Genomic DNA, 144,179 nt, shown 5'->3' with positions numbered 1-144,179 from the left:
CCTGTCGCACCTCTACAACAACAACACCAACATCAACTACAACATCGCCTTCCAAATCAAGTGGGACGAGCACAACGCGTTCCCCTTGAGCTTGGTCAAAATTCTGGTGCCGCTGCACCTACTGTTGATGCTTCTGTGGCACTTGCTACTGTTACTGCTGGTGCCGAGGAGGATTACGATTATGCGGGCGATTATGAGGATGAGGTTGATCAAAATCAGAACTATGTGCAACCACCAGCACCAGCACCAGGTCGTCCACATGCAAATAATCGCAATGGTAGGCATGCACCACCATCTTATGTACGAGATCATGACCATGTTCCTAAACTGAATTTGAGGGTAGATATGTTCCTGATATATATCTTACTTGGGAGTTAGAAACTGAACAACGTTTTGCATGTTTATAATATCCCGAGGTGAGACGGGTTGCTGCTGTTGTTTGTGCTTTCACTAGTTTTGCATGTGTATGGTGGTATGAACATTGTAGATTATATCGTATTCCAGCTACTTGGGCTGTTTTGAAAACTTCTATGCGTACTCGTTGGGTTTCACCATATTATCAACGTGAATTGCTTGAAAAATTGCAACGTTTAAGACAAGGAAAAAATTCCGTAGAAGAATATTATCAGGAATTACAAACTGGCATGATTAGATGCGGTATTGTTGAGGAGAATGAAGCTATGCTTGCATGTTTTATGGGTGGATTAAATAGAGAGATTTAGACCATTCTAGAGTATAAGGAGTATACTAATATCACTCGTTTATTCTATCTTGCTTGTAAAGCTGAACGTGGAGTGCGGGATCGACAAGCATCGACACGAACTAACTTTTCTTCAGGTCGACCTTCATCATGGACACCACGTGCATCTTCTACTTCCACTGCACCAGCATCTCCATAAGCTGCCACCTCCAGCCTAATACAAGAAAGCAGGCACAACCACCACTATCTACCAAGAGCGCACCTGCCGGGCCTACACAGAGCTCTTCTTCTTCTTGAAGGAAATATGCCCTAGAGGCAATAATAAAGTTATTATTTATTTCCTTATTTCATGATAAATGTTTATTATTCATGCTAGAATTGTATTATCCGGAAACATAATACATGTGTGAATACATAGATAAACATAGTGTCACTAGTATGCCTCTACTTGACTAGCTCGTGAATCAAAGATGGTTAAGTTTCCTGGCCATAGACATGAGTTGTTATTTGATTAACGGGATCACATCATTAGGAGAATGATGTGATTGACATGACCCATTCCGTTAGCCTAGCACTTGATCGTTTAGTATGTTGCTATTGCTTTCTTCATGACTTATACATGTTCCTGTAACTATGAGATTATGCAACTCCCGTTTACCGGAGGAACACTTTGGGTGCTACCAAACGTCACAACGTAACTGGGTGATTATAAAGGAGTACTACAGGTGTCTCCAAAGGTACATGTTGGGTTGGCGTATTTCGAGATTAGGTTTTGTCACTCCGATTGTCGGAGAGGTATCTCTGGGCCCTCTCGGTAATACACATCACTTAAGCCTTGCAAGCATTGCAACTAATGAGTTAGTTGTGGGATGATGTATTACAGAACGAGTAAAGAGACTTGCCGGTAACGAGATTGAACTAGGTATTGAGATACCGACGATCGAATCTCGGGCAAGTAACATACCGATGACAAAGGAAACAACGTATGTTGTTATGCGGTTTGACCGATAAAGATCTTCGTAGGATATGTAGGAGCCAATATGAGCATCCAGGTTCCGCTATTGGTTATTGACCGAGAATAGTTCTAGGTCATGTCTACATAGTTCTCGAACCCGTAGGGTCCGCACGCTTAAGGTTTCGATGACGGTTATATTATGAGTTTATGAGTTTTGATGTACCGAAGGAGTTTGGAGTCCCGGATGAGATCGGGGACATGACGAGGAGTCTCAAAATGGTCGAGACGTAAAGATCGATATATTGGACGATTATATTCGGACTTCGGAAATGTTCCGAGTGATTCGGGTATTTTTCGGAGTACCGGAGAGTTACGGGAATTCGCCGGGAGAAGTATTGGGCCTTATTGGGCCATACGGGAAAGAAAGAGGGGCTGCCTAGGGTAGGCCGCGCGCCCCCCCAAGGCCTAGTCCGAATTGGACTAAGGGGAGGGGCTGCGCCCCCTCCTTCCTTCCCTTCTCTCTTGCCTTTCCTTCTCTCCTACTCCTACTACATGGAAGGGCTCCTAGTTCTACTAGGAAAGGAGGAATCCTACTCCCGGTGGGAGTAGGACTCCCCTAGGGCGCGCCATAGAGTGGGCCGGCCCTCCCCCTCCTCCACTCCTTTATATACGGGGGTAGGGGGCACCCCATAGACACACAAGTTGATCTTCGTGATCGTTCCTTAGCCGTGTGCGGTGCCCCCCTCCACCATATTCCACCTCGGTCATATCGTTGCGGTGCTTAGGCGAAGCCCTGCGTCGGTAGAACATCATCATCGTCACCACACCGTCGTGCTGACGGAACTCATCCCCGACACCCTGCTGGATCGGAGTCCGGGGATCGTCATCGAGCTGAACGTGTGCAGAACTCGGAGGTGCCGTCCGTTCGGTGCTTGGATCGGTCGGATCGGGAAGACGTACGACTACTTCCTCTACGTTGTGTCAACGCTTCCGCTTCGGTCTACGAGGGTACGTAGACAACACTCTTCCCTCTCGTTGCTATGCATCACCATGATCTTGCGTGTGCGTAGGAATTTTTTTGAAATTACTACGTTCCCCAACAATGGTATCAGAGCCTGGTTTTATGCGTAGATGTCATATGCATGAGTAGAACACAAGTGAGTTGTGGGCGATACAAGTCATACTGCTTACCAGCATGTCATACTTTGGTTGGGCGGTATTGTGAGATGAAGCAGCCCGGACCGACATTACGCGTACGCTTACGCGAGACTGCTTTCACCGTTACAAGCACTCGTGCTTAAAGGTGGCTGGCGGGTGTCTGTCTCTCTCACTTTAGCTGAATCGAGTGTGGCTACGCCCGGTCCTTGTGAAGGTTAAAACAGCACTAACTTGACGAACTATCGTTGTGGTTTTGATGCGTAGGTAAGAACGGTTCTTGCTAAGCCCGTAGCAGCCACGTAAAACTTGCAACAACAAAGTAGAGGACGTCTAACTTGTTTTTGCAGGGCATGTTGTGATGTGATATGGTCAAGACGTGATGCTATATTTTATTGTATGAGATGATCATGTTTTGTAACCGAAGTTATCGGCAACTGGCAGGAGCCATATGGTTGTCGCTTTATTGTATGAAATGCAAACGCCCTGTAATTGCTTTACTTTATCACTAAGCGGTAGCGATAGTCGTAGAAGCAATAGATGACGTAAACGACAATGATGCTACGATGGAGATCAAGGTGTCGCGCCGGTGACAATGGTGATCACGACGGTGCTTCGAAGATGGAGATCACAAGCACAAGATGATGATGGCCATATCATATCACTTATATTGATTGCATGTGATGCTTATCCTTTATGCATCTTATCTTGCTTTGATTGACGATAGCATTTTAAGATGATCTCTCACTAAAAATTATCAAGGTATAAGTGTTCTCCCTGAGTATGCACCGTTGCCAAAGTTCATCGTGCCCAGACACCACGTGATGATCGGGTGTGATAAGCTCTACGCAGAATACTCGAGTTAAACTTGACGAGCCTAGCATATGCAGATATGGCCTCGGAACACGGAGACCGAAAGGTCGAGCGTGAATCATATAGTAGATATGATCAACATAGTGATGTTCACCATTGAAAGCTACTCCATTTCACGTGATGATCGGTTATGGTTTAGTTGATTTGGATCACGTGATCACTTAGAGGATTAGAGGGATGTCTATCTAAGTGGGAGTTCTTAAGTAATATGATTAAATTGACCTTAAATTTATCATGAACTTAGTCCTGGTAGTATTAGCATATCTATGTTGTAGATCAATAGCTCGCGTTGTTGCTCCCTGTGTTTATTTTGATATGTTCCTAGAAAAAATTGTGTTGAAAGATGTTAGTAGCAATGATGTGGATTGGATCCGTGATCTGAGGTTTATCCTCATTGCTGCACAGAAGAATTATGTCCTTGATGCACCGCTAGGTGACAGACCTATTGCAGGAGCAGATGCAAACATTATGAACGTTTGGCTAGCTCAATATAATGACTACTTGATAGTTAAGTGCACCATGCTTAACGGCTTAGAATCGGGACTTCAAAGACGTTTTGAACGTCATGGACCATATGAGATGTTCCAGGAGTTGAAGTTAATATTTCAAGCAAATACCCGAGTTGAGAGATATGAAGTCTCCAATAAGTTCTATAGCTAAAAGATGGAGGAGAATCGCTCAACTAATGAGCATGTGCTCAGATTGTCTGGGTACTACAATCGCTTGAATCAAGTGGGAGTTAATCTTCCAGATAAAATAGTGATTGACAGAATTCTCTAGTCACCATCACCAAGTTAGTAGAACTTCGTGATGAACTATAATATGCAAGGGATAACAGAAACGATTCCCAAGCTCTTCGTGATGCTAAAATCGACGAAGGTAGAAATCAAGAAAAACATCAAGTGTTGATGGTAGACAAGACCACTAGTTTCAAGAAAAGGGCAAAGGGAAGAAGGGGAACTTCAAGAAGAACGGCAAGCAAGTTGCTGCTCAAGTGAAGAAGCCCAAGTCTGGTCCTAAGCCTGAGACTAAGTGCTTCTACTGCAAAGGGATTGGTCACTGGAAGCGGAACTACCCCAAGTGATTGGCGGATAAGAAGGATGGCAAAGTGAACATAAGTATATTTGATATACATGTTATTGATGTGTACTTTACTAGTGTTTATAGCAACCCCTCAGTATTTGGTACTAGTTCAGTTGCTAAGATTAGTAACTCGAAACGGGAGTTGCAGAATAAACAGAGACTAGTTAAGGGTGAAGTGACGATGTGTGCTGGAAGTGGTTCCAAGATTGATATGATCATCATCGCACACTCCCTATACTTTCGGATTAGTGTTGAACCTAAATAAGTGTTATTTAGTGTTTGCATTGAGCACGAATATGATTTCATCATGTTTTTTGCAATACGGTTATTCATTTAAGTAAGAGAATAAATTGTTGTTCTGTTTAAATGAATAAAAACCTTATATGGTTACACACCCAATGAAAATGGTTCATTGTATCTCGATCATAATGATACACATATTCATAATATTGAAACCAAAAGATGCAAAGTTAATAATGATAGTGCAACTTATTTGTGGCACTGCCATTTAGGTCATATTGGTGTAAAGCGCATGAAGGAACTCCATGCTGATGGACTTTTGGAATCACTTGATTATGAATCACTTGATGCTTGCGAACCATGCCTCATGGGCAAGATGACTAAGACTCTGTTCTACGGAACAGTGGAGCGAGCAACTGACTTATTGGAAATAATACATACTGATGTATGCGATCCGATGAGTGTTAAGGCTCGCGGCGGGTATCGTTATTTCCTGACCTTCACAGACGATTTGAGCAGATATGGGTATATCTACTTGATGAAACATAAGTCTGAAACATTTGAAAAGTTCAAAGAATTTCAGAGTGAAGTGGAAAATCATCATGACAAGAAAATAAGGTTTCTACGATCTGATCGCGGAGACAAATATTTGAGTTACGAGTTTGGTCTTCAGTTAAAACAACGTGAAATAGTTTCACAAATTTGTGCCACCTGGAACACCACAGCATAATGGTGTGTCCGAACGTCATAACCGTACTTTATTGGATATCGTACAATCTATGATGTTTCTTACCGATTTACCACTATCGTTTTGGGGTCATGCATTAAAGACAGCTGCATTCATGTTAAAAAGGGCACCATCTAAATCCGTTGCGACGTCACAATCTGAACTGTGGTTTGGCAAGAAACCAAAGTTGTCGTTTCTTAAAGTTTCGGGTTGTGATTCTTATATGAAAAAGTTTCATCCTGATAAGCTCAAACCCAAATTGGAGAAATATGTCTTCATAGGATACCCAAAGGAGACTGTTGGGTACATCTTCTATCACAGATCCGAAGGCAAGACATTCGTTGCTAAGAATGGATCCTTTCTAGAGAAGGAGTTTCTCTCGAAAGAAGTGAGTGGGAGGAAAGTTGAAACTTGATAAGGTAATTGTACCTTCTCCCTTATTGGAAAGTAGTTCATCACAGAAATCTGTTCCTGTGACTACTACACCAATTAGTGAGGAAGCTAATGATGATGATCATGTAACTTCAGATCAAGTTACTACCGAATCTCGTAGGTAAACCAGAGTGAGATCCGCACCAGAGTGGTACGGTAATCCTGTTCTGGAAGTCATGTTACTAGACCATGACTAACTTGCGAACTATGAGGAAGCGATGATGAGCCCAGATTCCGCGAAATGGTTTGAGGCCATGAAATCTGAGATAGGATCCATATATGAGAACAAAGTATGGACTTTGGTGGACTTGCTCAGTGATCGGCAAGCCATTAAGAATAAATGGATCTTCAAGAGGAAGACGGACGTTGATAGTAGTGTCACTATCTACAAAGCTCGACTTGTCGCAAAAAGGTTTTTGACAAGTTCAAGGTGTTGACTACAATGAGATTTTCTCAACTGTAGCGATGCTTAAGTCTGTCCGAATCATGTTAGCAATTGCCACATTTTATGAAATCTGGCAAATGGATGTCAAAAACTGCATTCCTTAATGGTTTTCTTAAAGAAGAGTTGTATATGATGCAACCAGAAGGTTTTGTCAATCCTAAAGGTGCTAACAAAATGTGCAAGCTCCATCGATCCATTTATGGACTGGTGCAAGCATCTCGAAGTTGGAATATATGCTTTGATGAGTTTATCAAAGCATATAGTTTTGTACAGACTTACGGTGAAGCCTGTATTTACAAGAAAGTGAGTGGGAGCACTACAGCATTTCTGATATGTATATGTGAATGGCATATTGTTGATCGGAAATAATGTAGAATTATTCTGCAAAGCATAAAGGAGTGTTTGAAAGGAGTTCTTTAAAATAAAGACCTCAGTAAAGCTACTTACATATTGAGCATCAAGATCTATTGAGATAGATCAAGACGCTTGATAAGATTTTCGATGACTACATACCTTGACAAGATTTTGAAGTAGTTCAAAATGGAACAGTCAAAGAAGGAGTTCTTGCCTGTGTTGCGAGGTGTGAAGCTGAGAAAGACTCAAGACCCGACCATAGCAAAAAATAGAAAGAGAATGAAAAGTCATTCCCTATGCCTCAGTCATAGGTTCTATAAAGTATGCTATGCTGTGAACCAGACCTATTGTATACTCTGCCCTGGTTTGGCAAGGGAGTACAATAGTGATCTAGGAGTAGATCACTGGACATTGGTCAAAATTATCCTTAGTGGAATAAGGATATGTTTCTCAATTATGGAGGTGACAAAAGGTTCGTCATAAAAGGTTACGTCGATACAAGTTTTGGCACTGATCCAGATGACTCTAAGTCTTAATCTGGATACATATTGAAAGTGGGAGCAATTAGCTAGAGTAGCTCCGTGCAGAGTATTGTAGAGATAGAATATTTGCAAAATACATACGGCTCTGAATGTGGCAGACCCGTTGACTAAACTTCTCTCACGAGCAAAACATGATCATACCTTTGTACTCTTTGGGTGTTAATCACATAGTGATGTGAACTAGATTATTGACTCTAGTAAACCCTTTGGGTGTTGGTCACATGACGATGTGAACTATGGATGTTAATCATATACAGATATGATTATTGGTGTTAAATCACATGGCGATGTGAACTAGATTATTGACTCTAGTGCAAGTGGGAGACTGAAGGAAATATGCCCTAGAGGCAATAATAAAGTTATTATTTATTTCCTTATTTCATGATAAATGTTTATTATTCATGCTAGAATTGTATTATCCGGAAACATAATACATGTGTGAATACATAGATAAACATAGTGTCACTAGTATGCCTCTACTTGACTAGCTCGTGAATCAAAGATGGTTAAGTTTCCTAGCCATAGACATGAGTTGTCATTTGATTAACGGGATCACATCATTAGGAGAATGATGTGATTGACATGACCCATTCCGTTAGCCTAGCACTTGATCGTTTAGTATGTTGCTATTGCTTTCTTCATGACTTATACATGTTCCTGTAACTATGAGATTATGCAACTCCCGTTTACCGGAGGAACACTTTGGGTGCTACCAAACGTCACAACGTAACTGGGTGATTATAAAGGAGTACTACAGGTGTCTCCAAAGGTACATGTTGGGTTGGCGTATTTCGAGATTAGGTTTTGTCACTCCGATTGTCGGAGAGGTATCTCTGGGCCCTCTCGGTAATACACATCACTTAAGCCTTGCAAGCATTGCAACTAATGAGTTAGTTGTGGGATGATGTATTACAGAACGAGTAAAGAGACTTGCTGGTAACGAGATTGAACTAGGTATTGAGATACCGACGATCGAATCTCGGGCAAGTAACATACCGATGACAAAGGGAACAACGTATGTTGTTATGCGGTTTGACCGATAAAGATCTTCGTAGGATATGTAGGAGCCAATATGAGCATCCAGGTTCCGCTATTGGTTATTGACCGAGAATAGTTCTAGGTTATGTCTACATAGTTCTCAAACCCGTAGGGTCCGCACGCTTAAGGTTTCGATGACAGTTATATTATGAGTTTATGAGTTTTGATGTACCGAAGGAGTTCGGAGTCCCGGATGAGATCGGGGACATGACGAGGAGTCTCAAAATGGTCGAGACGTAAAGATCAATATATTGAACGACTATATTCGGACTTCGGAAAGGTTCCGAGTGATTCGGGTATTTTTCGGAGTACCGGAGAGTTACGGGAATTCGCCGGGAGAAGTATTAGGCCTTATTGGGCCATACGGGAATTGGACTAAGGGGAGGGGCTGCGCCCCCTCCTTCCTTCCCTTCTCTCTTGCCTTTCCTTCTCTCCTACTCCTACTACATGGAAGGGCTCCTAGTTCTACTAGGAAAGGAGGAATCCTACTCCCGGTGGGAGTAGGACTCCCCTAGGGTGCGCCATAGAGAGGGCCGGCCCTCCCCCTCCTCCACTCCTTTATATACGGGGGCAGGGGGCACCCCATAGACACACAAGTTGATCTTCGTGATCGTTCCTTAGCCATGTGCGGTGCCCCCCTCCACCATATTCCACCTCGGTAATATCGTTGCGGTGCTTAGGTGAAGCCCTGCGTCGGTAGAACATCATCATCGTCACCACACCGTCGTGATGACGGAACTCATCCCCAACACCCTGATGGATCGGAGTCCAGGGATCGTCATCGAGCTGAACGTGTGCAGAACTCGGAGGTGCCGTCCGTTCGGTGCTTGGATCGGTCGGATCGGGAAGACGTACGACTACTTCCTCTACGTTGTGTCAACGCTTCCGCTTCGGTCTACGAGGGTACGTAGAAAACACTCTCCCCTCTTGTTGCTATGCATCACCATGATCTTGCGTGTGCGTAGGAATTTTTTTGAAATTACTACGTTTCCCAACACTTCTATGGTATCAACAGGGCACACAAGTGATATTATTTGCCGTTGTTGTAAGGGAAGAGGTCATTATGCGAGAGAATGCAAATATCAGCGTGTGATGATTGCTACTGAGGATGGTGTGTATGAGTCCGCTAGTGACTATGATGAGGAGACTTTGGCTCTTATTACATGTGAAGAACATGGTGGAGATGATTCTGATCATGAGACGCAATACATGGCTCCTGAAGACGCTGACAGGTATGAATGTTTAGTTGCTCAACGTGTTTTGAGTGTGCAGGTCACACAAGCTGAGCAAAATCAGAGGCGTAATTTGTTCCATACAAACGGAGTTGTGAAGGAACGTTCTGTGCGCGTCATCATAGACGAAGGGAGCTGCAACAACTTGGCTAGCATGGAGATGGTGGAGAAGCAATCTCTCGCCACAAGACCACATCCACATCCTTACTACATCCAATGATTCAACAACTACGGCAAGGTTAAGGTAACACGTACTGTTCGTGTGCATTTTATTATCTCTACATATGCTGATTATGTTGATTGTGATGTGGTACCTATGCAAGCATGTTCCTTATTACTTGGTCGACCATGGCAATTTGATAAAAATTCTGTACACCATGGTAGAAACAATCAGTATACTCTTGTTCATAAGGATAAAAATATTACTTTGCTTCCTATGACTCCTGATTCCATTTTGAAAGATGATATTAATAGAGCTAATAAAGCAAAACATGAGAAGAATAAGAGTGAGAATCAGATTGTGGCAAAAGAATTTGAGCAACAAATGAAGCCTAATAATAAACCATCTACTGTTGCTTCTGAAATTAAATTGAAAAGTGCATGTTTATTTGCCACCAAATCTGATATTGATGAGCTAGATTTTAGCAAATCTGTTTGCTATGATTTTGTGTGCAAAGAGGCATTATTTTCATTCGAGGACGTGCCTTCCTCTTTGCCTCCTGCTGTCACTAATATTTTACAGGAGTTCGCTGACGTATTTCCACAAGACGTGCCATCGGGATTACCGCCTATTCGAGGGTTTGAGCATCAGATTGACTTAATTCCCGATGCTTCACTGCCAAACCGTGCGCCATACTATACCAATCTAGAGGAGACAAAGGAGAGTATGCGTCAAGTACAGGAGCTTCTCAACAAAGGTTATATACGCGAATCCCTTAGTCCTTGTGTTGTTCATATTATTCTAGTGCCGAAAAAGGATGGCACATCGCGTATGTGTGTTGATTGTAGATGCATTAATAATATTACTATTCGTTATCGTCATCCTGTTCCTAGGCTAGATGATATGCTTGATGAATTGAATGGCTCTACAATATTCTCCAAAGTTGATTTGCGTAGTGGATACCATCAAATTCTTATGAAATTGGGGGATGAATGGAAAACAACATTTAAAACTAAGTTTGGATTATATGAGTGGTTATTTATGCCTTTTGGGTTAACTAATGCACCTAGTACTTTCATGAGATTAATGAACGAAGTTTTACGTGGTTTCATTGGACGATTTGTGGTAGTCTATTTGGATGATATACTGATTTATAACAGATCTTTGGAGGAACATTTGGAACATTTACGTGCTGTTTTTATTGCTCTATGTGATGCACATTTGTTTAGTAACCTTTTGAAGTGCACCTTTTGCACCGACCGAGTATCTTTTCTTGGCTATGTTGTTACTCCACAGGGAATTGAAGTTGATAAAGCCAAGATTGAAGCTATTGAGAGTTGGCCGCAGCCCAAAACGGTCACACAAGTGAGAAGTTTTCTTGGCCTCGCTGGATTCTATAGGCGTTTTGTGAGAGATTTCAGCACCATTGCTGCACCTCTCAATGAGCTTACAAAGAAAGATGTGCCTTTTGTTTGGGGTACCGCACAGGAAGAAGTCTTCACGGTTTTGAAAGATAAGTTGACACATTTTCCTTTACTCCAACTTCCTGATTTTAATAAGACTTTCGAGCTTGAATGTGATGCTAGTGGAATTGCATTAGGAGGTGTGTTATTACAAGATGGCAAACCTGTTCCATACTTTTCTGGAAAATTGAGTGGGCCTAGTCTGAATTATTCTACTTATGATAAAGAATCATATGCTCTTGTTCGGACTTTAGAAACATGGCAACATTATTTATGGCCCAAAGAATTTGTTATACATTCTGATCATGAATCTTTGAAACATATTAAAAGTCAAGCCAAACTGAATCATAGACGCGCTAAATGGGTTGAATTCATTGAGACTTTCCCTTATGTCATAAAACACAAGAAGGTTAAAGAAAATGTTATTGCTGATGCTTTGTCTCGTCGCTATACTATGCTTTTACAACTTGACTTCAAGATATTTGGTTTGGAGACCATCAAAGATCAATATGTGCATGATGCTGATTTTAAAGACATGAATAAAGACGAACAATGATCGGATCCGAGCGGATCCACCAAAGACAACCACCAACCAAATCTCGCGAGATTCGCCGGGGACACACCTCCACACGCCCTCTGACGATGCTAGACACACCATTGAAACGGGGGCTAGTCGGGGAGAACCTTATTCCATCATCAAGCCACCGTCGTCTCGCCTTCTTGAGCAGGACACAAACCCTAACAAAACTTAAAGAAGCACCTAGAAACAGAGCCCCCCCCCCGCCCCGCCGGCAAGGGCCGGGATCCACAGTGCACCCATGACCCTAAGGCCACAGAAGACATGGGAGATCGGCACCGCTGCCGATGGAAGACAGAAACCCTAGCCGCCTTTTCTTGGAGGAGGGACAAAGGGAGGACAGCTATGACGCTAATGAATATCATGCTTATTCAGGTGTGACAAATTATATTCATCATGTCGAGGGTAGGTGCATGTTATACCAAGATGAGCATTGAAAAAAAATTGACTTTCGAAATGAGCGAATAAGTGATTGATACATAGATTTTACTCGTATCCCGTTTCGCATTCGAATTAGCACCTTGTTCCTCCTTTACAGGCTTACAACCCTAAAATATTCTTGACCGCCTCAACACTGATCAATGCACTCCGGAAATGCGGCCCATTCCTCCTGTCCATAACTACAAACAAACAAGTGCAAATCCATCGTCACCTTTCTCCGCCGCTCTTGCACTACTCCCTCCGTCTAGGTGAGTAAGTCATCTTAGGTTGTGCACCGTGACCAAGGAGGAGGAGAAAATGAGAAAACTTAATGTTCATTTGCTAATTAATAACATTGCATGCAATAAACTAACCATTACATGGTGTGTTTGATAGTCTCAAATCATTAAAAGTATGCACACTCCACATCTCTTATTGGTTGATATGTTAAAAACAAAAAACGAGGTAGAGTAAGTAGTCAAGGGGCTTGCACGTCATCACAATTAAAGGAGAGGAGATCACGCAACGAATCCTTTTATTTAGTTAGGCTACTCATAGTGGGGAGTATCATATACTAGTATCATGCATATGATACTAGTATATGATACTACCTTCATAGTGCATAGTAACATAAAGTAGTATCATATATGACCATATTTATTGCCATGCATGACACAAAGTAGCATAGCATTTAACATGATACGGTATCTACCTATGTTACTCTAACCCTCTCTCTCTTCTTTACTTGTGTGCCACATAAGCATGTTTGCTAGTCCCAAGTGCATGTTACCGGTTATGTTACCCCCACTATGGTCAGCCTTAATTGTGTGTCTTCGTTCTAGAAGAATCATTAATTGTAGGGCCAGAGTATTGTGAAAAGGTAGCCTCCAATAAAATCGAGATTAATTACTGGGCCCGTCCCTGCCACACATATATGCTTTGTCGGTAAAGCTTGCAAAATCAACATCTACTATGAGAGTTAGCGATCACCTCGATCGTCATGGTTTCTTCGATTTGTGGTTAGTTTTTCTTTTTCGATAAAGATTTGTGGTCTGTTTTTTTCTGCGGGTAGTGGTTAATTAGTTGTTGATCGAATGGATTTGTTCACGAACAAAACAACGCCGGCCAACCACACGCCTAAAGCCGATCGATCGAGATGACTGGCGATGCGCCGATGCATATGCATGATCTCAACTTTCGTGAATGGAGCATCCTTTCATGGCCCCACGTATTTGCTCCATCAACCTAGCAACATCTCCTTGGATACTTGTAAACAACGTTGGAGTTCTACAACAATCTTTTCCATGCAATTCGTGACAAAAATTAATGATTGTGCCTTTGAAAAGATATACGGACAAGTGAAAGACACTGCTAAGACACTTGCGGCGTCAAAAAGAGGCAAGCTATGTGCATGTATGACCTAACAGCGGCCGACGCAGTCCACAATTCTTTAATGCAAGTAGCACTAGTAATTAACCGCTTAATCACCACATCAACCAAAAGATAAAACCATATAGTAATATCAATGTATGGAACCCAACACTTCACCTAATGCTATTCTTGTTCACTCACATAAATAGCATTGTGTGTTAAGTTTCCCTCTTTAGATTGATGACAACTCCAATGTGTTTTTAATGAAATTGCTTGTTGATGAGACACGAGGACACATTGCTCCGTCACCCTGGGCGTTATTATGTAATATAGTGGAGCTAATCATTGCCAAAGTGGCCGGTGTTGGACATGACGTTGAGGAGGTTGGCCTGAATAGAATCCAACAAAGATTCCTCAAATGACATTTTTTTCCCTGCAGGCAAACAAGAGAGATAGGTTCTTTTTGGTGGAACTACGAGCCCGACTGCTTGACTCATGTCTTAATTAACCATACAAGGGTCATCAAGTTAACACTTTCTTAACTTGCATATCAAAACATATACAATAGATGGCATGCACTTTTGCTAAAAGAAGAATGCTTATATACATATGTTGCTTTGTTCAATGAGGCTATACACTTCAACAGGAAAATAATCTAAATGATTGAAGCACAAACACGGACATAAGAAGGTTCATATACATATGTTGATTTGTTCAACTTATGTCATTTTGATGTCTAAACTTATATTAAAAAGTATTTATAAAATGTTAACCAATGGTTGCTTAGTTTCAAAAAAATGTTATTAGCTTTCAAAAATGTTTGAACATGTATTTGAAAAAAGAAAAATAATTAATATTTCTGAAATGCAACATTTTTAAAACATAGATTTTTGGTGTCTACTTTTCTATAAATATTTCATATTTTTTGTATACATCACAAAAAATTTATATATACACATTTAACATTTTTTGAATACATGATTAATATTTGTTTTATGTCTATGTTTTCCTTGCACATTTTATATTTTTTCAATACATCCGAATATTTTTTGTACACACATTTAACATTTTCTAAATACATGATCAAAATTTATAAAAAATATTTTTTTATTTATATATTTTTCATACATGTTGTACATTTTTTGTATAAACTAAAAACATATTTCAATACACATTTAACATTTAACATTTTTGGAAACTTATATTTTTCATTTCTATTTTTCCATACACATTGTTCATTTTTTGTACACATTGGGAAAAAAAATTCTACATACATTTAACATTTTTCAAATGCATGATTAATATTTTTGAAATGTTTATTGCAAAGTGTGTTTGTAATATTTATAATTAGAATATTTGTAAGTGTAAACAAAAGTAAAAAACCGTGAAAAACAGAAAAAAAAGAGGTTGTAGCCTCTTGTCTGTGGCCTCCCGCACGATGAGGCAGCCCAGGCTCATGCTATGGTGAGGCTAACCTACATCTCGCAGTAAGGCCTTGTACAATGCTAGGTGCTTAGAAAAATAAGCCGGGTTTTTTGTGAAGCAACAGTGCCCATTTCTACAGGAGAGACGCCTAATTAAGCGTCTGTCCTATACAAATAAGCATCAGTGCTTATGAAAAGCCTGGTTTATTTCTTCAAGCACCTCTCCTAAGCACCTTTCATTGTACAAAGCCTAAGTGGGACATAGGGGCACCCTGAAGAAGCGAGAGAACCAGTCAGGAGGAGCAGGCGCTTGGGGGCTGCGGCCTGCGTATGTACAGCAAGAGCACCATAAATGGTGCCCCCTCCGTGAAAAAATATAAGAGCGTTTAGAACACTAAAATAGTTATCTAAACACTCTTATATTTCTTTACAGAGGGAGTATCCTCTCTTCCCCTAGCTCCAGGAATCCCTACGGCAAGTCACATCCACAACCGACAGACATTCTCAGGAGCTTGGCGCAACCACACACAATGCACTTGCACATTGACATCACAGAGCGCCTCAGTCTTCAGATCTCCACTGTCCAGACGCTGGGCGGACCCGTACATCGTCTCTTAGATCCCGTCATAAGTCCACATTGTGGCATCGTTGAGTGTCCGATATTCGACGCTGATCCGATCAACCCCAGGTATAAATTTTCACGCCCCAGTTTAAGAAATCAGGTCCTAAAAAATCATATTACTATTCCTTATTTCATATACATAATTTACCTTCAATAATAAGAGAAATTCTACATTGTTGCTAATTAAATGATTTACTTCCACATACACTATGCATCGCTTGCACTGTGCAAATTTTGATGCAATGTTTTTATTTTTAGCACCTTGTTACCGTGTCGTCCAGAAAGTATGCATGTGGTAACGGAAAAAGGAAAGGAAAAATGACCGATAGAATCGCAGAGAGGGGTGGTTCACAAAATTGTCAAGAGTAATACTAGTGATTCAATGAATCCAGATGATGAGTCGATGATAGTTGTTGTGGAGGAAGAGCATCAAGAAGAAATTGTTGTATGTGACTGAGAACAATCCCATCATAAGCGACTTGCATCAAGGAAAGTTAGAAGAAATTTTAAAGGTACATCCAATTATTTGATATGAAAATTGATTTTGAATGCGAAGTGTTTATTGGTGACATTTTATATGGATGTATATTGGTCATTATTGCTACGATGATTGTAGAAAGGGGCCCAAAGACATAATTTCGACCCGGGTTCCCAAAATCTCAGGACCGGCCCTGAATGACGCCTTTAGCATGTAATGGGTTTGCACATGTATTGGTCTCAATCATTTTTCCAGGCATTTGTTGCCATGGTCGCTTCTTTTTAGTCTTTTTCAGTTGTTTTTTGTTCTCTATTTCTCTATCTGGGTTTGCAGTTTTCTTTTGGTTTTTTATTTATCTTGTTTTTTCAATGGTTTTTTCTTTTACTTTCTTTACTATCATTCAATTAAATTTGGCATTCTTTCTTTTTTGGGAGTTTTCATGCATCTTTTTGATTTCTATGATTTTCTATTAATTTTTCTACTTTTTATATCTTTCCTATTGTATTCTATTTTTTTACTTTTCCTTCAGGTTTTTCTTTTCCATTGCTTTTTCCTCCCACCTTTCCGGTTTTCATTTTATGTATTTTCCTATATGATTATCAGTATATGTTTATAAATACATAACAATTTTTTTTCTTAATGAACGTTGATTTTTCTTAATATATGATGATTTTTTTAGTATATGACAAAAATAATGAATATGTTTTGAATATACACTGAATTTTTTAAACGTAGACAGAACAGTTTTAAATGCATGATGACGACTTGCTTAAGGAAACATTTGGTTTTTTCTGGGAAAAATTGAATGAAAAAACAAAGAAAAAAAAACTACAATGGCAATCTGGGCTGGCCGACTGCACTCCACCATGTGCCATGTGCTCCGTTCCGCACAGTGTGCTTCACACGAGGAAAACATAAAATAGAACTTCTTTTACGAAACTTAGGAAGGACCTTGCAAAATTCAAAATCCTTAACAAAGCCCCAAAACCCGTCAAAACATGCATCACGACCTGGATGCACCCCGAGCGCCCTGTAGGAATCCCCCAAAGGGTACCCTATCAGTGCCTCGCTTAGATGCTAGTCGCTCACCATGCCTGTTCGGATGGCCCGTGAACCACGATCATCTATGAACACGCTTGTCGTTCTGCCTAGCTGCGCTTGTCCCCTTTCTTATATAATTCTTGTCCCCTTCGTTACATTACAACAGTCAACATATCATTAAAAAAAACCAACTTGCGTGCATTTCAGAAAATGGTTCATGATATTTAAGAAAGTTCACATGTTTTAAATCATGTTCATGGTATTTTTAAAAAAATGTTCATGAAAAATGTGAAAAGCATGTTCTCGCAGTTTGTAAAAAAATATTGTATAATTCAAAAAACGGCTGATGACATTGAAAAAATGTTCACGTGTTCAAAATATATGTTAATGGCATTAAAAAATGTTCATGCAATATTAAAAAACTGATCGCAGATTTAAAAAATCATACCACTTTTGAAAAGTATTCAAACTATGTTACAATATATATTCACCGTGTATTTGAAAATATTTAATGTAATTTGATAATTTCAACATGTATTTGGCTAAAATGTTGAATATGTATCCGAAAATATCAAACATGTATCTGAAAAATGTTCAACATGTATTAAAAAAGGTCGACATATATTTGAAAATAGGAAAAAGATAAAGGTGAAAAATATAATAATAGTAAAACCGATAAAGAAAAATGCTAAAAACAAATCAAAACAGATAAAGAAAAATACTAAAAACAGGAAAAGAAAAAAAAACCCGCCCAAAAACCTTACAAAAAACTGGGCGTAAGGTTTTGAAAACAAATGCAATCGCAATACTAGTGTAGCTAGAACCTTTCCTTAAACTGCTAGCAGAAATCTTGTTTGGCCGGCCCACCCGAGTGAAATGTATAGGCGAGAGCTGCTACAATCTCGCAATAAGCAAGACCTAGCATTTGCGGATTGCTATTGCTATCTCTGGCAATGTGGTGGTTTCAGGCGGACTTAGACCCCAACATCCCAATAAGTTGCATAAGATTAGACGTAGGCACGGATTTTTTTGGCCCGGTTGGTAATACTACAATTGCCTTTTCATTGCTAATTTGTTTCGTGAGAAACACTGTGACTTACCATTTCAAGAAATACCGCCCGATTTACGCTAAGATAGTATATTAAGGTTGGTATTTTTTTGATATCATTAAGATTGAGATTGTAAGTATTTGTATTTGTATGACTCTTGTTTTCTGGATCAATGCACTCTATTTATTTAAGATTGTTTTTCTCAATTATTTATTTATTTAAGATTGATACCACTTAGTGAGGCTTAAGTAACTACCTTTTAATACCATTCGAGCAGATATTTCACTACATAGATAGCTGCACGGATTAGCAGTGGTGGAGCACAAATAATTCGCTGCATGGGCTAAGGCATGCCAGGGTGAAGGATACCTCATAAAATTTGCTCTCAAGACGCTTTTGTTAAGCTTTCCCTAGTTTTGCCCTAAAGTAGCTCTGCCAGTATGGAGTAGCAATTGTTGGGAACACGTACAATCCAACTCCATTTCGCATATACAAAGGGGATACACCTTCATTCACCATGTCACTTCGGTATAATTAGTTTTTCTTTAGAAACAACAAACATAGACTCAAAACCTCACACAATTTTTTGCGAAGATCAGAACACGCGTCTCACTATTGACAGGAATATCATCTTGCACTTATTGTTTATGTTGCACAAAACGAATATTCAAGCATTAGTAAGAAGTTAAAACCTGCCTCCGGTTCCCCATAGGCTAGTGATACAACCACACTCATAATCATCCTACCTACTCATGACCAACACATGCGACTACTTGGTACTCCCTCGGATCCAAAAAAAGCATTTGAACTAAAGCCACGAAACTTTTTTTGGATCGGAGGGAGTACCATTTGAGTTGTAGTACAAGCACTATTGTAGAACATGTTACCAATGGTGGGGCTAAAATGTTTACCTTTGACGGGCGCCGAGCTTATAGACTTGACTAGTATTTGCGTACATGGTATCTTAGAGAGGACATATGATCTAAATTCAAGATTTGGATTTGAGTACATTATTGCTTAAAGAGGACCTATGCCCTGGCTATTTCTACGTTTTATAAAACTTAAAAGGATGTCCATCTCGATATTTATTATACAGCAAATTGTAAATTTTAGTGCCAAAAGAGTGTTAACATGCATTCTGCGCCAAAAAAAACAAATTGGTACGACCTGACTAGTATGCTATTCAGATGTAAGCAAAATTCTTTTCTTTATGCATAGTGCAAGCGTAAATACATGTTTTGTGTCAACGCGAGCAATTCAGAAGCTGTTTTACTACTTTTCATAGTGGGCAACTAGATGAGAGAATATACATAGATTTACACGTATGTATTCCATATCAGTTTGGAATTAGCACTTGGTTCCATCTTTACAATCAATGAAGCAAAGCAAAGATCACACCCTACAATATTCCTAATGTTTTAGGCATCACTTAATATGCCTTTGACGCACTCCGGAAATGGGCATCTAATATGACGACTAAAAGGGCGACTGGGTGCATGCGGCCCAAAGGCAGTGGCTACAAAACTGGAAACGATTGCAAAATCCATCATCACCCTTTTCAGCCGTTCTTGTAGTAGATTAGACATGCTAACAAAACCCCTCATGAAAAACGAGTGGAGATTATGTAACGTATCCTTTACCTAGCTATAGCTATCTAGCTTGCCTTGTGTTCTTAACTAACCTAATTTCTTTGTGATCCCTCTAATCCAACTTATGAAAGCAATATAAAGCTGCTACTTGTTAATAAGCTTGCTGATAGGTCAATAAAGGGAAGGGGAAAAGTGACACCGGCCATGAAAAGTTCTGTTTCAAAGTTGGTAGCCCTGTACGGTCTGAGGCACCGCTAATCGGATAGCTACTTAGTCACTAGTAGGGTTTGTGTCCTTATGATGATTATGGTGATCTAGATAGATTATTCAACACTACTTCCATGAAACTAAAAGTGTATCAGTCGAGTCGCATATACACATGGTGCCCATACATGTGTGTCGGGTCGGGTATGGTAGGTTAATCTTGCCGTTTAGCTAGATAATCATGCTTAATTGTGCGACTTATTTACGAACTTAACACCCTCAAAAAGTGTTTTACTTTCATCTGAAGTTGTAATAGGAGTATGATTTCTATACTATCTTAAAAAGTAAAACACATGGTTATCTTCTTCCTACAATAAAATTTATTTTTCTCAAAGAATACAATAAAATTCATTAATTTTATGAACCAACTATTGGTTGGATGATTATATCCTCGATGCACTAAAGATCAAATCTCAGGTTTCATGCTATCAATAATAATTATCTTAGTTAGTTGAGAATGGACATACGCAAGTATGGACTTCATCGAATTTTAAAGGTTTGTGTGTCTGTGTGTGTGGGCAAGTACACATTCAATGTTCGTCAATATTGTATTCTCTATCTTTAAAAAGTCATTAGAGGGTGCTTGGATACATTTTAGTCCCATGACTAAAAGTATAGTGGGACTAAAACTTGTTAGCCTCACCCATGCTTGGATCCAAATACTAAAGAGACTAAAATCAAGTTAATGAGCATTTATTATCCTCCAAACCCTCCAATCCAGAACTCGCGTGTGTTAAAGGAGAGGAGTTAAATGAGGAGAGAGAGGACTAATCCACATTTTAGTAGGGGTACCCCTGACTACATTTTTTTAGTCTCAAGACTAGTTTTAGCCCCTCTTTAGTCAGGAGTGCTTGGAACTTTAGCCTCTTAAAGAGACTATTTTTAGTCACACTAAAATAAGTCCCTTGATCCAAGCACCCTCTTAGTTGTCTTAGCCCATCAATGGATCAACATTTTGAGAAATGGTATCCTCTAAAATCCAATTGAATTAATCTAATGGACCTGTAATGCACTATATGTTTTGCCGGTAGGCTTGCAGAATCAATATCACCCGTCACCTCATCATATTTGGGGTTGTTGATCTCATGATCTGATGGATTTGTTTACAAACAACGTGCCTAAAGTTGATGGTGCATGCATATCAACTTGGTGATGGATGATCCTTTGATGGACCCACGTATCTGCTCCATCCATCCAAACCTACACCTGCATGGGAATCTAGCTTCCAATTCAGATATCTGAAGGATATAGGGATAACTGATTAGTTAACTCCAATATATCAGATATTCTCCTAAAAAATAGTAATATCACATATGTTGTTATCATCCTGTAGCTATGAAACCTCACCTGACACAAACTTAGCTAGAATGCTAGATACTTAGTAAACAACGTATGGATTCTCTACAACAATGATTGGTTCTTGACGAAAACTTGATTGATGACATATAATATTAATGCATGGAACAAGTGTAGGCACTTCAAGCACACCTGCAGCTTCAAAAGAGGCAAGCTATGTAAGTACTGACCCATTGAACTAATGATGGATGACGCAGTTTCCAATTGTCTAATTACTATACTGGCACTAAGAATTAACCGCTTAACCACCACATCAAACAAAAGATACCCCAAACTATATAATATATCGATCCCAACAGTTCACCTAATGTCATTCTTAATTGCTCAGCTAAATACCAATGTGTGTTAAGTTTCTCTTTTGAGACCGATGACCACTTTTCTGTGTTTTTAACAAATCGCTGGATGAGAAGCAAGGACATTGCGCCATTGTCTTGTGCGTTATTTTTATAGTCATGCTAATGATTGGCAAATTGGCCAGAGTTGGATATGACGTTGAAAAGCAGTAGCCTTAATAGTAATCGAAGACAGATTCTTTTTCCTTTTCCTGGAAAAGAGAGATTAACATTTGTTTTCTCTGAAAGAAACGTGGGAGAGAGATTCTTTTTTGTGGGATTGTGGGCCCAACTGCTTAATCCATATCTTAATTATTAATATTGGGTCCATCAAGTTATCACGTTCTTAGTTTGTATATCAAAACATAATGATGCCAATGATGTCAACTAAAAAACATATTGATGCCATGTATTTCCGCTAGAAGAATAAATATTAGTGTCGATAAGTTGATTTCGTCTGTGAGGCTTTTGTCATCAACATAAAAGGTGACCCAAATGAAGGGACACTTTTGTTTGCCCTAAACAAACTCAAGGCATAATTCGTTCACAACTAATTTTTGCTAAACCTTAGAAAAAGTTTGTATTCTACCTAATTTCAGAACAAGATCACACGTTAAAAAAATAAAAATTCTACCCTCTGTACAAAATATAATCATTCCATATATTTACTCTCACATATAAACATAAGTACGAATTACCCTCCCGAATAATGGTTAAAGTTAATTCTCATATATGCAAAACATGGGGGCCTAATCTTGGGCACTTTCATGCCTCATGTTTCTCTCCACTTCACCAAGTTCTATCGACGGGGAACCCATATACAAGATCAACAACTAGCGGATCGTTGATATTGTTAATCTAGAACATGGGAGCCAAGTGTCTTAGAAATAATATGAGTGTGCCCCACAAAAAGTTTGTGTAGGAAAACAAATTTTATATAATTCATAGAAAAGAAGAAATATGAAAAACAACTGAGATTATGGAGGTGGCACTGACTTGGCTAGCGACACCTGAGATGAATATTGTTACTAACTATTGGACCACGACAGTTCCCTCTACATTTTTAGCGATATGTGTAGTTCTTCAAATGGAACAATCGACCATGGAACTATTTTCCATTTCTTTTGTTGTTGACTTTTGTGTATAATGTATATGGATGTTGTATTCATAGTATTGTTGGTAGAGGAGTTCCTAGTTTAGCACGCCTAGGGTATCTTTGTCTCACAATTTCATAAACATGTGAAGAGAAAAATATAGAGACTCAAGTGGTGAAGGAGTGCGTGTCAAAAATTAAGATCAAGTCCACTCCTTACTACCTGAAATAGTTAGTGGGCTAAAACACCTGCATGTGCTAAGTAATGGGAAAATTGTTTTTATTTTGGAAATCCTACGCCATCGCCTAGAATTGTCATAAGGGCACTCCACCACTCCCTGATACAATAAATGTCGTGGCAACTAATAACATACTCCCTCCGTCCAAAAATAAGGGTGTGGCTCTCAGTCAAGTGATATAACATATAGGAAAGAGAAAAGAAAAACTGAAAATAAAATTATACATGAATCTCAATGTAAGATCTCACGAATGTAGCGTCGACTGAGACTTAATCAAGTCTTAGTCGACTGACATCTAGCAAGACTGATATAGGAATGTGTAACAGAAGTTGTCGGGTTGGAGTGTCGTTGATTTTATTGGATAAATATTGGTTGCATGATATATTTCTGAGTCAAACAAAGTAACATTTCTATGAGGATTGCTTCATGAATTTTCACTGCCAAATTACACACAAAAGAAACTAATAAAGAAACTTATGGTTTTAAATCCTACTTTAAACAGACAAGCTCTGCAAAACATTCAAGGAATAGAATTCCGTAAAGTTCCAATAAGTTTTCGTCGAAGAAGACCTAAAGATAGAGAGAGATAGTTCCTCTGTTCATCGGCCTTTAAATGGGTGGCCAGGAGTTGGCAGTTGACCGTCGGTAGAGACGAACGGTCGGAACAGAGCCGATGTACTACGTGTAACAGAAGCAACGTTTTCTTCAGAAATCAAGCAGTCTCGCGACAAGAGATGCTCTTTGTGTCTCACAAGGAAGCACCATGTCGCCATCATCAAGGCTTTTGGTCCTCCATGCCATGGCCACGCATGCCAGCGGCCCAGATTGAAACTACATATACCATGATTGACGATGCAACTGTATGCATGCCTTTCTCGAACGCTGGGAAAAATGGATCGACGACGTCCCTCGGTTGCCAGCCCGCCGTACGAGAGAGCGCGGCTGTTTCTGAGCTCATCCTGGAACCGGAACCTGAACCTGAACCAGGAGGAGTACAAGTCATTAACCGTGCGCAAGACGTAACCATGCATGCACACTGTGGCTGAGTTCACCCTGGCATTCATGCATGTATGCAGCTAGCAGCGCTGCAGATGGGTGTTTCAGTGGGTCGTCGCAGCGACGAGTCGACGTACGTGCAGCGTGATGCATTCATTTCCGTCCGTGTCATGCTCGATAAGGTGTGTGTCCGTAGAGACGACCATCGAGCAACAACGATTATTACTTGCTTGCTTTTTGCATCGGAGCAATCTAAGTGCCATCCATTGTAGAAGTACATGCTCTAGCCAATGCAATCAAAAGAAGACCGATCTGATGGAAGAGACTAGGCAACACATTATACGTCAACACCCCTCCTCACGTGTGGCTTCCTCAGACCTAAACGTGGACCGAAAGTGGGCTGCAATTTTAATTACGCCAGCCGGGTCTTGAACTCAAGACCTCTTGGCTCTGATACCATGTAGAAGTGCATGCTCTAGCCAATGCAACCAAAAGACCGATCTGATGGAAGAGACTAGGCAACACATTATACGTCAACATCCATATCGTAGTGTTTGGTTTTGCACTTTTGCGTGCCTTGTTATACTTTGTTATTTCCTGTGTGTGTGTGTGTGTGTGTGTGTGACCTTGGATAACTTCACGTTGAGTAATGAGTATGTACAATCATCAGCGGGAAATGGCATAGCACAAATGTATTGCAATCTATTAACTAGTCCTTATGTAGAAGGCCAATCCATTGTCAGGTAACACGCTTAGTAGCACCGCCACATTAACATCTTACAAGCAGTCCACACGGAGGTAAGCTCGCAAACATATTTGGAATAAACCAGTAAATATGTCCTATGTCTGTTTTTAATCACAACAACATGAAAAACTAATAGAATAGATTCGACATCAATTATGTTGAGTATTGGTTGTGGCATATTGGTTGACGTTTTGATTTCCGTCAGTGTCATGTTCGACACAGTGTGTGTCCATAGAGACGACCATCGAGCAACAACAATTATTTTTTGCATCGGAGGAATCCAGAACGTGCCATCCATGGGAGTGTTTAGTTTTGCACTTTTGCTTGCCTTGTTATGCTTTGTTTTTTCCCTTTTTTTGTGTTTGTGGATGACTTCTTGCTGCTTTGTTCTTGGCTAGAAAATACAATTGAGTGCTGAAAGCTTTTCACCTTATGCGAACTTTAATTGTTACTAGCATCTACACTTCTACAGTGGTCCAGTAATAGGCTCAACTTGCTCCTTCCAAATTTTCTTGCCATCAATAAATGGCAACAGAACATGCAGGCAGTTGCAGATTACAGATTACAAGGAGCATATACAAAGACATGCAACTTCCATGTGAAACCTAGCTGTCATATTCATCTTGTTTTCCACGGTAGCAATGTTGAATTGATGAAGGCACATAAGAGACTCGTCATGGATCACGTACAGGTCAGTTGAGCCACTCAACATGAAAATGGCAATTGCATGCTTGAAGTCCATTCTTGCAAGGCATAGAAAGTTTTATATTAATTTACTACTGGTGCAACGCTACATGTCTACCTTGAAATCTGGAGATCTCAAGTTGCCCTTTCAGAGTAGTATATATGACAAGGAAAACCGTAAGAAACATATTCATCCCTGTCTTCCTTATCCTGACATTTTATTTAAAACAAGTGCATGGTCACACAACTTGTCCTTAGTATTTCGCAGCATGTGAAAACATCAGAAACATGATAGCTGGTCTCTTTCTGATACATAGTTACGGATTAAGTATACCGTTTACATTTCTGAAAGGAAGAAAATAAATCTACATGGTTTTATTAGGTACTTCCTAATTAAGCCTAAGCACCGTGACTGAGGATATGTAGGATTTTGCACATTGCAGCGCATCCATCAACATGCTTGATATGCCCCAACCCACCACCACCTGAACTCTATATACCATGACATATTTATCTCTACTGCATTATATCAAACTTCCAGCGATATCATGGAAACTTCAGTTTGAATATTGTCATTTCCAATATACCCACACACACACTAACCCTAAGGTTGTGCCGAAGCGAGCCCACGACTCCGTCACCCAAACAACCAGAGTTGATACCTACAACACGACCAAAGGCCGCCGCTCCTGCTTACAGACCTTACATACCCACACTGGCCTCGAGGCCTCGTACCAGACGAGCCGATGACTCTGCCACCCAAGTGACCAGAATTAACACCATGTGACACAAAGGTGCACTCTGGAGTTTTTGCTCCGGCGTTCATATCGGCATGAGGCCACGTATACCCGACAAGGAAATGTGCTCCACATAAATGGCTAGACGCGACACCCTACAACACAAACGCGCACATCGAAGCTTCCTGTTGAACTTCCACACATGCCCCTAGGCTGCACATGCCTAGACAATGAGGAAGCTGCATGACTGACACCAAACGTCAATGCCTGACTGACCTCCATAGGCGACGCCCCCAAGGGGGATAGGAAGCGACGGGTACACCGCCGCCGCCCGCTCTGGCTCCATAGAGTATGTACAACCGTTAGAGCGAACATGGTATATCACACATGTAATGCATTATATTAACTTGTTACATATGCTCCATCAATCGCAAGAGATCACCTCACTAGTAGAAAAAGGACCTATTGTCCCGGTTCGTGAGGGTCATTTGTCCCGGTTTTTGAACCGGGACTAAAGTGTCGGTACTAATAACCTAAACCTTTAGCCCTGGTTCTCGCATAAACCGGGACAGATGGGCCTCCACGTGGCCGGTGCGGCGAGCCTAGGCAGGAGGCCCTTTGGTCCCGGTTGGTGGCACCAACCGGGACCAATAGGCATCCACGCGTCAGTATCTCAGGTGCTGGGGTTTTTGTTTTTTTAAAGGGGGGGGGGGAAGGGTTTGGGGGTTTTGGGGGGTTAATTTAGGTGTTTCATATATTGTGTTAGCTAGCTAATTAATAGAGAGAAGTGTCCTCTCTTATCTCCGTGCTTGGTCGACGCTACATACTATACATATAGAGAGGACTAGACACGCTAGCTAGTTAAGCAAATGAAGGAAACAGAAGATCATCATGAAAATATGCATACAAAGAGAAGTGATATCGACCACCTCTCCATCTTTGAGAGATTGGTCGAACAACAAGTTCTCGTATATCTATCCGACGCTACTGGCTACATATATACAATATAAGTATCTTTTACAATATAATCTCCCAATTAAAATTGAATGCATCAGGGTCCACATGGTATTCTCCATCTTTAGCGATCACGTGGTCAAGAAAGAATGCCACCAATTCCTCTTGAATTCCTCGCATACGATATGGTGGTAGGAGTTCATTCCATATCCGAAATATCTAATTTGAGGAAGGTGGTCAATACATATATATGAATAAATGAAACTGAACACAAATGATGGTAATAAAATAAAATTTTGAATATAATTATTTACGCACTTCATATTGTTTGTCGGAGTAGCCCGCTCACAGGTCGTGTGGCGGATGGACTCACAAATGTAGTATCCATAGTAATTAGTCCCTTCTTCCTGCCACAACCACTTTACAAGAAATAGAGGTCAATCAAACTGATAATTAGCAAGAATGCTAAATGGTATTGATGAAACTAGCACTTGAATCACTAGGAGATGCGTGGAACATATATGCTACTATAGTACTTACTTTTGGGTGTCTAAATTGCAGCTTCTTCGGCAGACCCAGAGTTTTTGAGGTGAATTTACTCCAAACCCTGCCAGACAAAGAAAACAATTACTTGATATCAGGAAATGAACAAATTGAAGTTGCCGATATGGTGCGATAATGATCGATTTAACTTACTTCTCTAGAATTTCAGTCATGTCCACGTACTTCTTGGGATCTTTTCGTCTCGAGTGTAAGAAGGTTACTAGTCCTTGCTCAAGCTTAATCTCTAGGAAAATATAGTGGAAGCTGCGCACACATGCATAACTCATCAATTACATTACTATAACCTCGACTAATAAGGGATACCGAATATGCACAAGATAGTAACACTCACCCGAATTCGTAAGGGAGTTATAGCTTTTTTTTGATTTAATATAAACAATTGTAGCAGCTTGGCCTCGGTATCTTTGGCCTGAAATTTAACCATATATGCATATGTGAGATTTGTGTTAATGAACCCAATATCACCGATTTGTCTTTTCTTCAATTCGGCGATCTTCAATCTGCATAATATAGTGAGAATAATTCAAAATACATGCAATGAAAGAGCTGACCTATATATAGATACTTAATGACAGAAGTAGTACTACTTACAGGCAGTAACAAGTGATCATTAACTTATCAAGGGCCTTTAGATTGGAAAACTCGAAGAACTCCTCAAATGGAACATTCAACAGTTCAGTTCCAACGAGGTCATGCTCCTCTTTAACTCCGAGCGTCAAAACATTCCTCCCCTCAGACTTTGCAGGTTTTCATATACCAATCATGGAATCTTCGCATCATCGTTGTTAGAGATTTTTCATCTTTGACAAGAGGCTTCCCGTACACGTATCTGTGTTCGTCCACCTCCAAGAAATCAAAATGTGCATAGTCGGGCAGGTAATCTCCAAGATCGTTATAACCGGGCACCATCCCGCCCGGATGATTCACGATGATGCTAGACACCTGGAGCGGGGGCAACGATTGGTTCGCTTGTTCGCCGAGCTGGGCAACTTTTTTCCCAGCTCGTCGTTCTGCTACCTTTGACCACTGACAGTACTTCCCGACCGCTCCGCTTCGATAAATGACTTTGTAAGAATGCACTCATAGTTGTCTTTCACCGGAGACTTTGGTGGTTTCGTCATGGCAGCCAGAGTATGCTTTGCTTTTACTGGATCTATCTTCTCCTCCGGAGGTGGATTTTTCTTTGCTTTGACCCCTTCAAAGAAGTTGGTCACTTTAGCTTGCACGATCTTCGCGTTTTCCTCCTGGCTCCTCTCGTATGATAACTTCTCTGGAGTCTTCACAGAAGGACCGTATCTGTATTGCATGCTCTGGCTGTACTGCTAGACGCCGGAGCAGACAGATCGGCTGCGGCTGTCTTGCCTTTCTTACGAGGCGGAGGAGAAGGACGACGCGTCAGAGCAGCCAGAGCTGCGGCGGGTCTCTTCCGCCCTTGTTGACGAGGCGGAGAAGGAGGAGGCAGCTGGCTGCTCGGGCGCGCCGACACAGGCGAAGAAGGAGGCGGAGTGCCGCCACGCGCCGAAGAAGGAGGCTGAGTGCCCTGATCACTCGCCGGAGGAGGCGGAGGAGGAGGCGGAGTGCCCTGACTCGCCGGAGGAGGAGGAGGAGGCGGAGGCGTCCAGTTCGGAAGGTTGATGAGCTCCTTCCGCCATAGGCATGGAGTCTTCAGAGAAGAACCCAGCCGAATCTCCCCTTCACCCATAGGGTGGTCAAGCTGAAGGTCCTCAAATCCGTCCGTTATTTGATCCACCATCACCCTAGCATATCCTTCTGGAATCGGCTAGCCGTGGTAGGTTGAGCCAGGTTCATTAGGTATAACAGAGCCAACAGCCGCCTTGACTTTCAATGTCATCCATCGCGTCATAAGGTGGCAATGTTGAGACTCCGTGATAGCATCGACGGGGTAGCTAGCAGGAGCCGTGAAGAAAGGCTCCAGCTGCCGAGTCTGCTTGGTGGAAGCCACGCTGCTTCCCTGCTGAGATGGCGGGGTAGCTTCAGGGGAAGCTTTGGCAGGTTGTTTGCTGCGATCTGCTTCTCGTTCCTCTAGGCCTTATACCCTTTCGTGCAACGCCTGCAGTTGGCTATGCTCCACTTTCTTCCTCCTCTCCTGGGTTTTGTAACCCCTTGCGTCTGGAAACCCAGCCTTCCACGGAAGGGAGCCTGGCATGCCTCGTGTCCGTCTAGGGTGCTCAGGATTCCCGAGGGCCATTGTGAGCTCGCCGTTCTCTCTGTCTGGAACGAACGTCCCTTCCTGCGCTTTCTCGATATACTCCTGAAGCCTCCTGATGGGTATTCGCAATTGCTCTTCCGTCTAAACGCACTTCCCTGATACAGGGTCCAAGGTTCCGCCAACCCCGAAGAACCAAGTTCCGCAACGGTCTGGCCAGTTCAATGTCTCTGGGTCGACCCCTTTAGCAATCAGGTCATTCTCAACCTTGTCCCACAAAGGTCGGGCTTTGAGGTAACCACTTGACCCCGTGCGATGGTGATGCTTCTTCTTCGCAGCATTAATCTTGTTTGTCGCTGACATCTTCTTACTCTTTTTCGATGTCTTGTGGGCCACAAATGCGGGCCATTGATCTCTGATCTTCTCATACTTTCTGATGAATTCTGGTGTCTTTTCTTTGTCGACAAACGTTTTCAGCTCATTCTTCCACCTCCTGAATAGTTCTGCCATCTTCTTAAGAGCATGAGACTTGATCAATTGCTCTTTAACTGGCTTCTCCAGATCCTCCTCTGGCGGTAGGGTGAAATTTGCCTTAAGCATTGTCCAAAGATCTTCTTTCTGCATATCGGAGACATAAGACACCTCAAGGTCTTCCTTCTTAGGCTTTAACCATTGCTGGATACTGATCGGGATCTTGTCCCTAACAAGAACCCCACACTGAGCACGAAATGCATCCCTTGTCCGAATGGGTTCAATCGGCTTGCCATCACGCGCGATTGCTGTGATCTCAAACCTTTCATCCGAGCGCAACTTTTTCTTCGGGCCTCGTTTCTTTAGCGAAGTTGAGCTCGATCCGGAGGGTTAGAGAAAAGAAGAAAGACGAGAGTTAATTAATATGTGTACATATGAAAACAATGAATGTATCAATTAACTAGTCAGCACGGGCTTAACTAATATATATATACCTAGCCGGACTCGGTTCGGTCACCGAAGCCATCATCACGGTCTCCTTCTTGTACCTCCATTGAGTCACCGGAGCCATCATGAACATAGCCCTCTTCTTGTACCTCCATTGGGTCTCCTTCCTGACCATCGGTGTCATTGAGAATCGATGCAACGACATCACTTCCTTGTGCGATTATTCTCCCAACATCACTTATGTTGCTTCGTCTCGGGGGTGCTCCATAGTTTCTGCAAGGGTTAATTATCCTTTTGCCCTCAGTGGTGTCTCTGTGCTCAGTTTTGCCCTCAGATGCATGTAGGCCCGTGCAACTAAATCTCCAAATCATTCGTAGCTCACTCTGCCCATCCGCTTCCCCGCCAGCCAACTGACCTACGCCGCCGCCGGCACTTGCGCCGCGGCCAGGACCTTCCCCGCCACCAGCTGCACGCCTACTCCACCGCTACCTTTCTGCGCCTATGCTCCATGGCTGCCTGCGACGCCCACCACCTTCCTGCAACGCTCGCCACCTTCCTACGATGCCACGGGTGGGGCGCCCGCCACCTGCTCGACCCGCGGCACAGCCTCCTTCCGTGCGCCCGGCCGGAGCGCTCAAAGGTGGGGGGCTGCTGGAGCTATTTGAACTAGGAGGAAGAACCCTAGGGCGAAATGGAGAGCAGCGGCGACCCCAGAGTATTTGGCGAGGCAGGCATCGGGCCGGAGATCCACAGCGTCCACGACTGGGTTCCCGAGGGGTAAGTCTCGCCTCCTGTTTAGATTGAGCTTAGTTGTGCATTTGAACACTCGATTCGAGTAGGTTTTCCCAATTAGTGTGCTGATTGCGTCTCTGTTTTTCGCCGGTTAGGATGGAGTTGCGGTTTGCTTTCTTGATGCACATTAGAAGGGACCGGTACACGTTCGATGCAAAGGATCAGAAGAAATACCAAGGAGGTTTTGATTATCGGTTGCCAATGGCTAGTAATTGGAGTTTGAGACAATTTGGGGAGGTAATTTGTAGCCAATATCCTTGGGGTTTGCTTGATGAAGTGGTATACAAATACTAAGATGGGGAAAAGAAATGGGTGACATTTAGTAATGATGAAGAGCTAGCTACCATGTTTGTTAGGCATAAAGAGAAAGATAATTTTCATGTGAGGCTGCAAGTTGATGTGCTTGAGCAGGCATTTGGACCTAGGATGATGGGTGCAACATCTCGGGGAGAACCAAGTCGTCGTAATGGCATCTCTAGCCAGAACAGTTCAGTTGGTGCACGACGACGTGGTGGCTCGACAAGTGTGGGCAACAGCAGTAGGGTCCCCCTTGAAGTGGAGCATGATGACTACAATTCTAAGGTTGATGAAGAGAAGCTATATTATGATGTTGTTCGGAATTTACGACGGGCACCTCGGGCTGATAACCAAGATGAGGCTCACAATGCAGTCCGTGTGGATGATGACGCGGTGGGTGAGGACGAAGACCTTGCAGCTGTTGAATGGGACCCTTTGAACCCTAATTTGGAAGAAGGTCTAGTTTTTGCATCCATGAATGAGTGTAGAAATGCAGTTGTGACATACTGCATCAAGGTAGAACGTACTTTCAAAGTTGACAAGAGCGATCAAGTATGTTACAGAGTGCACTGTCCGACTGAGGGTTGTCCATGGAGGTTGCTCGCATCTAAAATGCGTAATAGCACTAATGTTCAGGTCAAAGTGAACCCTTTTAAGCACACATGCCAGGAATCAACCCTTAGGAAGGATACAATCAGTAGAGCCAAGTCAAGATGGGTGGCAGAAGAAGTAAAGAAGTGGGTGAAAGAAAACCAGCAAGTGGGTCCAAAGGAATTGCAGAAGAACATCAAAGATAAATTCAAGATAGATTTACCATACATGAGGTTGTTCAATGGTAAACAACATGCTATGGATTCTATTTTTGGTAACTGGCAGGAAAGTTTTCAATTGTTGTATTCATTCAAAGGTGAAGTGGAGAGGACAAGCCCAGGTAGTATTGTAGATATTGATCACCACACCGTGGAGTACACATTCAGGGGAGTGACAAAGACCAAGGAATGCTTTAGGAGGGTTTTTGTCTGCTTTGAGGCTTGTCGCCGGGTTTTTTGGCAGGTTGCAGGCCTTATTTGGCTATTGATGCCACTTTTCTCACAGGAGGTTTAAAGGACAGTTAGTAGCTGCTTGTGCAGTTGATGCACACAGTTTTGTATTTCCAGTTGCCTACGGTGTGCTGGAGACAGAGTCTGAGGAGAGCTGGACTTGGTTTTTGCATAATCTGCGCCGGGCTATTGCACATCCCAATGGGTTGGTCATTCATACAGATGCCTGCAAAGGTTTAGAAGTGGCCGTGGACAATGTGTTCCCTGGAGTAGAGCATAGGGAATGCATGCGTCACCTTGCTGCAAATTTCATGAAGAAATTCAAAGGAAAGGTGTATACCGACAATTTATGGCCAGCATCTTTGACTTGCAGTGTGAAGAAGCACAACTACCACTTGAGGCAGTTATACATGAATCCCAAAGTGAAAGAATACTTGGAAACACACCACTCCAAGTTATGGGCCAGAAGCCAATTCAGTGAACTGAGCAAAGTTGACTATGTGCACAATAATCTAGCAGAGTCTTTCAACTCAACGATCCGGAAACTAAAGGGTCATTATGTGGTGGATTTGCTGGACAGGATAAGGATAGAATACATGCAGAAATTTCATTATCGTGCAGGAATAGCCGAGGCAAAATTCATGGGCCACATTATCATCCCTGCCGTGATGAATGAACTGATGCAGAAAACAACAGGCTTGGAAATGAACATGACTCTTTGCTCGGGTACCACAGCAGAGATATCATATTTGGATAAAGAGAAGAGGGAATGGAGATATCCAGTGGATTTAGAAGCTAGAACTTGCAGTTGTAGGCAATGGCAGATAACTGGGTTGCCATGCATTCATGCCTTGTTTTTCATCACTTCTCTCCCTGCTCCAGCAGGGAACATTCAGCAGTATGTGCATGATTACTACTCTGTTGCAAGGTTCAAAGCCACATATGCTTATGCCTTGCCTGCTATGGAGGGAAAACAACAATGGGACATGGTGGACCCTGAATTCAAGCTTTGCGCTCCAGTTCTGAAGAGAGCAGCAGGTAGACCAAGGAAGAGTCGAATCAGACCTCGCAGCAAAGGAGCTGGACTTGGAGCGAGGAAGCGTAAGTGCACAAGATATGGCGGGTCTGGTCATTTCGGTAAGTATTGTGATAACACAGTAGATCCAGCGTTCGGAGAGAGTTTCGATGAAGGCTTCGATGAAAATGATGGACAGCAGCCGGTTGCATCAGATGAGGATTTTGACGAGGTTCGAAATGATGATGGTCAACAGCCGCATGATTTTGACGATGATCCAAGTGAGGCTCCAAATAGTGATCATGGTGATCCAAGTGAGGCTCCAAATAGTGATCATGGTGATCCAAGTGAGGCTCCAAATGATGATCATGGTGATCCAAGTGAGGCTCCAAATGATGATCTTGGTGATCCAAGTGAGGCTCCAAATGATGATCATGATGATCCAAGTGAGGCTCTAAATGGTGACCAACCTTCTGTTGTTGTGAGTTCTGCTAGGTATGTAAATTTTGCAAGGGTCAAATACTACTGTACATTTATGGGTCACTTGACATGATCTCATTACCCTTTATGTTTTGCACAGCTCTATGATAGGTTTGAAGAAGACGCACAAGGTACCGACAACCAAGAGGAGAAGAGAAGAAGCAATGAGCACAAGGTGCACGAGGAGCAAAGTGATGGCAAGAAGCTCAAGGAACAGACAGAAGCCCGAACGCTATATGTGAATAATTATGAAACATTATGAATAATGTTGTATTTCTGTTGGATGATGTTAGAACTATGTTTGACATGATGTTTAAATCTGTTGGATGATGTTTGAATGAGCACATGGTTTTTCCTTTTTTTGATTTTTTTGAATTTTGTTTTGCTCATTTGAATTCTGGTCAAACTTAACTTTGACCAAGATTTAAATAAGTGTAAAACATCAAAATGAAAAACTAAGCCTGGATCCTTCTTAGTCAATCCAAAATGAAGCTGTGGTGAGGTTTTTGAAATTTTCATGAAAAATGTGCTAAAATGAGGGTCCAAAGGTAGGGTAAACGGCCTCATCTCTAAGCAAGGTTTTTTTCGACCTTGTCTAAATCAGCCAAATAACTTTCCTAAACATATATTCTATATATTCTATATATACGGACTATGTGCGCTGGTTTTTCCATTTTTTGATTTTTTTTAAATTTGTTTTGCTCATTTGAATTCTGGTCAAACTTAACTTTGACCAAGATTTAAATAAGTGTAAAACATCAAAATGAAAAACTAAGCCTGGATCCTTCTTAGTCACTCTAAAATGAAGCTGTGGTGAGTTTTTTGAAATTTTCATGTTTATTTCCCCAAAACACTTCTCTTCACTTCATACAAAAGAGTTTGAGATACTCGAGATATCATACAATACACATGAACTTATCGTTTAAATGTATGTAAACCTTGTTTATCAACTTAAATCGTTAGTATATGACATAAGAAGACTATGTGCGCAGGTTTTTTATTTTTCTGATTTTTATTTAATTTATTATGCTCATTTGAAATCTGGTCAAACATAGCTTTGACTGCTCCAAACCCCTCCCAAACCCCGCTAACCCTAGCGCTGAACCAGGACCGTTCATCTAACCCTAGCGCTGAACAAGGGCCGTCGATCTAACCCTTCTAGAAGGATTCTGTGGGGAGGAGGGGGGCGATCCGCGAGATGCAATCTGATTGGCTGGGAGATTCATTTTTTTAAATAAATATCGGGCGCGCTGGATGGACCGTTGGGCCGTCTCATTGTCTGGGCCTGAGACCGCTGAGACCGCAGTAAATACCCGTCTCATCCTTTCCAGGCCTTGCATGCATGCATGGGAGGCGGCGACGTGCATAGGCTGCGACGTGGGTTTGCATGCGCGGGAGGCTGCGACGTGCATGCATGCGAGCGAGGCGTGCTAGGTGCACTAGGCTAGCGAGGCCAGCTAGGTGGTTCAACGAGTCAGATGCACTGTCCGGTCAAAGAGCTATGCAGTGATTCAAATGCAGGCACGCGCCCCATGCATGCATCATTTTTGTGCAAAAATTTAAGAGTGCAAAGCGTAACGGATACACACACGCGTTCGGATTCACACACGCACCGTTCTCACCCTTTCTCTCTTCCTCTCCCACCCACAGGCCTATAAATGGGGTGCCTATCTTCCTCTCCCACCCATAAGCCAGATTCGATACATTCTCTCCAACTTCAAACACCCAATCGACCGAGCCCTCCCCAAGCGAGACCATGTAGTTCAACAGGCCGACCTTCAGCCGTTCACCTGTCGTGCCGGAGCGGCGCTACCCACCGGGCGTGCTCGTGGAGAGGGAGCTCCGTGTGGGCTTTTTCAAGGTGGAGGGGTTCCGTCGAACTCACCCGCGCCTTCCTCAGAGCCGGCTATGCCCACCTCCCACGGGGCTCGCCGAGGATGTTCATCGTCAACGAGGTTCGTGACCGCGGCGGCATCCTCCTACTGCTCACGGTCACCTTCACCAACCCGTTTGACGCGCGCGAGCTCCTCGGCCAAGTCTTTTGGTGCGGCTGCGAGGCCATCTTCTTCACCGTCTACAACATCTACACCAACTACGAGAACATCTTCCCCACTCCAGCCGGGATGCACTCCCTTCCCTACGACGACGAGGAGGAGGTGTGAAGATGAAGACGGTGTTGAAGGGGCGCGCGCGGCCAAAGTGGAAGGACGAGATCAAGATGAAGGCTGTTTCGTTTTTTATTTGTTGCTTTTCTATGTCGTGTCGTGTCGTGTCATGTTTCGTCATGTGTCCGTGAACTGTCCGTGAACTTATTATTGTAATGGTACTTGTGTTGCATCTTATCTAAGTTATTTATTAGGGTTTATTATGTGTGTTAAAAAATGTCCGTGCCCAAGCATATAATTTCTTCCCTAAACCAAGTCATGAAGCTCGAGAACTTGTGGTTGTCATTCAAAAGAGGGGGTGAGAAGCCCTCCGTTTTATTCAAAAAAAAGTCATGAACTAACATGCAAATTTATTCCGTTTAAATCCTAAACCAAGTGCCACTCTAACACTAAACCAAGTGCCACTCTAACCAAAACCACGTGGCAGTGCAAACATACGTTTTCAACCTTCCAACCCTCCAAAATTTCAGTGCAAAACAAAGGAAAACCACTCTCACGCGTGTGCAAACATTCACGGTCTCACATTTTTTTGACAAATTTCACAGTCTCACTATGTATACATTCCTTCCCTACCCATGTCAAACTCTTGCCATCTGTCCTAGCGGTTACCAGCGCAGCCCTAAACACCACAAACCCACGCGGTCTTGGGTTCGAGTCCCCAGCCGCACCAATTTTTTGTGCATTTTCCACCCTTCATTTTTTTGACAAATTTCACAGTCTCACTATGTATACATTGCTTCCCTACCCATGTCAAACTCTTGCCATCTGTCCTAGCGGTTACCAGCGCAGCCCTAAACACCACTAACCCACGCGGTCTTGGGTTCGAGTCCCCAGCCGCACCAATTTTTTGTGCATTTTCCACCCTTCATTTTTTAGACAAATTAGTTTCTACTCAATGTAATGCCCTTAAAAAATGTTCATTTATTTTGGCACTAGGTGTAAACATCTACCAGAGCTGAGGCACATTTTCCATGACATTTTGGTCTTTGATTTAAATCACGGTGTATTTGAATTGGATTACTTAAATTGCTATTAAATATTTAACAGCTCCAAATAATTTCTAACCTTAATTGTTTGGCTCTGGAATAATTCATTAGCTGCATTTCATTGATCAAAAGTTTCTGAATTCCTCATTTCTTCTCCTTTTTTTCAACATGGTCACTTCTTCTCTTTTTTTCAACATTTAAACAACTTTGACCAACATTTAAACTAGGTGAATTTCTCATACAATTTCAAGATTACAAATTCCTCCATAATTCATGCCTTTCCATACATTTTCAACATTACAACCAGTGCGATTACCATACCTACAAATGCCCAAAAGTATTTGCAAATGGGTATTGGTAGTGCTTGATCTTCAAGCTTCCTAACCTTCTTCTTCAACATCCTAAGCTCAACAGCTAGCTCTCTGTCAGTGCGTACTTCTCCCTCCATCTCTTCTTCCGGAGCTCGTGCTGCAGCCACTGCGGTTTGGGGCAGTAAGCGCAACCATTCGTCATGCTCTTCTTGCAGTTCATTTATCAGAGTCTTGGCCAGAGCATCGACCCAAAGAAAGAAGCATGCCACCTGCATGAACACGGAACAGATCAACCGATTGCTCAAAGATCCCGACCACGAAAATGGTGCAATTGCCCCGATTCTTACCCCATTCTCGCTGCACACGTAGAACGGACGATTGTGGTTCCTCGATGTGTGAGAAACCCTCCGATCAATGCTCGCCCGGCACCGCGGACAGACGAAGACATGCATCTCAACACGCGCCCGGCTCTGCATCCGCGAGGTGGCGCAGGAGCTTGCGGAAGACATGGAGCTCGGAGCCGAACGGGATCTCAACGCCGCCGCACCCTCCACAGCTAGCTTCCCACCGCCGCGCCCCCCACAGCTAGCTTCCCACCGCCGTCGTGCTCTCGCTCTCTCGCCGTGGTCAGCGTAGTGCTCTCTGTCGCCGTGGTCACCGCCGCTATCGCTCGCTAATATAGCACACACCCGCAACGGCTCTATGCTCAACGGCTCTCTGCTGGGTCCCGCAAGCCACGCGTGCAACGGTCTGAATAAAATTGGCTGCCTCTGCCGCCTGGTCCCACCTGTAAGGGCCGAGTCAAAACGTTGACCTGACGGAGACGCCAAAGTTCACAAAACGAGCCGGTGCGCATGGACTAGGGGCAAAACTGAGCACAATTTGCATCTGAGGGCAAAACTGAGCAGATGGACACCACTAAGGGCAAAAGGATAATTAACCCTTTCTGCAAATATTTACAACATGTCAATAATTATTCAAACATGACAGATGGATATATATTAGTGGCAAACGTAGAACTAGCTAGCCAATCACAATAAGGAATCATATTAGTGGCCTCGACGCTGCTTCTTTAGGGTTTGGGGTGGCCTAGACAATGCTAGCTTCAAGGGTTTGGGGTGGCCTCGACACAACGCTTCAAGGGTTTGGGGTGGCCTCGACGATCTCTTTTAACTTGGTAAATTTGGGTGGCCTCGAGAGAGTTTGTCGGGTAGGGGCGCGGCTGGAGGGGGTAGGAGACCAACATCATTTTTTCTCTAGGGTTTGGGTGTCCTCGAGAGTTTTGGCCGAGCGAGAGGGCCGAGGGGAGTGCTCTTGTGGTATAAGTTATCACGGTCGAGAGGAGGTATATATATCGACCGCCCCTCATGTCGAAGTTATCCGGGAGGGGGTTATATCGACAACGATGCGACATACATACATGGGAAAATAATGTTATCGGGGAGGGGGTATATCAACCCCCCCTCGTGTTGAAGTTCTCGGGAGGGGATATATCGATAACAACATACCCGATAAAAAATAAGAAGACAAAAGAAGAAATAAAAAGAGGAGAATAAGAAAGGAATAGAAGAGAAGCAATCAAAGAAAAAAAGAAGAAAAAAAGAAGAAGAAAGGAATAGAGGAGAAAGAAGAAAAAAATTAGAATTTTTCTATTTTCTTCTTCTTTCTCCTCTATTCCTTTCTTCTTCTCCTCTTCTTTTTCTTCTTTTTTCCTCTTCTTATTTATTTCTCCTCTTCTTCCTCGCCTCTTCTTCTTTCTTCCTCTTCTTTTATTTTCTTTTTTCCTATCCCGTGGTCTAAAATCGGTCTATGCACGATAGAAAATTCTGAAAAAATTACATAGATCGCACCATATCTAATGAAGTACGGTTACGACGTTCGGACACACCATTACGCTGTGGTGTTCCAAGTGGCGTGACTTGTGAAACTATTCCACATTGTTTTAAATGAATGCCACTCTCGTATCTCAAATATTTGCCTCCGCGATCAGATCGTAGAAACTTTATTTTCTTATTATGATGATTCTCCACTTCACTCTAAAATTCTTTGAACTTTTCAAATGTTTCAGACTTGTGTTTTATTAAGTAGATATACCCATATCTGCTCAAATCAACTTTGAAGGTCAGAAAATAACGATACCCGCCACGAGCCTCAACACTCATCGGACCGCATACATCAGTATGTATTATTTCCAATAAGTCATTGGCTCGCTCCATTGTTCCGGAGAACGGAGTTTTAGTCATCTTTCCCATGAGGCATAGTTCACAAGTATCAAATGATTCATAATCAAGTGATTCCAAAAGTCATCTACATGCAGTTTCTTCATGCGCTTTACACCAATACGACCTAAACGGCAGGGCCACAAATATGTTGCACTATCATTATCAACTTTGCATCTTTTGGCATCAATATTATGAATATGCGTATCACCACAATCGAGATTCAACAGAAATAGACCACTCTTCAAGGGTGCATGACCATAAACGATATTACTCATATAAATAGAACAACCATTATTCTCTGATTTAAATGAATAACTGTCTCGCACTAAACAAGATCCAGATATAATGTTCATGCTCAATGCTGGCACCAAATAGCATATTATCCAGGTCTAAAACTAATCCCGAAGGTAGATGTAGAGGTAGTGTGCTGATGGCGATCACATCGACCTTGGAACCATTCCCAATGCTCATCGTCGCCTCGTCCTTAGCCAATCTTCATTTAATCCATAGTCCATGTTTTGAGTTACAAATATGAGAAACCAAACTGGTATCAAATACCCAGGCACTACTACGAGCATTAGTAAGGTACACATCAAAACATGTATATCAAATATACCTTGTTCACTTTGCCATCCTTCCTATCTGCCAAATACTTGGGGCAGTTCCGCTTCCAGTGACCAGTCCCTTTGTAGTAGAAGCACTCAGTTTCAAGCTTGGGTCCAACTTTGGGTTTCTTCTCGGGAGTGGCAACTTGCTTGCCATTCTTCTTGAAGTTCCCCTTCTTTCCTTTGCCCTTTTTCTTGAAACTAGTGGTTTTGTTAACCATCAATACTTGACGCTCCTTCTCGATTTCTACCTCTGTAGCTTTGAGCATTGCGAAGAGCTCGGGAATAGTCTTTTCCATCCGTTTCATATTATAGTTCATCATGAAGCCTTTGTAGCTTGGTGGCAGTGATTGGACAACTCTGTCAATGACACAACCATCTGGAAGATTAACTCCCAGCTAAGTCAAGTGATTATGATATCCATACATTCTGAGTATGTGTTCACTGGCATATCTGTTCTCCTCCATCTTGCAGCTATAGAACTTGTTGGATATTTCATATCTCTCAACTCGGTCATTTGCTTGAAATATTAACTTCAACTCCTGGAAAATCTCATATGGTCCATGACGTTCGAAACGTCTTTGAAGTCCCGATTCTAAGCCATAAAGCATGGCACACTGAACTATCGAGTAGTCATCATATCAAGCTTGCCATACATTCATAACATCAACATCTGCTCCTGCAACGGGCCTTTCACCTAGTGGTGCATCAAGGACATAATTCTTCTATGCAGCAATGAGGATAATCCTCAAGTTACGGACCTAGTCCGTGTAGTTGCTACCATCATCTTTCAACTTAGCTTTCTCTAGGAAAGCATTAAAATTCAAAGGAACGGTAGCACGGGCCATTGATCTACAACATAGATATGCAAAAACTATCAGGACTAAGTTCATGATAAATTAAGTTCAATTAATCATATTACTTAAGAACTCCCACTTAGATAGACATCCCCCAAGTCATCTAAATGATACGTGATCCAAATCAACTAGATCATGTCTGATCATCATGTGAGATGCAGTAGTCATCAATGGTGAACATCTCTATGTTGATCATATCTACTATATGATTCATGTTCGACCTTTCGGACTCCAGTGTTCCGAGGCCATGTTTATACATGCTATGCTCGTCAAGTTTAACCTGAGTTTTCCGCATGTGCAAAACTGTCTTGCACCTGTTGTATGTGAACGTAGAGCCTATCACACCCGATCATCACGTGGTGCCTCAGCACGAAGAACTGTCGCAACGGTGCATACTCGGGGAGAACACTTATACCTTGAAATTCAGTTGAGGGATCATCTTATAATGCTACTGCCGTACTAAGCAAAATAAGATGCACAAAGATAAACATCACATGCAATCAAAATATGTGACATGATATGGTCATCATCATCTTGTGCTTTTGATCTCCATCTCCAAAGCATTTCCATGATCTCCATTGTCACCGGCTTGACACCTTGATCTCCATCGTAGCGTCGTGGTCGTCTCGCCAACTATTGCTTCTACAATTATCGCTACTGCTTAGTGATAAAGTAAAGCAATTACATGGCATTTTCCTTTCATACAATAAAGCGACAACCATAAGGCTCCTGCCAGTTGCCGATAACTTTTACAAAAGATGATCATCTCATACAACAACGTATATCACAACATGGTTTGACCATATCACATCACAACATGCCCTGCAAAAACAAGTTAGACAACCTCTACTTTGTTGTTGCAAGTTTTTACGTGGCTGCTACGGGCTTCTAGCAAGAACCATTCTTACCTACGGCACAAAATCACAATGGTGATTTATCAAGTTTGATGTTTTAACCTTCAACAAGGACCGGCTGCAGTCAAATTCGATTCAACTAAAGTTGGAGAAACAAACACCCTCCAGCCACCTTTATGCAAAACTACTTGCATGTCTGTCGGTGGAACCGGTCTCATGAACGTGGTCATGTAAGGTTGGTCCGGGCTGCTTCATCTAACAATACCTCCAAATCAAAATAAGACATTGGTGGGTAAGCAGTATGGTGATCACCGCCCACAACTATTTGTGTTCTACTCGTGCATATCATCTACACATAGATCTGGCTCGAATGCCACTGTTTGGGAACGTAGCATGCAATTTCAAAAAATTTCCTATGCTCATGCAAGATCTATCTAGGAGATGCATAGCAACGAGAGGGGAGAGTGTGTATACGTACCCTCGTAGACCGAAAGCGGAAGCCTTTAGTAATGCGGTTGATGTAGTCGAACTTGTTCTCATTCCGACCGATCAAGTACCGAACGTACGACACCTCCGAGGTCTGCCCATGTTCATCTCGAGGGCGTCCCTCGAACTCTTGATCCAGCAGAATGTTGAGGAAGTAGATGAGTTCTGTCAGCACGACAACATGGTGACGGTGATGGTGCAGTTATCCACGCAGGGCTTCGCCTAAGCACTATGAGAATATGACCGGAGGTATAAACTGTGGAGGGGGGCGCCGCACACAGCTAACAATTGTTGGTGTGTGTTCTAGGCGCCCCCTCCCCATGTATATACAGGTGGGGGTGTTGGGGAACATAGTAATTTCAAAAATTTCCTACGATCACGCAAGATCTATCTAGGTGATGCATAGGAACAGGAGGAGAGTGTGTCCACGTACCTTCTTAGACCGAAAGCGGAAGCATTGTGTAACGCGGTTCATGTAGTTGAACATCTTCGCGATCCAAGTGATCAAGTACCGAACGCACAACACCTCCGCGATCTGCACATTCAGCTAGGTGACGTCCCTCGAACTCTAGATCCAGCTGAGTCCGAGGGAGAGTTCCATCAGCACGATGGCGTGGTGACGTTGATGATGAAGTTACCGGTGCAGGGCTTTGCCTAAGCACTACGACGATATCACCGAGATGGAAATCTATGGAGGGGGCACCGCACACGGCTAAAAGATCAACTTGATTAACTTGTGTGTCTATGGGGTGCATTCCTCCCCCGTATATAAAGTAGGGAGGGAGGAGGAGGAGGCCGGCCAGGGGAGGAGGCGCGCCAAGGGGGGAAATCCTACTCCAAGTAGGTTTCGCCCCCCCCTTTCCTATTCCAACGAGAAGGCGGAAAGGAGGAGGAGGAGAGAAGGAAGGAGGGGGTGCCGCCCCTTCCCCTTGTCCAATTCAGACTTGGGAAAGGGGGGCGCGCGTCACATCCTGGTCGGCCCTCTCTCTTCTCTACTAAGGCCCATGAAGAAGAAGAAGAAGAAGAAGAAGAAGAAGAAGAAGAAGAAGAAGAAGAAGAAGAAGAAGAAGAAGAAGAAGAAAAGAGGAAGAAGAAGAAGAAGAAGAAGACGAAGAAGAGGAAGAAGAAGAAGAAGAAGAAGAAGGAGAAGAAGAAGACGAAGACGAAGACAAAGAAGAAGTCGAAGACGAAGAAGAAGAAGAAGAAGAAGAAGAAGAAGAAGAAGAAGAAGAAGAAGAAGAAGAAGAAGAAGAAGAAGAAGAAAAGACGAAGAAGAAGAAGAAAAGAAGAAGAAGAAGAAGAAGAAGAAGAAGAAGAAGAAGAAGAAGAAGAAGAAGAAGAAGAAGAAGAAGAAGAAGAAGAGAAGAGAAGAAGGAGGAAGAAGAAGAAGAAGAAGAAGAAGAGAGAGAAGAAGAAGAAGAAGAAGAAGAAGAAGAAGAAGAAGAAGAAGAAGAAGAAGAAGAAGAAGAAGAAGAAGAAGAAGAAGAAGAAGAAGAAGAAGAAGAAGAAGAAGAAGAAGAAGAAGAAGAAGAAGAAGAAGAAGAAGAAGAAGAAGAAGAAGAAGAAGAAGAAGAAGAAGAAGAAGAAGAAGAAGAAGAAGAAGAAGAAGAAGAAGAAGAAGAAGAAGAAGAAGAAGAAGAAGAAGAAGAAGAAGAAGAAGAAGAAGAAGAGGAGGAGGAAGAAGAAGAAGACGAAGAAGAGGAAGAAGAAGAAGAAGGAGAAGAAGAAGACGAAGACGAAGACGAAGAAGAAGACGAAGAAGAACACTTCCAGTGTCCGAACATAGCTGTCCAATATATCAATCTTTATGTCTCGACCATTTCGAGACTCCTCGTCATGTCCGTGATCACATCCGGGACTCCGAACAATCTTCGGTACATCAAATCACATAAACTCATAATACTAATAGTCATCGAACGTTAAGCGTGCGGACCCTATGGGTTCGAGGACTATGTAGACATGACCGAGACACGTCTCCGGTCAATAACCAATAATGGAACCTGGATGCTCATATTGATTCCTACATATTCTATGAAGATGTTTATCGGTCAAACCGCATAACAACATATGTTGTTCCCTTTGTCATCGGTATGTTACTTGCCCGAGATTCGATCGTCGGTATCATCATAACTAGTTCAATCTCGTTACTGGCAAGTCTCTTTACTCCTTCTGTAATACTTCATCCTACCACTAACTCATTAGTAACAATTCTTGCAAGGCATATAATGATGAGTATCACCGAGAGGGCCTAGAGATACCCTCTCCAAAACACGGAGTGACAAATCCTAATCTCGATTTATGCCAACCCAACAAACACCTTCGGAGACACCTGTAGAGCACCTTTATAATCACCCATTTATGTTGTGACGTTTGGTAGAACACAAAGTGTTCCTCCGTTATTCGAGAGTTGCATAATCTCATAGTTTTAGGAACTTGTATGAGTCATGAAGAAAGCAGTAGCAATGAAACTGACACGATCATAATGCTAAGCTAACGGGTGGGTCATGTCCATCACATCATTCTCCTAATGATGTAATCCCATTCATCAAATGACAACACATATCTATGGTTAGGAAACATAACCATCTTTGATTAACGAGCTAGTCAAGTAGAGGCATACTATGGACTATATGTTTTGTCTATGTATTCACACATGTACTAAGTTTCCGGTTAATACAATTCTATCAAGAATAATAAACATTTATCATGAATTAAGGAAATAAATAATAACTTTATTATTGCCTCTAGGGCATATTTCCTTCAATCTCCCACTTGCACTAGAGTCAATAATCTAGATTATATAGTAATGATTCTATCACCCATGGAGCTTTGGTGTCAACGGGTCTGCAACATTCAGATCCGTATGTATCTTGCAAATCTGTATGACCCCTTCCGACACTTGATGACAGATGGAATTGAAGCGTCTCTTGATGTGCTTCATTCTCTTGTGAAATCTGGATTCCTTTGTCAATGCAATTGCACCAGTATTGTCACAAAAGATTTTCATTGGACCCGATGCACTAGGTATGACACCTAGATTGGATATGAACTCCTTCATCCAAACTCTTTCATTTGCTGCTTTCCATGTAGCAATGTACTCCGCTTCACACGTAGATCCCGCCACGACGCTTTCCTTGGAACTGCACCAACTGACAGCTCCTCCATTCAATAAAAATACCTATCCAGTTTGTGACTTAGAGTCATCCGGATCAATGTCAAAGCTTGCACCGACGTAACAGTACACGACGAGCTATTTTCACCTCCATAAACGAGAAACATATCCTTAGTCCTTTTTAGGTATTTCGGGATGTTCTTGACCGCTGTACAGTGCTCCACTCCAGGATTACGTTGCTACCTCCATGCTATGCTTATAGCAAGGCACACATCTGGTCTGGTACGCAACATTGCATACATGATAGAACCTATGGCCGAAGCATAAGGAATGACTTTGATTTTCTCTCTATCTTCTGAAGTGGTCGGGCATTGAGTCTCACTCAACTTCACACCTTGTAACACAGGCAAGAACCCTTTCTTTGACTGATCCATTTTGAACTTGTTCAAAACTTTATCAAGGTATGTACTTTGTGAAAGTCCAATTAAGCGTCTTGATCTATCTCTATAGATCTTGATGCCCAATATATAAGCAGCTTCACCGAGGTCTTTCATTGAAAAACTTTTATTCAAGTATTCTTTTATGCTATCCAGAAATTCTATATCATTTCCAATCAATAATATGTTGTCCACATATGATATTAGAAATGCTACAGAGCTCCCACTCACTTTCTTGTAAATACAGGCTTCTCCAAAAGTCTGTATAAAACCATATGCTTTGATCACACTATCAAAGCGTTTATTCCAACTCCGAGAGGCTTGCGCCAGTCCATAAATGGATCACTGGAGATTGCACACTTTGTTAGAATCCTTTGGATCGACAAAACCTTCTGGTTGCATCATATAAAACTCTTCTTCTACAAAACCAATCAGTAATGCAGTGTCAAAGCTTGCATTGACGTAACCATTTACGACTAGCTCTTTGTCACCTCCATAAACGAGAAACATATCCTTAGTCCTTTTCAGGTATTTCAGGATGTTCTTGACCGCTGTCCAGTGATCCACTCTTGGATTACTTTGGTACCTCCCCGCTAAACTAATAGCAAGGCACACATCAGGTCTGGTACACAGCATCGCATACATGATAGAGCCTATGGCTGAAGCATAGGGAACTTCTTTCATTTTCTCTCTATCTTCTGCAGTGGTCGGGCATTGAGTCTGACTCAATTTCACACCTTGTATTACAATCAAGAACCCTCTCTTTGCTATATCCATTCTGAACTTTTTCAAAACTTTATCAAGGTATGTACTTTGTGAAAGTCCAATTAAGCGTCTTGATCTACATCTATAGATCTTGATGCCTAATATGTAAGAAGCTTCACCGAGGTCTTTCATAGAAAAACTCTTATTCAGGTATCCCTTTATCCAGAAATTCTATATCATTTCCAATCAACAATATGTCATCCACATATAATATCAGAAATGCTACAGAGCTCCCACTCACTTTCTTGTAAATACAGGCTTATCCACAAGTCTGTATAAAACCATATACCTGGATCACACTATCAAAGCTTTTATTCCAACTCCGAGAGGCTTGCACCAGTCCATAAATGGAACACTAGAGCTTGCAGACTTTGTTAGCACCCTTTGGATCGACAAAACCTTCTGGTTGCATCATATACAACTCTTCTTCTAGAAATCCATTCAGGAATGCAGTTTTGACATCCAATTGCCAAATTTCATAATCATAAAATGCAGCAATTGCTAACATGATTCGGACAGACTTAAGCATCACTACGGGTGAGAAAGTCTCATCGTAGTCAACTCCTTGAACTTGTCGAAACCTTTTGCAACAAGTCGAGCTTTGTAAACAGTAACAGTACCGTCTACGTCGGTCTTATTCTTAAAGATCCATTTATTTTCTATGGCTTGTCGATCACCGGGAAAGTCCACTAAAGTCCACACTTTGTTCTCATACATGGATCCCATCTCAGATTTCATGGCCTCAAGCCATTTCGCGGAATCTGGGTTCATCATCGCTTCCTCATAGTTTGTTGGTTCATCATGGTCTAGTAAGATGACTTCCAGAACAGGACCGTACCACTCTGGTGCAGATCCTACTCTGGAAGACCTACGAGGTTCGGTAGTAACTTGATCTGAAGCTTCATGATCATCATCATTAGCTTCCTCACTAATTGGTGTAGGAATCACGGGAACTGATTTCTATGATGAACTACTTTCCAATAAGGGAGAATGTACAACTAACTCATCAAGTTCTACTTTCCTCCCACTCACTTCTTTCGAGAGAAACTCCTTCTCTAGAAAGGATCCATTCTTAGCAACAAAGATTTTGCCTTCGGATCTGTGATAGAAGGGGTACCCAACAGTTTCCTTTGGGTATCCTATGAACACGCACTTCTTTGATTTGGGTTTGATCTTATCAGGTTGAAGCTTTTTCACATAAGCATTGCAGCCCCAAACTTTAAGAAACGACTACTTTGGTTTCTTGCCAAACCACAATTCATAAGGCGTCATCTCAACGGATATTGATGGTGCCCTATTTAAGGTGAATGCAGCCGTCTCTAAAGCATAACCCCAAAACGATAGCGGTAAATCAGTAAGAGATATCATAGATCGCAACATATCTAATAAAGTACGGTTACAACGTTCGGACACACCATTTCGCTGTGGTGTTCCAGGTGGCGTTAATTGTGAAACTATCTCATCACTAGTAGAAAAAGGGTCAAACGTGAAGCACATTAGTGCCGGTTTGATTTTCGCCCGGTACTAATGGTACCATTAGTGCCGGTTCGAACGGATTTGCATTAATGCCGGTTCGTGTTGAACCTTTAGTACTGGTTCGTGGCACGAACCGGTACTAAAGGGGCGGTGGCAGGCTGGCGTCAAGTCGGGGCCCCACGATCACCTTTAGTACCGGTTCGTGGCATGAACCGGTACTAAAGGTCTCTGACCTATAGTACCGGTTTGTGACACAAACTGGCACTATAGGGCAATTTTCAAACTCTACCCCCCCGTGTCGCCATTTCAGTTCTGAAAAAATCAAAAGAAAATGATAAAAACTTCAAAAAAGAAAATCCTTCGAGAGGTAGTTATATTACTACATTTACTAGTTAGGAAAATTTGAAAACTACAATTTGTACATGTTTTGCAAAAAGTGTAGGGAAAATGTAAAACGGCTATAACTTTTGCATACGATGTCAGAAAAAACGTATAATATATCAAAAAATTCAGCACGAAAATCCGCATCCGATGGAGACCGCCTATAGCCTGTTTGGAATTTTTTTAGAATCCTCAAATTCCAAAAGGAAAAAAAGATATGGTTAAATTTCAGTTTTTTTAAAATTTTTTGGTTAAATCTGGTCAAACTACTTATTCAAGAAGTATTAATGTTACTACATAATTATTCAAGAATATTAGTGTTACTAAATAATTATTTCAATTTTTTGAATTTTGGTCAAATCTGGTCAAACTATGGTCGGTCAAACTGTGGTCAAACTATGGTCAAACTTATTCAAGAAATATTAGCGTTACTAAATAATTACTGTTTTTTTAGAATAATAGTTTCAAACTCAAACGGTGAAATGTGTGACTTCATGCTCAAGCTAAACTCCTGAGGGTTAATAGGATTGACATCTTACTATTATCAGGAAAACAACAAGTGCAGACTCGGGCTAGAGTAGTGAGAGGGATGGGTGACCGGTCAGGAAGTTAGATGATTTGGAATGAGTGATCCACACTTGAGCAGTTAAGAGAGGTGATTAGAGACTAAATCATCAAATAATTCAGAAAAATTAAAAATAAAAAAAAATCGAAAAAAATTCCAAAATTTAAAAAAAAATTCAAAAAAAACCTTTAGTACCGGTTGGTAACACCAACCGGTACTAAAGGTCCCCCATACCAGGGCGCGAGCTCACGCCACGTGGTGGCACTTTAGCGCCGGTTCGTGTCGAACCGGTACTAAAGGGGGGGGGGGCTTTAGTGCCCACCCTTTAGTGCCGGTTATGAAACCGGCACTAAAGGCCCTTACGAACCGGCGCTAAAGCTCCGTTTTCTACTAGTGCATGTTGTTTCAAATGAAGACCAAACTCGTAACTCAAATATTCTCCTCCACGATCAGATCGTAGAAACTTTATTTTCTTGTTATAATGATTTTCTGCTTCACTCTGAAACTCTTTGAACTTTTCAAATGTTTCAGACTTATGCTTCATTAAGTAGATATAACTATATCTGCTCAAATCATCTGTGAAGGTAAGAAAATAATGATACCCGCCACGAGCCTCAACACTCATTGGACCACATACATCAGTATGTATTATTTCCAATAAGTTAGTAGATCGTTCCATTGTTTCGGAGAACGGAGTTTTAGTCATCTTACCCGTGAGGCACGGTTCGCAAGCACCAAGTGATTCATAATCAAGTGATTGCAAAAGTCCATCAGCATGTAGATTATGCATGCGCTTTACATCGATATGATCTAAACGGAAGTGCCACAAATAAGTTGCACTAACATTATTAACTTTGCATCTTTTGGCTTCAATATTATGAATATGTGTATCATCACTATCGAGATTCAACGAAAATAGACCACTCGCCAAGGGTGCATGACCATAAAAGATATTAGTCATATAAATAGAACAACCATTATTCTTTGATTTAAATGAATAACCGTCTCACATCAAACAAGATCTAGATATAATGTTCATGCTAAACGCTGGCACCAAATAACAATTATTCAGGTCTAAAACTAATCCCGATGGTAGATGTAGAGGTAGCGTGCCGACGGCGATCACACGACCTTGGAACAATTTCCCACGCGCATCCTCACCTCGTCCTTAGCCAATCTTCGATTAATCCGTAGCCCCTGTTTTGAGTTGCAATTATGAGCAACAGAACCAGTATCAAATACCCAGGCTCTACTACGAGCATTAGTAAGGTACACATCAATAACATGTATATCAGATATACCTTTCACTTTGCCACCCTTCTTATCCGCCAAATACTTGGGGCAGTTCGTGAAGGAAATATGCCCTAGAGGCAATAATAAAGTTATTATTTATTTCCTCGTATCGTGATAAATGTTTATTATTCATGCTAGAATTGTATTAACCGGAAACATAATACATGTGTGAATACATAGACAAACGGAGTGTCACTAGTATGCCTCTACTTGACTAGCTCGTGAATCAAAGATGGTTAAGTTTCCTAACCATAGACATAAGTTGTCATTTGATTAAGGGGATCACATCATTAGAGAATAATGTGATTGACTTGACCCATTCCGTTAGCTTAGCACTTGATCGTTTAGTATGTTGCTATTGCTTTCTTCATGACTTATACATGTTCCTATGACTATGAGATTATGTAACTCCCATTTACCGGAGGAACACTTTGTGTGCTACCAAACATCACAAGTAACTGGGTGATTATAAAGGTGCTCTACAGGTGTCTCCGATGGTACTTATTGAGTTGACATATTTCGAGATTAGGATTTGTCACTCCAATTGTCGGAGAGGTATCTCTGGGCCCTCTCGGTAATGCACATCACTATAAGCCTTGCAAGTAATGTAGCTAATGAGTTAGTTACGGGATGATGCATTAGGTAATGAGTAAAGAGACTTGCCGGTAACGAGATTGAACTAGGTATTGAGATACCGACAATCGAATCTCGGGCAAGTAACATACCGATGACAAAGGGAACAACGTATATTGTTATGTGGTTTGACCGATAAAGATCTTCGTAGAATATGTAGGAGCCAATATGAGCATCCAGGTTCCACTATTGGTTATTGACCGGAGACATGTCTCGGTCATGTCTGCATAGTTCTCGAACCCGTAGGGTCCGCATGCTTAAAGTTAGATGACAGTTATATTACGAGTTTATGTGTTTTGATGTACCGAAGGTAGTTTGGAGTCTCGGATGTGATCACGGACATGACGAGGTGTTTTGAAATGGTCGAGACATGAAGATTGATATATTGGACGACTATATTCAGACACCGGAATAATTCCGGGGGTTATCGGATATATATCGGAGTACCGGGGGTTACCGGAACCCCCCGGGAAGCTATTGGGCCTTATGGGCCTTAGTGGAAAGGAGAGAGGGAGGCCAGGAGGTGGCGTGCGCCCCCCCTTGCCCCAATCCGAATTGGGAAAGGGAAGGGTGCGGCGGCCCCCCTTCTCCTTCCTTCTCTCCACCTCCTCCTTCCCCCTTCTACTACTTGGAATAGGAAAGGGGGGCCAAACCTACTTGGAGTAGGATTGCCCCCCCTTGGGTGCACCTCTCCTCTTGCCCGACCCTCTCCTCCTCCCCCCTTTATATACGGAGGAGGGCGGCACCCCATAGACACAACAATTGATCTTTGAGATCTCTTAGCTGTGTGCGGTGCCCCCCTCCACCATAGTTCACCTCGATAATATCGTAGCGGTGCTTAGGCGAAGCCCTGCGTCGGTAGAACATCATCATCGTCACCACGCTGTCGTGCTGATGGAACTCTCCCTCAAAGCTCAGCTGGATCGGAGTTCGAGGGAAGTCATCGAGCTGAACGTGTGCAGAACTTGGAGTTGCCGTGCGTTCGATACTTGATCGGTCGGATCATGAAGACGTACGACTACATCAACTGCGTTGTGCTAACGCTTCCGCTTTCGGTCTACGAGGGTACGTGGACAACACTCTCCCCTCTCGTTGCTATGCATCACCATGATCTTGTGTGTGTGTAGGATTTTTTTTGAAATTACTACATTCCCAACAGTGGCATCGGAGCCAAGTTTTATGCGTTGATGTTATATGCACGAGTAGAACACAAGTGAGTTGTGGACGATACAAGTCATACTGCTTACCAGCATGTCACACTTTGGTTCGGCGGTATTGTTGGATGAAGCGGCCCAGACCGACATTACGTGTACGCTTACGCGAGACTGGTTCTACCGACGTGCTTTGCACACAGGTGGTTGGCGGGTGTTAGTTTCTCCAACTTTAGTTGAACCGAGTGTGGCTACGCCCGGTCCTTGCGAAGGTTAAAACAGCATTAACTTGACGAACTATCATTGTGGTTTTGATGCGTAGGTAAGAACGGTTCTTGCTAAGCCCATAGCAGCCACATAAAACTTGGAACAACAAAGTAGAGGACGTCTAACTTGTTTTTGCAGGGCAAGTTGTGATGTGATATGGTCAAGACGTGATGCTATATTTTATTGTATGAGATGATCATGTTTTGTAACCGAGTTATCGGCAACTGGCAGGAGCCATATGGTCCTCGCTTTATTGTATGCAATGCAATCGCCCTGTAATTTCTTTACTTTATCACTAAGCGGTAGCGATAGTCATAGAAGCAATAGTTGGCGAGACGACAATGATGCTACGATGGAGATCAAGGTGTCGCGCCGGTGACGATGGTGATCATGACGGTGCTTCGGAGATGGAGATCAGAAGCACAAGATGATGATGGCCATATCATATCACTTATATTGATTGCATGTGATGTTTATCTTTTATGCATCTTATCTTGCTTTGATTAATGGTAGCATTATAAGATGATCTCCCACTAAATTTCAAGATAAAAGTGTTCTCCCTGAGTATGCACTGTTGCCAAAGTTCATCGTGCCCAGACACCACGTGATGATCGGGTGTGATAAGCTCTACGTTCATCTACAACGAGTGCAAGCCAGTTTTGCACACGCAGAATACTCATGTTAAACTTGATGAGTCTAGCATATGCAGATATGGCCTCGGAACACTGAGACCGAAAGGTCGAGCGTGAATCATATAGTAGATATGATCAACATAGTGATGTGCACCATTGAAAACTACTCCATTTCACGTGATGATCGGTTATGGTTTAGTTGATTTGGATCACGTGATCACTTAGATTATTAGAGGGATGTCTATCTAAGTGGGAGTTCTTAAGTAATATGATTAATTGAACTTAAATTTATCATGAACTTAGTACCTAATAGTATTTTGCTTGTCTATGTTTGTTGTAGATAGATGGCCTGTGCTGTTGTTTCGTTAAATTTTAATGCGTTCCTTGAGAAAGCAAAGTTGTAAGATGATGGTAGCAATTACACGGACTGGGTCCGTAACTTGAGGATTATCCTCATTGCTGCACAGAAAAGTTACATCCTGGAAGCACCGCTGGGTGTATCACCTGCGCCAGCTACTGTAGACATTGTGAATGCCTGGCAGTCGCGTGTTGATGACTACTCTATAGTTCAGTGTGCCATGCTTTATGGCTTAGAACCGGGACTTCAATGATGTTTTGAACATCATGGAGCATATGAGATGTTCCAGGAGTTGAAGTTAATATTTCAAGCAAATGCCTGGATTGAGAGAATGAAGTCTCCAATAAGTTCTATAGCTGCAAGATGGAGGAGAATGGTTCTGTCAGTGAACATATACTCAAAATTTCTGGGTATTGCAATCACTTGATTCAACTGGGAGTTAATCTTCCGGATGATAGTGTCACTGACAGAATTCTTCAATCACTGCCACCAAGCTACAAGAGCTTCATGATGAACTATAATATGCAAGGGATGAACAAGACAATTCCCGAGCTCTTCGCAATGCTAAAGGCTGCGGAGGTAGAAATCAAAAAGGAGCATCAAGTGTTGATGGTCAATAAGACCACCAGTTTCAAGAAAAAAGGCAAAAGGAAGAAGAAGGAGAACTTCAAGAAGAACAGCAAACAAGTTGCTACTCAAGAGAAGAAACCCAAGTCTGGACCTAAGCCTGAGACTAAGTGCTTCTACGGCAAGCAGACTGGACACTGGAAGCGGAACTGCCCCAAGTATTTGGCGGATAAGAAGGATGGCAAGGTGAACAAAGGTATATGTGATATACATGTTATTGATGTGTACCCTACCAGAGCTCGCAGTAGCACATGGGTATTTGATACTGGTTCTGTTGCTAATATTTGCAACTCGAAACAGGGACTGTGGATTAAGCAGACACTGGCTAAGGACGAGGTGACAATGCGTGTGGGAAATGGTTCCAAAGTCGATGTGATCGCCGTCGGCACGCTACCTCTACATCTACCTTCCGATTAGTTTTAGACCTAAATAATTGTTATTTGGTGCCAGCGTTGAGCATGAACATTATATTCGGATCTTGTTTGATGCGAGATGGTTATTCATTTAAATCTGAGAATAATGGTTGTTCTATTTATATGAGTAATATCTTTTATGGTCATGCACCCTTAAAGAGTGGTCTATTTATGATGAATCTCGATAGTAGTGATACACATATTCATAATGTTGAAGCCAAAAGATGCAGAGTTGATAATGATAGTGCAACTTATTTGTGGCACTGCCGTTTAGGTCATATTGGTGTAATGCGCATGAAGAAACTCCATACTGATGGACTTTTGGAATCACTTGATTATGAATCACTTGGTACTTGCGAACCATGCCTCACGGGCAAGATGATTAACACGCCGTTCTCCGGAACTATGGAGCGAGCAACTGATTTATTGGAGATCATACATACTGATGTATGTGGTCCAATGAATATTGAGGCCCGCGGCGGGTATCGTTATTTTCTCACCTTCACAGATGATTTGAGCAGATATGGGTATATCTACTTAATGAAACATAAGTCTGAAACATTTGAAAAGTTCAAAGAATTTCAAAGTGAAGTTGAAAATCATCGTAACAAGAAAATAAAGTTTCTATGATCTGATCGTGGAGGAGAATATTTGAGTTACGAGTTTGGTATACATTTGAAACAATGCGGAATAGTTTCGCAACTCACGCCACCCGGAACACCACAGTGTAATGGTGTGTCCGAACGTCGTAATCGTACTTTACTAGATATGGTGCGATCTATGACGTCTCTTACTGATTTACCGCTATCATTTTGGGGTTATGCTTTAGAGACGGCTGCATTCATGTTAAATAGGGCACCATCAAAATCCGTTGAGACGACGCCTTATGAACTGTGGTTTGGCAAGAAACCAAAGTTGTCGTTTCTTAAATTTTGGGCCTGTGATGCTTATGTGAAAAAGCTTCAACCTGATAAGCTCTAACCCAAATCGGAGAAATGTGTCTTCATAGGATACCCAAAGGAAACTGTTGGGTACACCTTCTATCACAGATCCGAAGGCAAGACATTCGTTGCCAAGAATGGATCCTTTCTAGAGAAGGAGTTTCTCTCGAAAGAAGTGAGTGGTAGGAAAGTAGAACTTGATGAGGTAACTATACCTGCTCCTTTATTGGAAAATAGTTCATCACAGAAACCGGTTCCTGTGATGACTACACCAATAAGTGAGGAAGCTAATGATGTTGATCATGAAACTTCAGATCAAGTTACTACCGAACCTCGTAGGTCAACCAGAGTAAAATCCGCACCAGAGTGGTACGGTAATCCTTTTCTGGAGGTCATGTTACTTGACCATGGTGAACCTACAAACTATGAGGAAGCAATGATGAGCACAGATTCCGCAAAATGGCTTGAGGCCATGAAATTTGAGATGGGATCCATGTATGAGAACAAAGTATGGACTTTGGTTGACTTGCCCGATGATCGGCAAGCCATCGAGAAAAATGGATCTTCAAGAAGAAGACTGAAGCTGATGGTAATGTTACTGTCTACAAAGCTCGACTTGTTGCAAAAGATTTTCGACAAGTTCAAGGGGTTGACTATGATGAGACTTTCTCACCCGTAGCGATGCTTAAGTCTGTCTGAGTCATGTTAGCAATTGCCGCACTTTATGATTATAAAATTTGGCAAATGGATGTCAAAACTGCATTCCTGAATGGATTTCTGGAAGAAGAGTTGTATACGATGCAACCAGAAGGTTTTGTCGATCCAAAGGATGCTAACAAAGTGTGCAAGCTCGAGCGATCCATTTATGGACTGGCGCAAGCCTCTCAGAGTTGGAATAAACGCTTTCATAGTGTGATCAAAGCATATGGTTTTATACATACTTTTGGAGAAGCCTGTATTTACAAGAAAGTGAGTGGGAGCTCTGTAGCATTTCTAATATTATATGTGGACGACATATTATTGATTGGGAATGATATAGAATTTATGGATAGCATGAAAGCATACTTGAATAAAAGTTTTTCAATGAAAGACCTCGGTGAAGCTGCTTATATATTGGGCATCAAGATCTATAGAGATAGATCAAGACGCTTAATTGGACTTTCACAAAGTACATACCTTGATAAAGTTTTGAAAAAGTTCAAAATGGATCAAGCAAAGAAAGGGTTCTTGCTTGTAATACAAGGTGTGAAATTGAGTCAGACTCAATGCCCGACCACTGCAGAAGATAGAGAGAAAATGAAAGAACTTCCCTATGCTTCAGCCATAGGCTCTATCATGTATGCGATGCTATGTACCAGACCTGATGTATGCCTTGCTATTAGTTTAGTGGGAGGTCCGAAAGTAATCCAGGATTGGATCACTGGACAGCGGTCAAGAACACCCTGAAATACCTGAAAAGGACTAAGGATATGTTTCTCATTTATGGAGGTGACAAAGAGCTAGTCGTAAATGGTTACGTCGATGCAAGCTTTAACACTGTTCCGAACGATTCTAAATCACAAACCGGATACGTGTTTATACTGAACGATGGAGCTGTTAGTTGGTGCAGTTCTAAACAAAGCGTCGTGGCGGCATCTACATGTGAAGCGGAGTACATAGCTACTTCGGAAGTAGCAAATGAAGGAGTCTGGATGAAGGAGTTCATATCGGATCTAGGTGCCATACCTAGTGCATCCGATCCAATGAAAATCTTTTGTGACAATACTGGTGCAATTGCCTTGGCAAAGGAATCCAGATTTCACAAGACAACCAAGCACATCAAGAGGCGCTTCAATTCCATTCGGGACCAAGTCCAGTTAGGAGACATAGAGATTTGCAAAATACTTACGGATCTGAATGTTGCAAACCCGTTGACTAAGCCTCTTCCACGAGCAAAACATGATCAGCACCAAGGCTCCATGGGTGTTAGAATCATTACTGTGTAATCTAGATTATTGACTCTAGTGCAAGTGGGAGACTGAAGGAAATATGCCCTAGAGGCAATAATAAAGTTATTATTTATTTCCTCATATCATGTTAAATGTTTATTATTCATGCTAGAATTGTATTAACCGGAAACATAATACATGTGTGAATACATAGACAAACAGAGTGTCACTAGTATGCCTCTACTTGACTAGCTCGTGAATCAAAGATGGTTAAGTTTCCTAACCATAGACATAAGTTGTCATTTGATTAACGGGATCACATCATTAGGAGAATGATGTGATTGACTTGAACCATTCCATTAGCTTAGCACTTGATCGTTTAGTATGTTGCTATTGCTTTCTTCATGACTTATACATGTTCCTATGACTATGAGATTATGTAACTCCCGTTTACCGGAGGAACACTTTGTGTGCTACCAAACGTCACAACGTAACTGGGTGATTATAAAGGTGCTCTACAGGTGTCTCCAAAGGTACTTGTTGACTTGACGTATTTCAAGATTAGGATTTGTCACTCCGATTGTCGGAGAGGTATCTCTGGGCCCTCTCGGTAATGCACATCACTATAAGCCTTGCAAGCAATGTAGCTAAGGCGTTAGTTACGGGATGATGCATTACGTAACGAGTAAAGAGACTTGCCGGTAACGAGATTGAACTAGGTATTGAGATACCGATGATCGAATCTCGGGCAAGTAACATACCGATGACAAAGGGAACAACGTATGTTGTTATGCGGTTTGACCGATAAAGATCTTCGTAGAATATGTAGGAGCCAATATGAGCATCCAGGTTCCACTATTGGTTATTGACCGGAGACGTGTCTCGGTCATGTCTGCATAGTTCTCGAACCCGTAGGGTCCGCACGCTTAAAGTTAGATGACAGTTATATTACGAGTTTATGTGTTTTGATGTACCGAAGGTAGTTTGGAGTCCCGGATGTGATCACAGACATGACGAGGTGTTTTGAAATGGTCGAGACATGAATATTGATATATTGGACGACTATATTCGGACACCGGAATAATTCCGGGGGTTATCGAATATATATCGGAGTACCGGGGGTTACCGGAACCCCCCGGGAAGCTATTGGGCCTTATGGGCCTTAGTGGAAAGGAGAGAGGGAGGCCAGGAGGTGGCGTGCGGCCCCCTTCCTTCCCCCTTCTCCTACTTGGAATAGGAAAGGGGTGTTGTCGGTGTCAAAACCGGGGGATCTCGGGTAGGGGGTCCCGATCTATGCGTCTTAGGCTGATGGTAACAGGAAGCAAGGGACACAATGTTTACCCAGGTTCGGGCCCTCTCGATGGAGGTAAAACCCTACTTCTTGCTTGATTAATATTGAAGATATGAGTAGTACAAGAGTAGATCTACCATGAGATCATAGAGGCTAAACCCTAAGGGCTAGCCTATGATGGTATGATTGTAATTGTGATCGGCCATCTAAGGACCATCCTCTCCGGTTTATATAGACACCGGAGAGAGCTAGGGTTTACATGGAGTCGGTTACAAGGAAGGAAATATAATATCCGGATTGCCAAGCTTGTCTTCCACGCAAAGGAGAGTCCCATCCGGACACGGGCCGAAGTCTTGAGTCTTGTATCTTCACGCTTCAATAGTCCGGACGATGTATACAGTCAGGCTGTCCGGATACCCCCTAATCTAGGACTCCATCAGAAGCCCCTGAGCCAGGCTTCAATGACGATGAGTCCGGCGCGCAGTCTTGTCTTCGGCATTGCAAGGCGGGTTCCTCCTTCTGAATACTCCAAGGTTATTATCGAACACATAGATCGTGTCCGGATCTGCAAGATGATCTTCACACACCATTGTGGGGAACATAGCATAAATCTGTTCTGCTGGCGATCTTTGTACGTCGTGCCCTTGCATCGTGTCCTGGTCCAACACGAACCGGCGTTCCCTGCTCCACCTCGACTCGCGTTGCGAGTCGGTTTTTTTGGTACGTCCTGCCAAAGCAGAGATCGTGTTCCTCTAATTATGGGATCTTTCATCAATATGGGCGTGTGTGACCCCACGGCGACCATTGGTATGACTCTGTGTATTTTAGATAAGTCTCAGGCGGTTACGCTGAGGACTCTTGATATTCATACCTTTTATAAAGGGGTCAAGCCCTACGCCTCTTTTCCTCCTCCCTTCCTCCTTATCGCACCTCGAGTTCTAACACCCAAGACCCAAGCTCCAACACCCCAGATCCTCCAACATGTCCGGATACGATGCAAAAGGCTGGTGGGTGGCCTCCTCGATTCAAGAGGAGGACATTATGAAGCTTAGGGAGGTCGGATACCTGACTGCCGATATCCAGCACAGGCTTCCTACTCCAGGGCAAGTCATCCCTACGCCGGAGCCCAATGAGAGCGTTGTGTTCGTTCCTCACTTCCTCCGAGGCCTGGGCCTCACCCTAGACCCCTTTGTGAGGGGGCTTATGTTCTACTATGGGTTGGATTTTCATGATCTGGCTCCATACGCCATCCTCCATATCTCGTCGTTCATTATTGTGTGCGAGGATTTTCTCCATGTCTCCCCACACTTCGGCTTATGGCTCAAGACCTTCAATGTGAAGCCGAAGATGATCGAGGGGCGACACGCGGAGTGCAGAGGTGCCATAATAAGCAGGAACGCTGATGCCCCATGGCCAGAGGGTTCTTTCCTGGAAGTATCCGATGTATGGCAACGGAGGTGGTTTTATGCTACAGCTCCCAGATGCACAACGTGGGTAGCCGCCCCCGAGTTTCGCTTGGGCCCTCCATCACAGTTGGCGTCTTGGACCGACGTAGGACAGAATTATGGGCCTGCTGGCGATGTACCAGAACTGCAGAATTGCATCCGGGAGCTTCTTGAGAGGGACATAAATCTTGTCAGCATAATGCAAGTGATGCTAATCCGACAGATGTTGCCGTGCAAACGTCGGCCTCTCCGGATGTGGGAGCTTAATCCGGAGGGTCCGTAGAATATTAAGCACTTCTTCGGCCTGAAGCTCGAAGGGATGTGTAAATTATTCTTCGGACCGCAAGTAAAGTGTCCGGACGCCATCGAGGATGCGGGTCTAAGCTACAATTGCCTAGATGCCCAAGTAAGTAACCTTAAAGCCAGACACTTCATTTATATTTATCATAACTATTATTCTGAAAATCCCTCCGTGGCCAGGAATGGCTCAGCAAGGCGGAGAGAATTAGGTGTCTGTCGCCACTTCCTGAAGGTTTGCCTAGTCCAACCATTGCCAAGATGCTTGGCCGGGTGCTCAGCAAAATCCCCTCAGGGAAAGGCGAAAGAAAGGGCAGTGAAGCTGAACTTCACACACTACACATCCAGACCGGGGGAGTCGCTACCTCTCCTATGGAGGATAGTCGGGAAGGGGAGGTTAAAGCCTCCTCCCCACGCAGGAAGAAGAGGGCCGCCTCCAGAGACTTGGAGGCGGAGATGCCCAAGCAAGGGAAGAAGGTATCACCAGGGGCCTCTGCCACGACGGGCACCCTCACCGCGTCGTGTCCACCAACGGGCCAGCCCTCCACCGAGCCGTAAGTTATTCATTAATTCGAAGGTATGGTGTTTCTCCGAGATCCATAACCGAGACTTTGTCTTTTGCAGTCCGGCGAGCAGCTCTTCTCAACAGAGTTCGTCTTCGGGGGATCTTCGTCCGGAGATGATGGAGAGTGAAACCCCACCCACCTCTCCGCCTCATGAAGCGGACGACACTGAGGTGTTGTCACGGAGGAGTCTGGATCTGCCGAAGCCAGAAGCCAACACGTCCGTCGCCCTGAGCCCGGAGCGTTTGGCTCCCACTGGGGGCGATGAGAAGGGTCTGACACAGTTCGATGTCCGGCCAGACGTACTGACATGCCTTATGGAGCGAGCCGCGCTCTCAGAGGAGCACCATTCTTTAATGAGCATGGTGCTCACGAAGATTTCGTGCGCTACAAGCGGTTTGAATGAGGCATTTACAAGCCTGCTCAAAGGCTTTGAGGCATGTAGTGGAAAATGCACAATTTCTTGGTTATGAAGCACGCGCTAGGTGTGCTCTCTATGGATAGTAGCCCCTGAGACTCTGGTTGCCCGCCATAAGCGGCATACGGGGGATCATTTAGTAATGGCTGCGCTGTACATGTGCGTAGGTATATAAGGATCCGGAAGTCTACCAGTCTGTTGAAGTTTGCTACGTCTTGAGCTAGCATTGGTTTTCCCCGAAGAGGAGAGGGTGATGTAGCAAAGTGTAGCGTAAGTATTTCCCTCAGTTTTGAGAACCAAGGTATCAATCCAGTAGGAGGGTCCTCAAAAGTCCCACGCACCTACACAAACAAACTGAGAACTCACAACCAATGCAATAAAGGGGTTGTCAATCCGTTCACGGAAACTTACGAAAGTGAGATCTGATAGAGATAGTATGAAAAGATAAATATATTTTTGGTATTTTGTGATATAGATGCAGAAAAGTAAAGATGCAAATGAAAGTATATTGAAAGCAAATATGATAAGAGATAGACCCGGGGGACATAGGTTTCACTAGAGGCTTCTCTCGAGAGCATAAGTATTACGGTGGGTGAACAAATTACTCTTGAGAAATTGATAGAAAAGCGAATAATTATGATGTTATCTAGGCATGATCATGTATATAGGCATCACATCCATAACAAGTAGACCGACTCCTGCTTGCATCTACTACTATTACTCCACACATCGACCGCTATCCAGCATGCATCTAGAGTATTAAGTTCATAAGAACGGAGTAACGCATTAAGCAAGATGACATGATGTAGAGGGATAAACACATGCAATATGATATAAACCCCTTCTTGTTATCCTCGATGGCAAGAATACAATACGTTTATTCCAACCCTTTCTGTCACTGGGTAAGATCAGCACAAGATTGAACCCAAAGCTAAACACTTCTCCCATGGCAAGAAAGATCAATCTAGTAGGCCAAACCAAATTGATAATTCGAAGAGACTTGTAAAGATAAGTCAACCATACATAAAAGAATTCAGAGAAGATTCCAATATTATTCATAGATAAACTTGATCATAAACCCACAAACACACCGCAAAAAGAGATTACATCGAATAGATCTCCACAAGAGAAGGGGAGTGTCGGTGTCAAAACCGGCGGATCTTGGGTAGGGGGTCCCGAACTGTGCGTCTAGGCGGATGGTAACAGGAGACAAGGGACACGATGTTTACCCAGGTTCGGGCCCTCTTGATGGAGGTAAAACCCTACGTCCTGCTTGATTGATATTGATATTGTGGATGTTTACAAGCGTGGATCTACCACGAGATCAAGGAGGCTAAACCCTAGAAGCTAGCCTATGGTATGATTGTAATGGTTGTTGTTGTATATCTGTCGACTAGCCTGGCCCTGGTTTATATAATGCACCAGAGGCCTAGGATAACAAGAGTCCTAGCCGAATACGCCGGTGGGGGAGGAGTCCTTGTCTTGATCGCCAAGTCTTGTGGAATCTTCCTTGTATGCGGCACCTGTCCGGACTGGCCCATGAGTATGCGGCCCTGGGGGTCCTCGGCCCAATCTAACCGATTGGGAGACGACGTGGTGAGTACCCCCTAGTCCAGGACGCCGTCAGTAGCCCCCTGAACCGGTCTTCAAGTTGGGGACGCTCCTCGATTCTTCCGAACTGTTCTTCATCTTCGGTCGTCGGTCTTGAAAACTGGTTCAACAAATCTTCTCATCTTCGATCTTGAGGATAGCCGAAATGCATTCGACAATTTTATACGTCGGGTATCCGAGGAGCCCCTTTAAGTTTCCGGCCTTTATCAATGCCTTGTTATTTTTATGCCACACCTCGGGTTTGAAGTTGTTCCCGGGCGGCAACGTCCTCTTGCGTCCGAGCTCCAACGCCGGACTGCATTCGAGGTATCTTTTGCAGACGAGCACCAATACCGGACTGCTTCCCAGCTCTAACGCCGGACTATGTATCTGAGCTCCAACGCCGGACGGTATCCGAGCTCCAACGCCGGACTATGTATCCGAGCTCCAACGCCGGACTATGTATCCGAGCTCCAACGCCGGACTGTATCCAAGGTGTCGTAAATCACCTTGGTTCAAAGAAGTTTGAAGGAGTTTAGCCGAGCTTAATGCCGGAAGTGCCCTCTATGGAGCCAGCCACTAGCGCCCGAGCTTTACGCCGGACTGCTTCTGAGGTGGTGCACCACCCCGAATGTGGACCAATTTTTGTCAATATTTTTGATTGGTGCCAGTAGCCCTCAAGGTGGGTATCGGTCTAAAACCCGAGATGCACATGAAGGATGACATAAGACCGCTGATCCCCGTAGCCGCTGAGACTCATGTTGATTTGCAAAATCGGTCTGAGGATCAAGTCCTAGCTTGGCAGAATACTTCAGGACACAAAAAGCGGCGTGCTCAGTCCTCGAGACTCAGGTTGGGTGCGGCCGACCAACCTGAGGATCAAAATCTCCTCGGAAACTGTATTGCACTTAAAATTTTCTGCATAGAACTGGCAATGCAGTAGCCCCCGAGACACTGGTCGGGTGGCAATACCAGATCAGGGGATCGATGTGCCCCTTTAATATTTTTATAAATAATAAGCCCGAAGCCCAGTAGCCCCCGAGCCTTAATGCGGGCACGGGAGGCCGAATTAAGGATCGATATCCATAGTAAAATCACAAATTATGTGTAATGACTCTATGTATCCAAGTACTTTACGTCATTAATGCTCGGATCCGCATTGTACAAAACTTTATTGACCGACCATTGGCTTCCACCTCCTCGGCCAATAGCCGAGGAGTGTTTGTCTTACTTTATAAAGCCTTTATGAGGGCAAAGATTTACAACAAACAAGGCAATCTGGCCATACGGTTTTATAAACAAAGGTACGCGGAGAGACATGTTATATTACTGTTTAACAGAAGAAATGTCTTCCAAAGAAAACATTGTATTGAGATCCAAAAAGAGAGAAGAAGCCATCTAGCTAATAACTATGGACCCGTAGGTATGCGGTAAACTACTCACAACTCATCGGAGAGGCTATGATGTTGATGTAGAAGCCCTCCGTGGTCGATTCCCCCTCCGGCAGAGTGCCGGTGAAGGCTCCAAGATGGGATCTCGCGGATACAGAAGGTTACGACGGTGGAAATTGTGTTTTGTGGTGCTCCTGGATGTTTTCGGGGTCCATGGATATATATAGGAGAAAGAAGTACGTCGGTGGACGCCCGAGGGGCCCACGAGACAGGGGGGCGTGCCCTACAGGGGGGCGCCCTCCTATCTCGTGGGGCCCTCGGAGCTTTCTTGACTTGCACTCCAGGCTCTCCGGATCAGATTTGTTCCAAAAATAACACTCCCAAAGGTTTCATTCCGTTTGGACTCCGTTTTATATTCCTTTTCTTCGAAATACTGAAATAGGCAAAAAACGGCAATATGGACTGGGCCTCCGGTTAGTAGGATAGTCCCAAAAATGATATAAATGTGTAGAATAAAGCCCATAAACATCCAAAAGGGGTAATATAATAGCTTGGAACAATCAAAAATTATAGATACGTTGGAGACGTATCAAGCATCCCCAAGCTTAATTCCTGCTCGTCCTCGAGTTGGTAAATGATAAAAAGAGAATTTTTGATGTGGAATGCTACCTAGCATAATTCATAATGTAATTTTGTTTCATTGTGGCATGAATGTTCAGATCCAAATAATACAAAATAAAAGTTCATAAAGACATAACAAATAGTAATACTTCAAGCATACTAATCAAGGTAATCATGTCTTCACAAAATAACATGGCTAAATAAAGTTATCCCTACAAAATCATATAGTCTGGATATGCTTCATCTTCATCACACAAAGTATTTAATCATACACAACCCCGATGACACTACGAAAAAAATACACTTCCGTGATGATACGTGTTTGTCACAGTAGGTCACGTTTTTTGTCATGCATGTACATCCATGACAAATTTATGACAGAATCAAGATAGTCATACATGTGCTGTCGTAGAAATGTTCCATGACATTACCAAAATTATCATCATGGAAGTGTCCACTTCCATGACGATAAATCGCACGTCATAGAAGTGCTTTCGTCAAGGGTGACCGACACGTGGCATCCACCGTAACGGAACGCCGTTAAGCTATCGGGTCGGGTTTTGGATCCGATAACCCGTTAACAGCCCCGACCAATGGGGATTTTCCACGTGTAAAATCATCATTGGCTGGAGGAAACACGTGTCGGCTCACCGTTGGGACAGATGTCATCCACTCATTGGACGGAAGACGCCTATGGTACGTCGACATGTGGCACGGCCCAACAGAGGCCCATTCCTGTGAAAAGGCCGACCCAGTAAAAACTAGCAGGCCAGCCCATATAAGGCCTACTTGTGTCAGGTCCATTTAAGCCCACGGCCCATACGAGATGAGCCAATTTGGCCCGTCAATGGCCCGTTAAAGATTTGACACCATTGCAGCACATCGTCAGTTCGAGCACGTTAACAGCCCACTATATATCTGGGCTCAATATCGGCCCGATGAGATTTCGGCCTGTTAACGGCCCGTTTAATGGATGGGCCAATTTTCAGGATGTACATCTTTTGGCCTTTTAGCGACCCATTTAAATGTTGGGCTAGTTTCCGGCCCGGTGTGTCTTTCAGCTTGTTGATGGCCCATAAATCTGATGGGCCATTTGTTGTCGGACCTGAGTTTCAGCCTTTTAGCGGCCCATTTAAGTGATGTGCCAATTTTCTGGCCCGGTGTCACTTTCATCCTATTGACGGCCCAAAAATCAGTTGGGTCATTTTTAGTCGGACCTGAGTTTTGGCCTTTTAGCGACCCATTTAAGTGTTGGGCCCATTCCCGACCCTGTGTGACTTTTGGCCTGTTAATGGACCATAAATAAGTTGGGCCATCTGTAGTCGGACCTTAGTTTTGGCCCTTTAACGACCCATGCCCTTGATGGTCCAATACCAGCCCGGTTCCCTTTCGGCCTGCTAAAGGCCCACAACACAGTTGGGCCATTTACAATACGACCTGACTTTCGGCCTCTTAGCGGCCCATGGTCTTCATGGTCCAGTACAAGCCGCTGTCTCTTTCGGCCTACTAAAGGCCTACAATATAGTTGGGCCATATGTAGCCCAAACTTACTAACGGCCTATTAACAGCTCGTGAAATAAATTGGAGCCACCTGTTTCCTGCTTCGATGTCGGCCTGTTAACGACCCGGGAGGTAAGAGGGCCGACCATTAACTTTCGGCCTAGTAACGACCCATTAACTTAATGGGCCCACTAAAGTTCGTACATGTCTTTAGGCCAAATTAGATAATTTGAGCCCATTACGACGAGCAATTATGCACAGGACCAAAACCGATCATGCAATGGTACGTCATACAGGGAATAACGTTGCACATCCAGCATATATTACAGGAAATTACATCCACTGGGCAATCAAAGATTGATGTCAGTGCAAATAAATGAGCAGAACCTAACCATCTACAACGTCATAATCTGCAACCTCAGCACAGATGACACCCATAAGCATGTGGGCAAGTTCTTTCTGCTTTGCTACACTGTCTCTGAAAACATTGATCAGTTGTTGTGTCGCACGACTCTGCACCTCTGATTCATCCACCATTTCCATCATTGCTTCAGCCATTAATTGGTTCACAAACATACATTTATTCCGTTGCATTCGAGACAGAGGATACTGAACAGATTCAGATGGCGATTTTGGCAGGCTTGTATTATTGATAGTGGAGAGTGTCTCGACCACTTCATCATAACATAAATTAGGACGGGAACCAAACAGATTAATCATGAGTTATTGCCATATTACTTGGCCTAGATTTACTGGAAAGAAACAATGGGGTTGCCTTGCTGTTTTCAGAGTTTGTCTTCTTATCTTCAGCAGCCTGCACAAAATTAACACACTAGCATTGCTATCATTGGCCAAGTCAGATAATAGGAGAGCAACATTGACACAATGAACGTTTGGGCAAGTAGCCTACACCAAATTCACACAATATGGCACAGCTTTCATCAACCAGGTAAGGTAGTACGAAAGCAACATTGACACAATGAATGAATGGGCAACCAGAGAAGCACTACATTTCAGTAATGTGCGTGATATGAGATAGTACATTCATGCAACTCAGTATGCAAAACTACCAGGCAGTTTTCCTTACAAAAATCAACATTGGCGACTTTAACATTTTGCTACAACTAATTTTAGATCTGATAAAGGTTAGATTCACGTGATTAACAAAATACATGTTGATGTAAAAATATAGTGATATACAACAGGTACTTACATCAGCATTGGAGCACAGAGAATTCCCGCAAGATATTTTCCTCGAATACGATCCCAATGGTGGAAGTCTTCTATCGTTTAACCTTATTTTCTAAAATAGAAATGGATAAGAAACATGTAGAAAATATGATCAGAATGCTATAAAATTTCATGATGCGAGGATATACACACGCTTCTTAGAATGGAGTTGACATTCTTTTGCTGGACTGGAGCGGACTAGTTCTTTGGCCACTGGAATCTGCTTATTATCAGTGGGAGTTGGGTTTCTTTGTGCTGGAGCAGTATCTATGAAAAATGGAGTTGGTTTATTATCTCCTGGCGTTTGGATCTTTTGCAAAGACCTGGTTTGTAACCCTTCAGATTCTAACAAAGCCGTCTTCCCTTGCATGCCTTATATAGAAGAATGGTGATTCAGTTATAAAACATGCTACAGCAGAGATGGAATAGGTACTGAAGAATAGAAAGGCATGACATATTGACATGTATTCCCTCCATCCGGAAATAAATGGACGGGTCTAGGCGTATTTCAGTTCTAGATACATCCAGTTTTATCCATTTCTGCGACATTTAATCCGGACGGAGGGAGTATGATGTAAGAGCTAGGGATACGACAGGACAACACAGTAAAAAAAATACTGAAAAAACCACTGCAGAACCAAAGTATTCAAACCCACTAATATGAGATAGTACACTCATGCAGCTCAGGATGCAAAACTATCAGGCAGTTTTCCTTACAAAAATCAACATTGTGGCCTTTAATCATACATTTTGCTACAACTAAATTTAGATCAGATAAAGGTTGGATTCACGCCGATTAACAAAATACATGCTGATGTAAAAATATAGTGATATACAATAGGTACTTACATCTACATTGGAGCACAGAGAATTCCTGCAAGAACCTTTCCTCACAAACGATACCATTGCAGAAATTCTTCTATCTGTTAAGCTTATTTTCTAAAAGAGAGATGGGTAAGAAACATGTAGAAAATATGATCAGCATGCTATAAAATTTCATGATGCAAGGATACGCACATGCTTCTTAGAATTGAGTTAACATATTTTTGCTCGACTGGAGCAGACTAGTTCTTTGGCCACTGGAATCTGCTTATTATCAGTAGTTGTTGTGTTTCTCTGTGCTGGAGCAGTATCTATAAAAACTGGAGTTGGTTTATTATCTCCTGGCGTTTGGATCTTTTGCAAAGGCCTTGTTTGTAACCCTTCAGATTCTAACATAGTCGTCTTCCCCTTGCATGCCTTGTATAGAAGAATGGTGCTTTAATTATAAAACATGCGACAGCAGAGAGATGGAATAGGTACTGAAGAATAGAAAGGCATGACATATTGACATGTATTCCCTCCATCCAGAAAAAAAATGGATGGGTCTAGGCGTATTTCAGTTCTAGATACATCCTTTTTTATCCATTTCGGCAACATGTAATCCAGACGAAGGGAGTATGGTGTAAGAGATAGGGATACGACAAGACAACACAGCAAAAAAAACTAGTTGAATGTAAAACTATATGCTAGCGGAATACATACAGAAATAACCAAGGCAACATACACGTGTATGATTGGGAAAATAAGATGGCATTGCAACAGAGCACTAGAACAGCACTTCAATGTAAAATAACATGGTATGATAGACAGATGAAGTACATACTGATGAATAACAATGCATAAGATATTCAGAAGCATGATGTCCAAATTAAGCAGATGGCATTGCGATAGAGTAGAATGACAGTACTTGAATTTGAAAACATGTTATCATGAATGGAATGGGTACTGAAAAACAGGAAGGCATGACATATTTACATGCATGATCAGCATGCTAAGCACATGGCATTGCAACAGAGTAGATACACTCCAGGACATTATATGAATGTTGTACCCATATCACAGGCCAAGTTAGAGGAAGGACCTTGTGGGGTGAAGAGGATTCATCATCTTTCTGCAAGTGTTCTGAAGAACTGCCTTTACGTGTTCCATCATATTGGGTATCATTGACATCAAGTTTATTGGCCTTTACATTGCTCCGTGAGGTTCTTGTGGATATATCAGTGTGTGCAATTATATCTGACATGCATGGAAGACAACTAGTAGTTAGATTTATGTAAATGAGTGCCTGTAGGAGACAACATAAATAGTAGGACTGGGGTTAACTAGCAGCAACAGGTCTCATAAACTAAAGGGAGAACACATATGAAAGCTACAGAATATGTATCGTTTGTACTCGAGATTAACTAGATGGCACACAAAAGTATTAAAGAACAACATAGGTAATACTAGAAGTGGTATAATACTATAATCACCAGCCTGTGGGATAGCATTGGCTGATGGATGATAACTATGGAACATCGTTACCTAAAGAACAAGTATCTTAGCTAAACTATGGAACAGCGTGAACTCCTGAACAAGACCCGTAAGAGATCAGCATGAATATACAGTGAAATGTGATGATATATTTTCCGTGCTTAGATGAATAACAAAGCCATAAATGTTGCACGCAAGTAAGATGAGGGTACAACCTATCTGGCTGCCATCCATAGGAGTGAGCATCATTTGCTGACTTGTCGATGGCCCTACAGTTGTTGTGGCTGTCCATGTCGGGCACGCGCATTCGATGCAGGGAACTGTTGAGTGGGGACTGTAGCTCCCTTCTGGTGTATGCTTCCCTTGTTGGAGCAGCTGCGGTGAGTCAGAAGACGGTGTGTCTGAAGATGCAGATAACACATAAAGTTAAGAACAACATATCTCTTTGATCCAACGAAATACACTAAGAGATCAATAGCAAGGTACGAGAGTGGTCACACGTCTGTTGACTGAACACTAAATTGGGGTCACACGATTTATTTTATTTTGGTACTGTCCGATCTACGCCGGATGGCTTGATGGCCATCTTGTGCCTCCCGGCTGACATTGTTCGGAATCTTCCCTGAAGATCCAGCGACCAACGGCAGAGCAGCCTGCCTCCGCCGTCTGTCGCCCCGTCCAAAACCCCGCTCCCCGCCCCACCGCACTTCCGTGGTTGCGCCGCCCCCAGGCCAATCCACAAAGACTCCCCGTCATCCAGATCCGGCGGCGGCAGTACCTTCAACCCACGCAACTCTAAAATATATCCATCTAAGCGCTGCTTCCGCGGTGAACTTGCGGCCCCGCACCCTTACGTTAGACACCAGCCAACCGGCAGCCTAGGAGCTCCGCCGCCTCAAGGGGTGCTGCTTTCCATTGGGAATCGATTGGCCCGAAATAAAAATTCAGACAACTGACGCCTAAATAAAGTGATTTCAGATGAGGGTGCGACCTATCTAGCGGCATGGTGAAGTACGCAGGTCCAGCTGCCGAGTCGGTGAGGCCGGCGCGGTTGCGGTGGTGACCGGCGACAGGGAAAGAGCGATGTCGCGACGGTCAATGGCTCCGCGGAAGCAGCGCCAGGACTCTGGACGGATCCGAAGTTAGAGCCGCTCCGGCGTCGTGAACAACGGCGGGGGTGAATCGGCTCCGGTACGGTTCATGCGACCATCATTGAGGCAGCACCAGCAGCACGGAGTAAGAGGCACACGACCCAGTGCACGACGGCAATTGGACAGTGTCTCCGGCATTAGGGAGGAGGGTGGCTATGAAATTTGTGCGGTGGGGGGCGCCATGGAGGTGGGGCTGAGGTTTCGCGGTTCGGGAGAAGGGAGCTTCCTGGGGAGAAGGTGATTTGGCGCCCACAAGGTATCAATGGGGGCGGGCGGGGGGGGGGGATTTGGAGGGGAGTGGAACCATGTCTTACGGATGCATTTGTCTGAAATGTGAGGGGGAGTTACAGTTCTACCCTTGCCTATAGGCTTCTCAGCTTGGGTCTGTGTACTGAGGGTCGGGGATAGTAGAGTAACTTTGCTTCTCCCCAAATAGTGGGCGGGAGCGATTTCGGGCAAGGAGGGCGTGTTTTGAACTATAGTGGGCGCGAGCGAATTCGGGCGAGGAGAGAGTGTTTTGAAATAGTGGGCGCGAGCTATTTCGGGGCGAGGAGAGCGTGTTTTGCCGACCATGGTTTATGAATTATTCGGCACATGTCATTTCGGCCGAGAAGAAGGCGCGCTTGGATGAAGTTACGAACCTACCATCGATGTACAACGGGCAATTGATGCGTGTCCCACATAGGACGGTAATTTCGCGTCTCCCATTTATTTGCTCGGGCGAATTCCACTGAGCAGAGAGGATGTTTAACGGTTCTTTCAAATTTTGGGAGAACGAGCATCCACGTCTACCTTACCAAGTCGATTCGAATCAAAATTTGAAATATTAGCTTGCCACTTCTTTTTTAGAGAGATGATGCTCGGGAATAATGTGTTTTTACATGCTCGTTGCTAGCGATTTACTATATGACAAATAGTTGACCCACTCAAAATGCGAATCAAACCCAAAATGAAATATCTCGATTCAATGAACTAGCTCGTCCAGTAGGTCAAAATAGTGAACTAAATCCAAAATTGAACACCTCAATCAAGTAGCATGTTGTACAGTATTATAGTACTCCATGAACATGTTGAAAGTCAAATTAATGAACTTGTTTGATATACGCATATATCCGTTCATGTGTGGATTGCAGACAACATGGTCTCCAATTTAAATATTTGAATGCAAGTTTATATCAGTCTTTGATGCATAAAACGCGACCTCCCCCTCTCCCGGACTCCTGTTCTCTCTCTCTCTCTCACTCTCTCGCTGACAATCTTCAATTCTGTCGCACGCATCCAACACAAAAACCTTGTTGGTCCCTCTCCCTTTCTCTCTCTCTCTCTCTCTCTCTGTGTGTGTGTGGGGGGGGGGTCTTTCTAGTCCGCATTCATATATACACCATCTATAGGTCTCTCTCGCACACTATGTATGATACTCTAGCTAGTCCAAGCTAGATATCTTGAGTGCACTCATCGTACGCACACAAATTCCTTGTCTCTTTGCCCGTAACTCTCTCACGCACCACTATGTAGTCTCGAAGCTCTTCCCCCCTCTCTCAAACTCTCCATCCACCTGGGTCACACATACACATACATATCTCACTCGCACTCGATAGGCCCATCTAAAACTCTATCTCTCTCCATCATTCTCTCTCCATCTCACACGCACACACACAATCTCATGCCCAGCTAGCCAAGTATGATGGTCTCTCACTCAATTGTAGGCACACGCAATCCCCCGTATATGTATATGACTAGCTAATCTTAGTCTCCAACACAAACATGTGCATGGTCTATCTCGATTTCTCCCGGGGCATCTTTCTATCGCACACACACTCCCTCGATCTCCCACCCATATAGTCCCCTCACGATCTCGAGGGGATCTCTCTATCACAAATACACCCTCTCTCCCTCCCCATGCGTCCGTGCCATCCATGTGTCCCTCTCGACCTTATTTCCTTGTTGGCCAGACCTCTATTGGACATGTGCTACAGGGGTGTCTCTCTCCCTTGCAAACAATCACACACTAGCTATCTTCGTGTATCTCCTCGCCTCGCTTTTCCATCTCGGAGATGCATGCGTGATATGTTCGCATAAGAAACAAAAAAACACACACTCTCTCTAATTTATCATTTGTTGTCACTTTCTCTTTCACACACATACTCTTTTTGCACACTTACTCATTCTCCTTCACACGCACTTGCTCTGTTTCGACTGAGGCACTCACCTCCGTCCATAGCACATAGATTTATTGAAAAGTCAAACATCACAAAGTTTGACCATGTACGTGGAGAAAAAGAATTACATCTAGTACGGCAAACATATGCCATTAGATTCACCATGAGATGTAGTTTTGTATGATGTATCTTTGGTATTGTAGATATAAATAACATTTGCGTAAACCAGATCAAAGTTTCCAAAGTTTGACTTCTAAAAAATTTACATGCACTGCATTATCGAGTGGATGGAATATCTCTTTCCCCCTCTCAGCTATCTGACGCACCACTCAGCCTTATCGGGGCTCCTCAATCTCTCTCAAACTTTATTGGTCAGTTTGGTTCGTGACCTGACCCTCATGCATTGATGGTCGGTACTGCCTGGTGTGGACGTGAGATGTAGAATATTTTTGCCTAGCCAGGCTTGTGTGGTGCTGAAGCGTTTGGTTCATGCCTGGGCCAGGCAAAGCATCAACGTCCCATAAATCAATCAATGCATCAATTATTTAATGCTAATATCCATCCATGTTGTTGTTAGCCTCGTGGACGCACGACCAGGCACGGCCAGGCGTTCGAAATCGGTTGCTTGGGCCAGGCTATTTGCAGTGTCTGGAGTTCAGGCAGGCTAATTAAAGTGTAAGAGGGAACCCAGCCCAGGCGGGCTTTCTTTTTCACATGGTAGCAACCAAATAAGCATGCATGAAATCCAGCCACAACCCCAGGCCACGCAAAAGATGCTCACGACGCAAGCCAAACGGGCCTTATATCTCCCTGGTTCACACATACACATGTCTCGCTCGCGCTATACATATAGACCCATCCAACACTCTCCGCCCTTGTTCTCTCTCCATGTGACACGCACCCCCCTAAGTACCATAATCCCTCACTCCATCATAGGCTCTGTTTGGATCCATGGGTTAGAGTTAGTTTGGGTTAGTTTGGAGTCAACTAACCCAAAAAGATCCAAACAGGAGGGTTAGTTTAGGTTAGATGCATCTAACCCATCCAAAAAAACTAACCCATCCAAGAGGTGCTTTTTTGGGTTAGTTCTTCTCGGGGCCACTAATAAACACTTTTTTCTCTTGCTCTCCCCGCAGCAGATCCCTCCCCACTTCCTTGAAGCTTCTCGTCCTCTACCTCCCTCCCTCTCGCACCGCCCGTGAAGGTGCCTCGCTGTATCCGCGCTCCATCTAACCCTGCCATCCAAACACCTCTTTACTTAGAGTTAGTTCAGGGTTAGAATCTAACTCTAACCTCTAACTGAGTTAGAGTATCCAAACAGGGCCATAGGCGCAAGCACTCCCCCCTCCTAAGTATGATTATATCTTACTAGCCATCAGGAACACATGTATTGTCTCCTTCCATCCATACATCTATCTCGATATCTCTCGGGGCATCTTCTATCGCGCACACACCTTGTCACTCGATCTCCCACCCATGTAGTCCCATCACGATCTCCAGGGGATCTCTCTATGACAAACATACACTCTCTCCTCCCCATGTCTGCATTTTCTCCGTACGTCTCTCTTGACCTCTCTTCCTTGTTTGTCAGACCCCTCTTGGCCACGTGCTAGGGGTCTTCCTCTTTCGGTTCCAACCAACCACACACTATCTCCTCACCTTGCCTCCGTTGTCGAAGATTCATGTGTGATATGTTTGCATAAGACACGCACGCTTTTTCACCACTTTTATCGTGTGTTGTCCATGTCTCTTTCACACACGCACACACACTTGTTTTCACTCTCCCTTTCTCTCTCTCTCTCCCTCTCTCTCTCTCATCAGGGACTCTGTCACGTCCATAAGCATATGGATGTTTTGAAAAGTCAAACCTCAGAAAAGTTTGACTAGGTATATGTGGAGAAAAACATTTACATCTGGAACGATCATTAGATTCATCACAACATGTACTTACTTCATACTATCATTTATCTTTGGTATTGCCGATATAAGTAATTTCTTTATAAACTTAGTCAAAGTTTCAAAAGTTTGACTTTAAAAAATGTGGTAACTACATTATCGAACGAAGGGAGTAGCTCTTTCTCTCTCTCTCTGCTATCTCTCACGGGCCTCCCCTCTCACTCGAACTCTCTATACCGACGGATTATACGCTCATTGTGTCAGCGTATAGCTCTGTATATTGTTTAGTTGACCGGTCAACCAATCCACATGCTGTGTTGTCAGCTCGTGTTCTTTATCTTGGTGTGCTGGCCCATGTGGCAGTGGGTGAAAATAAGTAAACTAGAGGCCCATCTGACATGCGGTGAAGGAAACAAAGTTGAAACCACTCGGGGTAGCACCCCGCACGCTAGTAAATTGAGGGTGCACTGAGGACAAACTTCTTGCACGTGAAGGACGCACTCGCGCACAATTCACCACTGCGCGGCGGCATGCACAGAAGGACGCACTCACGCACACCCAACACACAACACACACTAGCACACGTGTACACCGGCGTCGCCGCTGGTTGAGATGGACGCTGAGGTAGCCAACAAGCGGAGGCCGCTCGAGCCAAAACCGCATCCAGCGAGCCTGGACTTCATCAGCAGCCTCCCCGACGACATGGTGCTCGTCATCATCGGCCTCCTCCCCACCAAATCTGCCGTGCGGACCGCCCTGCTCTCCCGGCGGTGGCGCCCCCTCTGGCACTGCGTCCCCCTCAACCTCACCATCGACAGCTGCCTCTGCGACGGGGATTGCAAACGCATGGCTGCAGTCTCCAAGATCCTTTCATCACACCCTGGGCCAGCCAGACGCCTTGACATCCGCATGTTCAGTACCAACTTCAAGGTCCAACCCAAGTTCGACGAGTGGTTCTTATCCCCCGCCCTAGATCAGCTCGAGGAGCTCAGCTTTGAAGCTGGATGATGTCGCTCTCTGCCGCCGTCCACGCTCCGCCTCACGCCAACGCTGCGCCGCACCAGCTTCAGCTCCTGCTATCTTCCCCAGATTAATGCCGCGCCCGCCCTTCTTCTCACTCAACTCAAGCAGCTCGACCTCTTCGACATTGTCATCTCGAAGAAGGCTATGGAGCACCTGCTCCGCAGCTGTACTGCACTCGAGTACCTTCATCTTGAGCAGATCTACGGGTTCATTAGCCTCCACATCGCCTCGACGAATCTCTGATGGATTTATGTGTCTTGCTGGCCCCACAACAAGACATCAATTGGGAAGAGATCACTTCAGCTGTTCCACGTTATGGTCATTGAGAATGCACCTTTCCTTGAGAGATTGCTTGTATCGGATCTAGAAGGTCCAACAAAAATCGGGGTCATTGACACGCCGAAATTGACAGCGTTGGTGTACTCGTCTGCTAAATTCTCCGAACTCTTTATTGGATCCGTAATCGTTCAGGTACAACACTCATCTTCTTCTCCGTCTTCTTGAAATTTACATTTCTAAATTTCTTCTTGATGTATTTACGATTGTCTTCCAGAAAATGATTCTCACAAGCTTGACCCAGTCCATGCGCACAATGAAGATCTTAGCACTAAAATCTATCGGCCCCAATCTGGATCAAGTTGTTGGATTCCTTACATGCTTTCATGCACGGAGAAGCTACTCATCGAGGTGAAACTTCTTTCCTATTAGTAAACGGTAATCACAATGTAGCTCAATTTTTTCGTAATTTTCCCAAATTACGATGACAAGTGTAGTGTTCAAACTACATCTACGCACTGCACCGAAAGAAATGTTTTTAGTATTTTTTCTCATGTGATCACCTGCATCATTTTTATGCTGTACTACTATAGTAGCCTAGGCTAGTCATACTGGAAAGTAACTTAGACTACTCCAGTAGCTCTATGGTTACCCTAAGGGCAAGTAGTACCTTCGTCCTGGTTTACTCTTCCAATTTTGTAGTATCAAAATTTGACCATAGATTTAACTGATAAAATGTTAATGCATGTCACTAAGAACTATATCGTTGGACTCGTATTTGAACATAATTTCAAATGGTGTAATTTTTAGTGACATGCATTGGCATTTTCTTAGGCAAATCTACGGTCAAAATTTTATACTAAATACGAGGTAGTATTCCCTCCGTCCCAAAATTCTTGTCTTACATTTGTTTAGATACGGATGTATCTAACACTAAAATGTAACTAGATACATCCGTATTTATACAAATTTAAGACAAGAATTTTGGGACGGAGGGAGTACAAAAGTGGGCTATGTAGGCCAAAACATGTGCCAAATTCACTTGTGATGCATTTGGCATCGATGCCCCTCCATTTCTCACCTGGTGCCCCAATCTGGAGCACCTACTTTGCTCCGGTGCCAAATTAACTCACGCAATGAAAAAACACTGCGTGGGAGAGAGAGAGGACTGAGGCAAAAAAACACTTGTTTGGGAGAGTGAGAGGCTGGTGTAGTTGGTTTGATTGATTTGTTTATACATGTGGGTCTGTGTGCACAGCGGTGCCAACTCTCTCACATCACGAGAGCGGTGCCAAAATCTTTTGATTGACATCGATGCGTATTATGTGGCATACTTTTGCGAAATATGGCATCGGCCACATAGTGGAAGGCAACAAATGCCCAAGCTCTTCACGTGCTCCTAGTTAAATGAGAGGAAACAAAAACAGAGAGAGAGAGAGGGAGAGAGAGAGAGAGAGTAAAAAAATATCACTAGCCAGCCAACCCTATCGTATGAGAGAATGATATTGGTACCTCTTGATCACACGGCAATCTTATGCAGCCAGTTGCTCTAATATGTTCTCTTCTTTTGCAGATAAAAAAAGACCCGAAAGTGAAAAATGTGTTGCACTATAACAATCTCATCGAATGCCTTGACCTCCATCTTACAGAAATTGATTTGATCGACTACCGAGGCAGCACATCTGAAATTAAATTGGCCAGGTTCTTTGTTCTGGAGGCAAGTGTGCTCAAGGTAATGAGGTTTGGCGTTCTCAGGCGCAACAATGAATGGCGTGCTGATCACCGCAAGCGTCTAAGCCTAAATGATAAATTCTCCGCAGAAGCTGAATTTGTTTTTGAAACATCAAGTGGCCAGAGACTCGAAAACTTATTTGCCCATTAGTGACTTGTCAGGGAGGTGGATTTTAGTTTGTACGATAATGCTGCATCCACCTAAAGTAACGAAAGTTCTTACGTGAACTTCCTAGTAATTCCCTCTTCCTAGGTGCAGCATTACTCCTAACATTTGTAATATCAGTTTGAAACTTGTAATATTGCCGTATCCTATTCCTGCGTTTTCAAAATCCTGTGAATCAAACAGGTCATGAGTTGGTGATGATGTTGTGCCTCCCATCTTTCACAAGTAGCCGTCGGATCTAGATCTGACGCATACAAACCAAGCTTCTCCATTTTTGCAAAAAGATGTTCGCACTTGTTCCCTATTTACAAACAACTCCTTGTCTCTCACAATCAGCCTTATCTCCTCCCCACCACATCTAGAAGGTCGTGGAAAAATCTGGCGCGATGGCCGCTGCCGGAGCAGTCCACCCCCAATCTTGGTGTTTCGTGCAATGCACGGGCATCTACGCACGAGAAATTATGTCGAACAAGGCTAGTTGTAACCAGGCTAGCTCTACAGCCATGATGATAGTGACTACAGACGGTGAGGCTGACTATGGTATGCCGAACACGGCGCCTATACTCAGGTGTCATCTCCGGCGCAGGGTCTTGTCACTTCACTGTGAGGAGCAACACGTAATAATTTGACCAACGGGTAGTACAGTGCTAGTACTCCTAGGAGTACTACATTGGTAGTACTACTACTAGTACTAGTAGCAACACCGTCTGGATTTAGGAGTACTACCACGTCCATCTGGATTTTAATATTTGACTAGCAATATCTAGTAATGCATGTCACAAAAAATGTACTACTCCCTCTGTAAATAAATACATGGTGTTTTATTCCTATCGGCGAGAGAACTTCATGTTTTCTTTCTAACTAGAGTCTTAATAGGATTACATGCAATGATGCAATGAACTAAACACTGTGTGTCATGTTTGGTAGTCTCAAGTCACTGAAAGCATGCACGGCCCACATCTCTCATTGGTTGATATGTCACGAAATAAGAAACAAGGAGGGAGTTAATGCACCGTGCCTATGTGTTTTGGGATTATTTGGTTTTCGTAATGTGACTTACACAATATTTTTGTTTACATGCATTAACATTTTATTAGTTAAATGAAAGGTCAAAACTTGGCGCAAAATGCAAAGTGGAGCAATAAACCAGTAAACATCAAACTTCTCTCATTTGGCCCCAACTAGAGATCCGGTGAGATGACTATACTGCACCGGCACGGAGGGGGGCGCAACTTCATTGACTTACGGCAACTGCCTTTGGGTGAATGACACATGGGCCCAGGGGGTGGCTGGCCCACCTATCATACAGCCAAAGGCGGGTGCAGTAAAGGGCCGGGGAGTAGTATGAAATCCTACGCACCTACGCAGGCTAACCAAGGGCAAGAGTGATCACTTGAATCGCAAGATCAGTTGACTAGTAGAAGTTAAGCTAGACCCATGGAGGCGATGAGCCCGAGCATCAGCCGGCTGTGCCAGATGGTCCACGATGCCGGCCTGCGGCCCGACAATGAGGAACGTCTCCAGGTAGTATTGCTTGAGGCCGGTAGGGCGAGGGGACGCTTGGACGACAGCTTCATCTCCTTGTTCGACGAGGTCCTCGTCGGTTTCCTAGACAAGTTCACCGTCGTCAAGAAGCTCGCGGACGACTTTGACGTAAGCCTTCAACCGATGCGCCTAGGCTCTTTGATGCCCACCACCCTCAACGGCCACTATGGTGACAACCTCTTCGACGCACTGGTGGCCCTGCGACTGCCCGCCGTCGCGCCGGAGAATGTCCACCTTGAGGTCGCGCTCGCCGCGCAGCGCCTGGCGAAGCAAGACACCATAGATATAATCACCCACGTCTACGCACATGCAAGAGGAGGACAATAGGACGCTGGCCTTCTTGGACCGCAGGGCATCCTTGGACGCACTATTCAGAAGCACGTTGAGCTCGCCGCCAACGCCGCTACTCCTCACATGTCGGTTGGTGACCCGACGCACTAGGGCGTGAGGATGTCGTTGATGGATCCGTATGTATTTTTATCTTTCTGTCAAATCCATGTAGTAGTATATGATACTACAGTAATTATCTTACCTTTTGCATCAACTTCATAATTTTCGTACGTACTCCATGCATGAACGGCACCAGAACCAAACTTCTCATTACTCTAGGCAAAATCGTTACTTTCTATCTATCGATCGCGCCATGGAGCAGAACAAAATTTTACAAGTTACGAGTTCAAAAGGAAAAGCATGTTGTGTTCGCGTCGCACCCCCACATGGTTGGTCCGGCACTCCGCTCAAGCGGGAATGCGTGCGGTGTTGCATTTTCACTTACAAGTGGGACCGTAGTTGAGCAAACCGACTATCGGCAAACCCCCACCCCACCCACCGCGCGATGGCTGAGAAAACAGGAGGGAGAAGAGATGGTTGTAACACGGACTCCAAGAAAATTGGTGTCGGATGGGACTCGTGTGGGTGGCGTGTGCCGTAGTGCTAGACGTGAATGCTAGTTATGGCCCATGCCACCCCACTATATCGAGCCTATATCGAGGTACAGTATGTAGAACAACTTTCCTGCAGTCCGTGCTCAGCACTCCTCTATCTCTCTTCTCAGCCAGCCAGCGGACGCGCGGAGCCCATCGTCTGTTTGCTCACATGCGGTCCCACATGTCAGTGAAAATGCAAGCGGACCCACTGAACCTGCACATCTTTCACCTCGACATGCTGGTGATGAAAAAAAAATCCAAGAAAGATCTTCGGTGGCCTCTTTTGGAGTTACTCAAGAGTAGCAAGATTCTATTTACAATTTAACCCAAGATGCACATCTCGTGGCTTCAACTTATCAACTACCACTCTATTTTCTTTCATGACACGACCTGGATGCTGGATGTCCCACGTGTCGGCAAAAGGAGGAAGAACCCGACCAAATCCCTGGTTGTGCTCTCGGATTAGACTAGTTGTGATAACTTAAAATTTTTATTGTGTACTCCCTCTGTTCCAAAATACTTGACTTCCGTTTGTCCAAAAATGGATGTGCCTATATACTGAAACATGTCTAGATACATATATATTTTGACAAATAGAAGGCATGTATTGTGCAATGGAGGGAGTAGAATGGATGCAAGTTTTTGTATTGGGAAGAAGAGTACATCCATATATTGATAGAGCGCAATTTAGTAGATGTTCTATCACTTTTAGCTAGCACAGAGGCTATAGATGAGATTAGTGCACTTGTTGATACTCCTACTTGGTATGCGTGTTGCTGCTTAGACGCAGAGAAAAACGGACCGGAGGGAGTACTAGAATAGAGGCTAGACATGAGACTAGATGCGAGGAAGCAACATCTAATTCTTTACACTCGAAGAAGAAAGAAGCACGCAACATCGAGCCTCCACAGATCAACAATGAATGCATGGAGAAGGCACTAATCCAACTTACAGGAGTAGTAAAATGTATTCTTGTGGTTCTTGTTTTCTTTGGTCTTGCTTTTCTAGTCAAAATTATCGTTGGAGTTCGTGCAAAACGGAGGTCTGTTTGGGGTCGTGCGTTGCAGTTGGCCTTACAAGTGGGACCGCAGTTAAGGAAACCGACTATCGGCAAACCCCCACCTCGCCCGCCGCGCGATGGCTGAGTTAGAGAAACGATGAGGTTGAAGAGATTTCTCTAGCACAGACTCCAAGAAATATGGTTTCAGATGGAAGTCGTGCTGGTGGTGTGTGCCGTACTCCTGGAAGTAAATGCTAGTTCTGGCCAATGCCACCCTACTACTCCTACTAGTTAGTTCTATATAGTACTACTAGTATCGAGGATTCGAGGTGCTGGTTATGTAGTACAGTATGGCTACAGTAAAAACACTCGCACGACGCGCAAAGCATGTGAAGCTAGTACAAATAGTGTACTACTATTGTTGATTGGCCCCATCCGATAACCTGTTGCAATGCACGTACAATTATGTATTCGGAAAATATATTTTTTGCTTCATCGCACCACTCGCTCACATAAGCAACTCAAAAGCCATTCATAAATTTAGTAAGTTTATCACAGGCATATCATTTTAATACATACAACAGGTCATCAACCCACATCAATAACGAGGATACATTACAAATACTAAAGTTTTCACCACACAACAAATAACAAGCAATGAAATGAACTTCAACTCAACCATTCCTCGGCGTTGGAAACGCTTGCTTTGAACCACAAGTGATTCTCTGGGATGGGCCATCCATTGTCTATCTGGAGACCAACGCAGGACTGATCATCCAGGCTGAAGCGGCCTACTATATTAGTACCAGGGTAGGGAACCACCCAAATGTCCGAGGTAGAGACATAGTTGCTTCTCATAAATGGTAGTAACGTTGTGTCAATAGCAGTTGGGTCGCCTTTCACCATCATGTCCGAGGAAGAGCGAGTTTTCTCCAAGACTATCAATTCTGTACCAGGGAGAAGGAGTTGGCGCTAGCACACTAGCATCCATCCCGAATACCATGCAACGGGTGTTGGAATAGGTCCGGAGAGTGCGACCATGGGAGACTACACCTACTTCCTTAGCAGTAACATCATCAGTGGGCTGTATACACACGAGAAGAGGTGATCCATCAAAATTAGTTGCCAGGCACCAAATAGTATATGGGCGCTGCTCGTCCTCATGCTCGTGATCATCACCATCATCATCTCCCCCTTGGTTATAAAAATCTTCAAGTATAGGTGGTGGAATGTTCACAGGACCTTGGAAACACAAGAAGAAGGTTAATTAGTAAGGCTGGCCATAGTGGGGGTAACATAAGTAGTATCATGCACTTGGGACTCGCAAACATGCTTATGTGGCAGGCAATTAAGGAAGAGAGAGATGGTTATAGTAAAATAGGTAGATACCGTAACATAATAAATGTGATGCTACTATGTGTCATGCATGGCAATAAATGAGACCACCTATGATACTAATATAAGATACTATGCACTATAGAGGTAGTAACATAAACTACTCCCTCCGTCTAGGTGTGTAAGTCATCTTACGAAAATCAAATAATCCCAAAACACTTAGGCGCGGTGCATTAAATTCTACATCATTTCTTGTTTCTTGACATATCAACCAATAAGAGATGTGGGGTGTGCATGCTTTTAATGACTTGAGACTACCAAACACGACATGCAGTGGTTAGTTCATTGCATGCAATGCTATTAATTAGCAAATGAATATTAAGTTCTCTCGTTTTCCCTTCCTCCTTGGTCACGGTGCACAACCTAAGATGACTTAGTCACCTAGACAGAGGGAGTAGTAACATATGCATGTTACTAGTGTAAGTTACTCCCCACTATGACCAGCCATGCTACCCGCAAGCATGTTGATGAAACAATTATAATTACGGTGGAAGACAAACGTACCGAAACAATGAGGATGCCATGCAAAAATAGTGCCACGAGTGGTGGCAGCAAACACAAGGCCCTCGTATTGAATTGCATCACAGTACTCATCCGTGTATAGAAACTGATTTTTGAGCAATATCCATCCAGTCAAACCACTAACGACGGTAACAAGCTTGTCGAATATAGCAACAACTTCATAGTTGTTGTAATTCCAAGAGCGGTTGGGGAATCGAGAAATTGCTATCTTCCGTAGAAGACAATCACCATGATTGTATTTGAATGTGCGTACTATACCGGTGTGCTCAACCTTTGGGCAGTCTGATGAGATTTTTGGAAGTGGAACCCGGTCACGAGTGTACACATTCACAAGTTCCCGCTCGCAGTTGGACCCAATGTAAACAACCCAATCTCCATTTGCGCCTAGCCAAGCCTTGCCCTCAAGCGATGGCATCTTAACATCATACGTATCATTATCAAGCGGCATCAACTTGCACAGGGCGAGGCCTCCATCGTGACGGCACCAGTCATCAGGGTCATGGCGAAGAAGATAGGGGAGATCAAACCGCTCCTTGACTCTTGGGTTCCTTGTAATGATGTTATTAGTTGAGTCGAGAATGGGCTTGAACGATCCTGCCATGCTAGCCGAGGTGATGACGTCGTACCGATCAATGAGTTCCTCCACCATGTCATCTTTCAGATCAGGGCAAGAATAACAGGGTCGTTTCCGTCCTGTTCCATCCATGGAGAAGATGATCGAACAATGGTAGAAGAAAGGGTGAAGGGCTAAAGGAAAATGGATGAGGGAGAGGAAGAGCATGCGACAGTAGTTCCAAATCGAGAGGGAAAGGCGAAGAGTCGATGGACGGTTGCCAGTTTGCCACGGTTCCCGAAGGGGCGCCCCAGCCTACACGTCGGTTCGGAAATACTCCTACTACTCGCCGTCGTCTCACTGATATGTGGAACGGGACCACATGTCAATGAGACATGGTGTGTAATTTCTCGTGAAAATGCGATCTGGCCGCGTTGGCCCGAGGTGCCGCATTAGTTATCGGCCTTTATTTTTTTAATGGTGCGCCGTTCAGTTTTGAAGCACGACTAACTTGTACTGTACATAGAGAAAATATAAATTACTCTACCACTACTCCACCTCCAGTACTAGTAGTATAAAGAAGATATATAGGCTGGAGCTTCAGCCCTTTCTTGCCAAGGGCTGCCCACTTGCTTCTCACACTACCACCCTCTCTCCAGATCTAAAAAAGACGGCCCCTCTCTCCCTCCTCACCGGTGGTCACAGATCCGCCGGGGAAGAAAAGGACGTGCAGTGTTGACGCACTCGTCATCGGCGAGCGAGGTCACGCACTAACGACAAGGCCGTCCTCTCAGACCTAGCGCCCGCGCGGGATCGCTGCCGTAGTGTGTGCGAAGGACGACGACCACAAGCGAAGCCACTTCCCGCCGACCCTCGGGTATGCTATCTCTTTTCGAACCATACCCTTGTTCTATTGCCCCATCTGGCACGTCGTTGCATGTGGATCTTTTTCCACTCCACCATCTTCCAAATTTGCTATCCTCTGCTCTGCTGGCCACGCAGACGAAAACCATAATTTGCACTATTAAAGGAAACCCTACTTCATGCAGACTAATGCATGTCTGGGTTGAATAAGTAAAGGAAGGGAGACTGTCGAACCCGCATCTAGGTTGAAAAGGGGAAAATCAGTAGCTAAGGAACGAGTCTCGTGTCTCTTGGTTGAAGAAGGGTAGAAAGGCATGACAACGCAATAGAGAATGATTAGGTCGATCGGTTTGTTGTCCTCACATAGGAAAAAGGTGGATAAAGAGAACAAAAATGGGACGTAATCCACATATGCTGCCTGGATATTTGTTTCTCTAGGCAACCATACCTCCCTCACCACTCTGCGTCCGTGGAGGTACATCGTACTGGTGCGCCCACTGTCCAAATGGGCCTCCCATGCTCTTATTGCCAATTTTTTTGCTGTTAGTATAACGCCAGCAGTCAAGTCAAGCAATGCTACTGCTAAAGTGAAGCCACATTTAACTAGTGCCGCTCTCAGTCTAATGCCACCGATAAATTTAAGCAATGCCATTTAATGTCACTGGATTATTTGAGGGTTAGCTGTTGATTGTGGATGTATTAAAGATTTTTCAGTTAAGGCATTATAATGTTGTTGCACAACCAGTATACCAACGACGAAACTTGTTACTGCCTTTAGATTTTTGCACTGTTAATGCTTATAGATTACATACCTCACTTTCATGAGATAAGTTATTTTTTTTGTACAGTGTCACCAAAATGCCAAGGCACTGATGTCATTTTATTTTGGTTAAACTACGCAAACAATTATGAAGAGAAGAGGAAAGGTCAAGAGTGGACACTTCCTCCTCCGGCTGTTCTCTTGATTCGTTCGATCAAGTTTTTATGTTTGATCGATTATCAAGATTGGGATAGCAATTTTTAAGGTCCCCCCGAGTTCGAAATGATATTTACCTTGGAGGTACATGGTTTGCAAATTTTTTATACTGTCATTAGTTAATAATGCTAGTTACCTTCAGACTTTTGTATTTGGTTTAATGCTCATGCACAGCTAGTATACCAATGCTGAAACTTGTTACCTTTACATTTTGTATTGTTAATTCTTATAGAAACCTTCCAGTGCTAGAGTTTATTGAAATTTGTTCAGTAAAACCATTGTACTGTACCCTGTAATAAACTAACTACTCTACTGTTGCACTAGCCACTGGATTAAGTGTATATTTGTAGTATTCAACTAGTGTTGCATTAGCGTATGGACATAAATAAAGTGTCGCAAGCTTTCCCAGATATGTGCTCAAGAAAACTACTACCTATTTTTCTAAATACTAGACGTTTGGGTACTTTAAATTGAACCGCGAAAACGTCTTATATTAAGGAATAGAGGATGTAGAGTTCACTCAAATTATCCCGGTAAAGCTAGTCACACCTTTGTTAAAATTAATGTTATCGGAGGTGGTATGTATGTTTGTCTCTAATGCCTGTCTACTACATACCCGACATCATGATGTAATGTTAAGTCATTTCCTTTTGTACAGTGTAACTAAATTGTCAAGGCGGTGATGGCATTTTATTTTAGTAGAACTGCACAAAATTTGCTTAAAAGAAGAGGAAAGGTCAGGAATGGCTCAGTTTTTCAGAAAAAACTATGTATGCCTTCCTGACATCAGCCGCTGTTGCTTTATTTATTCCTTCAAACAGGTGGTTTGAAATAGTCTTGCTACCTTTTACCATTAAGAAATTGGAATGCTTATATTTGTGAGTCTATGCTTCAACTAGTGCCACTTTTATAGTAATCACACTTTCAATATCTATGCAAACAGGGATGCTCGATTTTAGTGGAGCTGCACAAAAAGTCCAACTGGTTCAACATTAGGAGCATGTTTTTTTCCAAACCTTTATATCCAATTGGTGGCACTATGAGTTGTTCATTACGAAGGTACATGGTTTGCTACTATCTTGCTACTCTTTTTGTACTGTCATTAGATAGTAATACTAGTGGTTTGCATGTGAATTTATTGGCAGGGTGGACCTACATTGGAGGTGCAGGACAAGATTCAATGATTGGATGCTCAATTTCAGTTGTATCGATTTCACCTCTTCCATCACTGCGAACATGGTGTGGTATATGTTTACTAGCTGCTTGATATTTGTGCAGACAGAGATGTCTACCCGTTGCTATTTGGCAAACAAACAAAGTGTCCGCAATTTTGGTTGAACTGTACAAGAGAATAGTATAGTCACTGCATGCAGTGCCATTTGAAAATGGACACAAAGATTGGATAGTCACTTCATGGACTACAGAAAAGTAGTACTATACTATTTACTGGCCAACAATTGGTGCTTCATTGCTTTAGTCTGATTATACAATGGGCATCATTTTCCCTAAGTTAAAGTTTGTATTCCAAAAATAGTCTCGCGGTGTGATCGAGAGAAGACCAAATCATATTGCAGTGGATGTTCCTCCATCATGTGTGGTTCGTTCTCATGGTTCCAGCTGTTGGTGAAACCAGTTACATTTGCAAGAGGAATTGTAGACTTCACAAACAAATTTGTCTTTCAGTCTGTACTAAATGTTGGCCAAGAGAAGCATCCATGTTAGTAGGAAGAACATATGTTTTTTCTAGATCTTTGCTTTTGGAGCTACATATTTGTATATGATCTGTGAATCATTGAGATGCATTAACATGTTGATCTTATGTATGGGAATCGTACTAGTTAGTTTTAGTTGCGACGCAAGATCCGAACTGGTTGATCTTTGCTTTTGGAGCTACATATTTGTATATGATCTATGAATCATTGAGATGCATTAACAGTTACTTATTTCTGTTCGCTCAGTGTTTACAAGTTACTGATCGATCACTAGCTAGCCTACAAATGCGCACCTGGCAGTTTTATTTGCGATGCAAGATGCGAAGTGGCAGTTTTTTGAATAAAAATGCCTACCTCTGAAGAAACTGACAAGCTACACTATCGATCCTACACGGATAAAAATGCCTACCTCTGAAGAAACTGACAAGCTACACTATCGATCCTACACGGATAAATAGCGTATCACGCACGTACTACCTCCTTTCGGGTTTGCAGGGCTCAATTCAAGAAACGACCTACTCGATCCTACACGAATAAATAGCGGATCACACATGTACTAGTTCCTCCTTTCCGGTTTGCAGGGCTTAATTCAAACCTCTCACCAACCAAGGTACTCCCTCCGTCCGGGTTTATTAGTACCGTGAGCAAAGCAGCAAGACCAAGGGATGGCAATAATTAACGGCATGCAAAAGTTTAAGCCTAATTAATTCCAGCGCTTTAAGTGGCTGCATGCGTGCCCTCGGCTGCGACTTGTTGCATGCTGCTTCGCGTACTGCCTGCGAGCAATTCTGAGTGCCTGCATGCAGCCGGCCGTAATTAAGGCAGCTAACTGATGCGAAAAAAGATACACTTTAATTGTTGCGGGCTTTTTAAATCTGTGAAATCATTATTGACAAGGAGGGAGATGATTCGAGTGCACTCGTTTGACCGCCATGCCGGCGTGTGAACCAGACGGGACGGGACAGCACAATCATAATTTCAGTTTCCCTAGTTTTCCACGGCAAGCTGGCGCGCTAAGACATTATGCATTGAATTCCGATGACCGTCACGCTACCTTCCCCCTATAAGTATTGTTTCCCGACATTCTCCAGTGCCACTGTGACCCAACTCGCCATATCCTCATAAGCCCCCACCAGCCCGACGTCGCTCGCCATGCCCCCGCCCGTCCGCGGTAGGCAACGCCGGAGGCGGTCACTGCCGGAACTAGTGTTCGGTTTTTCACTGAAAGGCAGACGGAGGGAGGAGGCATTCTATCTGTCTTTAGATGACAATGCACAGATCGAGGAGTTGTTGGAGCACGACCGCATGGCGGAGGAGCAGGAGTTGTTGGAGCGCGACCGCCTGGCGGAGGAGCAGCGTAATGCCGATTTGCGCCGCCAGTGGGACATGGAGCAGTAGCGCACCGACGCTCTGAGTCGCGAGTAGAGCGCCCGCAACTGGGCTGACTACGTGGAGGACGGCGCCCGGCAAATAGCCCTGGAGGCTGTCGGGCACGCACGCGTTCGCGACGCCGATTTTTACTACCAGCTCATCAAGTGGGTTTCCCGCTTGGAAGCCGAAGCTTCGGTGGACCACGCCGGCATGGAAAGGGCCAACGCGCGCGAGCAACGCGCCCTATCGCACCTCTGGCAAGTCCGAGGCGATGCGCAGGACGCCGGTGCCGGCATTTAGCGTGTACCGCCGACATCGTCTAGTTAGCTAGGAGTAAGTTAGTACTTGTCTATTGGGAGTAGATAGTTAACTTAGCTATGATGGTTGTCAACCTGGAAGTTCAGTACTCTATATGTGGATCAGACCTGTTACTTTGCTCTGAATGTTGAACTTTCCGTTTGAACATATGGAATGGGCTGTTATTTTTTTAAATGGGTTGTATTTGTCCTCCACGGGTTTAGAGGCTGACTTGTGGGACTAGCAAGTTGACGCGTACACAATCAGGAGATGATTGTACATGGAGAGGATGACATCAGGGACCCGCCAAGGTCATGGCAGTACGCAAGCAAGTGCCTCCTTATTTCAAGCCAATAAAAAAATGGCTCCTCCTAGTGGATTTCTGACATCTGGGTCCCATGCCATTGTCAACGTAGTCAATAATCGAGAGAATTGCACAACGAGCGGCTGACACCAAGGACCCAGCAGCTCGCCCAGTTATTTTTGTTTTGGGTTAATTTGATAAATGCCTCCGAGAAATGCCACTGCAATTTCCAAACTTTGAAAAATGCCATTTCATGCCATTTCTAGTGGCATTTTTTGAAGTCTGGAGTGGCGTTTTTCAAAGTTTGCAAACTGTAGTGGCGTTTTTCAAAGTTTGCAAAAATTGTAGTGGCATTTTTCAAAGTTTGGAAATTGCAATGACATTTTTATGAATCGCCATAATTGGAGTGGCATTTATCTAATATGTTTTTGAGACGGAAGCAGGGTGTCAACTGGGCTGTGCGGGACACTCTGGCCTGTATAGACAGCCTTTTCTTTTATGTTTACCACAGACCAGCCTAGAAGTTTTTTTTTCTTTTTGAAAATGGATAGCCCAATTTTTTTGTGATTTGTCAAGTAAGTCACTTTATAAGGCCTGTTGGGCTAGACGAGGAGAGCTTCATTCGGCTGGCCGAGAAAATGGCCTATCAGTAATGAGAAATGGGTTGTACATTTTTAAAACACATCAAACTGGCAATTAGTTTCAAATATCTTTTTTTCATTTCGAGATTTTAAATTGCATTGATTTTTATGCGTGGACAATTAATTGGATTTTATATTGATATACATTTATTTTTAAAATCAGTTTGAATGTGACTCGAAATTTCGGGATTAAAAACAGTTCAGACTGCACCGACATATGCAAAATTTCGTATAATTTTTTAACCGTGGCCACAATATGGGCTGTAATGCTAACAAAAAGAATATGGGCTCCAAAAAAACCCGTAAGAATTAGCAAATGGGTTGTAAACTATTTGAAATAATGGCAGATGGGTTGTATGCTGTTTCCACAGATTTGAGGCTTTCCGCAGATGGCCTGTATACTGTTGGATGTCCATCCAACGGCCGTCGTGCTTCTTCAATCTCTGCTCTTCCTGCTCCAGCCGCTCAAACAAGCGCCGGCGCGACTGCCTGCTCCCTCCTCCCCGCGGCCGGCTGTGCTGCCGCGCAGGCCTCACTGCCCCATCGTACTCCCATCGCTGGCCTAGCTATCCCTCTACTCACCCTTAGTCCCACACATGCTGTTATTCTCCGGTGACGGCAGACGCACCAGTAAACCCTCATACTCCTCCGCGTGGGAAATAACTGCCGAGTATTCCCTGGCTCCGTGCCGTTCCCTTCCTAGGCCTCGTCGTCGTCCACTACCCTGGTGCTCTCGGCGCGGCCTGGTCAATGTGGTCAATGAACGACATCCATCGGAAGTGGACTGTATGTGGAGAGGCTGACATCTGGGTCCACGGCCTCACGCAAGGAAATGCCTCCTTATTACGCGCAGAATAATGATTCCTCCATCTGACATCTGGGACCCACCGAAAGGGCCTCTGTATTTCGTGAAAAAAATGTTACCGCCGCTGACAGCTCGGACCCACCAGCTATATCTTCTCACGCAAGGAAGTGCCTCCTTATTACGCCCAAAAAAGAATACTCCCCCTGCTAGCTGGGACCTAGTATAGTGGGCCTACTAAGTTGACAGGGACGAAGGGCTTTGTCAACTTAGTCAATATGCACGATTCTAGCTCGACTGACCGTACGATGTCCATCCAACGGCCGTAGTGCTTCTTCAACCTCTGGTCTTCTTGCTCCAGCCGCCCAAAGCAGTGCCTATCGTGCCGCCTACTCCTGCCTCCCGTGGCCGGCTGTGCTGCCGCGGAGGCCTCACCGCCCCCATACTACTCCCACCGCTGGCCAGGCCATCCCTCCACTCCACTCACCCACACCCCCTGTTATTCTGCAGCGACGGCAGCGCAGCCGAACCAGTGAACCCTCGCACGCCTCTCCGCGTGGGCATGCACTGCCGCGTCTTCCCCGGCTCCGTGTTGTCCCCTTCCTAGGCCTCGCCATCGTCAACCGCCGTGGTGCTCTCGGCGCGGCGTGCTCAATGTGGTCAACGGCCGACTTCCATCGGAAGAATACGGTACATGGAGAGGCTGACAGCTGGGTCCACGACAGCCGCAAGGAAGTGCCTCCTTATTACGCGGAAAATAATTATTCCTCCACCTGACAGCAGGGACCGACCGGACGGGCCACCAGTATTTCGCGAAAAAAATGTTTGCCCCTGACTGCTGGGACCCACCCAACGGGCCACCGTATTTCGCGAAAAAAACGTTCCCCCTGCTGTCAGCTCGGACCCACCGGAAGTGCCTCCTTATTACACACAAAAAAATGAATCCCCCCAGCTAGCTGGGACCAACCTTGGTGGGAGGCTGACTTATGGGGCTACTAAGTTGACGGGGACGGAGGGCTTTGTCAACTTAGTCAATATAAACGATTCTAGCTCTAGTGACTGTACGATGTCCATCCAACGGCCGTAGTGCTTCTTCAACCTCTGGTATTCTTGCTCCAGCCGCCCAAAGCAGCGCCGGTCGTGCCGCATGCCTCACCGCCCCCTACTATTCCCACCGCTGGCCAGGCCCTGCGGCGACGACAGCCTCATACCGCAGCCGAACCAGTGAACACTCGTACTCCTCTCGGCGCGGGCTTCCACTGCCGCGTCTTCCCCGGCTCCCCGTCGTCCACCACCCTGGTGCTCTCCTTGCAGCTGGTCACCGTGGTCAAGGAACGATTTCCATCGGACATGGACTGTATGTGGAGAGGCTCACAGCTGGGTCCATGGCCGCAGCAAGGAAGTGCCTCCTTATTACGCAGAAAATAATTATTCCTCCACCTGACAGCATGGACCCACCGGATGGGCCACCGTATTTTGCGAAAAAAATGTTTCCCCCTGACTGCTGGGACCCACCAGCTACACCTTCGCACGCAAGGAAGTGCGTCCGGCCAAAAAAATGATTCGACCCTCTGACTGCTGGGACCCACCAGCTACATTTTCGCATGCAAGGAAGTGCCTGACAGTCGGGACCCACCTGGTCGAAGCGTACGTAGCGTTGTCATTCTGGTCGCGAACATGTACATACATACTGGTCATTGTAGAGGCGCGCACATGTCGTAGTAGAGGCGCGCACGTAGCATGTACACGTACGTACAGAGGCCAGGGTGCAAGAAAGAAAATACGGCCACGTATGTGTACATACGGGCGGGGTCTCGAACGCCTACTCGCGCATACATACATGGCTGGGTCGGAACGGAGAAACAGCGTCATCGTTGTATTCATGGGGAGCCAACCGGCTGGGTCGGAACGGAATGCGTGGTCGTGTTCATTGGGAGGGCTTGGACGGTACAGGCGATGGAAACGAGGCCCGGCGTACCGCACAACGGAGGAAACGGCTTTGTGTTCGATCGGACACATTCGAAACGGGGTCCTGTTGATTGGGAGGGGCCTGGCGTACCGCAAAACGGAGGAAACGGACCTCCTACAGTCGAAACGGGGGTCCTGTTGATCGGGGCGGGTGTGGCGTACCGCAAAACGGACGAAACGGACCTCCTACGGTGGAAACGGGGATCCTGTTCATCGGGAGGGGTGTGGCGTACCGCAAAACGGACAAAACAGACTTGTGTTGGAGTGCTACGGTCGAAACGGGGGGGAGGGTGTGGCATACCGCAAAACGGGACTCCACGGGTTACTGTTCATCTCCACCGTCGACCTCCTCCAGCCTCCACGGGCTACCGTCGACCTCCTCCAGCCTCCACGGGCTCGTGTTCATCCAGCCTCCACCGCGTGCTACTCCACCAGCTACTGTTCAACCACCCCTCCACGGGCAGCCCTCCACCGTCTACTGTTCATACAGCCCTCCACACCACGGGGTCCTATTCAACCACCCCTCCACGGCCACCCCTCCACCATCTACTGTTCATCCAGCCCTCCACACCACGGGTTCATGTTCATCTAGAGGCAACGCCACCACTCACTGTTCATCACCCCGCCCCCCGCAACACTCATTGTTCATCCTAGAGGCAGCATCGATCGGCTTCAGTTAGCAGAAGTAGCGAAGGAATCGCTCCATCGTGTTCAGTTAACAGCCATCAATCGATCGCTTGGGTTCAGTAACGCGTAGCCTGCAGTGCAATCGCTCGGGTTCAGTTAGAGCCCATCGCCTCGCTCCGGTTCAGTTAGAGCCAACGCCTTGCACACACGCGCGTATGTACGAGAGAAACGCGCATCGCTCCGCCCCCGACCTCCCACCATAACCGGCAACTCCCCGAAATTTTTCTCCCCCTTGCTTCTACCACGGTTTTTTCCATCATGGACGGCCCAAAGAATGTCATGCAGCTGCGTCTCCAGCCCGCCCAGGACGAAAAGCCCATTTTCTGTCATGATTTTTTGTCATAGAAGTAGGAGCCCACCACATCTATGATGATACCGGGTTTTGTCACAATTATCGTCATAGAAGTGTCATATGTATGACATAAAAAAAATTCGTTCGGCCCAAAATGTCACGGATGTGTCTTTTTTTGTAGTGTGATGAGCCAAGCAATTGTTTCATACTTTAATAATCTCAAACTCTTTCAACTTTCACGCAATACATGAGCGTGAGCCATGGACATAGCACTATATGTGGAATAGAATGGTGGTTGTGGAGAAGACAAAAAGGAGAAGATAGTCTCACATCAACTAGGCGTATCAACGGACTATGGAGATGCCCATTAATAGATATCAATGTGAGTGAGTAGGGATTGCCATGCAACGGATGCACTAGAGCTATAAATATATGAAAGCTCAACAAAAGAAAACTAGTGGGTGTGCATCCAACTTGCTTGCTCACGAAGACCTAGGGCACTTTTGAGGAAGCCCATCATTGGAATATACAAGCCAAGTTCTATAATGAAAAATTCCCACTAGTATATGAAAGTGACAACATATGATACTCTCTATCATGAAGATCATGGTGCTATTTTGAAGCACAAGTGTGGAAAAAGAGATAGTAGCATTGTCCCTTCTCTCTTTTTCTCTCATTTTATTTTTTTTCTTCTTTTTTTCTTTTTTTCTTTTTTTTCTTTCTTTGGCCTTTTCCTTTTTTCTTTTCTTTTTCGCCTTTCTCTTTTTTTTCTCCTTTTTTCTTTTTGTAAAGTCCGAAGTCTCTTCCCGACTTGTAGGGGAATCATAGCCTTCATCATCCTTTCCTCACGAGCTCAATGCTCTAATAATGAAGATCATCACACTTTTATGGATTTACAACTCAAAGCTAGAACAAAATATGACTCTATATGAATGCCTCCGGCGGTGTACCGGGATATGCAATGAATCAAGAGCGACATGTATGAAAACTATGAAGGTGGCTTTGCCACAAATACGATGTCAACTATATGATCATGCAATGAGCAATATGACAAAAGTAATGTGTGTCATATGAACGGAATGGTGGAAAGCTGCATGGCAATATATCTCGGAATGGCTATGGAAATGCCATAATAGGTAGGTATGGTGGCTGTTTTGAGGAAGGAGTATGGTGGGTGTATGGTACCGGCAAAAATTGCACGGCACAAAAGAGGCTAGCAATGGTGGAAGGGTGAAAGGGTGCGTATAATCCATGGACTCAACATTAGTCAAAAGAACTCATATACTTGTTACAAAAATTTACAAGTCATCAAAAATCAAAGCACTACGTGCATGCTCCTAAGGGGATAGATTGGTAGGAAAAAACCATCGCTCGTCCCCAACTGCCACTCATAAGGAAGACAATCAATAAATAAAATTGTGCTCCAACTTCATCACAAAGCGGTTCACCATACGTGCATGCTACGAGAATCACAAACTTCAACAAAAGCATTCTTTAAAACCATAATCACCCAACTAGCATGACTTTAATATTACTACCTCCATATCTCAAAACAATTATCAAGTATCAAGTTGTTAATAGCATCCAATTCACTTCCTATGATAGTTTTTATTATACCCAACTTGGATGCTCATCATTCTAGGACCAACTTTGTGACAATAGCAAATACCATGCTGGTCTAAAAGACTCTCAAAATGATATAAGTGAAGCATGAGAGGCTAGCAATTTCTTCAAAATTAAGACACCACCGTCGTGCTCTAAAAGATATAAGTGAAGCACTAGAGCAAAAACTATCAAGCTCAAAAGATATAAGTGAAGCACATATAGTATTCTAGCAAATTCTAACCAAATAGACTTCTACCAAAAGGTGTGTACAGCAAGGATGATTGATGTAAACTAAAAAGCAAAGACTAATATAATACACGACGCTCCAAGAAAAACACATATCATGTGGCAAATAAAAATATAGCTCCAAGTAAAGTTACCAATGAACGAAAACAAAAGAGGGGATGCCTTCCAGGGGCATCCCCAAGCTTAGGCTTTTGGCTACGCTTGAATATCTTGGGGTTCCATGGGCATCCCCGAGCTTAGGCTCTTGCCACCCTTTATTCCATAGTCCATAAAGGCTTTACCAAAAACTTGAAAACTTCACAACACAAAACTCAACAGGAAATCTTATAAGCTCCGTTAGTGAAAGAAAACAAAACCACCACATAAGGTACTGCAATGAACTCATTATTTATTTATTTTGGTGTTAAACCTACTGTATTACAACTTCCTTATGGTTTATAAACTAATTTATTAGCCATAGATGCTTTGAAATAAGCAAACAACACACGAAAAACAGAATCTGTCAAAAACAGAACAGTCTGTAGCAATCTATAACTAACGCAAACTTCTGGAACTCTAAAAATCCTACCAAAATAGGACGTACTGGAAACTTTTCCTATTGATCAGCAGCAAAAAGAATCAATGAAAAAGCACGTTTCTGTGATTTATTGATTTTTTTCTCGTGAGCGCAAAGTTTCTGTTTTTCAGCAGAATCAAATCAACTATCATCGTAGCTTATCCTATAGGTTCTACTTGGCACAAACACTAATTAAAAGATAAAAACACATCTAAACAGAGATTAGATGCAAGATTTATTACTAAGCAGGAGCAAAAACAAAAAACATAAAGAAAAGTTGGGTTGCCTCCCAACTAGCGCTATCGTTTAACGCCCCTAGCTAGGCATAAAAGCAAGGATAGATTTAACTAGTGCCATCTTTGGCACTTGATTCCTCAATAGAGCGCTTATAATCTTTAGAAGGTTCTCCCCTATCAGCAATGATTAAACCTTTGGGCAAAAATTCAAGAAATTCGGTTGTAGCAAAAGGTTCCTTAACGATAGAAAGACAATTGGGATAAACACTTATGGATTTGAGGTCCGCGTCTTCCTTACTAGAGGTTCCACCCTTATTTTTAGGAACATAAACAAACTTCGTGGTTTTTGTAGGGGGTTTTGGAGTGTTTTTTATGGGAGAAAACACCGAACCTAAGTTGGTAATTATATCCTCAAGTTTACCAATTCTAGCAGAATCAAGATCTATTTTTTCTTTAACTATAGGTTCTTTCTCTTTAAGGTTTTTCAAGGTGACTCCAACCCTAGATTCATATTGAGTGATAATATTATGAATCTTTTTATCCAAATTTTCAACCAATTCAACAGTGGCAATTTTATTTTCAATAATATCAAGGCGTTGCATAACGTGTTCTAAGCTTAAAACAGTTCCAGTGACCAAAAGAGGTGGTGAGCCAAACAAATTTAACATAGCATTATAAGCATCAAACATATGGCTACTCAAAAAATCACCTCTGGCGACAGTATCAAGAACACATCTATTCCAAGGAGTGATGCCTACATAAAAATTGTGGAGAAGAACGGAAGTGGAAAGCCTCCTAGTAGATCTATTTTGAGCATTGCAAATTCTATGCCAAGCATCTTTTAAATTTTCTTCCTCCCTTTGTTTAAAATTGAGGATTTCATGTTCGGGAGTAATAATGAGGATATGAAGACTAGCCATAATGATGGAGCAAACGAGAAAACACACGGGCAACGGAAAAAGGCAAACGAAAAAGAGAGGAGGAGATTGGGAAGGAGAAGGCGAATAAAATGGCAAGGGTGAAGTGGGGGGGAGAGGAAAACGAGAGGCAAATAATGTAAATGCGAGGGAGATGGGTTTGTGATGGGTACTTGGTATGTCTTTACTTGGGCGAAGACCTCCCCGACAACGGCGCCAGAAATCCTTCTTGCTACGTCTTGAGCTAGCGTTGGTTTTCCCCAAAGAGGAGAGGGTGATGCAGCAAAGTGTAGCGTAAGTATTTCCCTCGGTTTTGAGAACCAAGGTATCAATCCAGTAGGAGGCTCCTCAAAAGTCCCACGCACCTACACAAACAAACTGAGAACTCGCAACCAACGCAATAAAGGGGTTGTCAATCCCTTCACTGTCACTTACGAAAGTGAGATCTGATAGAGATAGTATGATAAGATAAATATATTTTTGGTATTTTGTGATATAGATGCATAAAAGTAAAGATGCAAATAAAAGTATATTGAAAGCAAATATGATAAGAGATAGACCCGGGGGCCATAGGTTTCACTAAAGGCTTCTCTCGAGAGCATAAGTATTACGGTGGGTGAACAAATTACTGTTGAGCAATTGATAGAAAAGCGAATAATTATGACGTTATCTAGGCATGATCATGTATATAGGCATCACATCCATAACAAGTAGACCGACTCCTACCTGCATCTACTACTATTACTCCACACATTGACCGCTATCCAGCATGCATCTAGAGTATTAAGTTCGTAAGAACGGAGTAACGCATTAAGCAAGATGACATGATGTAGAGGGATAAACACATGCAATATGATATAAACCCCATCTTGTTATCGTCGATGGCAACAATACAATACGTGTCTTGCAACCCTTTCTGTCACTGGGTAAGATCACCGCAAGATTGAACCCAAAGCTAAACACTTCTCCCATGGCAAGAAAGATCAATCTAGTAGGCCAAACCAAACTGATAATTCAAAGAGACTTGTAAAGATAACTCAATCATACATAAAAGATTTCAGAGAAGATTCCAATATTATTCATAGATAAAACTTGATCATAAACCCACAATTCATCGGATCTCGACAAACACATCGCAAAAAGTGATTACATCGAATAGATCTCCACAAGAGAGGGGGAGAACATTGTATTGAGATCCAAAAAGAGAGAAGAAGCCATCTAGCTAATAACTATGGACCCATAGGTCTGTGGTAAACTACTCACAACTCATCGGAGAGGCTATGGTGTTGATGTAGAAGCCCTCCATGGTCGATTCCCCCTCCGGCAGAGTGCCGGCGAAGGCTCCAAGATGGGATCTCGCGGATACAGAAGGTTACGGTGGTGGAAATTATGTTTCGTGGTGCTCCTGGATGTTTTCGGGGTCCGTGGATATATATAGGAGAAAGAAGTATGTCGGTGGATGCCTGAGGGGCCCACGAGACAGGGGGCGCGCCCTACAAGGGGGCGCGCCCTACAGGGGGGAGGGCGCCCTCCTATCTCGTGGGGCCCTTGGAGCTTTCTTGACTTGCACTCCAGGCTCTCCAAATAAGATTTGTTCCAAAAATAACGCTCCCGAAGGTTTCATTCCATTTGGACTCCATTTGATATTCCTTTTCTTCGAAATACTGAAATAGGCAAAAAAAACAGCAATATGGGTTGGGCCTCCGGTTAGTAGGTTAGTCCCAAAAATGATATAAATGTGTAGAATAAAGCCCATAAACATCCAAAAGGGGTAATATAATAGCATGGAACAATCAAAAATTATAGATACGTTGGAGACGTATCAAAGTTGCCGAACTAAGGAGGCAGATCGGATCTATTGACGCCGATATCATGCTGGTGAACAAACGGCTGAACGAGTCACAGGGTATGTGCTCTGCTTCCCTTATTATGATATATAGGAAAATGCGAGAGGGGTATGATATTAATGCAATGTGTTTGTACCGTAGATGGTTCTGCTGCCGTGGAGGCCCTAAGAGCGGAACTTGCTCAGGCCAAGGAACAAGCTCGGGCTAGCAATGCGGCTGCCCTAAAGGCGGCCGAAGAATTGAGAGTCGAACATGCTGCTCATCGTCGAAGTGAGGAAAAGATGGCCGAAATGGCTGGGGAGTTGAAAAATGCCGCCGACCAGTATGTACTCCTTGAAAAGTAGCATAAGGCTAGTTCGGCCGAGCTGGACAAGGCACTTAGTGCTGCCAAGGAGATGCGGACCGAGATCCGAGGTATGCAGGAGGAGCTCCAACAGGTCGACAAAATCATGGCTGGGGGCTCCTACTTACTGCGGACAAAGTTTTTGGATCAGAAGTATGGTCCCCTGGCTGGGCGCTGGAGTCCTGCTGACGCATATGCGGACTTGGCGAATAGTACAGCTGATGCTGCTAAGTTCTTCGAGGGTCAAGGTGATAAAGAAATGGAGAAGCTTTTCTGGTCGCAGTTCAATGCTCCCACTCGCCCGCTGCCGCTAAATGAGAAGGTGGCTGCTGTGGCGGAGATCCACAGGCTGTCCCGTCTTGCAATGCGGTTTGGAATAGACCATCTTTGGCCAAAGGGGCCTGAGCCGGACAGCTACTTTGGTTTGGTGCAGCAATTCCTTGGGGCAGTGTCTTGGATTGACGCCATGAGGAGGTCGGCGTGCATAGAGGGTGCACGGATGGCTCTTGCCCGCATTAAAGCCTATTGGACGGATATGGAGGCCACCATTATAGCGACGAGGTGCAGTGCTCGAAGAATATCTTGTTCGAATGATAAGTCGAATCATTGTAAAAAACAATGTTTATTATGATTATCAGGCTATATTTATACTTTTCGCCCGGAAGTATGATTGTGTCCCCTTTGCGGCCGTTTTTATATAGATATGAGTAGTCCGAAAGTTAGCAGTCGTTGGCTTCAGCCCCCACACATACAACGCGGGGGTGTTCGCGAGAAATATGCTTAATCACACTTGATCCAACGTCTTGGTCCATTAAGGAGGTGATCGCACGTCGAACTAGGCAACCGGACTATATAGTTGTAACACTTTCGCTTAGCCTGGGGGTCTAACAGTGGGGCTACTATGTAGCTCCTGGTACATTCGCATGCATCCGAATACCGGCGCGTATGTACATGGCTGGGAAACGGCCCTTCGTTAATGCAGAGGAATCCTTAAAGATTCCGGTGAGTCTTCGAGTGGTTGAACAGTCTCTCGTTGTATCATGACAGTTAGTTTTCGGCTTTCTCTACTCAGCCGCTCATCCGGAATAACCAGGGCACAATCGCAGTAGTTCTCCTTTGCCCTGCCTTAGCCGATAATAACGGAACATAAGGCGGCAAACCCAGGAGCCGGGCAAACCCAACATTTTGACCAAAGACATGATTCGGAGTTGATGCATATACAGCCAAACTCGCGACGCCGAACACTCCCGAGGGTATTCGATCTTTGTAAAAGAAAATAGGCTAACAAGAGCCTATTATAAGCCCTACATTTCCAGGTACGAGCGTTTTAATCTGTCGTGGCGAAATGCCAATAACGGCAGTATCCTCTGTGGGTATGGAACCCATGGGATAGTTAAACAACAAGAGGCAGTAGAAAAGGTTTACACAGGGGCTTAATCTAAAAAGAAACATGTTGCACAGGGCCCTGCTGCACGTCTGTGCCTTTGTCTCCGTTGTGCCGTATCCTCGAAGGGTATCGCGCGAACGTTGTCTGTGGAGAAAAGAAACCTCGTAGGAGAGTACAACGTAAGTATGCGATTAATAATAAAAGTGTTAGATATTGGCCTGCCAATACGGTTGAGCCAGATGTGGGGTTGTATTAAACATTTACAACCCCTGGTATCCGTTATGGGATTACATGTACGGTGCCCTGGTTCAGTTGTATCCGGCCTACCGGACTCGTCTAACCGAGTCGGTGGCCGTAATGACCAGTCATGTTTTTTTATATTGGAGGCCGCTTATAGTCCGGCCGCCAGGGCCGTCGCGTGTTCCTCTGCGCGTGAGGAGCGCTCTGTGATTCCGCTAACGGTGATGACGCCACGTGGACCGGGCATCTTGAGTGTAAGGTAGCCATAATGCGGCAATGCGTTGAAGCGGGCGAAGGCCGCTCTGCCAAGCAATGCGTGATAGCTGCTTTGGAAGGGTGCGATGGTGAAGAGTAGTTCTTCGCTTTAGGAGTTACCTGGGGAGCCTAATGTTACTTCCAGCACGACGGAGCCCCTGCTGTAGGCTTCAATGCCTGGTATCACCCCTTCAAAGGTGGTGTTGCTTTGGCTAATTCTGGATGGGTTTATCCCCATTCTGCGGACAGTGTCCTCATATATTAAATTGAGACTACTGCCGCCATCCATAAGGACACGGGTGAGACGGTATCCATCGATTATTGGGTCAAGCACCAAGGCCTCTGATCCTTCGCGCCGAATACTAGTTCGGCCGTCTATGTGATCGAAAGTGATCGGACGAGACATCCAGAAGGCAGATGTGGGTACGATGGGCTCTACATCGTGCGCATCTCTGAGTGCACGTTCGCGCCTTCTCGTGGATGTGTGAGTCGCGTGGATCATGTGTACGGTTTTAACCTCTAGCAGGAATTTTTTCTGTCCCCCAGTGTTTGGCTGGCGAGGTTCATCCTCGTCTTCACTTGGTGTTTCCCTCCCCTTGTGTTCGGCATTTAATTTCCCAGCCTGCTTGAAGACCCAGCACTCTCTATGCGTGTGGTTCGCAGGTTTCTCCGGGGTGTGGCATAGTCTGTCCAGGACTCTGTTCAGACCAGACGGTCCCTCTTTACTGCCTTTAAATGGATTCTTTTGCTGATCAGGTCGAGAGCCCTTGAATCCGGCGTTGACCGTCGTGTTATCCGGGCTCTCTTCCTTGTTTTGGCGTTTGTGTTTATTACGCCATGGCTTCTCGTTGCCATCCCTTATTTCGGATGTGCTGGGGTTGCCGGTCCCTTTACGGGCTAACCAGCTATCTTCACCCGCGCAAAAGTGGGTCATAAGGCCTGTTAGGGCTGCCATTGTCCTTGGCTTTTCTTGGCCGAGGTGCCGGGCAAGCCACTCGTCGCGGATGCTGTGTTTGAATGCTGCTAAGGCTTCAGCGTCCGGACAATCAACTATTTGATTCTTTTTAGTGAGGAATATGTTCCAAAGCTTGTGGGTGGACTCTCCGGGTTGTTGGATTATGTGACTTAGATCGTCTGCATCCGGAGGCCGGACATAAGTCCCTTGAAAGTTGGCCCTGAAAGCGTCCTCGAGTTCCTCCCAACTCCCGATTGAATTTTCGGGGAGGCTTTTTAACCAGTGTCGAGCTAGTCCCTTCAACTTGAGGGGAAGGTATTTGATGGCATGGAGGTCATCCCCATGAGACATGTGAATATGCAGGATAAAATCCTCGATCCATACCCCTGGGTCTGTAGTTCCATCGTATGCCTCTATATATGTTCACAGGTTTAAAGCCTTATGGGAATTCATGGTCCAGTACTTCTTCGGTGAAGCACAGGGGGTGAGGAGCTCCTCTATATCTGGGCGCATTGTGGCATGTAGTCGGCTGTTGGTATGTCCGGTGCTTATTCTGAACTGGTATTTGGCTTGTATGAGCGTTTGGGTGACCATAGTCCCTCGCCGGGGTGTGTCCTTTAGATCCGTAGATGGACCTGGCTGCACCAGCTTTTTTATCCAGCTTCTCACGTAGATCGTGCGTGGTGTCAGTAGCCGCTCTGTTGTGGTTATGAAGCGGTACGTCTGGTCTCCTGGTCGTATTATTCTTTGGTGGAATGGCCTCGTCGTCGAATTCTGGCAGTAGCTTGTGTTTTGGATAGCTTTTTGTATGGCGATCGTTGCCATATCTTTCTTCAGTGTCTAGCACTTTATTCCATCTACAACTGAGCTTTTCCTGTGCGGCTTTAAGCCGTTGTTTCTGCTTCATTAGACTTCTTGCTGTGGCCATAAGCTTTTGGTGGAGGTTGTCTCATTCCACTCATTCGTACGGAATGGTGAATGCATCGTCGTCCGGACTGTGTTCCTGTTCTGGGGCGGTTTCCTAAGCTCGTCCCTCCAGATCATTGTGATCGGGTATTTGCTCCGAACTCGGTTTGGCGTGACCTGGCTCGTCCTGCTCCATCGTTGGGTCCATGTGGTCGTTACTGCCTTCGGGGTTTACTGGTATATCGATCCTTCTTGCACTCTTGTCGCTATTTTTACTGTTGCTGGACTTTGAGCGGTGTCTGCGCCGCTGTTTTGGCTTTTGCTCGGGTGTTTTATCTTCCGGATTATCGTTGTCGTCCTTCTTGGGCGTATCCACCATGTATATATCGTGTGACAAGGTAGCAGTCCCGCGCCCCAGAGATTCTAGAGCTTCACCTGCATCATCGTCCATACCGTCGATGTCTTCGGAGTCGAAGTCAAGAACGTCGGTTAAATCATCGATCGTGGCAATGAAGTGGGTGGTGGGTTGGCAACGAATTCCTTCGTCGCCTGCTTCCCACTCAGGCCGGACATAGTTCGGCCCAGAGCCTCCTGACAAAGAGAGAGACTTTAATGAGTTCAGCATGTCGCCAAAGGGCGAGTGCTGGAAGATGTCCGCGGTGGTAAACTCCATTACCGGAGCCCAGCCTGGTTTGGCTGGCTCGAGGGTATGCGGACCGGAACCAACAACCGGATACGAGTCCGGTGGCCTGGGGTTACAGGCCTCCTCAGAAGTGAGACCTGTGCTCGGCTCCACCGCCGATGAGTATGCGGCCTGCGGGGCGAGGTCTACCCTTCCGTCCTTAGTCGATGCAACCTGTTCCGGATTTAGATCCGGGGATGATGCAGGGGTGATGACCCGAGCATTGTCTGACGGCAGGTCTAGGCCGTGCTCGTCATGGCTGTTTGGCGCTCCTGGCACAGGGCCGAATCCACCGAAGATCGAGTCTCCGTGAGTATCCGCCGTGTAGTTCAAGTTTCCAAACCTGATCTGGTGGCCAAGCGAATTGGCCCGCAGTGCGAAGCCGCCGAACACGAAGATCTATCCGGGGAGAAAAGTCTCGCCCTGGACCGTGTTATTGGTGATTGAAGACGCCATCAAGCCTCAAAGCGACGACACAGAGGAACTCTCAATGAAAGGACCAATGTCGGTGTCCAAACCGGCGGATCTCGGGTAGGGGGTCCCAATCTGTGCGTCTTAGGCTGATGGTAACAGGAAGCAAGGGACACAATGTTTACCCAGGTTTGGGCCCTCTCGATGGAGGTAAAACCCTACTTCCTGCTTGATTAATATTGAAGATATGATTAGTACAAGAGTAGATCTACCACGAGATCGTAGAGGCTAAACCCTAAGAGCTAGCCTATGATGGTATGATTGTAATTGTGATCGGCCTTCTAAGGACCATCCTCTCCGGTTTATATAGACACCGGAGAGAGCTAGGGTTTACATGGAGTCGGTTACAAGGAAGGAAATATAATATCCGAATCGCCAAGCTTGCCTTCCACGCAAAGGAGAGTCCCATCCGGACACGGGCCGAAGTCTTGAGTCTTGTATCTTCACGCTTCAATAGTCCGGATGATGTATACAGTCCGGCTGTCCGGATACCCCCAAATCCAGGACTCCCTCAGGGGCCAAACCTATTTGGAGTAGGATTGCCCCCCCTTGGGCACGCCTCTCCCGTTGACCGGCCCTCTCCTCCTCCCCCCTTTATATACGGAGGGGGGCACCCCATAGACAGAACAATTGATCTTTGAGATCTCTTAGCCGTGTGCGGTGCCCCCCTCCACCATAGTTCACCTTGATAATATTGTAGCGGTGCTTAGGCGAAGCCCTGCGTTGGTAGAGAATCATCATTGTCACCACGCCGTCGTGCTGACGGAACTCTCCCTCAAAGCTCAGCTGGATCGGAGTTCGAGGGACATCATCGAGCTGAATGTGTGCAGAACTCGGAGGTGTCATGCGTTCGGTACTTGATCGGTCGGATCGTGAATACGTACGACTACATCAACTGCGTTGTGCTAACGCTTCCGCTTTCGGCCTACGAGGGTACGTGGACAACACTCTCCCCTCTCATTGCTATGCATCACCATGATCTTGTGTGTGCGTAGGATTTTTTTGAAATTACTACGTTCCCAACAGTTCCGCTTCCAGTGACCAGTCCCTTTGCAGTAGAAACACTCAGTTTCAGGCTTAGGTCCAGACTTGGGTTTCTTCTCTTGAGCAGCAACCTTTTTGCCGTTCTTCTTGAAGTTCCCCTTCTTCCCTTTGCCCTTTTTCTTGAAACTAGTGGTCTTGTTGGCCATCAACACTTGATGCTCCTTTTTGATTTCTACCTCCGCAACCTTTAGCATCGCGAATAGCTCGGGAATAGTATTGGTCATCCCTTGCATATTATAGTTCATCATGAAGCCTTTGTAGCTTGATGGCAGCGATTGAAGAACTCTATCAATGACACAATCAATTGGAAGATCAACTCCCAGCTGAGTCAAGTGGTTATGGTACCCAAACATTCTGAGTATGTGTTCACTGACAAAACTATTCTCCTCCATTTTGCAGTTGTAGAACTTGTTGGAGACTTCAACTCTTGGAACATCTCATATGCTCGATGACGTTCAAAATGTCTTTGAAGTCCCAATTCTAAGCGAAGCATGGTACACTGAACTATCGAGTAATCATCAGCTTTCCTCTGCCAGACGTTCTTAACGTCATCAATAGCATCTGCAGCAGGCATGGCACCCAGCGGTGCTTCCAGGACGTAATTCTTCTGTGCAGTAATGAGTATAATCCTCAAGTTACGGACCCAGTCCGTGTAGTTGCTGCCATCATCTTTCAACTTAGCTTTCTCTAGGAACACATTAAAATTCAAAGGAACAGTAGCACGGGCCATTGATCTACAATAACATAGACATGCAAAATAACTATCAGGACTAAGTTCGTGATAAATTGAAGTTTAATTAATCATATTACTTAAGAACTCCCACTTAGATAGATATCCCTCTAATCATCTAAGTGATCACGTGATCCAAATCAACTAAACCATGTATGATCATCATGTGAGATGGAGTAGTTTTTAATGGTGAACATCACTATGTTGATCATATCTACTATATGATTCACGTTCGACCTTTCGGTCTCAGTGTTCCGAGGCCATATCAGCATATGCTAGGCTCGTCAAGTTTAACCCAAGTATTCCACATGTGCAAAACTGGCTTGCACCCGTTGTATGTGAACGTAGAGCTTATCACACCCGATCATCACGTGGTGTCTCGACACGACGAACTGTAGCAATGGTGCATACTCAGGGAGAACACATGTACCTTGAAATTTAGTAAGGGATCATCTTATAATGCTACCACTGTACTAAGAAAAATAAGATGCATAAAAGATAAACATCACATGCAATCAAAATACGTGACATGATATGGCCATCATCATCTTGTGCTCATGATCTCCATCACCGAAGCATCGTCATGATATCCATTGTCACCGTCGCGACACCTTGATCTCCATCGTAGCATCGTTGTCATCTCGCCAACTATTGTTACTACGACTATCGCTACCGCTTAGTGATAAAGTAAAACAATTACATGGCGATTGCATTGCATACAATAAAGCAACAACCCGATGGCTCCTGCCAGTTGCCGATAACTTTGTTACAAAACATGATCATCTCATACAACAATTTATATCACATCATGCCTTGACCATATCACATCACAGCAAGCCCTGCAAAAACAAGTTAGATGTCCTCTACTTTGTTGTTGCAAGTTTTACGTGGCTGCTACGGGCTTCTAGCAAGAACCGTTCTTACCTACGCATCCAAACCACAACGATTTTTTGTCAAGTGTGTTGTTTTAACCTTCAACAAGGATCGGGCATAGCCACATTCGATTCAACTAAAGTTGGAGAAACACCCACCCGCCAGCCACCTATGTGCGTAAGCACATCGGTAGAACCAGTCTCATGAATGCGGTCATGTAATGTCGGTCCGAGCCGCTTCATCCAACAATACTACTGAATCAAAGTATGACATGCTGGTAAGCAGTATGACTATTATCGCCCACGACTCATTGTGTTCTACTCGTGCATATAACATCTACGCATAGACCTGGCTCAGATGCCACTGTTGGGGAACGTAGTAATTTCAAAATTTTCCTACGATCACGCAAGATCTATCTAGGTGATGCATAGCAACGGGGGGGAGTGTGTCCACATACCTTCATAGACTGAAAGCGGAAGTGTTATGTAACGCGGTTGATGTAGTCGAACGTCTTCGCGATCCAACCGATCAAGTACCGAACGCTCGGCACCTCCGCGATCTGCACACATTCAGCTCGGCGACGTCCGTCGAACTCTAGATCCACATGAGGCCGAGGGAGAGTTTCGTCAGCATGACGGCTTGGTGATCGTGATGATGAAGTTACCAGCGCAGGGCTTCGCCTAAGCACTACGACGATATGATGGAGGTGGAAATATGTGGAGGGGGGCACCACACACGGCTAAAAGATCAACTTGATCAACTTGTGTGTCTATGGGGTGCACCCCTCCCCGTATATAAAGGAGGGAGGGAGGAGGAGGCCGGCCAGGGGAGGAGGCACGCCAAGGGGGGGCAATCCTACTCCAAGTAGGTTTCGCCCCCCCCCTTTCCTATTCCAACAAGGAGAAGGGGGAAGGAGGATGAGGAGAGAAGGAAGGAGGGGGCGCCGCCCCCTCCTCTTGTCCAATTCGGACTAGGGCAAGGGGGTGCGCGCCACCTCCTGGCCAGCCCTCTCTCTTCTCCACTAAGGCCCATGAGGCCCAATAGCTTCCCTGGGGGGGGGGGGGTCCGTTAACCCCCGATACTCCTGTTTTATCCAAAACATCTACAGAACACTTCCGGTGTCCGAACATAGCCGTCCAATATATCAATCTTTATGGATCGACCATTTCGAGACTCCTCGTCATGTCCGTGATCACATTCGGGACTCCAAACAATCTTCGGTACATCAAATCACATAAACTCATAATACCAATCGTCATGGAACGTTAAGCGTGCGGACCCTATGGGTTCGAGAACTATGTACACATGACCGAGACACGTCTCCGGTCAATAACCAATTGTGGAACCTGGATGCTCATATTGGTTCCTACATATTCTACAAAGATGTTTATCGGTCAAACGCATAACAACATACGTTGTTCCCTTTATCATCGGTATGTTACTTGCCCGAGATTCGATCATCGGTATCATCATACCTAGTTCAATATCGTTACTGGCGAGTCCCTCTAATTGTTCTATAATACTTCATCCCGCAACTAACTCATTAGTCACAATGCTTGCAAGGCTTATAGTGATGAGTATTACCGAGTGGCCCCAGAGATACCTCTCCGAAACACGGAGTGACAAATCCTAATCTCGATTTATGCCAACCCAACAAACACCTTCAGAGACACCTGTAGAGCACCTTTATAATCACCCATTTACGTTGTGACGTTTGGTAGCACACAAAGTGTTCCTACGGTATTCAGAAGTTGCATAATCTCATAGTCTAAGGAACTTGTATAAGTCATGAAGAAAGCAGTAGCAATGAAACTGACACGGTCATAATGCTAAGCTAACGGATGGGTCATGTCCATCACATCATTCTCCTAATGATGTAATACCGTTCATCAAATGACAACACAAGTCTATGGTTAGGAAACATAACCATCTTCGATTAACGAGCTACTCAAGTAGAGGCTTACTAGGGACTATATGTTTTGTCGATGTATTCACACATGTACTAAGTTTCCGGTTAATACAATTCTATCATGAATACTAAACATTTATAATGAATTAAGGAAATAAATAATAACTTTATTATTGCCTCTAGGGCATATTTCCTTTAGGGGGGAGGGGAGCAGCCTTGGGGTGCCCCAAGTAGGAGGAATCCTACTTGGGCCCCTAGTCCAATTCGCCCCCCCCCCTTCCTTCTACCGAAAGGGGGAAAAGGGAAGAGGGAAGGAGGAAGGAGGAAGGAAAGGGGGGCCGAAGCCCCTCCTCCTTCTCATATTCGACCTCCTTCCTTAGGTGGGGGGGGTGCCACCCCTTGTGGGCTGGTGTGCTCCTCTCATATGGCCCATATGGCCCATTATTCCCCCGAGGGGTTCCGGGAACCCCCTCGATAGTCCGATAAATACCCGATACTACCCGGAACACTTCTGGTGTCCGAATACTATCATCCTACGTATCAATCTTTACCTCTCGTCCATTTCAAGACTCCTCGTCATGTCCGTGATCTCATCCGGGACTCCAAACAATATTCGGTCACCAAATCACATAACTCGTATAATACAAAATCGTCATCGAACGTTAAGCGTGCGGACCCTACGGGTTTGAGAACTATGTACATATGACCAAGACACCTCTCTGGTCAATAACCAATAGCGGAACCTGGATGCTCATATTGGCTCCCACATATTCTAAGAAGATCATTATCGGTCGAACCGTTATGACAACATACCTTATTCCCTTTGTCATCGGTATGTTACTTGCCCGAGATTCGATCGTCGGTATCTTCATACCTAGTTCAATCTCGTTACCAAAAAGTCTCTTTACTCGTTCTGTAATGCATCATCCTATAACTAACTCATTAGTCACTTTGTTTGCAAGGCTTCTTATGATGTGCATTACCGAGAGGGCCCAGAGATACCTCTCTGATACTCGGAGTGAAAAATCTTAATCTCGATCTATGCCAACCCAACAAACACCTTCGGAGATACCTGTAGAGCATCTTTATAATCACCCAGTTATGTTGTGACATTTGATAGCACACAAGGCATTCCTCCGGTATGTGGGAGTTGCATAATCTCATAGTCCGAGGAATATGTATTTGACATGAAGATATCAATAGCAATAAAACTGAACGATCATTATGCTAAGCTAATGGATGGGTATTGTCCATCACATCATTCTCTAATGATGTGATCGCATTCATCAAATGACAACACATGACTATGGTTAGGAAACTTAATCATCTTTGATTAACGAGCTAGTCTAGTAGAGACTTACTAGGGACACGGTGTTTTGTTTATGTATCCACACATGTATCAAGTTTCCGGTTAATTCAATTCTAGCATGAATAATAAACATTTATCATGAAATAAGGAAATATTAAATAAAAAATTTATTATTGACTCTAGGGCATATTTCCTTCATCCTCTTCTTGACTTCACTGCAGTCTAATCTGCATGACAACAACAATATATACATCTATTGCTTCATAAATAAAAGAAGCAATTTGCATGTTTTACAGAGTAAAACATACGCTCTTAACCTTGGTTCAAGAGACCACTGATGATGATATGCTAAACAATGCAAGATTTCTTGGTGCAGTTTTCTATTTGGTCCGACTTAACTTGAGTCCAATGCTCAAAACTTGTTGATATAGTTTAGCACCGCCGGAGTCCATTTATGTTTCAAAATAGTGTGCCAATTCACGGAAGAACAACACCCCGGTGATGTGTATGAGAGGGTTTGTAGTTGGATGTGAGCGACCTTCGAGATCTACGTAAAGCACTTCCATAACTAAAACATATTCTGGGCCCATCTATTCTGTGTTCTTCTAATACCTCATCAAAATTAGGCGTACAACTCTTTTTCAAGTGTATACACATATCATCTCTGAACAGGGATATAATATCTTCCTTGAAGCAGGTCTCACGGTAAAGCATGTCATCTTTTTATAGTGGTGGCAACAAACTTTCACACCATCCATCCTTGTGGAATACTCATCTCATGTTCTGTATTGCAGCAATGTTTAATCGATGAAATCTAGCTGCATCCCATGAGCATGCCAAATTTGGGTTTGACCTCGTTTATCATAACGGTTGCATGCTTGAAGATATTCTAAGAGCATCTTCAACAACTTTTATATATTGGATTGCTAAAAACTTGTTATAGCAAGAGAAGAGAGAAGGTTTACAAAGCCAACACGTTTTTTGCTTTGACAACCTTTGTATATTGGATTGCTATATTTGTACAGAACACACAATGACATGTGTGGATAGCTTGTCATACACACTACACACTAGCTTACGTACATGAATACATATACTACCACAACTCGCCATCATACATGTCACATACACACATGCGTACACATACATGTACACGTACACACACACTCCATGAAAAAATCCATACAAAAAAATGTACATAGCAGAACACACATGCGGCATGCAAAAAATCCATAGAAAAAAAGGTACACACGCACACAGCACACGTACATAACACACACGCGCGCGTGTGGCATACATGGCCCATCGATCATTGAGACAAAAATATGAAGGGGCCACTTTAGGAGGCTTTGTAAAATTATAGCAAGTATACAAAGTCTGGGTGCAAGTATAGCAAGCTTTGTAAAAAAATGATGGGGGGCCACTTATACAAAGCCTGTTGGAGGATTGCTAAAATATTGCAACGCCGCAACTCTTATTTTTTTGCGGGGTAAAGGGAAATTTCTATTACTCAAGGAGGCAAATCCGCCAGAACCAAGTTTACAATGTCACACATACCCGAACCCACCCATACCGTAGTACGGGGGTACTCATACCATAAGCAGCAAGAGCGTGGCTAACTTTATTTTGCGAGCGACTAAAAGATGTGATAGAAATCTCCCTAGTCTCAGCATCCTTCATCCTCTTAATCTCCTCAACTAGCACGCGGCTCCTCGAGTGATCCCTTGCTAAAGCGTTCAACATGTTCACAGCATCGACGCTATCCATCTCGATGAGAATGGGCAGATCCGTGTGGTGTAGGGCCAGCTCGAGCCCCTCCCTACATGTGACACTCCAAAATTTTAACCTTATTTTATTAATTAAAAATTTTGCTAGGAAACTTAAACTTTTATTTTCTGGATTTCCTTTTGATTTCAGAACCATTCTTTTGTTTATTATTATGAACTTTTTACCCCAAGGGAAAACTTTTCAATCATTATTGGACTTATTTACCCTCTCTAATAAAACATTTTTTTATTAGCAGTGGATTTATTTGCATAATTATTTCTCTCTGAACTTTATTTCTCGAAGTGATTTTCATTAGTTTTGGACCTCTATTTGAACTACAACCATTTGATAAATTTACTTAAAATTCCAACCAAAATTTGGAGATGTCATGTGATGTTTTTAAATCACTTTTATGCAAAAATATCTTCTGTTCATTGGAGATTTTGAGCTCTACACCAAGTTTTCAAATCTGGTCCAGTGGGCAATTTTGCACTACAACCTATTTAAATATTTCTTTAAAACTTCCACCAAGATTATGGGATGTTAATAGGAGTATATTATTCAACTTTATGCAAAAACCCAGTTATGTCCTTTGAAAAATTTGAGTGAAACAACCTCTTTTTCATTCTGGCCCAGTTGGGTGTTTTCTACTGCATCCCTAATTATTTGTGCTCTAGTGACCATGAGATTTCTCCTACTTGTAGTGCACCTTACCAAACCCTTAAGTCCAAGAGAGGGGACCCATGGGAGGATTTTAAGTGCATGCAATCATGCCTTTTTCTTTCTGTCCAAAACTGAAGTTTTGCAAAACTTACACTAACAAGTTTCTAGATTTGGCCAACTAACCTTGCCATCCTCACCTTCATCTAAGGAGACCCTGATCTGGAGATTTTGGCCCCTCCAAGAGTGTCCTAGATGCTCTTGGCAGTCTGTCGAGCACTTGGTGTGCATAGCCAGTTTTGGCATGATTTGTAGTTTGCACTGGGGACTTGACCCCCTCACCACACCACCATGTCCACTAATCTTCTTGCAAACCCTAACCTAGGTCTGTTAGTCCCTAGCCTCATACAAACCCTCTAGCACACGCTGGCATTTCGCCGAACATCTGGTGCGCATGCTCTGGGCGCACCCAGAGCGCACGTTTTGCACGCGCGCGCACCGAGCCACCGCGTCTCACTGCCCCCCCCCCCCTGTGCTCGTTCTGGCCACTATCCTCTCGCAGCCAGCACAGCCGCCTCCTCCCTCGCCGCAGAGCCATCCCTAGGGCCACACAGCGCCGCCGTCAGGTCGGCCACGATGGCTAGCGACCGGCCACAGCAGGGCTCTGCCACGGACGGCTCCGCCCGAGCTACCCCAACGTGCCAGATGCCCTCAGGAGCAGACTGAGCTTATCCTCAAGCTTGTCCGCAAGCGCCCGTCGCCGCCATGATGCCCTGCAAGCTACAGAATGGCGGTCGTCGACGATCCTATCCACGGCCACTGCAAATCGACCTCGTCCACCCCCGAGATCGCCTAGGTCCTCAGGCAACCTCAAGCAAACCCTCTGGAGCTCCACTAGCCCGCAATCGACGGAGGAAGGCCGTCTTCCCCATCTCCAGCAGGTTCGGCCGCCGCCACTCCCTGGCTCCGCTCATCACAACCAGAGCCTCTCCCGTCCATCCAGTGCCACCATTCCCTTCCCCTCAGTCTCGCGGAGCCAACCAACACCTCAAACTCGACGGGAAACCACCAGAGATCAAACCCCCAATTCATCCCGAAGCTACCTCCGTCGCGGAGCTCGCCGCCGGCGACTCCCTTCATCCCCACCTACATAACGACCACCAGGAGGACCGCCCTGGACCCGCGGATCCATCCCTGCCCTCCGGAGCCCGCGAGGAGCCGCCAATCGCCGGCGACGATCGCCGGAGCCCCTGCCCCTGTTCGGCCAGAGGAGGAAGGAGGCGGGGGAGACCGGTCAAACCTGACCAGTGGGCCGCGTGGACCCATTGTTAGTGACCACGGGCCGATCCACGCTGGATAAGTGAAAGCGTAAAAGCAAAGTACGCCTTCGACGTGTTCAATTTTGAAACATTTTTCCTTTTTTCTGTTTTATTTTAAAAACAGAGTTTGACCAAAACTTTGGCTGGCTATATCTTTTAAAATAAAACTCCAAATAAGTTGATTCTTTTTCCTACCTCTCTCAAATTTAGTCTAGCTTATTTTAAGATTTATTTGAAAAAAATTCAGACAACTTGTTTTCACTGTTTTTTGAAACTATGTGTTAATTTGAATAATTTCAGAAATAGGTTTTTGAAGAAGAAGGCATCTTTCAAAAATGCACCCCCACTTGCATATTCTTGAAGGCAAGCATTCTGAACCCCGGCATAATATATTTTTTTGTGTTGTTTAACATGATTATAACACCACCGTAATATGGAGAACTCGTTATTTTATGTGGTGATACGATCATTTGCATGAATGCATATTGGAGATGTCCTCGCTGTTGGAAATGGTCATACTTGTGACAGCAATCATCCTCGAATGCTTTTCGTGCCTGCCGGAAGGAAGCCGGGAAAATCTCTGTCTTGGGTAGACCTAAGCTTGTCCCTAGTCCCTCGTCGAGACGAGTGTGTCCGGTATGGCATGATGGGGTATGATGAGTGGTGATTCTGTCTATTGGATGAAATATATTCGTTGTGCTAATCATGCAGGGAATACTTAAACCTCCTGAGTCGACCATAGATCGAGTCTTGTTCTAGTAACCCCCATACTTGTTTCGTACTACCACTTGTCCCTACAGCAGGTAGGGTACGGTTCAGTAAGTTGTCAACCCCTTTCTAGCACACACCGTACAGAGAGGCCATGGTGGAAGATACCGATTGTAGTCGGTAGGCAGGCCACCTGGTCCGGGGGCATGGGTGTTTCCGGTTGGGACCGAGAGGGGAGGCCACCCCTTAGAGCGCGTGATATAAATTTGATCCCATGCTACGCGAGGTTATAGCCTCCCCACTTAGTGTTTTGCTTGACAGGTGTCGTGGGTGATTCCAGACACCGGTAAGTAAAGCTGGTGTGTGAAAGTTAGGTGTGTTTTCAACTAAAAGACCGTAGACGGAATTAGTCCCGATGGACCAAAGGAATCCGTTACTCGTGGGTAAAGAGTACACCCTCTACAGAGATTAAACATCTATTCGAATAGTCGTGTCCATGGTTAAGGACTACAGTCTGGGTTGGGTCAAGTGTCGGTCTTAGTGTCGGTCTTCGGAGGAGAAACTACTAAACCAGAACATGGATCATGACGTGTGACTTATGATGATTATGATTATTATTATTATGGACTAACCCTTTATATTATTTGGAGTATTGAGTATCCCTGGGACGGTTCTACCTCCTGGATATTCACTATGATTGTTTTCTTATAAGCCCTTTATGTGGTGTCACTGAGACGCCCGACTGCGGCATGTTGTTATTTATTTACTCTATAAGCCCTTTGTGTGATGTCGCTCAGGCGCCCGACTGAGGCATGCTCATTATTTTACTATACTTTCGAGGTGTCGCTTCAGACACCCGATTGGTGCATTTTATTACTACTCTGTTACTACATATTCATGTTGCATATAAATAACCTGCTTGCATGCATTAGGGAATTTATTTTATGACTGACGTTGTGACCATAGAATATTTTAGAGCATGATTATCGTTTGTTATATTATACCTGTGTTCATAATGTTTGCGAGTACATTCAAAGTACTCACTGGCTTGTCCCTGGCTATTGTCTTGGCCAGATTTCTTGCATGGAGAGGAGAGTTGCGATGACAGCCCCGGCACCTTAGCAACGGTGATAGCAGCCTCGCGAAGATAGGAGTTAACCTGGTCAGCTGTTCCTGTGGGAAATGGAGTCCCATAGACACTGATGACCCACAAACCGCTTCTGCCATCAACCACTAGCAACCTTATGTTGTACTCATAGGCCAGAATGGTCTTGTACTACATATTATATATTGGTGCTTGGAGTTTCTGTATCAAGTTGGTGCCTCATCAGCTAACAGTAATCCTAGGGCTGGTGAGCACAAAGGCCATTTTCTGGGAAATTAATACCTGGAAAACCGGTCGTGACAAACTTGGTATCAGAGCCAGGTTGACCATTGGCTAATCCTATCTTAGCCAGGTCGAAAAACCTAGGTTAACCAACCCACCAGACCATAACCTAGCCCCGGCCAAGCTTCCCGTGCAAGATAGCCTCATAGTGACCCGACACTTTTTGGCAGTCGGTGCCCAACCTATCATCCTAGCCTGTCAATCACGTGCCAGTGAACGACCCCTAAATTGTCCCATTCGCAAGCGTGCGATGGAAGACTCTGTTCCCTCTTTCTATAAAAAGGGCATGCTAGCCTCAACACAGCACGGCACAAACTCTTTCCCAGACCGAGCTATAATGCCTGGCCCTATCGTGCACAATGAGACCACAGCAACTAACCTTGGAGGTTTTGTGACCGTGATCGCAAACCTCACCCGCCGTGCCTTTGCATTAGAAGAGCCCCCAGAATATGTTGTGTACCAAGGACCCATGAGCGGCGAAAGCCATCAATTCTGGGCCACTGTGCATGTCTATGGTAGGGGTCTATCGCCCGAACGCCCCTACAGGTTCACCGGAAGGACACCTTCCTTTGAGCCACAAGCCATCCAACTAGCTGCTTGAGAGGCTATAGTTCAACTCCGGCACTTGTCGCCCAGAGTTAACTATCGCTCGTTCTACTACTACCCCAGCCATGACGGGTACAGTAGGCCACCCCAGGTTGCCAACGGAGATCACAAGACGGATCCTGCATTGTTGCATCTGGCACGCTATGTAAGTGCACTAGAGGATTTGTTCGATCAAATCACTCTTGATCTAATCGCAGCTCGTGGAGAACTGATACGCCGAGACCTGGCAAGAGGAGAAGATGAGACCAACACTGACAACCCAGTTGTGTTGTTCGGTCAACTGATCGAGTCCTTGAGGTCTGCCCCAGTCATCGACCATAATACCTTGATGACCCCAGAAGTGCTTCGTCGCCTTCTGGGAACACGTTCCAACGGAATTGTGGCCAACAATCCCCGGGATGGTCATCATTGTTACCCCGACCCTGCAGCCCCTCAACCCCCTCCAACTAATCCCGACGGTGAAACCCGTGGAGAAGCCTCGACGTCCGCAAGGCACGCCCGCTTAGATACTAACGAAGTAGATTAAGTCACTCGAGTAGTACCGAGTCTTGGCATGACCACGCCCGGTAATTGTGTGACCCTGTATCGCCACAATTAAATGCTATTTGCTTGTGCATCCCTATTTTAATAGCAGCCATGCATAAGTATGTTGGTGTGCGATTGCATTTTTAACCCGGGCATAGCTGCCAACCCCGACGACACAAATTTTGTGCTATGAGTAAATTTTGTTTTTAGTTTCGACCAATAGGAATAATATTTTCAAAACAACTCTTAACAAATCTCGAGGACGAGATTTTTCTTAAGGGGTGTAGTGTTGTGACACCCCAAAATTTTAACCTTGTTTTATTAATTAAAATTTTTGCCAGGAAACTTAAACTTTTATTTTCTGGATTTCCTTTTGATTTCAGAACCATTCTTTTCTTTATTATTATGGAGTTTTTACCCCAAGGGAAAACTTTTCAATCATTATTGGACGTATTTACCCTCTCCAATAAAACATTTTTTTATTAGCAGTGGATTTATTTGCATAATTATTGCTCTCTGAACTTTCTTTCTCAAAGTGATTTTTCATTAGTTTTGGAGCTCTATTTGAACTACAACCATTTGATAAATTTACTTAAAATTCCAACAAAAATTTGGAGATGTCATGTGATGTTTTTAAATCACTTTTATGCAAAAATATCTTCTGTTTATTGGAGATTTTGAGCTGTACACCAAGTTTTCAAATCTGGTCCAGTTGGCAATTTTGCACTACAACCTATTTAAATATTTATTTAAAACTTCCACCAAGATTATGGGATGTTAATAGGAGTATATTATTCAACTTTATGCAAAAACCCATTTATGTCCTTTGAAAAATTTGAGTGAAACAACCTCTTTTTCATTCTGGCCCAGTTGGGTGTTTTCTACTGCATCCCTAATTATTTGTGCTCTAGTGACCATGAGATTTCTCCTGCTTGTAGTGCACCTTACCAAACTCGTAAGTCCAAGAGAGTGGACACATGGGAGTATTTTAAGTGCATGCAATCATGCCTTTTTCTTTCTATCCAAAACTGAAGTTTTGGAAAACTTACACTAACAAGTTTCTAGATTTGGCCACCTAACCTTGCCATCCTCACCTTCATCTAAGGAGACACTCATCTGGAGACTTTTGCCCCTCCAAGAGTTTCCTAGATGCTCTTGGCATTCTGTCGAGCACTTGGTGTGCATAGCCAGTTTTGGCATGATTTGTAGTTTGCACTGGGGACTTGACCCCCTGACCACACCACCATGTCCACTAATCTTCTTGCAAACCCTAACCTAGGCATGTTAGTCCCTAGCCTCATCCAAACCCTCTAGCACACGCTGGCATTTCGCCGAACACCTGGTGCGCATGCTCTGGGCGTGCCCACAGCGCACGTTTTGCACGCGCGCGCACCGAGCCGCTGCGTCTCACTGCCCCCACCCCCCATGCTCGTTCTGGCCACTACCCTCTCACAGCCAGCACGGCCGCCTCCTCCCTCGCCGCAGAGCCATCCCTGGGGCCGCACAGCGCCGCCGTTAGGTCGGCCACGACGGCTAGCGGCCGGCCACAGCAGGGCTCTGCCATGGACGGCGCCGCCCGAGCTACCCCAGCGCGCCAGCTGCCCTCGGGAGCAGACTGAGCTTATCCTCAAGCTTGTCCGCAAGCGCCCGTCGCCGCCACGATGCCCTGCAAGCTACAGAACGGCGGTCGTCGACGATCCTATCCACGGCCGCCGCGAACCGACCTCGTCCACCTATAAATAGGACCCCCGAGCTCGCCTATGTTCTCAGGAAACCTCGAGCAAACCCTCTGGAGCTCCCCTAGCCCACAATCGACAGAGGAAGGCCATCTTCCCCATCTCCGGCAGGTTCGGCCGCCGCCACTCCCTGTCTCCGCTCGTCGCAACCAGAGCCTCTCCCGTCCAACCAGTGCCACCATTCCCTTCCCCCCAGTATCGTGGAGCCAACCAACACCTCAAACTCGACGGGAAACCACCAGAGATCAAACCCCCAATTCATCCCAAAGCTACCTCCGCCGCGGAGCTCGCTGCCGGCGACTCCCTTCGTCCCCACCTACATAACGACCACCGGGAGGACCGCCCTGGACCCGCGGATCCATCCCTGCCCTCCAGAGCCCGCGAGGAGCCGCCAATCGCCGGCGACGATCGCCGGAGCCCCTGCCCTTGTTCGTCCAGAGGAGGAAGGAGGCGGGGAGACCAGTCAAACCTGACCAGTGGGCCCCCTGGACCCATTGTCAGTGACCACGGGTCGATCCACGCTGATAAGTGAAAGCGTAAAAGCAAAGTACGCCTTCGACGTGTTCAGTTTCGAAACATTTTTCCTTTTTTTCTGTTTTATTTTAAAAACAGAGTTTGACCAAAACTTTGACTGGCTATATCTTTTAAAATAAAACTCCAAATAAGTTGATTCTTTTTCCTACCTCTCTCAAATTTAGTCTAATTTATTTTAAGATTTATTTGAAAAAAATTCAGACAACTTGTTTTCACTGTTTTTTAAACTATGTGTTAATTTGAATAATTTCAAAATTAGGTTTTTGAAGAAGAAGGCATCTTTCAAAAATGCACCCCCACTTGCATATTCTTGAAGGCAAGCATTCTGAACCCCGGCATAATATATTTTTTGTGTTGTTTAACATGATTATAACACCACCGTAATACGGAGAACTCGTTATTTTATGTGGTGATACGATCATTTGCATGAATGCATATTGGAGATGTCCTTGATGTTGGAAATGGTCATACTTCTGATAGCAATTATCCTCGAATGCTTTTCGTGCCTGCCGGAAGGAAGCCGGAAAAGTCTCTGTCTTGGGTAGACCTGAGCTTGTCCCTAGTCCCTCGTCGAGACGAGTGTGTCCGGTATGGCATGATGGGGTATGATGAGTGGTGATTCTGTCTATTGGATGAAATATATTCGTTGTGCTAATCATGCAGGGAATACTTAAACCTCCTGAGTCGACCATAGATCGAGTCTTGTTCCAGTAACCCCCATACTTGTTTCGTACTACCACTTGTCCCTACAACAGGTAGGGTACGGTTCAGTAAGTTGTCAACCCCTTTCTAGTACACACCATACAGAGAGGCCATGGTGGAAGATACCGATTGTAGTCGGTAGGCAGGCCACCTGGTCCGGGGGCATGGGTGTTCCCAGTTGGGACCGAGAGGGGACGCCACCCCTTAGAGCGTGCGATATAAATTTGATCCCATGCTACACGAGGTTGTAGCCTCCCCACTTAGAGTTTTGCTTGACAGGTGTCGTGGGTGATTCCATACACCGGTAAGTTAATCTGGTGTGTGCAAGTTAGGTGTGTTTTCAATTAAAAGACCGTAGACGGAATTAGTCCCGATGGACTAAAGGAATCCGTTACTCGTGGGTAAAGAGTACACCCTCTGCAGAGATTAAACATCTATTCGAATAGCCGTGTCTATGGTTAAGGACTACAGTCTGGGTTGGGTCAAGTGGCGGTCTTGGTGTCGGTCTTCGGAGGAGAAACTACTAAACCAGAACATGGATCATGACATGTGACTTATGATGATTGTGATTATTATTATTATGGACTAACCCTTTATATTATTTGGAGTATTGAGTATCCCTGGGATGGTTCTACCTCCTGGATATTCACTATGATTGTTTTCTTATAAGCCCTTTATGTGGTGTCGCTGAGACGCCCGACTGTGGCATGCTGTTATTTATTTACTCTATAAGCCCTTTATGTGGTGTCGCTCAGGCGCCCGACTGAGGCATGCTCGTTATTTTACTATCCTTTTGAGGCGTCGCTTCAGACACCCGATTGGTGCATTTTATTACTACTCTGTTACTACATATTCATGTTGCATATAAATAACCTGCTTGCATGCATCAGGGAATTTATTTTATGACTGACGTTGTGACCATAGAATATTTCAGAGCATGATTATCGTTTGTTATATTATACCTGTGTTCATAATGTTTGCGAGTACATTCAAAGTACTCACTGGCTTGTCCCTAGCTATTGTCTTGGCCAGATTTCTTGCATGGAGAGGAGCGTCGCGATGACAGCCCCGACACCTTAGCAACGGTGATAGCAGACTTGCGAAGATAGGAGTTAACCTGGTCAGCTGTTCCTGTGGGAAATGGAGTCCCATAGACGCTGATGACCCACAAACCGCTTCCGCCATCAACCACTAGCAACCTTATGTTGTACTCATAGGCCAGAATGGGCTTGTACTACATATTATGTATTGTTGCTTGGAGTTTCTGTATCAAGTTGGTGCCTCATCAGCTAACAGTAATCCTGGGGCTGGTGAGCACAAAGGCCATTTTCTGGGAAATTAATACCCGGAAAACCGGTCGTGACACTACACGCTGCCAACTAGGCTTCTAGGCCATTAACACATGTGCGGTTTTCCCTATGGGCAGTGAAGACGATGTGCCCTTGGTCTGTTCGCAAGACCATGCCCCTCTAGCTGCTGCTATAGCCTGTACATAGCTGCCATTGACGTTCAATTTTGTCCATCCAGCCGGGGGTAGCATCCACCGCAGCTCCACCTTCTGTTGTATGCGCTCTTGTGGTGCCAGAAGACCAACCTGAACAACCATCTTTCCTTTCTCCATGTTACCTTGGGGTCACTGATGAATGCACAATAAGGAATTTGTGTAGCCTTGCAGAAATATGTGATATGCTTCAATTGGATGTGGGGGCTTGCCATGAGTTATTTCATTCCACACATGCCACACACGCCACATGACCATGAGAACTATCATACATGTAGTGTCAGGTAGAGGCTCCAATAGTGAGAATAACCATTCTGGGCATGTATGTATGATATTCTCCACCATGGGAATGGGCCAGTGATATGTCTCCAACGTATCTATATATTTTGATTGTTCCATGCTGTTATATTATCATTCTTGAATGTTTTACAATCATTTTATAGTTATTTTATATCATTTTTTGGTACTAACCTATTGACATAGTGCCAAGCGCTAGTTGCTGTTTTCTGCATGTTTTTTACATCGCGGGAAATCAATATCAGACGGAGTCCAAATGCCATGCCACTTTGCGATGATTTTTTATGGACCAAAAGGAAGAAGTTGGGCCCTGTTGCACCTGGGGGCGTCCCGAGGAGGGAACAACCCACCAGGGTGCGCTAGGAGGCCCAGGCACGCCCTGGTGGGTTGTGCCCACCTCGGTTGCCCCATGGACCGCCTCTTTGCTCTATAAATACCCCAATATTCTAGAAACCCTAGGGGAGTCGACGGAATATTCATCCAGCCGCCGCAGAGTCTAGAACCACCAGATGGAATCTAGACACCATCAAGGAGGGGTTCACCACTTCCATAGGTTCCTCTCCGATGATGCATGAGTAGTTCTTTGTAGACCTACGGGTCCGTAGTTAGTAGCTAGCTGGCTTCCTCTCTCTCTCTCTCTCTCTTGATTAGCAATACAATGGTCTCTTGGAGATCCATATGATGTAAGTCTTTTGGCGGTGCATTTGTTGGGATCTGATGAACTTTGAGTTTATGATCAGATGTATGTTTTTATCCATGAAAGTTATTTGAGTCTTCTTTGATCTCTTATATGCATGATTTCTTACAGCCTCGCATTTCTTCTCCGATATTTGGGTTTTGTTTGGCCAACTTGTTCTCTTTATCTTGTAATGGGAAGAGTTGCCCGGTAGTGGGTTTGATCTTACGGTGCTTGATCCCAGTGACAGAAAGGGAACCGACATGTATGTATCATTGCTACTAAGGATAAAAAGATGAGATCTATATCTGCCTCAATATATAAACGGATCTTGTCTACATCATGTCATCATTCTTATTGCATTACTCTATTTTCTCATGAACTTAATACACAAGATGCATGCTAGATAGCGGTCGATGTGTGGAGTAATAGTAGTAGATGCAGACAGGAATCGGTCTACTAATCTTGGACGTGATGCCTATATAATGATCATTGCCTGGATATCGTCATGATTATTTGAAGTTCTATCAATTGCCCAACAGCAATTGTTTTCCCACCATTTGCTATTTTTCTCGAGAGAAACCACTAGTGAAACCTACGGCCCCCGGGTCTCTTTTGATCATATTTGCCTTTGCGATCTATTTTGTCTTGCATTTATTTTCAGATCTATGGAAGCAAAAATACAAAAATACCTTGCTGCAATTTATTCTTATTTATTTTATTTGGCGTTTGATCTATCAATCTACTACAAATTTACCTCACGTCCTTTGCCTATCTTGAGGAGCCGTACCCTGAAAGGGATTGACAACCCCTTTAACATGTCGGGTTGTGAGGTGTTGTTCTTTGTGTGCAGGGGCTGTTTACGTTTGTGTGCAGGGAAATATCTACCACCGTTGTGCTGCATCATCCCTTCCTCTCTGGGAAAATACAGACGTAGCTTCAAGCTTCTTCAAAAGGAATTTCTGGCGCTGTTGCCGGGGAGGATCTTCAACATAACTAGGTTCCTAATCGCACATCTCATCTCCTTGCAGTTTACATTATTTGCCATTTGCCTCTCGTTTTCCTCTCCCCCACTTCATAACAATTTGCCGTTTTATTCGCCCTCTTGTTCGTTTACCTTTTTTCTCTCGATCTTTTATTTGCTTGTGTTACCATGTGTCCTCTATTTGCTCGCATCTTCGCTTGCTAAAATTCTATTGATATGGATCCTCGTCCACTTGCTAATCTTTTCAAAAGATCCAGTTATGATGAACCAATTGCTAGTGATTTGAGCGCACTAGATTATCTATATGAAGTTTTGCTTGAGATTCGTGAATCTGAAAATTGTGATGAAGAAATTTATGAAGTGATTCATGATAGCTCCTTGAATGAAAAGCATGATTGCAATAATTTTACTATAAATTCTATTAATGTCAATTGTGCTAATAATATGCAAAACCCCAAGCTTGGGGGTGGTAATTTTGCTATGTCCACTACTTATTGCAATGACCATGATTGGGGTGCTTCTTCTTATGATCTTGAAAATTTATTTAAGCCCCGTGATGAATATGAGATTGATAATAGTGTTTGCAATAATATTGAAAGTGGGTTTAGAAGAGTGTCAACTGTAGATCCCACATATTTGGAGAATGTTCAATATTATGAAATTTTTGATAAAAGTGGGTTTGCAGAGGTCATGACTTTAGTTAGTGTTAATCCCACTATTTTGGAAGAGTGTCAACTTTGCATGCATGTGGATCGTGTTGAGAATATGTTATGTGATAGCTATTTTGTTGAATTTGCTTATGATCCTACATGTAATTAATATGAGAGAGGAAAATATGGTTCTAGAAATTTTCATGTTACAAAATTACCTTCTTCAGGTCGAGATTGCTATCGTCTCTTTCTTTTACCTTGCATAAGCTAGTTTTTGCTTGCCTTGATAATTTGTTTGCTTATAAAATGCCTATGCATAGGAAGTATGTTAGACTTAGATGTGTTTGTCACGTATTTTATGATGCTCCCTCTGTGCTTCAATTCTTTGCTTTTATGTGAGCATCATTGAAATCTCAATGTCTAGCTAAAAGGCTTTTATTGGGAGGCAACCCAATGAATAAAATTTATTTTTGCTTCTTGCTTTATGTTCTTGAGTGTTAGCACAATTATGCTACTGTTATGATTGTGTTTTTGGTGTTTAGTTAGTGTTTGTGCCAAGCAATGCCTTTGGGAAGACTTGAGTGAAAGTTTATTTGATCTTGCTGAAAAACAGAAACTTTTGCGCTCACGAGATTCACTATTATTTTTTTACAGAAGAGTGATTTTAAGTTGATTCTTTTTGCAGAGGATTAATAGACAAATTCCTCATGTCTACCAATTTATTTTATAATTTTTGGAGTTACCGAAGTATTCGAAATTTTCAGATTACTACAGATTGTTCTGTTTTTGACATATTCTGTTTTCTTTGCGTTGTGTGCTTGTTTTGATGATTCTATGATTTTCTTTAATGAGTTTTTGCCATAGAAAAGTTGGAATACAGTAGATATAATGCAAAAACAAAATAAGAATATGTTTGCTACAGTACTTATATTAGTGGTTTGGTTTCTTATACTAATGGATCTCACGAAGGTTTTGTTTGAGTTTTGGGTGATTGAAGTTTTCAAGTTTTGGGTTATCTTACGATGGATGAAGGAATAAGGATAAGCAAAAGGCTAGGCTTGGGGATGCCCGAGGCACCCCAAGATAATATTCAAAGAAGTAGCAAGCAACTAAGCTTAGGGATGCCCCGAGTGGCATCCCCGCTTTCCTCTAACGACCATCGGTATTTTACTTGAAACTATATTTTTATCCGTCACATGATATGAGTTTTGCTTGGAGCGTCTTGTATGATATGAGTCTTTTCTTGTTTTGTTTTGTGTTTGAAGTGTTGAATCTTTGCTGGACACACCCTTTTTAGAGAGCCAAAAATTATGCTATGCTTGCTCCTATGCTTCACTTAAAATTTTGGAGCCATGGACTTGCTCTAGTACTTCACTTATATCTTTTTGAGGCTTTGAGCACGGTGTGCTTTGTTAATTTTGAAGAAATGCTCTCACGCTTCACTTAGGTTTATTTGGGAGTTAGTAAATTTTGAAGAAATTCCCTCTTGCTTCACTTAGATTGATTTGAGAGAAAGAAAAAATTATGCTCATGATCTTCACTTATATTTGTTTGATCTTACAAAAAGCAACATATGAAAATAGTTCCAAAGTGATAAATATCCAAGGAGGATATAATAAAAATTTTCATCAAGATCATTGGACAAAATAAACTCGATTCTTAGTAATGGTTTTGAGATATGACGATATGATATGTGAGTCATGTTGATGATTAAGTGTGCTTTAGTAAGAATATTGATGTTAAGGTTTGTGATTCCCTATGCAAGCACGAAAGTCAATAGTTATGCAATGAAATTTATATCCTACTTATGGTGCATTATTCGGTGTTATTTATGCTTAATTCTTGGGTACGAGATTTTTCGCTTTTTGGTTGGTCGCTTCTCAATCTTTTTGTTAGCCTTCATTTTGCACAAAGTATGATCACTACTTGTGCATCCAAAACCCTTTAAACCAGTTTTGCCATATGAGTCCACTATACCTACCTATATGTTGTATTTCTATGTTATTCTCAGCAAATTTGCATGTGCCATCTCTAATGTTTAAAATAAATTTCTCTTTTGTGTGCTCTACTACCCGCGAGGCGGTAAAGGGTAGCCAATATTTTCCATGCTACATGTGTTATTCCCACAATGAGTGTTTATTCACTTGTCATTGCACGAGAGTACGGCGAAGGTATTAGGGATGCCCATTCCCAAAATGAAAAATGAATTTACTTTATGTTGTCAAATAATAAATTCCTTGGAAAGTGTTGGTATGAAAGGCACCCGTGGATACGGCTAGCCATGGAAAGTGAAAGTTATGGTGAAAAAAGGAATAAACTTTATTTTTTGTTTGGGAACCGCCTATTATGTATCTAGTATGGAAAGTGTTGGGATGCTCCAAGTCGTTTTCGATGGTAGGAAAAGTATGCCTCTCAAAAATAATTTTATCTCTCAATTTAAGCTTTGAGCTCTGGCACCTCTACAAATCACTACTTCCCTCCGCGAAGGGCCTTTCTTTTACTTATGCTATTTTTATTTTGAATTTGAGTCTCCATCTTCTCTTATAAGCAACAACTAAGGGGCACTATGATCGTATTTGAGCATTGGGTGTAGCTAATATTCGAGTGTGTTTCATGAATGGATCAATGATTGAGCATGATGGGCTAGGGATAACTTGCTTTAGTGTTGATATTTTGAAAGACATGGTTGCTTGTTGGTATGCTTGAGTATTAAAGTCTTCATGTCAAAACTAGACTATTGCTTTGAATCATATAAAACACCATATGTGCATCCTATAAAGAAAAGAATGTGATGAACATGTTAGGCTGCATTCCACATCAAAAGTCTGTTTTTATCATTAACCTACTCGAGGAAGAGCAGGAATTAAGCTTAGGGATGCTGATACGTCTCCGACGTATCTATATATTTTGATTGTTCCATGCTGTTATATTATCATTCTTGGATGTTTTACAATCATTTTATAGTCATTTTTTGGTACTAATATATTGACATAGTGCCAAGTGCCAGTTGCTGTTTTCTGCATGTTTTTTACATCGCAGGAAATCAATATTAGACGGAGTCCAAATGCCACGCCACTTTATGATGATTTTTTATGGACCAAAAGGAAGAAGTTGGGCCCTGGTTGCACCTGGGGGGAGTCCCAAGGAGGGGACAACCCACCAGGGCACGCCAGGAGGCCCAGGCGCGCCCTGGTGGGTCGTGCCCACCTCGGGTGCCCCCCGGACCGCCTCTTTGCTCTATAAATACCCCAATATATCAGAAACCCTAGGGGAGTCGATGAAATATTCATCCAGCCGCTGCAGAGTCCAGAACCACCAGATCCAATCTAGACACCATCACGGAGGGGTTCACCACTTCCATTTGTGCCTCTCTGATGATGTGTGAGTAGTTCTTTGTAGACCTAGGGGTCCGTAGTTAGTAGCTAGATGGCTTCCTCTCTCTCTCTCTCTCTCTCCCTCTCTCTTGATTATCAATACAAGGGTCTCTTGGAGATCCATATGATGTAAGTCTTTTGGTGGTGTGTTTGTTGGGATCCAATGAACTTCGAGTTTATGATCAGATCTATGTTTTTATCCATGAAAGTTATTTGAGTCTTCTTTGATCTCTTATATGCATGATTGCTTATAGCCTCATATTTCTTCTCTGGTATTTGTGTTTTGTTTGGTCAACTTGATCTATTTATCTTGCAATGGGAAGAGGTGCCCGGTAGTGGGTTCGATCTTACGATGCTTGATCCCAGTGACAGAAAGCGAACCGACACGTATGTATCGTTGCTACTAAGGATAAAAAGATGAGATCTATATCTGCCGCAATAGATACATAGATCTCGTCTACATCATGTCATCGTTCTTATTGCATTACTCCGTTTTCTCATGAACTTAGTACACTAGATGCATGCTGGATAGCGGTTGATGTGTGGAGTAATAGTAGTAGATGCAGGCAGGAGTCGGTCTACTACAAATTCTTGGACGTGATGCCTATATAATGATCATTGCTTGGATATCATCATGATTATTTGAAATTCTATCAATTGCCCAACAGTAATTGTTTTCCCACCATTTGCTATTTTTCTCGAGAGAAGCCACTAGTGAAACCTACGGCTCCGGGTCTCTTCTGATCATATTTGCATTTGCGATCTATTTTCTCTTGCATTTATTTTCAGATCTATTAAAGCAAAAATACAAAAATACCTTGCTGCAATTTATTCTTATTTATTTTATTTGGCGTTTGATCTATCAATCTACTACAAATTTACCTCACGTCCTTTGCCTATCTTGAGGCACCGTACCCCGAAAGGGATTGACAACCCCTTTAACACGTCAGGTTGCGAGGGGTTGTTCTTTGTGTGCAGGGGCTGTTTACTTTGTGTTGCTTGGTTCTCCTACTGGTTCGATAACCTTGGTTTCATATCTGAGGGAAATACCTATCGCCGCTTTGCTGCATCATCCCTTCCTCTTTGGAGAAATATCGACGTAGCTTCAAGTGACATCAACCAGTCCCGCGCGATAGCATGCCACAACTCTTTCGCCAGGGGCACCTACACATTGTGTGGAAGCCATCCTCTCGTTCCACACCACAAAGAAGACACACGTCAGAAAGCTCGAGGTGACGAGAAAATTTATTTGCCCGGGTAGCAAGCGAGTTGAAAACTAGCCTTCATGCGAAGACGCGTACCTTTGGGGGAGAAGGGCACCCCCATATGGTCTTCCAGATGGGGCCCTACTCGTTGCAGTCGCCAGTAGACGCTCGCGCTCGTCCATGGCGAGCCGATATGCAGAGCGAAAGGTAAAGATACCGTTCTTCTCCGGAGCCCATGCAATGACGCCGTCAGTGATGCAAGGTGACGTGCGAATGTTGGTGATGGTCGCAACGTCTGCTGGAAGTAAATACCACTGTAGCACATCCGTACGCCAGGCGCCAGACACGTCCAAGTGCTCCGAGACCCGGCGAAGACGGCAAGTCCCCTGCTGCATGATTGGCTGGGTCGTCGGTACTGTTGGGAGCCAACGGTTGTGCCAAATGCGTATGTTCCGGTCATCTCCGACTCGCCAGACAATCCCCTTTTTGAGGAGCTCAAGGCCGTATTGGATGGCATGCCATGTGGGGGATGCGTTACCAGAGAAAACAGTGTCCTCCAGTCGACCGTTCGAATAATATCGGGCTTTGAGGACCTGCAATCATAAGCTGTTAGGATTAGATAGAAGTCGACACGCCTGCTGTGCCAGGAGGGCTTGGTTAAAGAGATGGAAGTCTTTGAAATCCAGATCACCCTTCATTTTATGAGCTAGAATATTTGGACAGGCCGTCCAATGCATTTTCCGCTTGCCCTTAGATGAACCCCACCAGAAGTTCCGCACCATTCTGTTGAGATCGTCGCACACTGACATCCGAAGTTTAAAAATCCCTATAATAACGCCGCAACTCTTTAGTGGTCTAAGAGTGTGGTTTATTTGGCTGGTAAGAAATATTGCACGGCCACTGTCATCTTCGTGAAGGTTTTTCCTCCAGTGTCACTTAATTTGGCTTGTTTTGTGCCGTCTCGGCGAGCTGGATGATTTGGCGTTGCACAGAAACTGCAGATTGGTTGTAACAGTTGTCACCATGTCTACAAACTAGCTAGTGATGTTAGCTCAAAACTCATGACGGGCACTCAAAACAGAGGAAGTGTAGTAGCAAAAAAGGGAAAAGCAGAGGAAGTGTCTAATGGAATGAAACGTTGGGCCGGGATCAATACACGCTACATATGGTACTGGGCTGGACCTGGGAGTAACACTGTTCTCATTCTCACGCTACTGAGCCGGCTCCTATTCGCCGCCCATGGTCAGCAAATGGCGCGCCGACTATTTCCCGCGTTAAGTGAGACCGTAGGCCGGGATCAATACACGCTACACACAGTACTGGGCTGGACCCGGGAGTAACACTGTTCTCATTCTCACGCTACTGAGTCGGCTCCTATTCGCCTCCCATGGTAAGCAAATGGCGCGCCGACTATTTCCCGCATAAAGCGAGACCGTAGGAATTCTCGCTGAAGGGTGTACAGTAATTGGACCAGCCCATTTTCATGCACAGTTAAATGAAAAGGCAATGACAATGGGAGAAGCGGGGATCAATCCCTGGTCTGCTGGGAGATGGCTCATTCTGCTAGCCAGTGCGTCCGTGTCTCGCAAGTGATAAGCATTAGGTGTGTTGTGTACTTGAGGCGAATGAAGCCGGGTTTTCCATTAGTTTTCATGGATTTTTTATCTGTTTTTTTTCATTTTGTTTTTTGACAGGGTTTTTTTCTTCTTTTTTTTGCCTGGTTTTCTTTGTTATTCTCCATTTATTGTTTGGATTTATTTTTTCCTCTCATTTTTTTGTCTTTTCTTATGTTTGTTTTCGTTTGAACTCTACATTTCTGTATATGTCAAAAATATTTTTCTAATACATTTTTATCATTTTTCCAATACCAATTTAATTTTTTTAATGCCTTATGAACTTTATTTCTATATAGATTTTTCAATATTTTTGAAATGCTTGATTAACATTTTTCAAATACAGGATTTTTTTTCAAATACAATGTCCACATATTTTCTATACACCCATTTAAACATTTTCAAATTCTTTATGAGCATTTTACAAATACAAGAGTAACATGTTTTTCGCACATCACCAACATTTTTTCTATACATGTTTAACATTTTTAAATGCTTGGTCGACATTTTTCAAATGCTTAATTCACATGTTTATGTACATGACAAAAAAATCATCTTTATTTAAATACGTGGTAAACATTTTTTATTCACATTTAACATTTTCAAAATGCATGACTAACATTTTTTCAAATACTTGTTCAACATTTTTTTCTAAATTCTCGTTAACAGTTTTTTTAATATATGGTCAACATTTTGATATACACATTTAACATTTTCCAAATGCTTCAATAACATTTTTTAAATATTTTTTCCACATTTTTCAAATCATAAATTATGTTTTATATACATTGTAAAAAAATCATCATTTTTATAATACATGGTCAATATTTCTCTATACACATTTAACATATTTTAAATACTTGATTAACATTTTTCAAAACATTATGTATAGCATATTTTTGTAATATATATCTTTAGAATGTTAGGAAGCGTAACCGAAAAAAAAGAAAGAAAACAAAATTAAAAACAAAACAAAAACGACGCACTGGCGTCCCCTATAACTGGCCGCCCATACGCGAGACAACGTACAGGGTGCGAGGGCAATGGCTAGCCCAGTAGCTTCTAGTGTAGAGCTGCGGTAGCAAACCGTTTCTTTAGTTTTATTGTAGTTTGTCTACCCCTAAATAATATACGTCATTTTTTATCTTTTTCCTTTTCACGATTTTTTATATTTTTTATTTTCATAATATACAGTGAACTTTTTCCAAAATACACACTGAACAACTGTTAATATATGTTCAAGTTTTTTTAAATACGGTGAATTTTTTAGTAATATATGCTGAAAATTTTCAAAACATGCATTGACTTTTGTAAAATACACTGAATAATTTCTTAGTATACGCTGAACATTTTCAGAATACACATTTAACATTTCTTTTAAATCCATTTAAAAATTTCTTAGTATACCATGAACATTTTCAAAATACCTATTGATTTTTTTTTGTAAAAAATGCTTAACAATTTCTTAGTATATGATGAACATTTTATAATGCACAGTGTACTTTTTATAATATACAGCAAACATTTTCTTAATACATGGCGAACTTTTTGTATACTAATACAAAAACAGATAAAAAAGGAAAACGATAAGAAAAGAAAAAAAAATAGGAAACAGTAAAAAGAGAAACAGAAGATACAGCCAACCCTAGTAAGCCGTCCAACTGGGGCGTTCGGAGGGACGCTCTCTGAGTGAAGCTACCGCTATTTACCGTCAGCGGCGGCAAATAGGATTGGCCCTCCCACGGATGCTGCTTTCGATTAGTTCAATGGAACAAGATTGAATGCCTAAATGAACAAACTTATATTGTCCCCCCCCCCCCACCCTGCACTCTTATATTGTTGAAAGTTTTGTCAACCGATTAAAAAAACTTACTGATTCCCATATACTCCCTGCGTTTCTAAATATTTGTCTTTTTTGAGATTTCAAATGGACTATCACATACGGATGTTTATAGACACATCTTAAAGTGTAGATTCACTCATTTTGCTTCATACTATATAGTCATTTGTTGAAATCTCTAGAAAGACAAATATTTAGGAACGGCGGGAGTATATCCATAGGTTTACAGTGAACAGGAGCTGATTTACCTGCAAAAAAAAGGCAACTGACTTACAAGGAACATGTTGCGGCATCACTGCAAAATCGAATTCTGCTGGACATAGTCGCGGCTTGCTTCTTCATCAGCTTTTTTGCCTCAGACTTAGATATTATCATCGAGCATGCAGCACCAAATTGCTGTGTATATTACCATAGAGGATAAAATAAATCCCTGTTGCTTCTTTGAATCGTTTGAAGTTTATACACCAAGTTCTTGTGTTTCTTCTGTAAGAGAAAATAAAAGCAACTTAGAAGTACGTAGCTCGTAGGATGATGCATGCACATTATCTCTGAACCTATTCGTGCAGTGAAGAGTGCACACAAAACACGGGCGTGATCTGATGGGCTTAAAGGTGTGATTCGTATTCTACCTTTTCCTATATTATATTATGTGGTCGATACGGATTTGTGACCGCAGAAACGTAATCAGATCGCAAAGGTGAAATTAATACACCTGCCTGTGCACTTGTTCTTAATTATGCTTTTTCTAGAAGAATATTAGTTTATGATGGATACTGTAGCAGGCTGAAAAAAGTTTGATATACAACAGCAAAACATGTGGATTGACGGGAGGAAGAACGTGGCTTGCAAGCGTGTGCGACGCTGTGCTATCTTTTTTTTTTAGGGGGACGACGCTGTGCTATCTCTAGCATAAGGCATGTGGTCGATGAAGCAAGGCCCAATACCCAACAAGTACAGAGGCGAACAAACAATTTGGCCCAGCTGGTGGTTGTATACTTGTTCGGAATTAATTTTATGTGAACCACCCCTCAAGAAAAAAAATTGAACCAATACTATGACCTTTTTTTTCTTTCAAATACCACCTTTTTGTGTTATAAAACATCATGCAGCGCAAAGGTATCGAACTTTCAATGCCAGCTTTCACAAAGATTGATTGTCTGCTTGAGTAAATAACCTGCTAGAAATAATAATCAAGAAACTGTTACGCTCTAAGGGAAGTGTATATTTACTTGGCCAATAATTGCACACTTATGCATATTCCTTTAAAACTCGTAGTGTTATGAGGAACAAACATTCCGTGCCACCTCGGAGTCCCAATAAGTCACATCTCAATGTCACTTTTGAACTGTTTTTTTCCTCATAGATTTTATTGACTTAAAATGAATCATTAAGAGGATACAAACAGAATGAGGACACACCCAACCTATGCTTGGTTAGGGTGCATACAGCTAACACATATACGCGCGCATACACATGTCTCCACAAAGAGCAAAATCGTACAAGACCAAAACTATGTCTAGGCAGAGGAAAAAGAGGAAAACAAACTCGGAAGCAATCAAAACAAGGATGACAGACTATAAAAATGAACATACGTACCAAACATCTCTTGACTTCTCAAGGATAACAAGAAAATTTCTACAGCAACAACGCCTCCAAAGAGAGAACGTCGCTCAAACGTCGCCGGTGTCGGTTCCAGTCACCAAAGGCCAGATTATGTTTTTCACCTTGAAGATTAATTTCATACAAATCCGAACAACGATTTCAACAAGGTAACTACGTAAGATCATCGTTATTGTCAGGTATAGTCAATTAGGTTTAGACCTAGTATTTTCACCATGAAGCTCGAGACCATGTACTCAGAGACGGAAAAAAATGACTTAGTGACAAAAAGGTGAGAGAACATACATAGATTTACTCGTATACAGTTCCACTTTGGAATCAGCACTTGGTTCCTCCTTTGCAGGCCTTATTAAAATATTCCTCACCGTCTCTACACACTGATGCACTCCAGAAATGGGCATCTCTGACGACCAAAAAAGGATCACCTGGGTGCATGCGGCCCATACCAAAGATAGTAGGTACAGAGCTACAAACAATGGCAAATCCATCGTCACCTTTCCCCGCCGCTCTTGCACTAGACATGTTAACAAAACACAAGAAGAAATGTTGATATCGACGCATGCAGGTCATCGCAATTAAAGGAGAGGAGATCACGCAACGTATCCTTTAGATACCTAGCTAGCTTACCCTTGTGTTCTTAACTAACTTGATTATGTTGCGATCTCTCCAATCTAATTGATGAAAGCAACACAAAGCTGTTCACTAATAAGCTTGCACTGCAAGGTCAATAAAGGGATGGAGAAAAGTTGCACCGGCCAAGAGAAGTTTCTATTTCTAGCTGGTAGCCGCGTACTGTCTGAGGCGCCGCTAATGGATAGCCACTTACTAGCCATTACTAGGGTTTATGTTCTTATGGCGATGTAGATAGATTAATCAACGCCGGCCACGTAATTGAAAGTGTATCGGTACATCAAGTCAAGTCGCGCACATGGTGCCTGCCCATACATGCTTGTCGGGTCTGCTGGTACGGTAGGTAAATATTCCTGTCTAGTCAGAGAAGGAGTAGCTACAAAGTGTGGTACTGTATGTATTGTGATAATCAAGTTGTGTATGACTTTTTTGAGACGACGTTGGGTATGACTTAATTACCAACTTGATGAACCAAAAAAGTGTTTTACTACTTTTTTCAGTGGTAGATTAGAAAGTAGGAATACATAGTTAACGTTTGTCTTCTTTCCTGAAAAACATTAATTGTAGCCGATAGATGGGCCAGAGTTTTGTGAAAAAAGGTAGCCTCCAATAAATGGATCTAAATTAATTTACTGTGCCAGTCGCTACCACACATATATGCTTTGTCGGTAAGCTTTGCAAAATCAACATCTATCAGATTCAGCCGTCACGTCGATCGTCATGGTTTGTTCGATCTAGGGTTAGTTGTTGATCAAATGGATTTGTTCACGAACAGAACAACGCCGGCCAACCACGCGCCTAAAGCCGATCGATCCACGCGACCCGCGGTGCATATGCATGATCTCAACTTGGTGATAGAGCATCCTTTCATCCATCCAAGCCTACACCTGCATGGGAATCTAGCTAGCCCTCAGAGATTAAAGGAATGAGATATGCTGAATGATTAGAGATCAAATCATTATGAGGCCTCAATCATTATTATCTTCCCATATCTATGAATTTTCACCTAACAACATCTCCTTAGATACTTCTAAACAACGTTGGAGTTCTTCAACAATATTTTTCCCATGCAATTCCTGGTAAAAAGTTGACAGAAGACATAAATAACTAATGCATCGGACAAGTGTAAGACACTGCTAAGATACTTGCGGCGTCAAAAAGAGGCAAGCTATCTATGCATGTATGACCTAACAACGGCCGGCGCAGTCCGCACTTCTTTAATTGCAAGTAGTATCGATATAGAGGCAATTAACCGCTTAACCACCACATCAACCAAAAGATAAAACCATATAGTAATATAAATGGAACCCAACGCTTCACCTAATGCTATTCTTATTCACACGCCTAAATAGCACTGTGTGTTAAGTTTCTCTCTTGAAAATGGTGACAAGTTCAATGTTTTTTAATAAACTTGCTTGTTGATGAGACGCGAAGACATTGCGCCGCCGCGTTGGGCGATTATGTTATAGTGGTGCTAATGATTGCCAAAGTGGCTGGTTTTGGACATGACGTTGAGAAGAGATAGGCCTGAATAGTAATCCAAGAAAGAGTCCTCAGATGACATATTTTTTCCTTGCACGCAAACGAGAGAGATATGTACTTTTTGGTGGAACTATGTGCCCGGCTGCTTGATGCATGTCTTAATTAACCATACAAGGGTCATCAAGTTAACACTTTCTTAACTTGCATATCAAAACATATAGATGGCATGCACTTTTGCTAAAAGAAGAATGCTTATCATTTAGATATGCTGCTTTGTTCAATGAGGCTATACACTTCAACATGGAAAATAATCTAAATGATTGCACCACTTTTTTGGCCTTATTGGAACTTAAGTCTCAAATAATCCAAAACTAATTTGTTATCTAAAGATGCGTACAAATTTGTGTCCTCGCACATTAGCAAATAGATAATATAACCATGCTATATACTCCTTTAAGATACAAACATTAGTGCTAATTACTCTCCATAATTATGGTCCAAGTATGCTCTAGGATATAAAAACAACAGATGAGTCACCATATACTCCGAATTTCAAGTAAAAGCTTGAATAAAGACATTGGAAGGAGAAAAGAAAAAAGAAAACCCGGGAATTACTTGAAAATGGGGAGTGCGTAGCAAAGAGTTAATAAGAGGCAAACTAGATGAAATGGGAAGTTGGATAATGTCTCTAAAAAACAAATAAAAAACACAATTTTATACGATAAATTGTGACATGCATCTTGTTCCTGTGTGGGTGGGTGTTTGTTTAAAATAGAAATATTTCAAGAAATATTAAAGCATGACATTTGGACATATCGTATGTCCAAGACTGCATAAAGTGTGATGATATAATTGTTTATGAATGAATACAAATAATTGAGTCTGTAGATACACTTTTTTTCTTCTAATTTTGTATATTGATCATGTTCGCTATATTTAATATATCATTTATGACATTAGTTTTTGTATTACCTGATTTTCTACCTTGTGTGCTCTGAAACATTTGCAAAATAATAATGATATTAAGGACTAAAAGGTAAGAACTAAAATAAGATCTAATTTTTTAGAAGGATTGCAAACAATAATATTGACAAAAGAGAGACTTGGTTTGGACTATACCTACCCATGTCACATCAAAAATGATTGTCACACCCTTTTTACAAATATATGTCCACTTGACATGCATATCAATTAATATGTATTCAATTCTTTGAACAAAATACTCATATAATCTACTAGGTTTGTACTTATGCATTGTCATGCGCTAAGTTTAGCTAGTTCACATTCTTTAATAATTGGTTAATTTACAAAACACATCCATCCATTATGAAGTCAGTATTCAAAGCATTTGATATGTGAGATGGATAGTACACCCGTTCCTCTTTGTTGATGTATATAGGATAGGTTAGACATATGCCAAGCTAAGCCTGTGTAGCTTACCTTTACGTTGGACTAATCATGCATTACGAACAAACATTCCAATGCGTATAGGGTACATACACCCGTTCCTCTTTGGTGATGGCAACACAGGAAGCACTCCTTTTGAAGCTAGCAATATATATATATATATATATATATATATATATATATATATATATATATATATATATGCATGTGTAGGTCCCCATCACATTTTTTTTTGGAAAAGGGGATGTACCCCAGCCTATGCATCAGAAAGATGCATACGGCTCATATTATTAACAAGATAGTCCAGTAGCAAAGTCTCGAAAGGTCATAGTACAAACATAAACAAAAGCTCTAAAGAGGAAAGGCCGAAAGCCACAACCGGCTGGCAAAACAATAGGATCACTACATGTCTATCCTATTACATGACCGCCATCCAAACCGGTTGAAAATATCCCGAGCTACCATCTCTCATCAGGTAGACGCAGTAAGGTCCCCATCACATGGGGCCCAAAGTTAGATGGATCCAACCGCATCACATATATTCACATGGTTTTTTATGCACACATATAATATGTGTTGATGTGACTCGTTTGGTGTTAATAATTAATCATCCAGCTGCTTTAGTCTGAATCCGACAGAACTACAGTGATAGATTATTCGTGGAGAGAGACTATTCATTGCGAAGCTAATTTTTTAGCTTACCGGCGTACGGTTAACCCACACAAAGCTGCTTTAAGACCGATCAATGAATTTTATATATGCACCTAAATGAGGATATAAATTATTCAGACGTTGCTACTTGTAGAAACTCCTGTAGATTACTTTATGCGAGCATAGCCGGGCCAGTGCGGGATTTTTGGCACACACTAGTATATTATGAACTCAGTTATATATCGCCAACTATTTCTCGAAATTGTAGTCTACTTCTTGACCATGAGCTCATCGAGCCGGCGGACAGCGACGACGCACAATGGAGGCAACGCCGTGACAAAACCTGGTCATTCTCAGGTGTGGCCGGATTTTGGGCCGGACTTGCAAAAGCCTGAGGTGCTTGTGCAAGGCCCGTACCAAAAATAAGCTCAAAATGTATGCATTTTTTCCTAAAAAAAAAGCAGCCCCAGCCTAACCTGTGTAATGGCCAGAAGCCCCAAGTATTTATTTTTTTCTCGCCGTGCTTTGAAAAGCCCAATCCTAAAATCCCAAGCTTGTCCCAACTCAGGCAAAAAAAAACATTATTATGCATTTACAGGTATTTTCTCTTGGTCCAACAGAGTAAATTGCACCAATGATACACAAACTTGTCCACTTTAGTCGACAATCTCGCACACACGAAAAGCGGTTGTGTAAACTTGTGTAGCGTGCTCAGTTTAGTAGAAAAATAGCTGAAAGGACGGCAGGAGCTGCCGCGCGGCACGCTAACTGATGGGGAACATAGTAATTTTAAAAAAAATTCCTACGCACACGCAAGATCATGGTGATGCATAGCAACGAGAGGGAAGAGTATTGTCCACGTACCCTCGTAGACCGAAAGCGTAAGCGTTAGCACAACGCGGTTGATGTACTCGTACGTCTTCACGATCCGACCGATCAAGTACCGAACGTACGACATCTCCGAGTTCAGAACATGTTCAGCTCGATGACGTCCCACGAACTCCGATCCAGCAGAGCTTTGCGGGAGAGTTCCGTCAGCACGACGGCGCGATGACGGTGTTGATGATGCTACCGACGCAGGGCTTCGCCGATATTACCGAGTTGGAATATGGTGGAGGGGGGCACCACACACAGCTAAGAGATCAAGAGATCAATTGTTGTGTCAAGAGGTGCCCCCCTGCCCCTGTATATAAAGGATCAAGGGGGAGGGGGCGGCCGGCCAGGAGGAGGCGCGCCAGGGACGAGTCCTACTCCCACCGGGAGTAGGACTCCCTCTTTTCCTAGTTGGAGTAGGAGGGGGAAGGAAGGGAGAGAGGAGAGGAAGGAAAGGGGGGGCGTCGCCCCCCTCCTCCTTGTCCTATTCGGACTAGAGGGGGAGGGGGCGCGTGGCCTGCCCTGGCCGCCCCTCCTCTTCTCCACTAGGGCCCATTAGGCCCACTAAACCCCCCGGGGGGTTCCGGTAACCCCCCGGTACTCCGATATATGTCTGAAACCTCCCGAAACACTTCCGGTGTCCGAACATAGTCATCCAATATATCAATCTTTACGTTTCGACCATTTCGAGACTCCTCGTTATGTCTGTGATCATATCCAGAACTCCGAACTACCTTAGGTACATCAAAACAGAAAAACTCATAATACCGATCGTCACCGAACTATAAGCGTGCGGATCCTACGGGTTCGAGAACTATGTAGACATGACCGAGACATGTCTCCGGTCAATAACCAATAGCGGAACCTGGATGCTCATATTGGCTCCTACATATTCTACGAAGATCTTTATCGGCAAACTGCATAACAACATACGTTGTTCCTTTTGTCATTGGTATGTTACTTGCCCGAGATTCGATCGTCGGTATCTCAATACCTAGTTCAATCTCGTTACCGGCAAGTCTCTTTACTCGTTACGTAATGCATCATCCTGCAACTAACTTATTAGCTACATTGTTTGCAAGGCTTATAGTGATGTGCATTACCGAGAGGGCCCAGAGATACCTCTCCGACAATCGGAGTGACAAATCCTAATCTCGAAATACGCCAACTCAACATGTACCTTTGGAGACACCTGTAGAGCTCCTTTATGATCACCCAATTACGTTGTGACGTTTGGTAGCACACAAAGTGTTCCTCCGATAAATGGGAGTTGCATAATCTCATAGTCATAGGAAAATGAATAAGTCATGAAGAAAGCAATAGCAACATACTAAACGATCAAGTGCTAAGCTAACGGAATGGGTCAAGTCAATCACATCATTCTCCTAATGATGTGATCCCGTTAATCAAATGACAACTCATGTCTATGGCTAGGAAACACAACCATCTTTAATCAACGAGCTAGTCAAGTAGAGGCATACTAGTGACACTGCGTTTGTCTTTGTATTCACACATGTATTATGTTTCCGGTTAATACAATTCTAGCATGAGTAATAAACATTTATCATGATATAAGGAAATAAACAATAACTTTATTATTGCCTCTAGGGCATATTTCCTTCAGTCTCCCACTTGCACTAGAGTCAATAATCTAGATTACGCAGTAATGATTCTAACACCCATGGAGCCTTGGTGCTGATCATGTTTTGCTCGTGGAAGAGGCTTAGTCAACGGGTCTGCAAACATTCAGATCCGTATGTATCTTGCAAATCTCTATCTCTCCCACCTGGACTTGGTCCCAGATGGAATTGAAGCTTCTCTTGATGTGCTTGGTTCTCTTGTGAAATCTGGATTCCCTTGCCAAGGCAATTGCACCAGTATTGTCACAACAGATTTTCATTGGACCCGATGCACTAGGTATGACACCTAGATCGGATATGAACTCCTTCATCCAGACTCCTTCATTTGCTGCTTCCAAAGCAGCTATGTCCTCCGCTTTGCATGTAGATCCCGCCACGACGCTTTGTTTAGAACTGCACCAACTGACAGCTCCACCGTTTCAATATAAACACGTATTCGGTTTGTGATTTAGAATCGTTCAGATCAGTGTCAAAGCTTGCATCGACGTAACCATTTACGACTAGCTCTTTGTCACCTCCGTAAACAAGAAACATATCCTTAGTCCTTTTCAGGTATTTCAGGATATTCTTGACCGCTGTCCAGTGATCCACTCCTGGATTACTTTGGTACCTCCCTGCTAAGCTTATTGCTAAGCACACATCAGGTCTGGTACACAACATTCCATACATGATAGAGCCTATGGCTGAAGCATAGGGAACATCTTTCATTTTCTCTCTATCTTCTGCAGTGGTCGGGCATTGAGTCCGACTCAACTTCACACCTTGTAATACATGCAAGAACCCTTTCTTTGCTTGATCCATTTTGAATCTTTTCAAAACTTTATCGAGGTATGTGCTTTGTGAAAGTCCAATTAAGCGTCTTGATCTATCTCTATAGATCTTGATGCCCAATATATAAGCAGCTTCACCGAGGTCTTCCATTGAAAAACTTTTATTCAAGTATCCTTTTATGCTATCCAGAAATTCTATATCATTTCCAATCAACAATATGTCGTCTACATATAATATCAAAAATGCTACAGAGCTCCCACTCACTTTCTTGTAAATACATGCTTCTCCAAAAGTCTATATAAAACCATATGCTTTGATCACACTATCAAAGCGTTTATTCCAACTCCGAGAGGCTTGCACCTGTCCATAAATGGATCGCTGGAGCTTGCACATTTTGTTAGCACCTTTTGGATCGACAAAACCTTCTGGTTGCATCATATACAACTCTTCTTCTAGAAATCCATTCAGGAATGCAGTTTTGACATCCATTTGCCATATTTCATAATCATAAAATGCAGCAATTGCTAACATGATTCAGACAGACTTAAGCATCGCTACAGGTGAGAAAGTCTCATCGTAATCAACCCCTTGAACTTGTCAAAATCCTTTTGCAACAAGTCGAGCTTTGTAGACAGTAACATTGCCATCAGCGTCAGTCTTCTTCTTGAAGATCCATTTATTCTCAATGGCTTGCCGATCATCGGGCAAGTCAACCAAAGTCCATACTTTGTTCTCATACATGGATCCCATCTCAGATTTCATGGCCTCAAGCTATTTTGCGGAATATGGGCTCATCATCGCTTCTTCATACTTCCAGAATAGGATTACTGTACCACCCTGGTGCGGATCTTACTCTGGTTGACCTACGAGGTTCGGTAGTAACTTGCTGATGTTTCATGATCAATATCATTAGCTTCCTCATTAACGGGTGTAGGCGTCACAGGAACCGGTTTCTGTGCTGAACTACTTTGCAATAAGGGACCAGGTACAGTTACCTCATCAAGTTCTACTTTCCTCCCACTCACTTCTTTCGAGAGAAACTCCTTCTCCAGAAAGGATCCAAATTTAGCAACAAAAGTCTTGCCTTCGAACCTATGATAGAAGGTGTACCCAATAGTCTCCTTTGGGTATCCTATGAAGACACATTTCTCCAATTTGGGTTCGAGCTTATCAGGTTGAAGTTTTTTCACATAAGCATCACAACCCAAACTTTAAGAAACGACAAATTTGGTTTCTTGCCAAACCACAATTCATAAGGCGTCGTCTCAACGGATTTTGATGGAGCCCTATTTAACGTGAATGCAGCCGTCTCTAAAGCATAACCCCAAAATGATAGCGGTAAATCAGTAAGAGACATCATAGATCACACCATATCTAGTAAAGTACGATTACGACGTTCAGACACACCATTACGTTGTGGTGTTCTGGGTGGCGTGAGTTGTGAAACTATTCCACATTGTTTCAAATGTATACCAAACTCGTAACTCAAATATTCTCCTCCAC

This window comes from Triticum aestivum, chromosome 2B (assembly GCF_018294505.1).
Source record: "Triticum aestivum cultivar Chinese Spring chromosome 2B, IWGSC CS RefSeq v2.1, whole genome shotgun sequence".
NCBI lineage: Eukaryota > Viridiplantae > Streptophyta > Magnoliopsida > Poales > Poaceae > Triticum > Triticum aestivum.
This window is presented reverse-complemented; position numbering follows the sequence as displayed.